The sequence below is a fragment of the Aquarana catesbeiana genome, linkage group LG04 (assembly GCF_042186555.1).
Source record: "Aquarana catesbeiana isolate 2022-GZ linkage group LG04, ASM4218655v1, whole genome shotgun sequence".
Lineage (NCBI taxonomy): Eukaryota > Metazoa > Chordata > Amphibia > Anura > Ranidae > Aquarana > Aquarana catesbeiana.
In genome coordinates this window covers 137,940,103-138,084,281 of record NC_133327.1, presented here as the reverse complement: position 1 = coordinate 138,084,281, position 144,179 = coordinate 137,940,103, and the positions used below count along the sequence as shown (strand labels likewise).

Genomic DNA, 144,179 nt, shown 5'->3' with positions numbered 1-144,179 from the left:
GTTACATTCATGTTGGTGTTGTAGGCCAAGTATACCCAGGAATTTTCTTAACCTTGTAATTGCTAGTCTGAAGAGTGTCGTATTAGGACAGGTGGCAGTTTGCAAAATGCTTGTAGGAACCTTGTTCCTATACAGAATGTTCTCACTAAAGGCATATCTGGAAAAACAAAAAAAAGTAAGCATGTGTGTAAATGCCGCTCTTATGAGGTCCCCTGTAGTTGTTGAGCAGGAAAAGATACACTTTTAGGAGTGTTGATCTCCTGGCAATTGACATTCAACAGCATTTTTTTCAGCATAAACATAGGTGAGTGTTGGCACTACACTTTTTTTAGTGGTCCTATCGCTGGCCAGTTATGGCCAACAGTACAAAAAGTGGCAATCCCCCAACCTATAACTAGCCTTTACAGTAAGGTGCACATGGAGGGCAAGGCATATCACACAACATTTCCCAGCACACTTGCCAGCCTGCAAAACAACCAAATTGAACCGTCTAACAATTCATGTAAAATACAGAGGATTTGGTTTTCACACATTTGCAAATATATGCAAAAGCTGCAGTTCCCACATCAAGGCTTCTCCTGTAAACTGCAATCCTAACTCTTAAGTAGGAGCACATATAGCATTAAAATAAGGTTAAGGGCAGGTCTGCCTAGAGGGAGCCCACTCCTCAAAGTCAGAGGGATGCACGTGATGTCCAGCAAGGACACAATGGCTGCAAAACTGCAGGCTTATTCAGGTGTACATTGGGCAGCCAAAATCCAGGAGGTTTATTGGTATATTTGTGGTGATATCATGGACTTTATGCGTTGTATGAAGATTACTGTATTTCTTTTCTTTTGGAACAGATAAAAAGAAAGAAATTGATGCCTTGGCTAGCGAATACATCAACAAAGTACGAGACTTTACCCCTGAACAGAGAGTGCAACATTTACAGCGCATTCAAAATGCCTACAGCAAATGCAAGGAGTACAGTGATGATAAAGTGCAGTTAGCCATGCAGACATATGAGATGGTAAGTACCAGAGCCATGCAGTTATAGTGCTGTGGATTGGAATTTTTGGTAGTCACTATTTTATTTAATACACAGTCATGGCAAAAAATAGTGGCACCCCTGCATTTCTGTCAAATATTGCACCACTTTGCCCAGGAAATTGTTGCAATTACAATTGTTTAGGCGTTCTCATGTTTATTTCTTTTGTTTGTATCCGTATGAAACAAAAAAGTACAGACAAGACACAAAAGGCCAAATCTGACACAATTCACACAAATCTCCAAAAATGTACTAGACAAAATTATTGGCACCTTCTTAAAATTATAAGAAATAATTGCGTTCCAAGTGAATGCAATGTGATGCACCTGTAATCTGTAATTAAACTCACCTGTATCAATTTACTGACCATCTAGACATCACACCGGCAACCCATTAAAATGGTAAAAAAAATGGACTCAACCTTTCTGTTATGTGTCGCACACTTTTATTTTTTTATTTTTTTTTTAATGGGAACCCAGCTTTAAAGAAAAGAATACAGTCCCCTGCAGTCAAACATGGTGGAGGTACACTGATGTTTTGGGGTTTCTTTGCTGTTTCAGACACTGGATGTCTTGACCGTGTGAATGGCATTATGACATCTGAAGTCTACCAAGGAATTCTGGGCTGCAATGTAGGGCCCAGTGTCAGAAAGTTGGATCTTCATAAGAGGTCATAGGTCTTACTGCAGGACAATGACTCAAAGCACACGTCGGAGAGAACCCAGAAATGGTTTAAGACAAAGCTCTGGAGAGTACTGAACTGGCCAGCAATGAGTCCAGATCTAAATCCCATAGAGCACCTGTAGAGAGATCTCAAAACAGCAGCTGGGAAAAGAAACCCTTCCAATCTGAGAGATCTGGAGCAGTTGGCGAAAGAGTGGTCCGTAATGCCATTGGCGTAAAACTCATTGATAGTTTTATAGGAAGTAATTGATGTTAGGGTTTTGGTTTTTTTTTTTCCCCCCCAAGGGGTGTGCTACCAAATATTAAATTGAGGGTGCCAATAATTTTGTTCATTCCATTTTTGGAGTTTTGCGTGGAATGTGTCAGATTTGGCTTTTTGTCTCCACTTTTTTGTGTTGCACCAATACAAACAAAAGAAAGAAACGTCAGAATTTTTTATGAAAGGCACACAGATGAGGTTGCTAATAAATGAAATAAAAGATGGTGTTTGATATTAGCATTATCTTCACCAGTTTGATGGTATTGCATGCATGTTAAATTGGGGGTGCTTTGGATGCTTATTTGATCATTCTTCTTCCCCCTCCACCAATTACAATTCTTTATTCCCTTTAAAAAAAAAAGGTGGATAAACACATCAGACGGCTAGATGCAGACCTGGCACGATTTGAAGCTGATCTCAAAGAAAAATTGGAAGGAGCAGAGTTTGACAGCCCATCTGGACGAGGAATAAAAAGCAAGTGTTGTGTTTTTTTGTTTTTTCTTTTTAAATATTTGTTTATTGATTTTCTTTAAAAAAAAAAATGTTTTACAGGCACACATAAACAAACAGGTACAACTTGTAAGTAAATTACAGTACATAAACAGTAGCCAAACAGGGCTAACTAGTAATGCTTAAGTTTTGTGAACCCCGGTTCGTCAATGGAGGAGAACTGGGAGCAAAAGGTTTAGCAGGGTTAATGTATGTGGACCTCATACATAGGGCCCAGCTACAGTGAGTCATAGAGCAATAGGCAGTAGAGAAACATTCATTCTGCAATCGCACCCATATACAGTCAGGTCCATAAATATTGGGACATTGACACAATTCTAATCTTCTTGGCTCTATACACCACCACAATGGATTTGAAGTGAAACGAACAAGATGTGCTTTAACTGCAGACTTTCAGCTTTAATTTAAGGGTATATACATCCAAATCAGGTGGCCGGTGTAGGAATTACAACAGTTTGTATATGTGCCTCCCACTTTTTAAGGGACCAAAATGAATGGGACAATTGGCTGCTCAGCTGTTCCATGGCCAGGTGTGTGTTCTTCCCTCATTATCCCATTTGCAAGGAGCAGATAAAAGGTCCAGAGTTCATATCAAGTGTGCTATTTGCATTTGGAATCTGTTGCTGTCAACTCTCAATATGAGATCCAAAGAGCTGTCACTATCAGTGAAGCAAGCCATCATTAGGCTGAAAAAACCAAACAAACCCATCAGAGAGATAGCAAAAACATTAGGTGTGGCCAAATCAACTGTTTGGAACATCCTTAAAAAGAAAGAACGCACCGGTGAGCTCAGCAACACCAATAGACCCGGAAGACTACAGAAAACAACTGTGGTGGATGACCGAAGAATTTGTTCCCTGGTGAAGAAAACACCCTTCACAACAGTTGGCCAGATCAAGAACACTCTCCAGGAGGTAGGTGTATGTGTGTCAAAGTCAACAATCAAGAGAAGACTTCACCAGAGTGAATACAGACGGTTCACCACAAGATGTAAACCATTGGTGAGCCTCAGAAACAGGAAGGCCAGATTAGAGTTTGCCAAACAACATCTAAAAAAGCCTTCACAGTTCTGGAACAACATCCTATGGACAGATGAGACCAAGATCAACTTGTACCAGAGTGATGGGAAGAGAAGAGTATGGAGAAGGAAAGGAACTGCTCATGATCCAAAGCATACCACCTCATCAGTGATGCATGGTGGTGGTAGTGTCATGGCGTGGGCATGTATGGCTGCCAATGGAACTGGTTCTCTTGTATTTATTGATGATGCGTCTGCTGACAAAAGCAGAAGCATGAATTCTGAAGTGTTTCGGGCAATATTATCTGCTCATATTCAGCAAAATGCTTCAGAACTTATTGGATGGTGCTTCACAGTGCAGATGGACAATGACCCGTAGCATGCTGCGAAAGCAACCAAAAAGTTTTTTAAGGGAAAGAAGTGGAATGTTATGCAATGGCCAAGTCAATCACCTGACCTGAATCCGATTGAGCATTCATTTCACTTGCTGAAGACAAAACTGAAGGGAAAATGCTCCAAGAACAAGCAGGAATTGAAGACAGTTGCAGTAGAGGCCTGGCAGAGCATCACCAGGGATGAAACCCAGCGTCTGGTGATGTTTATGCGTTCCAGACTTCAGGCTGTAATTGACTGCAAAGGATTTGCAACCAGGTATTAAAAAGTGAAAGTTTGATGGATGATTGTTAATCTGTCCCATTACTTTTGGTCCCTTAAAAAGTGGGAGGCACATATACAAACTGTTGTAATTCCCACACCGTACACCTGATTTGGATGTAAATACCCTCAAATTAAAGCTGAAAGTCTGCAGTTAAATCACATCTTGTTTGTTTCATTTCAAATCCATTGTGGTGGTGTATAGAGGCAAAAAATTTTTATATATATATATATATATATATATATATATATATATATATATATATATATATATATATATATATATACACACACCCACCTACCCATTTACAGCAAGTGAGACAACCCTTCGAGCCTCACCGCTGCCACCCCCTCCAACCAGGCTGAAGGAGCACAAAGCCAACAACAGGGCACACAGTAGCCTACAAACACAGCAATCCATGCGTTTAAGACATTTGAATATCCGGAGCAGAAGCATTCTTCCATTGCAACAAAATTCCTAGCATAGAACAATAATATATGCGCACAAGAGTCCGAGTATGGGTCCTATGTAGGAAGTCGTTTAACACTCCCAGCAGTCCAACTTCGAGTGTGAGGTACAGGTAAGTGTAAGGTGTCCTCAAAAAAAGAGAATAAGTCCTTCCAGTATGCTGACAAAGCTGGACAAGACCAAAACATATGCATGTATCTGGCTTCAGTGGAGCCACACCTGGAACATGAAGCAGCGGAAACCTAACCCATTCGAGCAAGCCTGGCAGGAGTATAGTGCAACTGATGTATAAATTTAAACTGTACATATTGATCGTTTGACCCAATAAAATCCTGAAAGCAGACCTCCGAGGCCTCCTCCCACCCCTCCTCGGACAGCTCAGAATTTCCACTTCCCATTTCCGCTGAGTAATCTGGAAGGGCTTGACCCCAGCAGACTGCAGGCAAGAATAAATAGTTGTAACCAGCTTTTTAATGTCTGGATACGACAGTAGCACCTCTAGAGGTGATTCAGTGAGCTCCTGGGTCAGACCTGTAAATTGTGTCGGATGGCATGACCTAATAAAAGATATATATTTGAAAGAATTTATTCATCACTCCACGGCATGTGGGAGGCATGGGTGACACCAAGTCGTGTCCACCATAGGGAATCTGAGTTTGTTGATCGCCTTATTACCCTCATACCAGGCTAACTTTTATCGGAGAGCAGCGTTGGGTACAGACCTGTGTAGTGCGTCAACAAGTGAGACCCTAGAGCCAACCAGTGTGAAACGGGATGAGGAGGCCTCCAGAAACCAGTCATAGACATAACCGAGCTGTGAAGCTATAAAATAATGTCGTAGATTAGGGCAGGCTAACCCCCCATCAAGCTTAGCAGCCTGGAGAGAGGCCCTTGCAAAACATGGGCTTGACCCCTGCCAAAGGAAGGTGGATAAAAGTAAATTAATTCTGTTAAGTTTTTTTTAAACAAAAAGACTGGGAATGCCCGGAAAACATATAGAAATTTGGGTAAGCATATCATTTTAAAAATGTTCACACGGCCAATTAGATTTAGTGGTAAGGAGGTACAGGTACGTAGCCTGGCCTCCATGTGGGTCATAATCAGGGTGATATTAAGTGTTTCAAAAATAGATAGGTCAGTGTTGATTATAGATCCCCCAAATATTTAAATGTGGGTTGAATGGTCAATTTGGATTGAGATGGGTAGGCATAGTCCAGTTTGGGGCCTATAGGAAATGCCACAGATTTTTCCCAGCCCGGAGACCTTCCCAAACTCCTCCACAGCTCCCAATAGGGAAACACAGGACTGTTCTGAGCCGTCTAGGTAAATTAGAGCATCATCCGCATAGAGAGATCTTTTCAGACAGCTCCCCATAGCAGATGCCACCTACCGTTGCCATCTGCCGCACTGCCAGAGCAAGGGGCTCTATGGCCAGTGCAAACAGAAGCGGCGGGAGCGGGCAGCCCTGCCTAGTTCCCCTCTGTAAAGTAGAAACATCCTTATTAGTACATATCCTGACCCTAGGGTTGGAGTAAAGCAAACGGACCCACTTGATAAATTGGGAGCCAAAGCCCATACGATGCATAGTTTCCCAAAGAAAGGACCAATTAACTGTATCAAAGGCTTTCAGCACATCCAATGATAACACCAGTCTGCTTTTTTTGGTCAGTGGAAGCCCTGTGAATATGCAGATAAAGACGGCGAATGTTATCATACGTACTCTTTCCAGGCATGAACCCAGTCTAGTCTCTATGAACAAGGTGGAGACTCAACTTTTGCAGCCTTGAAGCTAGAATTTTAGCCAACACCTTAACATCACTATTCAGTAGTGAGCTTGGACGGTATGACCCATACAACAGTTTATCTTTATCAGGTTTGAGTAGTACAACAATCAGGGCTTCACACATGGAGGAGGGAAGTTCGCCCTCCTCCAGTGCCCACCCAAAGAGAGAGTGTAATTTCTGTGCCAATTGGTCAGCATAGTTTTTGTACCATTCGGCGGGCAAACCATCCAACCCTGGAGTTTTATTAGGAGGGAGAGAATATATGGCCTCATTGATTTCTTCAATCGTCAGGGGTTTGTCCAAGATAGTGTTATGAGAGCCTTCCAATGCAGGGAACTGGATGGACTCAAACTCCGTGGACTCAAGTTCGGCCGGGGCTGAATAAAGGCTTTCGTAAAAGACCTTAAATGTCTGATTTATGGTCAGGGGATTAGATGTGACAGAGCCATCTGGTAGTTGAATTTGCGGTATAATCCGTGCGAGAGAGGCCAACGTCTTACCATTGTTACCACTGTACTCATGTAGCCTGGCTGACAAATACAACTGTTGCTTCCGCGTTGTGTCCACCCTATGGAGATCCAGTCCCCATGCGCCCCCACCAAGACTCCATGGGAGTCCGGGGTGGGAATCGCATTGTATTGGGCCCTAGCGGTCTCCAGAGAGGACTCCAAGGCCAGAAGGGCAGCCTGAGAGGACGTCCTATGCTTGGCAATATTAAAGATGTAGGAGCTCTGCACAGTTGCCTTAAAGGCATCCCACGTGGGGATCTCCCCCCCCCCCCCCCCCCCAATAGTGAGTCATATCTTGGCCGATAGGTTCCTGAAATTCAGGGGTGGATATCCATAGGGGACTGAGCTTCCACAACTGAGGCAGATAAGAGACTGTCTGGATATAGGAGACAAGATCAGGAGTTCCCAGGGCATAGTCCAACCTAGAAAGAGTATGGTATGTCCGAGATTGGCATGAATATTCCCTGACCATAGGATGTTTTTGTCGCCAGAGGTCGACCTAGCCAAAGGAAGCACACCACTGACCAAAAAACTTGGAGTCATACTGGAAAGGTTTCAATCTGTCCAAGCTAGGGTCAAGGACTAAATTGAAGTCCCCAACTATAAGGGTAGCAAGCATTGGCAAAGTAGAAAATTGTACACTCAAATCTGTTAAGATTGCAGCTGTTTAAAAGGGGGGGGCGTACACCACCACCAACAGTAGTGACGTAGCGTACACCACGCACTGAAGAAAAATATACCGACCCTTAAGGGTCCAGAACTACCCTGTCACATGAGAAGGGGAGGCCTTTCCGTATGAGAATGGACACCCCCCGGGCATAATTCCAATAGGTGGAATGATATCCATGCATAACCCAATGTTTTTTGAGGGAAAGAACTTTTGATCCCATAAGGTGCGTTTCCTGTAGGCACGGTATATGAGGTATGTGTACCTTAAGGAAATCAAACAGGGAGGCTCTTTTAAATTTGGAGTTTAATCCCCTCACATTCCAGGAGATACACTTGACTGTAGACATGGTGAGATATTAAAAAATAAACAAAATAAAGGCAAGGTATGAGCATATCATAGATCCCTGAATGGCTGCAAACCCAGAGGGGGGGAGGCAAGGTTGAAATCAGACACACACATACACGCCACCTTCAACCGAATAAACAGCAAAACTATGACAAACAAACACATATAGAACAGGCCGTAGCCCAAATTTAACCCCTGCCATGCCCCAAAAACAAGGAGCTGGCTTAGACCCCGAACTGCATGTGTATGCAAGGAACATGGCCAATACAGGCAAGTCAGCGAACAAACTTTTGGATCAGTCAGTGATCAGAGAGTAAACGAACAGTAGCAGCATAGTCTCCATGAGAGATCTGCATCCTCATGACAAGGCATTCAACTTAAGATACCTGCCCCAGCTATGGTCCCAGTGGTTGGGGTGGAAAGGTAAAACACATAACCGAGGAAGAAACCAAATCGGGTAGCAGGTGCCGGACAAGCGACCAGGCTGGTGCAGGGACTCAAACCAAGAAAGAGCATTTGCAGGGGTTTGGAAAAAGTGCACCTGGCCTTGGTACACAACTCTCAGCGTGGCAGGAAATAACATGGAGTACTGGATGGTCTTCTCTCTCAACTTCTGCTTGATATGTTGGTACTTGGCTCTCGAGGCATGGACAGCTGGGGAGTAGTCAGGAAAGAGGGACAGCGATGCGTTGTTAATCTTCAGGCTCCCTTTTATGCGGGCAATGTGCAGGATAGAATCCCCGTCCCTGTAGTAGAGGAGATGGATTACCATGTGCAGAGAGGGGTTGCCTGCAGGAAGCGGTCTGCCAGGTACTCTGTGGGCACGCTCCAGGACAAAACAGGGGGATAGACTGTCCTTCCCAAATTCTTGGGTAAACCAGCTCTCCAGGAAGGAAACCAGGTCAGCACCCTCGACCCGTTCAGGCAGGCCCACAAAGCGCAGGTTGTTCCTGTGTAGACGGTTCTCTAAATCGTCAACTTTGTCCTCCAGGGATTGGATTTTGATGCAGTGGGTTTTAAAAGCAGGAAGGACCAGGCCGACACTGGCCTCCATAAAACTGATGCGGCGTTCCGTGTCAGAGACCTGGTCCAGCATTTTATGCATGTCCTGGCGCATTATAGTTATGTCCAGCTTGAGCTCCTCCACTTTACCCATGAGATCTGAATGATTTACCTTGATAGTTTTAAGGACATCCAGCAGACTAGGCCCTGGGTCCGGGCCGTCCTCCAGACCGTCATCGCTGGGAGATGAATGGGCCGGCAGCGCCGGAGGAGCAGAGGCCCCGGGAGAAGGTGGCAAAGAGGGATCAGGCTCCTCTCCAAACAGATCCGGCGTGGATGCCAAGGACGAGTGTGGAGCGGTGGCCATCTTGGCAGCGCGTGGTGATACTCATCCTGGCCGGGGGCTGCTTCTTCCCCTTACGCTTTCCCATCCACCAGAGTGCCAAAAAGAATAGCACAGGGTCTTCCCCGAGTGATCTGGAGAGATATTAGCCGTAATAGAGAGGCAGGTAAGGAGGATTACACAGGATTGTGCAGAGGGATCTCGGAGCTGCTAGAAAAGACGTCCGCTCACATGCTGTGTCAGGCCACGCCCCCCTTTTTTATATTGTTTTTTAATATGCCTCTTGTTTTATTCCAGATCTGTATGAAGGTTATTCTCATTTCAGTACATAAAATTGTGTGTTCTCTTTTTGCAGAGAATCGATCACAAAAAGACAAACGAGGTTCCCGAGGCCGTAGGGTATCAGAAGAGGACACTGTAAAGAAGAAGAAGTTAAAAGGAGGGTGAGGAGATGTTAGGAGCAGCAAAGCAAGCACAACGAATTCAAAATATTTAGTCATGTATGAAGTGCAAAGAACTAGTGCACACCTTTACAAATAGAAATGTGGAGAATGCTATTGCTGACCTCTTTCTGGATATGCTAGGTGCCTGGTTGTTCTGATGAAATGACTTCAATACTTTAAACCATTTACCAGACAATAGTATGAAGTAGGTGATGTGTGACAAACAATATGATTGCAGCAGGTCAGCAAAGGCCTCCACCGGCTGTTTCCCAGAACAGTTTTTTTTTTTTTTTTTTTAACCACTTGCCCACTGAGCACTTCAACCCCCCCTTGTGACCAGACCTATTTTCAGCTTTCAGTGCTCACACTTTGAATGACAATTACTCAGTCATGTAATACTGTACCCAAATTATTTTTTTATCCTTTTTTTTTTCATACAAATAGAGCTTTCTTTTGGTGGTATTTGATCACCTCCTGTTTTTTTTTTGTTTTGTTTTTTTTTTGCTCTATATAAATGAAAAAATATCAAATTTTGAAAATAAAAGCATTTTTCTTAGTTTCTGTGATAAACTTTTGCAAATTTATTGTTTTTTTCCTTTATAAATTTTGGCCACAATTTATACTGCTACATATCTTTGGTAAAAATAACCCAAATTAGTGGATATTATTTGGTCTTTGTGAAAGTTATACAGTCTACAAGCTGTGGTGCAAATCCTAAAAAATTGATCACACCTGATGTACTGGCGGCTTATCTCATTTCTTGCGACCCTAACAGGCCAGGAAAGTACAAATACCCCCCAAATGACCAATTTTTTGAAAGTAGACATTCCCAGGTATTTAGTAAGATGCATGGTGAGGTTTTTGATGTTGTCATTTTTTTTCCCACAATTCTGTGCAAAATGGAAGATTTTTTTTTTTTTTTTTTTTTCCACAAAATTGTCATTGTAATAGGTTATTTCTCTCACATGACATGTGTATACCACAAATGACACCCTAAAATACATTCTGATACTCCTCCTGAGTATTACGATACCACATGTGTGGGACTTTTTCACAGCCTAGCCACTTAGAGAGGCCCAACATGCAGGGAGCACCATCAGGTGTTCTAGGAGCATAAATTGCACATCTAACTTGTTGACTACCTATTACACTTTTGAAGGCCCTGGAGCACCAGGATAATGACACGTGACACTGATGTAGTGCTGATGACAGATGGCACTTGTACGTGGCACTTATGGCACATGACACTGATGACAGATGGCACTAATAGGTGGCACTGATGATAGATGGCACTAATAGGTGGTACTGATGACAGATGGCACTGACAGGTACTGTGGGCACTGTACTGTAATTTCTTTTTTTTTTTTTTTTTTTACACGCGCCCTCACACGCTGTCTCTGTGTGAGGAGGGAGAGCCGGCAATGAGAGATGATCTCATGTTTACACATGAGTTCATCTCTCATTGGACACTCAGTTCGAGTGCTAAATGGCCGCTGTGATTGGCCATTTAGCACGATCTGTGATTGGCTGTGTCCAAGGGACACGGCCAACACACAATTTCCCCGATGCGCGCCAGGGACGCCCTCCCGGCAATTGGAGTCCGCGCTTTAGCCGTCTTTCGGCTATAGCAAGGACGCCTAGTGGTTAAATGGACTTTAGGTCGTCTCATAAGCAGACCAAAAGTCCATTTAAAAAAAAAAACAACCTGTTCTGGGAAACAGCCATTGGAGACCTTTGCTGATCTGCTCCTGAAAATGCCTAGCTTCTGACTAACATACTTTGAGTCACTGACCTGAAACAAGCACGTAGATTTATATCAGAATTCTGGAGCTGCACATTTATTTTGTGTAGTTCTTCAATGTTGTTGAAACAATTGGATGAGAAGGGGAAAGCAAGGCATGTAGTATTTACTGAAGGATTGGCAGCTTTCATATGTGTTTGGGTCATTTCTAAGACACCCATACAGCACTGTGCAGAAACAAGGGTTTGGGATCCTTCACTCCTTATGAGAAGCCCAAGTGACACTACTTTGTGTGTGTGTGTAAGTAAATGCTGTGTGCACATGTGCGTGATATATTTATTTATTAACCACTTGCCTACTGGGCACTTTCACCCAATTTCCAGGCCAATTTTCACTTTCAGTGCTGTTGCACTTTGACAATTGCACGGTAATGCAACACTGTATCAATATAAAATATTGTTGTTTTTTTTTTTCACACAAATAGAGCTGTCTTTTGGTGGTATTTATTCACCACAGTTTTTTTTATTTTTTTGCTAAAAAAACAAGACAACATTTTAGAAAAAAAAATGTTTTTCTTAATCTGTTATAACATTTTTCAAATAGGTAATTTTTTCTCATTCATTGGTGGGCACAAATGAGGCAGCACTGATGATCTGTGCCCTAATTATCCATGTAAACGATGTGCTGACAGGCTTGCCTGTTTATGTCTCTCCTTTACTCCCACTGGTACAGCGTGGGAGAAAAGGACTGCTGATAAACATGTGATCTGCTGTGGTTAGACACAGCTGATCACAAGGTAAAGGGCCACTGACTTGTCCTTTACCTTGATCTGTGTTCGAAGGTCACAGAGCGCAACCGATGTGCGCTGCAAGTTGCGGGGTTCTAGGACGTCTTTTGACATCCTCCCAGATCTGGACGACCGTGCTGTAGCCATCTTTCGGCTAGTGTGTGTGTGTGTGTGTGTGTGTGTGTGTGTGTGTGTGTGTGCGCGCGCATCTGGAGTCTTGTACTGAAACTTGTTTTTGACAAGTCTGCAGTTTATTTCCCTTGGGGGAAAAAAAAGGTGTGTGTGGGTGGTGTGTTTTTTTGTTACAACCACTAAACCCCTTTTTGTAGTGTGTCTGTTTGTGTATATAATATTTTTTTTTTTTTTTTTTTTTGCAGTCCAGCATTCTCAGAGGCAGTATTGTCTGTACATCCTTCTGATGTCCTTGATATGCCTGTAGACCCCAACGAACCCACCTACTGCTTGTGTCACCAGGTGTCCTATGGAGAAATGATTGGCTGTGACAATCCAGATGTAAGTGTCCTATTAAAATATTATTTTTGCAATAAAAAAACTTGTTCAGTATTTGTATGTTATACCTTTTTTAGTTGCTGACTACAGCTCTAATCCTGTAAGCTATTTCTATTTAATGAATTTATTTTTAGCTGTAATCCTGCTTAAACAAACACACACAAGAACACATGATTCCCTGCTCCCCTTTAGTTTGTTTCCTGACCCCCTACATTGCTAGGTGTTGTAGTGATGTAGGAGCTGGCAAAAGTGTAGCAGGGGATTCTGATACTCCCCAAAGTGTCAAATGTACAAGAACTTTCAGCAAAGCAATCCACCAATGCAGCTGGACAGGCGAGTATATTTTTGCTTTGCAGAGGTTTCCTGTTTTCAGTTCTTAAACATTGCAGTGGAGTGGCTTTTTTGTTATTTATAAGCTGTTATTTTGTGAAGTACAACCAGGTAATTGTTTTTTTTTTTGTTTGTTTTTGTTTTTCCTCCTAGTGTCCCATAGAGTGGTTTCATTTTGCATGTGTGGATCTCACCACTAAACCCAAAGGAAAATGGTGTGTACTAAGTTTTCACTAATTTTGTATAGGAAAGGGGGAGTTAAAATCCACTTCCAATCACTTTGTCAGAAGTATAGATTCCTATAAATTGCCTGTGACTATAGATATATACTGTAGGTATAACCCTTTCCTGACTAAGCCTATTTCTGATGGAATGGGAGGCCCAGTAAGAGCGGCGGAAGGGGGGGGATGTCCTCTGGGATAACAACCGAGTGGCTTCTAGCCTCATCTGTTGTTATCCCTGGATAGCCGATCGCCCGCTCTAAAATAACGGTACTGGGATGATGCCTGCCTCTGCGGGCATCATCCCAGTATAACCCCCTAAAGCCAAGGCCGCATATATGCTAAGGCACGGCGGCAAGGGGATATTAACCCGCTAATGACATTCAGACTTGTAAGCTCCCAGAAATCTGTAGTCACCTAGGCTAAGAAAACAATTTCCTATGTTTTTAGCTTATTGTGCATATATTGGAGACAGAGGCCTACTGAAAAACAAAGCTGTGTTATACTGACTGCCAAACCTATGCAAAAACATAATGTCATAGCTGAAAGGGGTTGACAAAAGATCTACCCATTTCTTGATTTGTCAGATACTTGCTATTTTTAGTAACTGCTCACCGCCCTCTGAACATTAGTTTGTGAAATTGCTAACTGGTTTTAGTGAAGTTAGTGCACTTAAATCTTTTAAGTTTTTAGGAGCTTTACTACTTTATTTTTGTACACCTCTCAACCCTCCTGCCCCACAAATCAGCCAATACCTGGGTCCCACGCTGCACCTTTCACTAGACCAGGTATTGCCCATCTGTTCTTATAGCCACCATAGTGTCTGTAGACCTACAAAACTGACATTAACACTTGGCCTGGTGGTAGGCTTCAGCAGGGAGACCCAAGGATAGGCTGATCAGAGGTAAGTGTTAGGCCTTGTTCACACAGAGGGGGTTATTTACTAAAGGAAAATCCACTTTCCACTACAAGTGCACTTGGAAGTAAAGTCGCTGTAGATCCGAGGAGGACATGCAAGGAAAATAAAAAAACAGCATTTTAGCTTGCACACGATTGGATGATAAAATCGGCAGAGCTTCCACTCATTTCAGATCTACCCCTTAGATTTAGAGCGACTGCACTTTCAAGTGCACTTGCAGTGCAAAATGGATTTGCCTTTCGTAAATAACCCCCAGAGTGTTTGCACCTGTGTGACAGCTGTGTTTACCCACACAGGGATGCACAGGTGTTCTGTGCATCCCTGTGTGGCTAGTCCCGTTCAAGTTCATTGGGATATCACGTGGTTGCTGCATGGACACAATCGCTGCTCCCAATGTGACATCCGTTCAGGTGTGGGTACACGGCACCCTAGGTGCGTTTTAGGGCCATGCACCCGCATAGATGTCAAATTGTTACCAGCAGCTGTGCCAGTGCAGCTGCTGCGCCCCTATTGACTTAAAGAATAAGTTCACTTAAAAAAAAAAATTGCACTTTTTTTTTTTGCAGGTAAAAAAAAGTGCATTACTTTTTTGTTTTGGGAGCCTGTGAAGCATTGCACCAGCGATCAGCAGATTGTTGATTCCATGCAAGTCTCCTGCAGATGTGTCATTGTTACAGCTTGCTCGTACCTTGTACGAGAAACCTGATACATTCTGACAGGAAGACCCTAATGAACTACTATAGTGCTCACAGCGCTGTGGTAGTTTATTGAAAACTACAAGCCGACAGCAGCAAAGACTGCCGGACCTTGTAGTTTTCCATTTACAGAGGACTGTAAATGAGTGATGCAGCCAGGTGGGCGGAGCCCTGCATGTCTGCGTCTTCTTTTTTTTTTTTTTTTTTTTTTTTTTTTAATTGTGGCAGTAGACTCTGGTAGAAAAATCCAGGCTTGGGAGGGTGGCTTTGGTGCATTCATTACATGTTACACCCTGAATATAGGTGTAACGTGTTCTAAAAGGTTGAAAGAATGAAAAACCAATGAATGGTGCCCTGTGGAATCAGCGAACAAACATTGTATAAGCTCAACCTTTAGAGTGAACAAGTCACCAAAATATGCAAACAATATATTAAAGGTTGAGGCGCTAGTGATGTTGAGTAAAACATATAAAATTAATTGCAAATATAAATATACATAGTCGTATAGCAAGCTAGAAAGTCCATATGTGATGATTCCCAACACCAAAATGTGATGCTCAAAAAATAAACTTCTCTTTCTTCACCACGAGTGCTCAATAGATGGGTGGCCACTCACCAGAAAATGATGACCCCTTTTTATAGGAAGGTTAAACAGCGCTTCTGGAATACCAATTGATTCCACTGACAACACAGTTCCACTCCACTGGCCCCTCGAGATGAAACTAGGATGGGAAAAATGACTCCACAAGAGACCTAGAGGAAGGTCTTATAGTGTAGTCATTTTATTAAGGTAAAAAATGACCACAACAAATGGCGATTACACTCACATGTTACAGTGCTGATCCAGGCACCAGGTGTAAACATGCGAGTGTGATCTCCATTTGTTGTCATTTTTCACCTTAATAAAATTACTACATTATGAGACCTTCCTCTTGTCTCTTGTGGAGTCATTTTTCCCATCCTAGTTTCATCTCGAGGGGCCAGTGGAGTGGAACTGTGGAATCAATTGGTATTCCAGAAGCGCTGTTTGACCTTCCTGTAAAAAGGGTTCATCCTTTTCTGGTGTGTGGCCACCCATCTATTGAGCACTCGTGGTGAAGAAAAAGAAGTTTATTGTTTGAGCGTCGCAGTTTGGTAATGGGATTCATCACATATGGACTTTCTAGCTTGCTATACTATGTATATTTATATTTGCAATTAATTTTATACGTTTTACTGAACATCACTAGCGCTTCAATCCTTAATATATTTGCATGCTTTAAAAGGTGGACTTATTCTTTAAATGTGAAATGAGGCATTATACCTCCAGAAAGGGGAGGCAAGGAGCTTTGTACCTACCCTTTTTAAACCATCCTCATTTTTTTTAATAACAATGGTATATCTGGAAAGCTTAACAATATATAACTTTATATTTCTAGGTTCTGTCCCCGCTGTACCCAGGAACGGAGGAAATGATTACAGCACTTGTATCCGTTATGAAATTTGTCTACTTTTGTGTTATATGTTTCATGTATCACCCCTGCCATTTGTCTTGCTACTGGTCTGCTTCCTTTCAAAAGCAGAAGGCAGCAAGGCAGGTTGTGCTCAGTGTACAACCATTATTTTGGGGGGAGAGTATTGATTGCACTTTGGGATTGGTACTGTTTGTACAAGTTTAATTTTACATACATTGTGTCAGTTATCCCATTTTATTTTTTATTCTTCCCCAACAATGTTTTTACATCGACTTATACTGGATGGACTAAACTAACTTGGGGGGTTATTTACGAAAGGCAAATCCACTTTGCACTACAAGTGCACTTGGTAGTGCAGTCACTTTAGATCTAAGGGGGACATGCAAGGAAAATAAAAAACTTGTAGTGCAAAGTGGATTTGCCTTTCGTAAATAACCCCCTTAGTGTACACTTTTCTCATCCCTAACACCTCCTTGTGTAAAAGATTAGATGGGTGCTGCTCATGCAAATTGGTTGATATGGTTAGCTTAACAGACTGAATCGTAAGACCATTTCTGGAAAGAGTTTAGTGCTAAATAATTTCTAAGAGGCACCTCTCTACTGTATTTAAAGCCCCTGTTTTATTAGGTTTCCACAAGTTAGTAACACAAAGGAGGTCTCCAGCAGACCCCTTGTAAACAGTTATGGACCCTTGTCCTATAGTGCATTCAGTGTTACTTATGAAATGCATCTAGCTTGGAGATGTGCTTTAAAGTGAACCTCACCTGGCGTAAATAGTTGTAATGTAATAAATCTGAAATGCTGGAAGTCCTCTGTCTTCAAATTTGTCCCTGTGGAGTCCCATGAGTCATAGGCCCAGGCTGTATATGACTCCAATGTCTGCTCAAAAATTTAAATTAAGCCTTACCTTTTTGTGATTCAAGTGTTTAGTGCCAGAAATTCAATAAACATTTACCAGCTGACCGAGAACGAGTTCACATTGTATGACAAATACATTGGTGCTTTGCCGTGCCATTTATTCCTATAGGCAAATTGAGCAAAAGCCATTTTTTCTATTTTTTTTGGTTACACTGCTGCCTGCAGAAGGATTGGACATGGGAAAACAAATTGTAGGGCAGACCAGGATGTGTGAAGTCTTAAGAGGAGCAGCGCACACAATGAGGAACACACCCAATCTGATTGCAACATCCACACACAGGTGCCTGGGCTCAGTGTGTCCGTACACACCAGAACTAAACAAATGGATGGATTAAGCCAGCAGACCAGGATGTGACCTTCCTACTATCAACATGCCTCATTTTTTAGCTAGTGTCCTAGGAGGAGGGTGGATGTCATTTCTTCAGCTTTGCTATATAAAAGACTGGCCTATCTTTACTAGCACCATTTTTTTTTTTCTTTTCTTAATCAAGTCTTCATATAGGTGCAAGAGCTGGTATCTTTTTGATCTCAAACTTTCTATTGGAGCGCTGCTTTCAGACCCCAATGGACTGGACATTGCAGGGGTAGCCTAGAAGTGACTTTCGGGCACTGGGTTCAATGTAGGGTGCTACAGGGCACTTTCCAGTTCCAGAGCAGCCTGCTTTGTCTTCTCTTGCCCTGTCTCTGAAGCCTCAGTCCATGAGTAGTTCAGTTGTGCTGAACACCAGGAGACACCTCATTTACATTGGTTGCTGAGCACCTTTAAATTGTGACTGAGTGCTGACATCATCCACTGGGTGAAATGTTGCTTACTCCAAGCCTTCCCACAATACATCACCAAGCATCAAACCTGCTGCTGCTCCTGCTTTAAGGTTCTGTTCACACCTAGGCATTTTTGGGCGTTTTTCTGCTGTAAGCCTCAGCTCTAAAAACACCCAACAAGACAAATCCCATTCATCCAATGACCCATGTTCACATCTGAGCATTTTGTCATCTGAAGCTCAAAGTACAGAAGCTTCCTTATTTGCAGATTACAGGCGTTTTCTGCTTTTTACATTGGTGACCTTTTGACCTGTACAAAATCGCGACATTCTACCTGAAAACAAAACGCCTAGGTGTGAACAGAGCCTTTAGGAGCCATGTGGAACTCCATCTTTTCTTGATTCCATCCTACAGTGACTTTGGGTACTTCCATCCATCTGACCCTCATCTGCCACCAGCGGTTTGGGTTTTGTGGGTACATGAGGCCTTGCCTTATACCTTGACATGTAAGTTGCCTTACTAATGTATTTGCAACCTGTTTAAATCTAGAAACATGGGGAACAGTTCTGCTGTTACTGGTGTTGCCAGCTCACCATCTGAACTGCACTGGGCTGGCTTCAGTGTTTCATCTGACAGTGCTGACATCTGTCTATAATCCTGTTACCCTCTGTTCTACAGTCAGTTTTGTTATGAGAGTGCTCTTTAACACCATTGGCCACCAGTTCCTCTGCCCTTTCACCTGAGGATTTCACTACAGTCATGCCTGCTTCTTTCCGGCCGAGTCTACATCTAATCTACCCATGCCCTTAGCTGCTTCAGAGCCAGTTCATCTTTAATCTCAAAGCTTTGAATGTCTTAATTTGAGCTCAAAAATTCCACATGAAATCTATCAAATCTGTCATGACCTCTCTTTAGCAGGGCGATGTATTGGCTTCTAGGCCCATCTTCCCAAGGCATCGGTTTTGCTGTGGGGCCTGTGGACTACCAGTTCATGGTCCTGCCATTTGGCTTCTTTATGCAGTTCAGGTTTACAACAAGGTGCTAGCCCTGCTGCATTCTCAGGGCATCCCCATTATGGGGATACCTAAATGACCTCCTATTGAGTGAACAGTCAGCTAAAGTTCTGTCAAGACAATGCAGCTTTGACTTTTCTAGACATTGCAACTGTTCAGATGAATTCTGAATGTTTAGAAATATACAATGGAACTGACTAATCGTATTTGGATTCTGCTCAGGTCAGAGTGTTTCTTCTACTGGAAATGGTTCAGACACGCTGATTTCAGATTTGACGTCTTCATTCCAGGAGCCATCTGACTTTCCCCTTTGCATGAGAGAATTGTGCCTAACTTGGGAAACATCAGAGTGTGTACTACATCTGCAATAAAGAGCATAAGGTTTATATAACACCTGGAAAATATTTGTGAACAAGAACACATTTACATCTGGGTTTATAATCCTGCTTTTGCAACCAAATCAAGACATGCTGGTAGTTGGAGAGGAATATTGTTTGCTGGCCCATAGTTTTTGGTTTGCCATTGTCCAATCTTGCCGTCCTTTTAATATTCTTCAAGAAAAACATTTTTTTACAGAGAGTATAAAAATCCTATTGTCTGCATGCATAACCTGAGCCCTAAGATCCATGGGTCTCCACTGGGATTGTTTTGAAGGCTAACACTGGTTATTTAGCACTGCTGCCTTTTTAGATACATTTTAGGCCAGGTCCGGTTCACTTTAACTGCTGCATTAACGTGAAACTATAATCTTCAATCCAGCGATGTGCCATTCGGAAACTCCCCGCCAGCCGCTGACCTTTTCAGACAGCCGGCTTCCAGGTCTCGATTGCTGGCTGGTGTCATTGGCAGGACTAAGAGGACGTCACTCTCTCGTGTGCATGGGAGTTCTGTCCGCTTCGGCATGGCCGAATTTGTGCAGTGAACTGTACAAGGGTGGGCGGGCAGGCAAGCAGCTTTAATGCAGAAGAGACAAAGCATTCCTCCTCTGCATTAAAAATCCTGCCTGTCCGCCCATTTTCATTATCTAGCATACAGATTCAATTTCCCTCTTGCAGTGTAGAAAGGCGTTAATAATGTGAATGTATGCAATGTGCTGAAATTTTAAGATTGCAAAAAAACCTGCCCCTTAATCCGCATATTCATTGAATGACAATTGTACTATACATTTAAAAATGAAAATCTAAGCAGCTACTTCTAATCGGAAGATCCATTTTGTTTCCTCGGCCCACGTGTATGAACCAGGTGCAGCCTGTTTTTTAAACACACAGTGTGTTTAACAAAAAAAAAATGAATAAATAAAGCAGGGGGTGTCTAGCAGCCTCTCAGGTTGAAGTTGATCTTCTGGAAGGTACTTTTTATATTTTTTTTTGTTTAGATTTACCCCTTTGTTTGCATGTTGCAAAGTTCTCATTTAATTTCAAAGTGGAAGAAAAGCCTAAGTCTAACTATTCCTAAAAATGTTTATGAATTCTGAGTATTCATTTAAAAGACAATTTGCCAGCATAACGTGTTTTAAGATTAGTTGCTTTGACAGTGTAAAGTTACCATACCCTTGCTTGTAGCAGCCTTTCTATTGATTCTTGGTAAGTTGTTTAGTGTACTCTAATGCCTAGTACAGATGATGAGAAAATTGGACAAAAAAATATTGCTTTCAAAGCGATCGTATGATAAACTGATGGTTAGTACACAGCTTTCCAGAGCCGATTGTGACAGTTCATGCAAAATTATTTGAAGTGACAAACGATACATTACTTGCACAGTTGTATGATAATTTTTGTCATTTTAGTAACCTATTGGTTTTTCAATATGAGACTAGCATGCAAAAAAAAAAAAAACGCATAAACCGATATTCTCATTGTGTGTACTAGGCTTTAGAATTATCCAGTTAAAGCCAAAAATTTCTGTCCCAGGTATATTAGAGTGTTGTGGGTACATGGTCATATAACTGTGTTCAATTGTGAACCCACAGCATACGTAATCAAGTGATGTGTGCTGCTAATGTTGACCTAGCTCTGCTGGGCAATATACCTGCTCCGTAGAGCTTAAGCACTGCTTGTTTTTCTTTCAGTGCTTATTTGTTGAAACTAGACCAGACAGCAATAAAATGCATATTTTAACCGTGTCAAAATACGCATAATGAATCTTAAATGGCATAACAGTGTCCCTTTATGTTATGGTGCAATTATAACAGACGTAGATGATCACAACTTGGTATACTTAACTATAGAGAGTTAGAGCCAAAGAATACTTAAAACAAATCCAATTCAAGATTATATTTTAAACAAAAAAAATATATATATATAGAGATAGATAATACAGATTATGTTTTGATTCTACAAATCATCAAATATTGCTCTTTGCTGCTGGGGTTTAGGTTGAATTGCCCTTTTAAAGTGGCAATTTTTTTGTAAATACATAAAAAAATGAAGTCTAACTATATGGAGATCTGATTATATGTATAAATGTGGTGTTACTGAGAGAATCCTACTGAATGAAGAACTTTTAATATATGAATTTTTAGGATTAGTTGCATAAATCTTTAATCGTTTTTCTTTAGAGGTGCCAGTTGAAATTTGGGGCTGCCTGCACAGCCCTGACCTTGGCAGATTGTGGGCTTCTGGGCGTTTTAAAGATTACAATCCCAGAATACTGGCAAGCCTTATTATATCAGAGATGGAGGCACAAGTCACAGATTTTGACAAATTTTTTTTTATCTCCCAAAGCTCCAGATGCAATGTATTTTTCTAACCTATAACTTTAATAGTTCACATATGTGGGCAACAAGGCATATTCTCACCTCCTGAAGCCCTGTATCCCCCTATGCTTTTCCAGAAGTTTATATGTGCATTAAATGTAGAGGTGCACCGAATGGAAATTTTGGTGTGTGTGTGTGTGTGTGTGTATGTATGTATAGATAGAGAGATTATATATCTATCTACATCATGAATTTAAATGAATATGAATTTATTGTCTGCCATTATTGGCACCTTTAGCGCAAGAAAAATGCATCCCTTTAAATTCTATGTATGTCTTCACACTGGCCTGTAGCGCTTCCATTGTGGTGTTAAAAATCCTGCTTGCTGCATTTCTGATCAGTTTAAAAAAAAACCCACACCTCCCTGTTGAAATGCATTGAAACCGCAGCAAAAAACACATTAATAATGCACTGCTAGGTTTTTGATGCAGTTTTTGAGACACATGCCCTATAAAAAACACACCATAAGCATAATAAAATTGTGTGCCTTTTTATCTTATCGGCAAAATGCCGATAACACCATTTTCAGCTGCCGAAATTTTGGTGCATGTCTAATTAAAAGTATTTTACATGTTCTATACCTGTAAATGCCTCCCTTGTGTACACACCCAAAAGCCTTGAAACAGCTGCTGGGCGCTGTCATCTTGAATGTGGTGTCAACAGACTCTTAAGTGACCCTCCTACACTATTCCCCTTCGTTAATTTCCTGGCACTACATAAAAGGCTATGTAATGAGGGTAGAGGAAAAGGCGTTTAGCCAGCAGAGACATTATACACTCCCAGAAGATGAGAGGGCTATGATGTGCAATGAGGAAGGGGGCTGTGCTAGGGAATTGACTCTTCCTGAATTTGTCAAAATTTCTTTCAAGTTTAGAGGCACATTGCATGCGAGTACAAATTATTTATGGTGAAGAAAAACCCAGCAAGTAGGCATTTTAAAAAAATTTATTTTTCTGTGCTTTTATCTGCAATTTATTTAAGTTGGGTCTTTCACAAAACATTGCCATTCTGCTTTTAAAGTCCATTGCAGATGTAATAACTGTGGTATCTACTGTTCACCAGAGAGATAAATGGCTCTCCTCCCTACATAGTTCAGAGCACAGGGATGTTCAGGACATCAAGCTGCATTTTTAAAAATGCACTTATGCCAAATGTTTCGGAATCCAATATTGTTATAAAAAAAAAAAATTTTGTAAATCTACAAATTATATGAATCCGCTATAGAAAGAGAAATACTTTATATATAGTAGAATATATTATTTCTTTATGACAGAAGAGGTGTCTAGTCACAAAAGCCATTTTCTAGTCCAGATTCTACTTCCACACCTTTTTTGTGTTTAACAGTTATAAGAGCTGTATTACTCTTTTTAAAACACAGCATAGCAGCTACAGTTTATTATATTACTCAGAATATATGCATGCTTTTTAGTAATTTTTTGTATTACCAGGAAAACTGCTTTACTCTCACTGTATATGATGTACCTGTATCATCCACTTTACAATCAGCCACAGTTTTGAGTTCTGGTTCAGTGAAAATGCAACAGAGGTAATCATCTGAACCTAGTTCAATGTGTGAACACAGATGAACATTTTTATTGCTTTTCATTGTGATAATCCACTGCCTTTTCACACATTTTGTAGGGGAGGATGACTTGTGTTTGCGAGTAAACTGCTTTCCACTGCATCCTAACTAAAGTCGCAGTAAATGTACATATTGTAAAAATTTTATGTCTAGCAGTGCATTACATCCTATTGTGACAAAATCCAGGCAGAATGGAGAAGGAATGGCTATGCAGTTTTCCTTCTCAAACAAAGTTTCAGGTCCTAACTGCTGACTAACATGGTCACTTTTTATAAGGTCAAGAGCAATGTGCAAAATGTAGTAACTTCTAACAAAGTAGAAATCACTTTATTAGGATTCAACTGAACACTTTAAAATGCGGTTGCTGATGATTGTAGCATAGTATTTGGGCACAACTAGCCTATTTTATTAAAGCACATGGAAGAAGACATGTCATTTGCTCATATTAGCGTAAGAAAAGACAATCAAGCCTGTTTTGCTCAAAACAGGCTTTTTTAGTGCATATACCCTATTAGGGTGGCTCTCTACTATTAAAGCGTATCTAAACTAAAAGAAAAAAATTATAGTATTGTCCTTGGATGTGGTGGCTGCATTAGTGTGTTGTTTTGTTTGTTTTTTTTCATATCCTTTATCCGTTACTTTAACTTGATAATCCTGGCAATAACTTGCATTCTATCCTAGAGTGATAAGCATACTGAGCAGCATTGTCATTCTAGCACATGGACTGTTAGGACTATGTAACGCCTCCTCCTCTTCGTAAAGAGGGGAGGTGGTTTGTTTTTTTGCACTTGTTGAACAAATATTTTTTTAAATGCTTTCAATGCTATATTTAACAGATCAAAAAAGGAGAAAAAAAGTGAAATGTATTGTTCTAGTTTACATACACTTTCAGGATGGCCAGTTTTCCCCCTCCAAAGGAATATCAAATGAAATTTACATTTTATTTTCTGCAAGGAAGGCTAGCTGCTTCCCAATATTTACTATAAAAACTCAGTTAGGTAACCCAAATAGGCTTCCAGCAGTTAATTGAATCAGTAGGATCACCAAAAGGGTCGTAATAGGTTCTACACATTGCACCATGCTCTGACCTTTTCAAATAAAGACCTTAGTGCAATCTCTTATAATGCCTTTGCAGCTTCAAGTGTTTTATCATTTGAAGCACAAGCGCACAAGATTTACGAGGTTGCACCCCCACACACACACACACACACACTTCTTTTTATTTTTACCTGCCTCTTCCTGTTTAAAACAGATATTTATGCGTCTTGAGCACAAAGATGGTTTCTGGTTTCTAGAGAACTATGCAGACAGTGAAGCAGAGCTGTTGTATCCCAGACAAACCTGAATATGGATGTTTTCAATTAAAATGTACAGCAGAATGCTGCTGGTTGTGAAAGCTGTAGTATGTACGCACAAGACAATAGATTGTTCCTATAAGGGCTGGAAAAGTCCCATTTTGAAACTGCAAACTTTTATTAACCACTTTGTCCGTTTGTGGTATGCTTACACAAATTGTTTCAAGTTACATGTCCTTTTGAAATCTCAGACATATAGTGGGAGATTTACTAAAACTGGTGCATTCAGAATATGGTGCAGCTGTGCATCGTAGCCAATCGGCTTCTAATTTCAGCTTGTTCAATTACGCTTTGACAATGAAACCTGGAAGCTGATTGGTTTCTATGCAGAACTGCACCATATTTTGCACGCTCCAGTTTTGGTAAATCTCCACCACTGTTTTGGGACCTTCTTCTTCTTTTTTTTTTTTTTTTTTTCTTTCCTTCATAAGGGCCCTGATTTGCCTGCCTCCCCAGAAAAAAAATAGACGAACATCGTTTAGCTAGGTAACTAAATTGCACTTATCAAACTGCCCATTCTTCAGAATTTGAGACCTGCTCTGGTCAGAGCTTGGGCCAAACAAATGGGGTGGCTGTTTAGTTGTATTCTAGGAAGCCAACTTATGCACAGTACTTCACAGCGAACTGGCTGCAAGAACAGTAAAAGACTGCCAAAACTTTGCAGAACACAAGAATGATGGCTATCTTGTTTGAGGTCTGTGTAAGGTAAAAGATAGGCAGTGCAAGGGGCAGCTGGCCATTGTTTACCTGAAAAAGTACCCTTGAGCTGGACATGAAGTGGTTAGTCAAATCTAATTTATGAGAATCCACTTTTTTTTTTTTCTTTCTATGAACTGTTTTTATTGAATGTAGCCATGATTGTGAATATATATTTATCAATATAAGCCCGATTTAACTGTGACCAAAGTACTGGTGTGATGGTTTGTCCATTTCTAGTAGCTCAGATAACAGAATGTATTATATGTGTATTTTGGTATTCTATTTTCTCCAGGTTTTATAGATGGTTACAAGCTGTTGACGTATGAAATGATAATGATCTGTATAATGGAGTTATTTAATTTATGACTTCTTAAACAATGTAAATGTTCTATTTAAATAGTACTGCATGTTGCAGTTCTAAGAACACTTCATATTTACCTGGAATGTTAATGCAAACTTTGGAGTTAATAAATGTTAATATGAATTACATAAACTCACACACCTAATTGATTCTTCCTTTACTGATCTTTGTTCATTTTTATAATAAACATTTATTATGAAGTTACTTTATCCACATCATCTTAAGGAGCAATTTGTCAATGGTGTATGTATATATATATATATGTGTGTGTGTGTGTGTAAAAGCTCCTTATGCTAGCCATACATATACAGATTTTAAATATTTTTATCCAAATGATGTGCATGGAGGGATCTCCCCTACTGTACCCACCGCTGTCTGAATATTCAACAAAGACTGCATTTGATGGGCTGCGGTTACTGTTTAGCCAACCATTTTACACCTGCCTTTTACAAATTTTCAGTCAGTTTGTGGAGCTGGGGGGGGGGGGGGGGGGTTGGCAGCCACAAATCGAATTTCTGATGATTTGGCAGAAATCTGCAAAAATTTGTGGCAGGCTTAAAGCAGAACTCCAGCTTTTCCTCTCCAAAACCACTTATACATAATTTTATATAGCGCCAACAGTTTGTGCAGCGCTTTACATGAGGGTAAACAGTACAGATACCATATGCATTGTGCATGTAAATGAATCACAATCCAACTGTCAGTTTCTCTGTATCTTACCACATTTAGCTGTATACAGCAGGTTTCTGTGTCTGATGTCACTCCTCCTGGCCGAATTTCTAAATTCTGACTTCCTGTTTCCTTGCTATGCCAGTTCTGATACTACATATCCCATGATCCTTTTGAGTCTCTGTAGTTTCAGGGCAGGCTATGGAAGTCAATATATATGACACACTGTGCAGTGCTAATATCAAATATGCAACAAATAAAACCAATACTGATACAAATATATATCCAATAAAAGACTATATATAGCATAAATATATAAAACCTGACATCATATAAAGAAATATATAAAGTGATCGTGCTCCGTGAGTCAACTTGGGTCCTCGATGAGGTATTTAACCGATTCAGCTCCGGAAGATTTTACCCCCTTCCTGACCAGAGCACTTTTTGCGATTCGGCACTGCGTCCATTTAACTGACAATTGCGCGGTCGTGCGATGTGGCTCTCAAACAAAATTGACGTCCTTTTTTTTTTTCCCACAAATAGAGCTTTCTTTTGGTGGTATTTGATCACCTCTGTGATTTTTATTTTTTGCGCTATAAACAAAATAAGAGCATCAATTTTGAAAAAAACGCATTATTTTTTACATTTTGCTATAATAAATATCCCCCAAGAATATATAAAAAAAAACATTTTTTTTCCTCAGTTTAGGCCATACGTATTATTCTACATATTTTTGGTTAAAAAAAATCGCAATAAGCGTTTATTGATTGGTTTGCGCAAAAGTTATAGTGTTTACAAAATAGGGGATAGTTTTATGGCATTTTTATTAATTTTTTTTTTTTTACTAGTAATGGTGGCGATCAGCGATTTTTATTTATTTATTTTTGTGACTGCAACGTTATGTCGGACATTTTTGACACATTTTTGGGACCATTGTCATTTATACAGCGATCAGTGCGATTAAAAATGCACTGATTACTGTGTAAATGACACTGGCAGTGAAGGGGTTAACCACTAGGGGGCGGGAGGGGTTAAGTATATGTCCTAGGGCAGTGATTACTAACTGTAGGGAGATGGGCTAGCATTACTCTGATCACTGCTCCCGATGACAGGGAGCTGTGATCAGTGACACTTGTCACTAGACAGAACGTGAGGCGATCGCGGGTATCCCCGCGGCGATCGAGTCCGCGGGACCCGCGACCCAACTCACGGAGCTCCCGGCCGGCGTGCACGCAATGGCATGGCGGGGAATTCAAATGGACGTCCCTGTAAGCCGTGCCATTCTGCCGACGTACATCGGCGTGCGCCGGTCGGGAAGTGGTTAAACTAAACAGCAAAAGTCCATAATAACATCAACCATGTGATAATTGTGTCTTCAGGCGGTGTGTACACACCCCCCTCCAGGTGTACCCTCACCTTAGGGGCTTAAAAAATAAGCCTGCAATTGATAGCAATAGCCTGCAGAGATCCTCCTTTGTTTCCTTTATCCTATACAGGTTTATGGAACACAAGTCACTTGCTTCTCCCGATAACAGCCCAGCTCAAAAGCCACTATTTTCTCCTGGTATGTTCAAAGACTGTCCTCATATACATCACATGCGGGAAATGACAGAGGCATGCAATAGTGTGATAACGTTTTTAAAAGGTTTAATTTTAAAAAACTCCACATGTATACAACTCACATTTCAAATAAATAAAAATCACCTTTAAAGTGCTTTAGTGCTGAGGGGTGATAATTGTCACGGAACGTCCCACACTCCGCTTGAGTGTTTCCGTCAGTATACCGCTTCCTAAGTTCTGGAACACGAGTCCAATGGATCTGGCTATAGGATTCCCCAAGAACTAGACAACACCAGTCTTGGAGTACATCAGAACTACTCTTTATTTGAGATCTCCCACACATTTATACACCAGGATGACTCAAAGCTAACCTAATTAACATGAGCTCCAATAGGAGTCGTCCCGTCTCCTACATTGTATAGAGGACAATGTGATCAGCTCATTCAATTTACACACATTACCATAAACATCAACACAGGGTTAATTAGAACAAACAACAATGAGTTGAATACCCTTAGAACCTAGACTAAACTTATTTACATTAAACACATTATAGCTGACATCAGACAGGTGAGTGGAGTTGATGAAATTAGCATCTCCTCACAGTATGTGTCCCAACAGTATAATTCAGTCTTATCATTCTAATATGGCATATAACGGGTTCCAGAGTCTGTGTGTTTTGGGGGGACATGGAGCTGAATCCAACGTAACACCAACCCCAGGGTCCCCAGGCATACAGCTCACAGAGAGCACCATTCCCCCAAATGCTAGGGCCCATAATCAAAAGGCAACAGGCTTGCATACAGTCCTCTCCAACAGCCTCTGTCCCGGCTAGGTCTGTGACATTTCTCCCCTTTCGGCAGGAGACTAACACAGGAGGAGACCCCAGACGGGTTGACTCCGAAGTTAGTCCATAGTTCCAGTCCTCTACTGCCTGTACCCACACAGTACCCCAAACAAATTGTTCCAAACAGAGTATTACTCACCCAGCCAACCTCTGCCTCTCTCAGAGAACATATCTGCCGCTGGGGAGAGGCCTGGACTGGCTCTTCTCCCTGGAATCCTTTCTGCCGCTGGAGAGAAGACCGGGTGTCTGGGCTCACTCTGTCATGCTGTTGGGGATCGGGGCCGACTGCCCACCATCCCTGGAGTATACAGGTGGAGACTGAAGTCCCATCCACCTTCACAGGAAATCCATCCTCTGTTAGTTGAGGGCAGAGTCCAGCAGTCCTCGGCCCTGTTGCCAGCCCTTCTGCTGGAAACCCCACACCATTTGTTCCGGCTAACTGTTGGAGAGGGAGGCCGACTGCCCCGCCTCCCTGGAACTCTGTAGTTGTTGCCGGTGCTGGGCAGAGGTTGGTAGCACTCTGCCCTGTTGCCAGCACTTCTGCTGGGGACTCCGCATCCTCTGCTCCGACTAACTGTTGGGGCAGGAGGCTGGCTTCCTCCACTCCCAAACTGTGTAGCTGCCATTGGGGAGGTGAGCCGGCTGCTTCCTTTTCCATTCCCTCATCTGGCTGCTGGGACGACATGTCGATGGTACTGTCTCCCAGGTACACGGATCTTTGCTGGGGAGGAAAGCCCACTTCCTCCACCCTGGCCAACTGTTGGGGAGGGACAACACACACCTCCTCTCCCTTCTCCCCCTGTATCTGCTGCTGGGAAGTGATTGCCATCTTCTCAGGCTGAGCCTCCACAATTGCTGCAGGTGTGGGACAGAGGTCTTGGACCCTCTGTCCGGTTGCCAGCACTTCTGCTGGGGGTTTGCCAGGTGGTTCCTCCTCTACAGAAACGTCTTAAATCCCCAGTCTCTGGAGTTGGTAAAAGTGTGGGACAGAGGTCTTGGACCCTCTGTTCAGTTACCAGATCTTCAGCTGGAGAAGTTTGCTTTAACTCCATAGATGCTGCTGGCAGAAAATCACATGTCCCTGTCAGTGTTGTAGGAGAAAGGCCGACTACCTCTTCTCTCAGGAAGGCTGAAGCCACTGTTGGTGCTGGGCAGAACACAGTGAACTTTGGCCCTGATAGCAGCTCTTCTGCTGGAGGCTCATCAGGTTGTTCTTCCTCAGCAGAAAAGTCTATCAAATCCCATGTCTCTGCAACTGATGTCTGGGGATAGAGGTTCACCATCTCCTGTCCATGGAACCCAGAAGATGCTATCATTTCTGGCCAGAGGTTAGCAGAGCTCTGCCCTGTTGTCAGCACTTCAGGTTTGGGGATGGCAATCTCCGGATTTTCCACTGCCGATTCTCCGGCATGCTGCTGAACTTGTTCTAGCAGTTTCCTGTATGCCCTTTCCAGATGCTGTTCCTTCCTTAGCAAATGGTCCAGATCAGGTTTGAGCTCTGAGACCCCTGCAAGACCGAGCATAGACTCTCTATAGTCTCTCAGGTCCTCAAGGTCAGGTTCCCCTTCATCGCCAAACATAAAAAGATCTGTAAGGTTCTCCCACAGCAATCCAGGGCCGCCAAAGTCATATCCCTCCGGAGAGCATTCTGTTGTCTCCCCTAAATATCCCTCCTCTGCGTGCCATTGCAGAGCCCGATAATGATTGTCCAGCTCTATCTCCTGCTGGACCAACCTGTCCAACTCTATCTCCTGCTGGACCAACCTGTCCAACTCAGTCACCCATTGCTCCTGGGGCTGCTCTCCCAGGAATGCCATCCGCAATGCCCGTTGGTCACTGGCCCGTTGCTCTTGGGTTGGAAAGCACTTGCCCTGTTTTATACCAGCGAGACGGAGGGCTGCAATCCAGAACTCCACCCGAATCAGCTGCCTGAGCTCCAGGTATTCATCCTCCGACACAGTCCTGGTGTACGTTGAAAGGATGATCCGCAGCAGCCCCGGGAATTCTGATGCCAGGTCCATATCTCCGCTGGGGTGACTGAAGTCTGCTATGCTGATCTTGGATCCAGTTGGAGGTTTGGATGTCCCAGACTTCAGGAAGCTTTCCCGCTGCTTGCCACCAATGTCACGAAACATCCCACACTCCGCTTGAGTGTTTCCGTCAGTATACCACTTCCTAAGTTCTGGAACACGAGTCCAATGGATCTGGCTATAGGAACCCCCAAGAACTAGACAACACCAGTCTTGGAGTACATCAGAACTACTCTTTATTTGAGATCTCCCACACATTTATACACCAGGATGACTCAAAGCTAACCTAATTAACATGAGCTCCAATAGGAGTCGTCCCGTCTCCTACATTGTATAGAGGACAATGTGATCAGCTCATTCAATTTACACACATTACCATAAACATCAACACAGGGTTAATTAGAACAAACAACAATGAGTTGAATACCCTTAGAACCTAGACTAAACTTATTTACATTAAACACATTATAGCTGACATCAGACAGGTGAGTGGAGTTGATGAAATTAGCATCTCCTCACAGTATGTGTCCCAACAGTATAATTCAGTCTTATCATTCTAATATGGCATATAACGGGTTCCAGAGTCTGTGTGTTTTGGGGGGACATGGAGCTGAATCCAACGTAACACCAACCCCAGGGTCCCCAGGCATACAGCTCACAGAGAGCACCATTCCCCCAAATGCTAGGGCCCATAATCAAAAGGCAACAGGCTTGCATACAGTCCTCTCCAACAGCCTCTGTCCCGGCTAGGTCTGTGACAATAATAATCTGTGGTCTGGTTCTGCAGCCCCGGTTTCATGGCGTTCCCCTTGTCCTATGCCTGCTCTGCAACACTTCCTAGTACCTCTCTTGTCAGTCGAGAGCTTGACCAGATGGGATTTATTGCCAATAGATCTAGTATGAATATTAGCAGGACATTCCTGAGCCTACAGACCCCGTCAGAGAATGAGGGATCAAGAGCTGTGCTGTCACTAGATGTTACCAAAACTTTTGGAGTGGGGATATATTTGGCGGGTTCTGGGGAAATTTGGGTTTGGTCCTTCTTTTATAGGATGGATAAAAATGCTTTATAGTGACCCTAGTTCTAAGGTCAGAATTAATGATAAACTCTTGAATAGGATCCAATTGGAAAGGGGGATGAGGCAGGGGTGCCCATTGTCACCCCTGCTCTTCGCCCTTGCGATGGAACCATTGGCTATTGCAATAAGATCAAGCCCTGAGATAAAAGGATTCCAGAGGAAAGAATCGCCTTATATGCGGACGATGTTCTGCTCTTTCTGGGGGATATGGGGCAATCTTTATGTAAAGGAATGAACATAGTGGAGGAAGATTTACAGAATTCGTGAGAAACTAGGAGAAATCTGAGCTTTTACCAGTGGACCCTATGAGTGGCCTAATTATATCAGGAATGCCTCAATTAGCGGTAGTAGACACACTGAAATACTGGGCGATACTCCTGATGAAAGACCCTAACCAGTACATTAGTAAAAATATAATACCATTACTGACTAAATTTAAACAAAAAATTAACATCTGGAATTGGCTTCCTCTGTCGGTAGCAGGCCAATGCAGCCTAATTAAAATGATATGGATGCCACAATTATTGTACCTACTACATAATTTTCCAGTGTGGATATGTAAAAAATGGTTCAAATAAAGTGAAACTCTCTTCAGATTGGAAAGGGGGACAAGCAAGGATTCAGCTCCGAACTCTGCAGCTTCCGACCAGGGAGGGGGGCTTGGCGTTACCTGGAGTTTTTACTTGGCAGCACAGTTGCAACATTTAATGGGATGCGAGATTCCGGGAGGTGGTACTCCTAATAGGACAATAATAATGCTATCAAGAACCTTGCACGATACAATTATAGATGCGCTTGAGGCAGATTCTTTTTGTTGCAGGGATTCTATAACAAAAATGACAATAAAACTATGGAAAACAGTCAAAAAACAGATGGGGTATACTGGGTTACCTGAATATACTCCCCTCTGGAACAACAAGAATTTGCAGGAAGTGCTATTGATCGGAAAGTTTAAAGACTGGGAAGTACAGGCTATTAATAGGCTGATACAGATGGCAATATTCTAAAAACCTTCCTGTACTTGAGAAGGGAATTTAATATACCACATCAATCATGTTTCAGATATTTACAGATACGGCATGCCCTAGAAGTCCAATTTAGGACACAAGCATTGGAATGGAATAAAACCCCTCTTTTCCAAAATATACTCCAGGCGGGTACAACTAAGGGACTTATCTCCAAGCTATATGGACAGTTATGTAGAGGAGCCATCACTGGGCTGGATCTTCGTAAGGATAGAGAGATAGGGGAAATATCACAGGAGCAGTGGAGGAGGATTTTGGAGATAGGATCGATGATTTCAGTCTCGCCTTCACAGAAAGTATCTCACCTGATGCTTACACCCCAAGAGGCTGTTCAAGTATGGCAGAAGATCAGATGCTAAATGCCTTAGATGCCAGGAGACCAGAGATCTCATCCATATGGTATGGAGATGCCCAAAGTTTTTTTTATTTTAAAACTAAGAAAAGCTTGGTAATGGCGCACTACATACAAACCAGGCTGTTAAGGTAACACACTTTATGTGTATTGGTTTGTTGTGGTGCCAATAATTTTGAATGGCACCCCAATGCACATGTTGCAATGCACCAGAACTCAGTCATGCACTGGGTTACCAAAGGTACATTTTTTTTTATCTATTACAGTCCATTTGGCAGCCTATTCGTTTGAATGTGCTGCTTTAACACATGCATTGCATCAAATGCACCACAACCAATTACCTTGGTTTTATCAGGCCGTTATAGAAAACGCAGTAAGGGCAATAAACCACCTTTGCCTAATTACATAATATGACCTTTCTAAACCAAGGTTCCTCCTGAGGTCATTAGGGGTTCCTTGAGCGGTTAGCAATGGTGAATTGATCTACCCAAAATACCTGCCAATGACATGGGGCACGATTTATAGTGTTCTACAATTTAGTAATTAAACTAACATACTGTGAACTTTAGGTATGATCACTTTTAGCAGTAGTTCCCCAAGACCTTAAAAATAGTTAGAGTTCCTCTGGAGGAAAAAAAAGTTTGAGAAAGGCTGACATAATGGCCTAGGGCAGTATGAGATGTATGGATCTCCAAATAGGAGATTGCCATAGTGGGTTCATTTTCTAAAACTGGAGAGTGTAAAATATGGTACAGCTGTACATGGTAGCCAATCAGCTTTTAACTTCAGCTTGTTCAATTAAACTTTGAAAAAAAAAAAAAAAAAACTGGAAGCTGATTGGTTTCTATGCAGAGCTGCACCAGATTTTGCACTGTTTAGTTTTAGTAAATCCCCACCAGTGTCTCCTAGGTGGACAAGTCCAATATACATGGTCTGGTTGTGGGATGTAAGCCAGGCAGTCAGTGAACAAAACATTGAGTCCCAGTGCTCAAGAAAACAACTGGGTGGGATGCAAATTTACAGCTAATTTCACTCTGTTCTCTATGCACCACAAGTATGATGTGCTTGTTTGATGAGCACTGAACAAAAAACATCAACATGTTCTTATTGCAATTATTCTGTCAATCAATATACTCATAAATGTGTAGCTTTAATTAGATTGAAACCACAAATGGTAAACTATATTTTATTTGCAGTTGTCTTTCCCGGACACTATGCTCGTAATCAATTCCTGCCACAACAAAGTGTTGAGAACAGAGGAGGAGGTAATGATACATTGGGGTACATTAACAAATGGAAATACTTAATTTTTTTGTGTGTAAATGTTGGTGCATTTTCTGTGTGCCAAATCAAAAATGCCATTACACGAAGGGCGTGTCCTGGCTATGGAGGAGTGAGGACGTGCTTCGCCTCAGCTCCGCTCCACCGCCGCTATTTGCCACAGCTAAAACGGGGAATACAGCCAACCACCGGCTCCGCACATGTCACAACGGGCACGGCAGTCCTCTCAGCTGCCACGGACAGATAATTCCAGGCAGGGACAGCTGGACTCGTACTTTTCCGGGTCCCGAGGGCAAGGCTGCAAAGCCTCCAAGATGGCGCCGGCCGGGAAGTCACAGAAAGCAGCCAAATCCTCTCAGCCAGCCGCGGCCTCGGCTCGGCCGCCGAAAGAGACAGTCTCCTCCGCCTCTCAAGCTCCTTCCCCAGGCTCTGTGAGTAACTCCATCCCTCCAGCCTCACCTGTATCCCTAGATGGCCGCTCTGAAGTGTCTGACCTCTTGGGAGATGAGGACATCAGACGCCATATTATGTCCCTCCCCACTAGAGAAGACTTAGAACGTTTTACATGTAGAGTGGAGAAGGCTTTCACTGAAGACATAGCCCAGCTTAAGGCAGACACGTCACATTTGGGCAATAGGGTGGAATCCTTGGAAGAGAAACTGGAAGAGGTTCTCCCCACTATTGCTCTGCTGCAATCTAAGTGCAAAACACAAGACCAACAGATTGAAGCCCTGCTCTGTCACTTAGATGACGATGAAAACCGTAGCAGGAGAGCCAATATCAGGATCAGAGGCCTGCCAGAGGCCACAGCCTCTAGAGATATTATCCCCACATTGACGGACATCTTCAGAGATATTTTGGGCCTACCGCCCTCTGCGCCTGTGGAGATTGACCGAGCGCACAGGGCGCTGAGACCTCAGTCCCAGGACGTTGACAACCCCAGAGACATAATTTGCAAACTCCATAAATATACCTTCAAAGATCCCATTATGCAGAAAATGCGCAACAGGTCATTTTATGACTTTGATGGGGCACATTTATTTTTCTATCAGGACATATCCAGGCATACCCTTATGCAGCGCAGGGCCCTGCGCCCTCTTCTGATGGTGATCCAGGCAGCAGGACTGGCTTCCCCTTCTACCTACAGGTGACCAAAGATGGCCGACAAGTCACTCTTCGTAATAAGGATGATCTTCCACACTTTCTTTCGTCTCTTGGGTTGGAATCTGTGGACTTCCCTGATTGGCGGGGACCACCCGACGCGCCAGGGATACAGATCCCTCCAGCATGGTCGATGGCTACACGCAAAAACCGAAGGAGAGACAGACAGCACCTGAGCCGCGATCCGTCTACGGGCCCCTCCACTACCCGAAACTGACGAGGACATCCCTCATTTTGATACACTTAGGTGGTAATCACCCGAGTCGGGCTGCTGTAAAAAACCCGCTCTCCTTTATCGAACTTCCTCATAACCTACATTAAGAGTCATTACATAGACTGGGCGGAGGGAACCGCGCATTCATTTAAGGCTCGCCAGTTCCTTAGTGTCTTGCAGGACAATTTTATGGGTCAGATGGTAGACGCACCAACTAGAAATAAAACATTACTAGATCTACTGATTACCAACAATACAGACCTGATAACAGATGTGGAAATACGGGGCAATCTAGGTAACAGCGATCACAGGTCAATTAGTTTCAGTATAAATCACACAAATAGGAGACATGAAGGGAACACAAAGACACTGAATTTCAAAAGAGTCAACTTCCCTAAACTACAAACCTTGCTAAAAGGCATAAATTGGGATAAAATATTAGGAACAAAGAATACGGAGGAGAGATGGGTTTGCTTTAAGAGCATATTAAATAAGGGCATTAGCCAATGTATCCCATTGGGTAATAAATTTAAAAGAGCGAACAAACATCCTGGATGGCTTAACTCCAATGTAAAAATGCATATAAAAGCAAAGGAGAAGGCCTTCAAAAAATACAAGGTTGAGGGATCATCCACAGCATTCAGAATTTATAAAGAATGCAATAAGAAATGTAAGGGTGCAATTAGGTTGGCTAAGATAGAACATGAAAGACACATAGCGGAGGAGAGCAAAAAAAAATCCCAAGAAATTCTTTAAGTATGTAAACAGTAAAAAAGGGAGGACAGACCATATTGGCCCCATAAAGAATGAGGAAGGACATCTGGTTACAAAGGATGGGGAGATGGCAAAGGTATTGAATTTATTCTTCTCCTCAGTCTTCACGAGTGAATCGGGGGGCTTCAGTAACCAAAACTGCAGTGTTTATCCTCATGACACAACACAGGAAGCACCTACATGGTTAACAGAGGACGGAATTAAAATTAGACTTGAGAAACTTAACATTAATAAATCACCGGGACCAGATGGCTTGCATCCGAGGGTACTTAGGGAACTCAGTCAGGTGATTGCCAGACCGTTGTTCCTAATTTTTACAGACAGTCTATTGACTGGAATGGTACCAGCTGATTGGAGAAAAGCCAATGTAGCACCAATATTTAAAAAGGGCCCAAAAAACATTCCTGGGAATTACAGACCAGTTAGCCTAACATCAATAGTATGTAAACTCTTGGAGGGGATGATAAGGGACTATATACAAGATTTTAGTAATAAGAATGATATCATTAGCAGTAATCAGCATGGATTCATGAAGAATCGTTCTTGCCAAACCAATCTATTAACCTTCTATGAGGAGGTGAGTTGCCATCTAGATAAAGGAAGGCCCGTAGACGTGGTGTATCTGGATTTTGCAAAAGCATTTGACACAGTTCCCCATAAACGTTTACTGTACAAAATAAGGTGCGTTGGCATGGACCATAGGGTGAGTACATGGATTGAAAACTGGCTACAAGGGCGTGTTCAGAGGGTGGTGATAAATGGGGAGTACTCAGAATGGTCAGGGGTGGGTAGTGGGGTTCCCCAGGGTTCTGTGCTGGGACCAATCCTATTTAATTTGTTCATAAACGACCTGGAGGATGGGATAAACAGTTCAATCTCTGTATTTGCAGACGATACTAAGCTAAGCAGGGCAATAACTTCTCCGCAGGATGTGGAAATCTTGCAAAAAGACCTGAACAAATTAATGGGGTGGGCGACTACATGGCAAATGAGGTTCAATGTAGAAAAATGTAAAATAATGCATTTGGGTGGCAAAAATATGAATGCAATCTATACACTGGGGGGAGAACCTCTGGGGGAATCTAGGATGGAAAAGGACCTGGGGGTCCTAGTGGATGATAGGCTCAGCAATGGCATGCAATGCCAAGCTGCTGCTAATAAAGCAAACAAAATATTGGCATGCATTAAAAGGGGGATCGACTGCAGAGATAAAACGATAATTCTCCCGCTCTACAAGACTCTGGTCCGCCCGCACCTGGAGTATGCTGTCCAGTTCTGGGCACCAGTCCTCAGGAGGGACGTACTGGAAATGGAGCGAGTACAAAGAAGGGCAACAAAGCTAATAAAGAGTCTGGAGGATCTTAGTTATGAGGAAAGGTTGCGAGCACTGAACTTATTCTCTCTGGAGAAGAGACGCTTGAGAGGGGATATGATTTCAATTTACAAATACTGTACTGGTGACCCCACAATAGGGATAAAACTTTTTCGCAGAAGAGAGTTTAATAAGACTCGTGGCCACTCATTACAATTAGAAGAAAAGAGGTTTAACCTTAAACTACGTAGAGGGTTCTTTACTGTAAGAGCGGCAAGGATGTGGAATTCCCTTCCACAGGCGTTGGTCTCAGCGGGGAGCATTGATAGCTTCAAGAAACTATTAGATAATCACCTGAATGACCGCAATATACAGGGATATGTAATGTAATACTGACACATAATCACACACATAGGTTGGACTTGATGGACTTGTGTCTTTTTTCAACCTCACCTACTATGTAACTATGTAACTATGTAAGAGTCTTGATAGCCTGGAAGGCCCATCAGATCTGCCCCAGATGGGACCTGAGACTTTATAGACACTTATGGATGTCATCTTTGATTCCTCGACGACAGAACTTTGCTGGTTAACGTTAGGAATAAAGTTGAGACACATCTTTTAGATTTAGAGTCAATAAGCTTATGCTCAAATCTACTAAACCCCCCTATTTTTGTCAACACGCTTGTAAGATGCGGTGGACGGGGATGGGACTTCCTGCCCGTCCCCCATGCTGGCACACGTTCCCCACGTAGGCCCCCCTCTTTTGGGAGCAGTCCCTTATAGGGACACTGGGTTATGGTCTGGGGTCTCCCCCCTTGGGTGGGAGATGCCTGTACCTGGCCCACAGTTGGTTAGTTTACTAATACAGTTTACACTACCTTACTATGTTATTGTCGCATTGACAGTAAATCCTTTATGTGTGTTCTTTATTCTATGTTTTCTCACCTCTTTCCCTTTTTCTCTTCTTACCTTCCTAGGAGCACCATCCTGCTTCGTGTCCTGCACCGGGCAAGTCGGAAAATCAGACATTTCATGAACCTTCTGAATCTTCCATGACCAAGGTCAAGGTAATATCCTATAATGTAAGAGGCCTCTGTTCTCCTGGGAAGCGAAACAAATTATGGTGGGAACTCAAGAAGCTAGGTGCGCAGGTGGTCCTATTACAGGAAACCCATTTCACCCATCACTCCTTACCTAAATTGCCGACTCATTTGTATAATCAATGGTTCCACAGTGTCTCCCCTACCTCAAAGTCTAAGGGCACGTCAATTGCAATTCACAAAACCTGCCCTCTTCAGGTCACGGGCAACAAAATAGACCCCCAGGGCCGATATGTTTTCTTGAAAGGTACCAGTGCAGGTCAAATGTATACTTTTGCGACAATATATGCCCCCAATTCTAACCAGATAACATTCATAGATGCTACCCTCAAACTACTAGCAGAGTTTAAAGAGGGCTCTGTGGTCCTTGCAGGAGACTTTAACGTAAGCCCGGATCCTATACTTGACACATCTAGCTCCCGCCCCTCGAGCTCCTACGCCTTCCTTAAACATTTTTGTAAATCCCTTTAAGCTCACCTCTTAGTTGATAGCTGGAGGATTCTGCATCCTACAGGGAAGGACTTTAGCTATTATTCGGCCGTGCATGATACTTATACTCGCATAGACCATATTTATGTTGAAAACCCTTCATTGGGGCTTCTGCAGTCTGCGTCCATAGGAAATATCACCCTGTCCGACCATGCACCAGTAGGGGTGGTCCTTAAACTCTCATCCAGCACCCATAAGGCATGGACGTGGAGACTGAATGAGAACTTGTTGGACGATACTGCAGCGGCGGCCAAGTTGTTGGAGGCCATCACCAATTATTTTAGAGAGAACACTAGAGACATCAGTGCGGGAATGGTGTGGGAGGGATACAAGGCGATAATTAGGGGGGAGTTGATATCTTTGGGATCCAATCTTAAAAAAATGCGCCAAGCAGACTTTACAAGAGTTCTCGAAGCCTTACAGAAAGCAGAACTCGAGCACAAGAGAGGTAGGAGCCCTGAGGCACTGCAGAGGCTGACCGAACTAAGGGAACTGTTTTTGCGTTTGCTGGATAGACAAACACTTAGACAGGCCAGATATATGTCCCACAAATACTATGAGCATGGCAATAAATGTGGCCGCATGCTCGCAAGAGCTCTGCGCAAGAAATACTCTCAAACGTATATACAGAAACTTCGCTCCTTGTCTGGGGACGCTGTGGTCCAGTCCTCTGCAATTGCCTCAAGGTTCCAGGAATACTATACTCAACTTTATAATTTAGCCCCTGATCAGCCCCTTGATACTCAGACACCTAAATCTGTGGCCATCCAAGACTATTTAGAATCAGCTGGTGTCCCACCCATGACCGAGGCCCAATGCGCAGACATGGAATTACCGCTCACCGTTAGTGAGATAGAAATGACCATAAAATCCCTCCCCAACGGGAAAAGCCCTGGACCAGACGGCTACACAGGAGCTTATTATAGGACCTTCTCGCCCCTCCTTGTACCCCATATGTGCACATATTTCAATTCCATCGCAGAGGGTGCTTGCATCCCCTCGGAAGCGCTACTAGCCCATATTACTGTTCTGCCAAAAGAGGGTAAAGACCCAATGCTCCCACAAAGCTACCGCCCCATATCCCTCCTTAATGTCGATATTAAAATCTTAGCGAAAACCTTGGCAAACAGGCTTGGGAAAATTATCCCTCATATCATTCATCCTGACCAAACAGGGTTTATCACTGGGAGGGAGGCGAGGGACAACTCCATAAGGGCTATCCAACTTATCCACTGGGCTCGTAATGACCCTGTCCAGAAGCCCTATATACTTCTATCTACTGATGCCGAGAAGGCTTTCGACCGCGTGGATTGGTCATACCTAAAGGCGGTGTTGGAGGCTCAGGGGTTAGGACGGCTCATGCTGACCTCAATCATGGCTCTCTACTCTACCCCTTGCGCACAAGTTAAAGTAAATGGGGTACTATCCCCCCGATTCCCCATTAGGAATGACACGAGACAGGGGTGCCCTCTTTCCCCCCTCCTCTTCGCTCTGGTGCTTGAGCCATTGTTGAGTACGGTAAGAGCGAATTCAGATATAAAGGGTTTGAAGGTGGGGAACACTGAGCACAAATTGTCTGCATATGCAGACGATGTGCTATTCCACTTGTCGGAGCCTCTGCTCTCGTTGCCAGTCCTGATGAAAGAATTGAAGCGCTATGGGAGACTCTCCAATTTTAAAATTAACTTTTCTCCCTCACTAACGAACAGTTTACAAACTGCCTTTCCTTTCACCTGGGCTAAGTCATCTATTAGATATCTGGGCATAAGATTAACAGACCGATACGACACCCTTTACTCCACCAATTATCCCCCCCCTGCTTGAAGCAGTTAAGAGAAACCTCTCCCAATGGAACAAGACCGCCTTCACCTGGCTGGGTCGCATTAATATTATAAAAATGAACATACTGCCACGCATTCTTTTCTATTTACAGATGATTCCCATCCGCCTGCCCAGAGAATTCTTTACACGAATAAACAGTATGCTTTCTGGGTTTGTGTGGAATTCGCGGAAAACCAGAATAGCTCTAAGGGTGCTGCGGCGCTTAAAACAGACAGGCAGATTGGGAATCCCAGACATCCTGAGATATTACCGGGCGATTGCACTACAGAGAATCTTCAACTGGCGTTTCCACACCCAGTCCAAGATTTGGGTCTCCCTTGAGAAATATCTAGCTGGAAGAAATTTAGCTTATGCACCATGGCTTTCTAGAGAGCACAGGGGGTTGTCTGATACTACTTCCCCGCTGACGAAGCACGCTCTCTTGATATGGGACAAGACAAACCAAATTTTTAATCTATCCCCTTCCATATCCCCGCTGGCACCGTTGGGAGGATTTCTGTGGTTTCCACCGGGTGAACAATCGGCTTTCTTTGGCACTTGGGTGGATGACAGGAACGCCAGTTGTGGAAAACTAATGAGAGATGGTAAACTATTGAGCTTTGAATCCCTCCAAAGCAGACATAGTGGGTCCCACATGAACTTTTGGAGATATCGGCAACTCCACCATTTCTTTGAAATCCACGGCCAATCTATAAGGGATATTTCCTCCCTTACACTCTTTGAACGCCTTTTCACAGATGAAACACCAATACCTCACATGATCTCTGAACTGTATCGCCTATTAGGCTCCACTGTACAAGACACTAAACCAACTTACATACGAGCTTGGGAGAGAGATCATAAACTAGATTTTACGGTGTCTCAGCTTACTCACCTATACCAGCTTACACACTCCAGCTCTATTGAGTCTAAAACTCAGGAAAATAATTATAAAGTGCTATCACGATGGTACAGGGTGCCAGCCGATCTGGCACATATATACCCCTTGGTATCGGACCAATGTTGGAGGGAATGCGGAAATAAGGGCACACTCTTGCACATTTGGTGGGAGTGTCCCCAGATTAAACCATATTGGGCAGACATTAAATCCCAAATAAAATAAATCCTAGACTTAGATATTCCACTACTGCCGGCCCACTTCCTACTACACGTTCCCCATATTCCAATTAGTAGATATAAGAAAAGCACGCTACCACATCTTTTAAATGCGGCCAAGCGATTACTACCGGTTTACTGGAAGCAGTCCCGGATCCCCTCTAGGGAAGAGTGGATAAAGAAAGTGAACAACATTAGAGACGCGGACCATTGGGTAGCGACATGCCGAGACACTGTCGAACGCTTTAATATTATCTGGGGACCCTGGACAGACTATGTAACTGTCCCAGGACAAATTTCCTCCAGCTTAGACTTAGCGCTCCTAGAGCTGGCTGAGCCGTCCCTTAAATCTCGCCTAATTGGGAACACGGGGGCCTCTTAGATATCCGTTCACCACTCCTTGCCCTCTAGGGAGGTAATTCAATGGTAGAAGAGCTCGCCCGGTGCGGACAGGAAGATCCTATTCACTGCAGGTATGCTTCACCCTTCCCCCCCTCCCGTCTCTTTTCCCCCCTTTTATTATTTTTTTTTTTTTCCACCCTCTTCTTTTTTTCTCTTGTTTTGGACTTCTACATCTATTTTTTCGTATTGTACAAACCAGAATTAAGGTCATAGAGGCAGATTGGGGAATGGCACAGCCTCTCCTGAAGGAGCGGACCTTGACCTCTCTCTTCCAGCACTAACGTAGCAACACAGGCTTCTCCGTTTGGGGCGTTGACTTAGGGGAGGTAGTTGGAGGCTACATAGCCCCCCTCCCTTGGGGAAGTTGTCCCAGGGATACACCCTGCACCTGCGGGGTGGGGGTGTGGTCCAATGAGGGAGAAGACAGTTACATGCGGGATTCTGTTCCCTTGGTTAATTTCATGTGTGCTGGTGAGAGAGGGGTTATGTAAAGCACAAACACCTCAGCATAAGGAAGAGGTTGTTTTTTTTTTTTGTTTTTTTTTTTTTTTTCTCTCAATTTTCTTTCTCTTTTACATTAATCTGTACAACGAAGCATTTTCTTTTTTCTTTTTAACTCCATGGCCATGCTTCCTTTCTCTTCGTTCTATCCTATAGATAGTCTATGTTTATATGTATGTCTCCAGAGATTTAAGTTATCTTGATATGAGTCTGTAAATACTGGATTCTATATGTTGTATTAAACTTGTTTCTAAAATAAAGATTTTACAAAAAAAAAAATGCCATTACACAAAAGCACTGCAAGAGGGGGAGGAGAGGTGGATGTGTATGGGCGGGCAGCAAGGAGCATCACTGTAGGAGTAGGAGGAGAGAGGGATGGGCAGCCAGGACCAGCACTGCAGGAGGGGGAGGAGAGAAGGATGTGTATGGACGGGCAGCGAGGAGAAGCACTGCAGAAGGAGGAGGAAAGAAGGATGTATATGGAAGGGTAGCGAGGAGCAACACTGCAGGAGTTGGAGGAGAGGTGGATGTGTATGGACAGACAGCCAAGAGCAGCACTGCAGGAGGGGGAGGAGAGAAGTATGTATGGACAGACAGCGAGGAGCAGCACTGCAGGAGGGGGAGAAGAGATGCATGTATATGGACAGAAAGTGAGGAGCAGTACTGCAGAAGGAGGAGGAACTGCATGGGGGGGAGAGATGGATGTGTGTCAAAAGACAGGAGCAGCACTGCAAGGGCCACTGTTAGTGACCCCCCCTCACCCCCTTCAGGCAGCAGGCAGAGAAGAAGGAGGTAGAGTGCACAGTGTGCTGTGTAGAAATTTGGATGCGCAGTGGTAGGGCTTTAACCACTTCAGCCCCGGAAGGATTTACCTCCTTCCTGACCATAGCATTTTTTGTGATTCGGCAATGAGTCGCTTTAGCTGACAATTGCACGGTCGTGCGACATTGTACCCAAACAAAATTTACGTCCTTTTTTTCCCACAAATAGAGCTTTCTTTTGGTGGTATTTGTTCGCCTCTGTGGTTTTTATTTTTTGTGCTATAAACAACAATTTTTTTTTTAAAAAAAGCAATATTTTTTACTTTTTGCTATAATAAATATCCCCCAAAAATATATAAATAAAACAAATTTCTTCCACAGTTTAGGCCGATATGTATTCTTCTACATATTTTTGGTAAAAAAAATCACAATAAGTGTATATCGATTTGTTTGTGCAAAAGTTGGACATTATTTGTGCATTATGGTGGACAGATCGGACACTTTTGACACTATCTTGGAACCATTGACATTTATACAGCGATCAGAGTTACAAATAGCTACTGATTACTGTATAAATTACACTGGCAGGGAAGGGGCTAAAAACTAGGGGGCGATCAAGGGGTTAAGTGTGTTCCCTGGATGTGTTCTAACTGTAGGGCGGATGGGCTCACTACAACATGGCAGAGATCACTGCTCCCGATGACAGGGAGCAGTAGATCCCTGTAATGTTGCTAGGCAAAACAGGGAAATGTATTGTTTACATAGGTATCTCCCTGTTCTGCCTCTCCTCGCTGCAATCGTGGGCCGCCGGGGAACATCGAGTTCGTGGCACCCGCGGGCACGCTCCAGCAGCACGCGGCGGGCATGCACGTGCCCCGCCGGCAGCGCGCGCATGCCCTCTAGGCGTCAAATTCAATGGAACTTACGGGTACACCCTTTTGCCTGCCCATGCCATTCTGCCGACGTAAATCGGCGGTCGGCAAGTGGATAAAACGTGTACAGAGCACAGGGATCAAATATGTGTATACCTTGTATAACATGCAAATGCAGGTGTCAGAAATATGTAACTTACAGTGTGCAGGGGTCAGGAGTATATACAGTATAGTGTGCAGGGTAGACATCTGCAGTCAGTTTTGTTCCGAATTGAAATTCTGTAAAAATTAAGAAGTAAGAATGTGTGACATCATCACGCCCCCAGCCACTCTTGTAGACGGAGGCCATGAACCAGGAAGGAAGACCAGGGGAAGATGGAAGCCCTCTCAGTGGTGACAGCGCAGCGCTGGAGGGCTTCATTTGGAGGTAAGTCTCTCATAATGTGCTAGTATGCGATGCATACTAGCACATTATGACATTGCCTTGCAGGGGATTTTTTTTTTTCTTCAATTGCGGTTTAATACCGCTTTAAAAGAACAGGATAGAAAAGAATAAAATGTAACCACTTGCCTACCAGGCACTTACACCCCCTTACTGCCCAGGCCATTTTTCAGCTTTCAGCGCTGTCGCATTTTGAATGAAAATTGCGCAGTCATGCTACACTGTACCCAAACAAATTTTTTATCATTTTCTTCACACAAATAGAGCTTTCTTTTGGTGGTATTTAATCACTGCTGGGTTTTTTATTTTTTACAACAAAGAAAAGATCACTGATGTGCGCTGATTAGGCGGCACTGATGGGCACTGATAGGCTGATCTGGTGGGCATTGATGAGGTGGCACTTATGGGCACTGTTGAGGCGGCACTTATGGGCACTGATGAGGTGGCAATGATAGAAAGAATATAACCATCTTCTGAAATTCAAATTTCAAACAGAATAAATTTGAATTCAAACATAATTCAAATAGAATAGATTAGAATAGAATAGAAAATAAGAGAATAGAAAAGCATAAAATAGAATAGAATATAAAAAACAATAGACCAGAATCGAATTGAAAAAAAAGAAAGAATATAACCATCTTCCAAAATCCTGAATTTTGAATAGAATACATTTAAAAAAGAATAGATTAGAATAGTAAATAAGAGAATAGAATATAAGAGAAAACAATTGAATTGAAAAAACAATAGAATAAAATAAAATAGAAAGAATATAACCATCTTCAGAAATTCAAATTTTTAATAGAATAAATTTGAGTTTGAATGCCAATTCGAATGCCATATTAAAATCAAATTTGAATTGAATTTGAATCGAATTAAAAAAAGAATAAACAAAACTAATTCCAAAAATTAATTTAACTAAAAGAAGTTATTTAACCACTTCAATACAGGGCATTTTCAACCCCTTCCTGCCCAGGCCAATTTTCAGTTTTCAGCGCTGTCGCAATTTGAATGACAATTGCATGGTCATGCAACACTGTACCCAAATTAAATTTTTATCATTTTTTCCCCACAAATAGAGCTTTCTTTTGGTGGTATTTGATCACCTTTTGCATTTTTTATTTTTTGCGCTAAGAAGAGTTACAAGTTTGAAAGAAAAACACAATATTTTTTACTTTTTGCTATGATAAATATCCCAATTTAAAAAAACAAAAAAAAAAAATTTTTTCCTCAGTTTAGGCCGATATGTATTTTTCTACATATTTTTGGTAAAAAAAAAAAAAAAATATCACAATAAGCGCATATTGATTGGTTTGCGCAATAGTTATAGTGTCTACAATATTGGGGATAGTTTTATGGTATTTTTATTATTTTTTTTTTTAATTGTAATGGCGGCGATCTGCGATTTTTATCGTGACTTGCGGCGGACATATCGGACACTTTTGACCATTTTGGGACCACTGACAATTATACAGCGATCAGTGCTATAAAAATGCATTGATTACTGTATAAATGTCACTGGCAGGAAAGGGGTTAACACTAGTGAGCGATCAAGGGGTTAACTGTGTTACCTAGGGAGTGATTCTAACAGTAGGGGGAGGGGACTCACAAGGGGAGGAGACCGATCGTGTTCCTCTGTACCCGGAACACATGATCGGTCTCCTCTCCCCTGACAGGACGTGGATCTGTGTGTTTACACACACAGATCCATGTCCTGGCTCTGTTACCGGGCAATCGCTCCCGAGAGACGCGGGGATGCACGTGTGCGACCCCCAGATGGCCGGGAAACCCAGGACGTCATATGATGCCCGCCCAGGATGGGAGATCCCTCCTGCAGACATCATCCCGACTATGGGCGGGACCTGAAGTGGTTAAATAAGGAATCAAAACAAAACGATTTTTTTCATTCTGCACATGTCTAGTGCAGGGGTCAAGAGTATATACTGTATAGTGTGCAGGGGTTAGAAGTATGTAAGGCTGGGTTCACACTGGTACGACATGACAGTCTTACCACTTTGGATCCGACTTTGCCCTGCGACATGCGTCTGATTTCAATGAACAGGGATCCGACTTTGATCCCTGACAATACCAGGCACTGTGTCTGGTACAAATCTTTAGAGGGAACTTCACGCCAAATGTTAAACAAAAAAAAACACGGCATGGGTTCCCCCTCCAAGAGCGTACCAGGCCCTTCGGTCTGGTATGGATTTCAAGGGGAACCCCCATGCCAAAAAAACAAAGTGGGGGCCCCCCAAAATCCATACCCTACCCTTATCTGAGCACACAGCCTGGCAGGTCAGGAAAGGCTCTTTTGCTGGATCATCTTCGCTGTTTTCTCCCTCTGTTCTTCTTCCGATGTTGACTGGACGCTCTTTCCTGCTCTAATGCCGGGTGCGCAGTATGCCACTACTTATATTGGCATGGGGCGAGGTCACCGTGTGATGTAATCCGTAGGCCTGGCCCCTTATCCGGTGACCCCGCCCCATGCCAATATAAGCAGTGGCACACCGCGCACCCGGCATTAGACCAGGAGAGAGCGTTGAGTCAACATCGGAAGAAGAACAGAGGGAGAAGACAGCTGCGAAGACCCAGCAAAGAGCGAGAAGATAGCGGAGAAGACCCAGCAGAGGCAGAAGACAGCGGACAGGGGGAGAAGAACCAGAGAGGGCTAGAAGACATCAGCGGAGAAGACCTGGAAAGGTGAGAAGAACCAGCAAAGGCAGAAGATGTCAGTGGAGGAGGCAGAAGAGCTGGAGAGGGGAGAAAAGATCGGAAGAGACGACGGAGCTGCCTTAATAAATTACTTTAAAAACATGTGTAATGTGTTTTATATCTGACACTTTTTTTAGGTGAATGGGTAGGGGTACAATGTACCCCATACTCATTCACATAGGGTGGGGGGCCCCTTGTTAAAGGAGGCTTCCAGATTCTGATAAGCCCCCCACTCGCAGACCCCGACAACCCTGGCCGTTGGTTGTCGGGAAGAGGCCCTTGTCCTCATCAATATGGGGACAAGGTGCTTTGGGGCCCCCCCGCTCCAAAGCACCCACCCCCTCATGTTGAGGCCTGGTACGGTTCAGGGATTGGGCACTCGCTCATCCCCACTCCCTTTCCTGACCTGCCAGGCTGTGTGCTCGGATAAGGGTCTGGTATGGATTTTGGGGGGACCCCCACAGCGTAGGGGTTCCCCTTAAAATCATACCAGACCAAGGGGCCTGGTATGCTCTTGGAGGGTGAACCTATGCCGTTTTTTTTAACATTTGGCGTGGAGTTCCCCTTCAAAATCATCAGAGTGCAAGTCGCATGCCAAAGTCAGATCAGTCAAGACAGCGATCCGACTTTGATCCGACTTCAGTGATATTCAATGGGCTGAAGTAGGATCAAAGTCGGAATAACAAAAAAATAATAGTGCGCTAAATTTCAAATATAAGCTTCAAAATAAACTCCAGTGAGTATGTGACAAAACGTGATCTTAAAAGATATATGCAAAAAGTCCACATGCACAATAATATAAATAAATAAAACTCTTTATTGCTGAAGAAACGTGAATAACTCAATCCATGCTCTGTGACAGTCTCTGCAAAGAATAAGTGCCGGCAGGTAATCACCACCACCTCCGTGTGCAATGCCTGCTCACCTCGATAAAAGACACCCTTGGGTCTATTGGCACTTTTAATAATAATCCACAGACGGGTCAGCTCGATCGTACACGGGTTTTCAGCTAATGGCTCCAGGAATACCAGGACTTCTCCATAAACAATTTCTTTCTCCAAATTACAATTTCTCAAAGTAAATAAAACATAATCATCGTGCAAGATTGCTTAAAAATACGGTACTTGCTTTTAATAAATAACATGATATGCACTCACATTTGAGCAGCAATAAAACCAAATTGAACGATCAGTTTGGTATTGGGACAGCTCTCCTCACTACACATCCAGGGTAACGAAACACCGGAAGTGTAAAAAAATAAAAACAACACGTGGTGTCAGAGGGGGGCAGGGTCACCCATTTACATCACCAAGTAGTGATGTAAAGCACCCTCCCCATGTTGAGGGCATGTGGCCTGGTAGGGTTCAGGAGGGGGGCGCTCTCTCTCGTCCCCCCCTCTTTTCCTGCGGCCTGCCAGGTTGTGTGCTCAGATAAGGGCCTGGTATGGATTTTGGGGGGACCCCCATGAAATTTTTTTTTTAATTTTTGGTTTGGGGTTCCCCTTAATATTCATACCCAAAGGGCCTGGTAATGGACTGGGGCCAGGGCCGTCTTTCCGAGCAGGCACACCTGGGCACAGCCCAGGGGCCCCAGATGCATGGGGCCCCATCAGGGCCGGTCGGATCTATAGCGAAGGCATTGGAATTGCCTCCGCTCGCCGTCACACACAGCCCCGCCTCCTCCTAACCCCGCGCTTGTGATAGACAGAATGTGGGTCCAATGCTAGGATATGTTCTGTCTATCACAGACATGGGGTTAGGAGGAGGCGGGGCGGTGTGTGACGGCAAGCAGAGGCAAGTTCATGTAAGCTGTAACAGTGGCTATCCACTCTGTGACCTCCGGCTCTCCTCTTCCTTCCTCTTCCACGGTGAGGCTTCAAGGGGCACAGTGAGTCTGCAAGGGGCACAGTGAGTCTGCAAGAGGCACAGTGAGTCTGCAATGGAGGCACAGTGAGGGTGCAATGGGGGCACAGTGAGTCTGCAAGGGGCACAGTGAGGCTGCAAGGAGCACAATGAGGCTGCAATGGGGCATGGTGAGGCTACAATGTTGGCACAGAGAGGCTGCAATGGGGGCACGGTGAGGCTGCAATGGGGGCACGGTGAGGCTGCAATGGGGGCACAGTGAGGCTGCAATGTTGGCATGGTGAGGCTGTAATGTTGGCACAGTGAGTCAGCAATGGGGGCACAGTGAGGCTGCAAGGGGCATAGTGAGGCTGCAAGGGGCACAGTGACTCTGCAATGGGGGCACAGTAAGGCTGCAATGGGGGCACAGTGAGTCTGCAAGGGACACAGTGAGGCTGCAAGGGGCTCAATGAGGCTGCAGTGGGGCACGGTGAGGCTACAATGTTGGCACAGAGAGGCTGCAATGGGGGCATGGTGAGGCTACAATGGGGGCACAGTGAGGCTGCAATGTTGGCACGGTGAGGCTGCACTGTTGACACGATGAGGCTATAAAGTTGGCACAGTGAGTCTGCAAGGGGCACAGTGAGTCTGCAATGGGGGCACAGTGAGGCTGCAAGGGACATAGTGAGGCTGCAATGGGGGCACAGTGAGGCTGCAAGGGGCACAGTGAGGCTGCAAGGGGCACAGTGAGTCTGCAATGGGGGCATAGTGAGTCTGCAAGGGGCACGGTGAGGCTGCAATGGGGGCACGGTGAGGCTGCAATGGGGGCATGGTGAGGCTACAATGTTGGCACAGAGAGGCTGCAATGTTGGGCATGGTGAGGCTGCAATGTTGGGCACGTTGAGGCTGCAATATTGGGCACGGTGAGGCTGCAATGGGGGTACAGTGAGTCTGCAAGGGGCACAGTGAGGCTGCAAGGGGCACAGTAAGTCTGCAATGGGGGCACAGTGAGTCTGCAATGGGGGCACAGTGAGGCTGCAAGGGGGACAGTGAGGCTGCAAGGGGGGCACAGTGAGGCTGCAATGTTGGCACAGAGAGGCTGCAATATTGGGCACTGTGAGGCTGCAATGTGGGGCACAGTGAGGCTGCAATGTTGGCACGATGAGGCTGCAAGGGGCACAGTGAGGCTGCAAGGGGCACAGTGAGGCTGCAATGGGGCACAGTGAGGCTGCAAGGGGCACAGTGAGGCTGCAATGGGGGCATGCTGAAGCTGCAATGTGGACACGGTGAGGCTGCAATGGGGGCACGGTGAGGCTGCAATGTTGGGCACAGTGAAGCTGCAATGGGGGCACAGTGAGGCTGCAATGGGGTCACAATGAGGCTGCAATGGGGCACAGTGAGGCTGCAATAGGGGCATGGTGAGACTGCAATGTTGGCACAGTGAGGCTGCAATATTGGGCACAGTGAGGAATTACTTTAATTCTTGAGAGTAGGTGCAAAAATTGGGACAGGCTTGTAGGGGCCCCAATACTTTGCCCAGGGGCCTATGATGCTTTTAAGATGGCCCTGATTGGGGGGGAATCCATGCCGTTTTTTTCAATGCGTTTCATCTATATTGCCGAGACCCGACAATTCATTACAGCCGTTTTACAGTTTTAAATGACTTTTTTCCTTTAGAAATGTCATTTTGCTGCGGTACTATTCTAAACACAGGAAAACTGCGCCACTTTACAGGCATACTATAGACACCCCCCAGGCTCGATATTTAAAGGAATATTTAATTTTTATTGTTTCACTTTATTTAAGCATTATTAAAATCACTACTCCCGAAAAAACTGACGTTTTTGAAACTTTTTTTTGCATTGATACATGTCCCCTGGGGCAGGACTCGGGTCCCCAAACACTTTTTATGACAATAACTTGCATATACAGTATCTCACAAAAATGAGTACACCCCTCACATTTTTGAAAATATTTTATTATACCTTTTCATGTGACAACACTGAAGAAATTACACTCTGCTACAATGTAAAGTAGTGAGGGTACAGCTTGTATAACAGTGTAAATTTGCTGTCCTCTCAAAATAACTCAACACACATCCATTAATGTCTAAACCGCTGGCAACAAAAGTGAGTACACCCCTAAGTGAAAATGTCCAAATTGGGCCCGATTAGCCATTTTCACTCCCCGATGTCATGTGACTTGTTCTTGTTCTCCAGGACTCCAAGGTCTCAGGTGTGAAAGGGGAGCAGGTGTTTTAAATTTGGTGTTATCGCTCTCACTCTCACTGGTCACTGGCACCTGGCAGTTCGACATGGCACCTCATGGCAAAGAACTCGCTGAGGATCTGAAAAAAAGAATTGTTGCTCTACATAAAGATGGCCTAGGCTATAAAAAGATTGCCAAGACCCTGAAATTGAGCTGCAGCACGGTGGCCAAAACCATACAGCGGTTTAACAGGACAGGTTCCACTCAGAACAGGCCTCACCATAGTCGAACAAAGAAGTTGAGTGCACGTGCTCAGTGTCATATCCAGGGTTTGTCTTTGGGAAATACGGGTATGAGTGTTGCCTCCATGCCCAAGAGGGTTAAGGCAATGCTGGAAAATAATGGTGGCCACACAAAATATTGACACTTTGGGCCCAATTTGGACATTTTCACTTAGGGGTGTACTCACTTTTGTTGCCAGTGGTTTAGACATTAATGGCTGTGTGTTGAGTTATTTTTAGGCTGCAGCAAATTTACAGTGTTATACAATCTGTACACTCACTACTTTACATTGTAACAAAGTGTAATTTCTTCGGTGTTGTCACTGTCATGAGAGGGTTTACCCGTTGGTGGCGCTATCGGTCTCTTGGATCGCAGTACCAGTGTCTACCAGCGGGTGTCTTCCAACACCTGGGTCCTGCAGTAAGAGGTCTCTCCTGCTGGTGGCACTGTTGCATCCCTGGGCCGTAGTACCGGTGTCCACCAGCGGGTGCACTCCGGCAGTGTAGAGCAAACAGCACACACTGCGCTCAGCTGTGACATGAGTTCAATTACAACAGCCTGATAAATACCCAGCAAGCCCTCATAGGCTTGCCTTGGTATCTCTCTCCCTGCATTCTGACCTTGCTGCCTGTTATTTTGGCCTTGAGCCTGCATCTGCCTTGTCCTGACCTGACCTGACCTGACCTGATCTGACCTGATCTGATCCAATTCCATCCCTATCCTGAGCCCTTCCTGGTCCTGTCCCTTCTGTTCCTGGTTACCTTGTATCCCTGCCCTGTATCCCATCCATCCATCCTCTCCCTGTCCTGTTTGGTTTCCCGTCCTTGCCCATCTGCTGACCTCCCTGTGTATGACCTTGGCCTGGCTTGTTTACGATAACGGTATCTCCATTTACTTGTATATATTGTTGTTTGTAGTGGGTTTGTTGTGTTGGTTTTGCACTGTTTATATTCCTTTTACTTGTCACTTATTTAATAAACACCATTATTTCACTTACATGTGTTTCTGGTCTCCTCTGTGCAGTCCACACGGTCTGGTCAATTAGATCCCCTGACAGTCACAAGCAAAGATATAATACAGTATTTACAAAAATGTGAGGGTTGTACTCAGTTTTGTGAGATACTGTAAGTTTTTAAAATGAGCACTTTTGGTTTTTCATGTTAGTGTCCCATAGACTTTAATAGTGTTCCGCAACTTTCGAATTTGCTGCGAACACTGCATATTGTTCGGTGTTCACCGAACGTCCGAACAACCAAAGTTCAGCCCGAACTTATGCTCGGGCCGAACCGTTCGCCCATCCCTAGTGAGCAGGCATTGCACAGGGATGTGGTGGTGATTACCCGTCAGCACTTATTCTTTGCAGAGACTGTCACAGAGCATGCATTGAGTTTATTCACGTTTCTTCTGCAATCAAGAATTTTATTTATTTATATTATTGTGCATGTGGACTTTTTGCATATATCTTTTAAAGCAGAGTTCCACCCAAAAATGGAACTTCCGCTTTAAGGGAGATGACCCCCTGACATGCCACATTTGGCATGTCATTTTTTGGGGGGCGGATCCAGTACCTTCTTTTCATAGGGTCCCAGCTCCAACTTCCTCCCGTCGCACCGCGGCACTGGAAGGGAGATCACCTCTCCCCCCTCTCTCTCGGCAATCATCTGGGACACTTCACAGGTCCCAGATGATTTCCGGAAAAGTGCATAAGTGTAGCGCTTAATTAACACAGCCCTGCCAGAAGCACGGACAAATAAATAAGTCAACAAATAAGTCAAAATTGAGTCCAAACAAACCACAATAAACCTATTTATAATTTATATATATGTTTGCTGTGGTTCGTGGATTCAATTTTGACTTATTTGATTTATTTGTCTGTGCTTCTGGCAGGGCTGTGTTAATTAAGCGCTACACTTATGCACTTTTATGATTTCAACAAAAATTTTTTTTTTTTGTGTTAGCTGCTTTTATTGATTCAGGCAGCATGGAGTACTTGACTACACCAGATGATTGCCCGGCCAGTCACAGTGCACGGCTCGCGCATGCGCAGTGGGTGCCCGGCTGTGAAGCCACACCTCCAATGCCGGCGTCACAGAGAGGAGGGGGAGATGAGCGGGGCTTCGTTCCCCTGCATCGTTGTACCTGGGACAGGTAAGTATCCGATTATTAATGCAGTATTTGTAGTTGCTGACTAAATGTTCTTTTTAGCAAAACTCCGCTTTAAGATCACGTTTTGTCACGTACTCACTGGAGTTTATTTTGAAGCTTATATTTGAAATTTAGTGCACTGTTATTTTTTTGTTATTCAATTATATACAGGTATGTGGTACCAGAACACATTTTAAATAGCTGGAGCTGTTTTTCATTAATATAATTAGTCACATTATTTATAGTTTGTAGGTTGTTTGTTATACTCCTATCAGCCCTTTAGTAATATATTTCACAGGATCAAAGTTGGACCAAAGTAGTGCAGGGAGCATTTTCAAAGTCAGACCGACTTGAGTCAGACCAGTTAAGATGGCTCCTAAAGGGAAACATTGATTTTCACACGTCATGCGACATGAGCTCCCAATGTCGGAGTGTTTGTAGTACCGGTGTGAACCCAGTCTCATGTACTTTCACTGGCCACTTTATTGGGTACACCTTTGGGTTATTGGGTTCAATTGCTTGGTAACACAAAGTGCTAGTCAGCCAATCACATGGCAGTAACTCAATGCATTTTGGTATCTAGACATGGTGAAGACGACTTGCTGAAGTTCAAACCGAGCATCAGAATGGGGAAGAAAATTGATTTAAGTGACTTTGAATGTGGCATGGTTGTTGGTGCCAGATGGGCTGGTCTGATTATTTCAAAAACTGCTGATCTACTGGGAAAATTAGACAATAGAAGATTGGAAAAACATTGCCTGGTCTGATGAGTCTCGATTTTCAGCTACGACATTCAGATAGTAGGGTCAGAATTTGGTGTAAACAACATAAAAGCATGGATCCATCCTGGCTTGTATCATCGGTTCAGGCTGGTGGTGGTGGTGTAATGGTGTGGGGGAAATTTTCTTGGCATACTTTGGGCCCCTTAGTATCAATTGAGCATCGTTTAAACGCCACAGCCTACCTGAGTATTGTTGCTGACCATGTCCATCCCTTTATGACTACAGTGTAGCCATCTTCTGATGGCAACTTCCAGCAAGATAATGTGCCATGTCACAAAGCTCAAATCATCTCACCACTGGTTTCTTGAACATGACAATGAGGTCACTGTGTTATGGAAATGATTAAGAGCTCCAATCGAGCCCAAGGTTATCTGCTGCTGTCTCTAATTTTGAAAGTGTTGATATGCATGCATAGAAAAGTAAACACTCTGAGACACGCTCAGCTCCGTTACTTGTTACACTTCTAATTTATTCAAGGCGGTGTTAATGTTTTATACACACAAATACGTCATTGCTATGTTAGTCTAATAGGTACATCTCATTGGTTAAGATAGAAAAAGAAAATGGAGAATGTTCATAACGAGGTTTGGCTGTCTTTGGTTTTATCTTCAGTTCCGCGTTCTTCTGATGTGTGGGATGTAGGGGGTACCCGCCCTCTTGAGAAAATATAGGAACAGAGCAAACCTGTATACTTATATAATGAGTAAGGAGAAAAATATGTATGCACATAAGAAAATAGACATTTTCAGATTACTATTATTATCTACATCACATTCCTTCACAATCCCCCCTAAAATGACTATTTTCTCTTTTCTGTCCCTAATACTAAAGGTCCTGCTTTTAGCCTGGCCCTTCTCCTCAGCAACTCTTTTTGGCTGTATATAGAATTGGGCAGCAACTGTTCACTTCCCTCCTCGATACAGCTGGAGAGGTACAGTCAGGCGCTATCTATCCCTAAAACCCTATAGGATTGTGAGATTTTGGACAGGCAGTGACTGTAGAGGAGTGAAGGGTTTGTCATCTTCCATCATAAGGAGGTCCTCTTTTTCTTGGTGGAGAAATGTAGGTGTGCTATTGTCTACAGCCTTGCTCATTAACTTTTTATGAAAGGTAGAATACAGTATACAATCAGGGCTAAAAGAACCAGGATTATTAATACCCTTACCCGTATCTGGGCGAGCACCTTCTGCCACCCACTCATCCAGCTAGAATATTGGTCCCACGGGTCTGTGATACCTGAGTTCTTCTTCAACTCCAGTGACAGATCTTCTAATTTCTTTATAGCTAGAGTAACCTTACCATTTGGGCCTGTATTATCAGGAATGTATGTACAACAGGTTCCCGTTTTTTTTTTTCCTATGATTTTACAAAACACCTCCTTTCCCAGCTAGCACCATGTCTAAGGCCATCCGGTCCTGGAATGTCATGTAGGAAGTGGGGGCTAACTGGTCAGCGATTCGCTGGAGGGCATCTTTAGAGTAATTTACAAATCTCTGTTGGTTATAATATGTGTAGTGTCAGGTCACCTAGAGGCTGGGTGACAGATGCACACCGTTGGGATCAGGAGTGCACCGCAAGGTAGTGGACCCTATGGCTGACTGCTGCGGATTGTACCCTGGGAGGTTCAGGAAGCAGGTCTACTGGATCACTGACACAGATCCCACTGGGAGCTAGAGCATAGATTCCCCAGGGCGCGGAGTCTAAGAGCCAGCAGGTGTTCACCAGAGCCTCTAGTGGTGAGGATGGACTGCGCTGCAGTCTGGCTCCAGGTCGCGGCCCCCAGGGTCTCACAGCTCACGCTCACGGTAGACTACAGGAGAAGAGGAAGGAGGCAGCAGGCTGGAACATCAGGGTCACAGGCAAACAGGGATGGTCGGGAACACGCCAAAGTAGGTAACAGGAATCAGATGTAGGAAACACAGCAAGTACACACAGAGGCTAACACACAGTGTTTGATCAGCACTGTTGGCTTGCAGTGCACAGGTTAATATAGGGTTCCCTGATAGGGCCTGGGGTATCTTTGGTTAGGATATGGGGGCTTTCTATTTTCATCTTTTTTGTCTAATGCACTCTGTGGTCGCCCAGTCTGGCCCTGGGTTCCAACCCACTGGCCCCCACAGAAACCACAACTCTGTCCCCAGTAACTGTCTGTGTGGCATACATATATGTCCTTACCGTCAGGGATATCACTGTACCAATGGCATCACCATGAAGGGTCAAACGGACAAGGTACTATGTCACAGTAATCTAAGGTAAAGGTGGTCACATGTGTACCTGAAGAGTTACACCAAAACGTAATTATGTTATCATTTTTGTGATGGCCACCTCCTGGGCCCCTCCCCCCTAGATCAAACAGAAAAAAGGATATGCAGCACCCGAAAACACGCTCTCCTGCAGTGATAAGCGTGCATTCAGGTGTTCTTCCTGGCCAACTTGACTGAGGTAGCTGTGGTCAGCAAAACTTGGAATGGACCATCATATCTTGGCTCAAGGATCTCCAGACAGTAGTTGGTGTGTTCCTGTATCTAATTCAGGATCTGGAATGGAAGAAAACACCTGGACATGCATTCAGGTTAATTCTCGTGATAATGTGGTTACATAATTAGTCAACACATCAGACTGTAACTGTAACTGTTGTGGAAAGTAACAACCAAGTCTGGGAGCTGAACCAAACAAAATTTCATAAGGGGATAGGGCATGTTTCCCCTGGGGGTGTGTCTGACACTGAACAGGGCAATTGGCTAACTGTCTGGCCAACTCATGTTAGTCTCTTGGGCCATCTTTAACATCCTGTTTTTAGTGTCCCATTCATCCTTTCTACCTTCCCGTTACTTTGAGGGTGGTATGGGATGTGTAGTGCCAACTGAACCCCCAGTGCTGCCCAAATCTCTTTAGTAAGGGTTGTTGTTAAGGCTGGTCCCTGATCTCTCAATATCACCTCTGGGACCCCAAATCTACATACTATCTCACTTAGTAGTTTCTTAGCTGTGGTCCTGGCAGTCGTGACCACTTCCACTAGGGCGTTTTCGAATCTGCCACTTCTTGGCACTTGAGAATGATCAATTTGCATCTTCTGGAATGGGGTATAGGGCTTTTGCCAGGTGCTTCTTCTGTGCATCCTGGGTTGCATTTGGTGCAGATAATGCATGATCTGCAGAAGTTGTCGGTCAGTGGAGTAACTCTTGGTGCAACACTTGTTGATAAGAGAGTTCATAAAAGTCTTTGTCAAGTGGGCAGCTCCATGTGCCCATTGCACCACGGCTGGGTACATACTCCTGGGTAGACAAGGCTTCTTGTTGCACTCGAATAGTCCATTTCTGAGAGTTGCTCCTCTCCGTTTCCAGCTTTCCTTCTTATCCAGACTTGTTGTTTCCTGTAGTTCTTTTAGATAAACTCTGTCCACTGGGAAAGTCTGTAAGGTAAGCACGGGGTGGTCTTCTTCTACCACCCTGCTGTCCACTTCCCGTGGACCACCAGCTGTCTGGTTGGCAGCTGAATTGGCTAGATGATTGCCTTAAGCTTCCTTTGAGTTCATTTTGTCGTGTGCTTTTACTCATAATAGTCACTTGGGTTGTGAGAAGCAAGGCATCAATCAAGTTTTCACAGGTGTTCCTGCAGCCGTCAGGAATCCTCTGTCCTAGATAACACCATAATCATGGGCAATGCTGAAAGCATATCTTGAGTCCATATGAATGTTGGCTCTTTTTCCCTCTGCCCATTTACGTGCTGTAGTAAGTGCTTACAGCTCTGCCTCCTGTGCAGACATCACCGGTGGTAAGGCTTCAGCTTGTAGAACAGTGTTTTCAGTGGTGACCGCGTGTCCTGTGTGGTCATGGGGTGACAAGTCAAGACTCTACTCCTCCTCCTTTCCCCCCTCGAGAAGTGGAAGAAGGGTGGTAGGGTTCAGTGTTTGACAACTTAATAGAGTAATGCTGTCCAGTAGGAGGGAACACAGGAGTCTCAAGTGTCTGGTAGTGGACAAGTGTTTCGGCTGGATCTTGGTTGAATATGGCAACAAAGTCATGGGGAGCAAGCAGAACGAGGCAGTGTCCGAGGACCAAGTTCAAAGTTTTGTCAAGCAAGGCTTGTGTAGCAAATCCAGCTCGCAGACACAATAGGCCTCCTCTTGCTACCGCATCCAGCCGACAGGAATAATATCCTATGGGGCGTAGGCTGATGCCGTGTGATTGGGTGAGTACACCTGCAGCATGTCCCAGACGTTCGGATACAAAGAGCTTGAGCGTTTTGTCGTAGTCTGGGAGCCCTAGCGCCGGGGGTGGTGCACTTAAAGGCTTCAAACTTTAGATATTTCTTCAGGAGACATCTGGAAGGGGTCTGATTGCAGAGCATCAGTAGGAAGGCTTCTGTAATCCATACTCTGCACTAGGAAATTAGTCCAAGGAAAGTGACAGGTGTTGAGCACCACTGCAATTTGGGCTTTGAGGCTCTGCAGCCCTGGTTGGCAAGATAGCACAACAGGCTTTCTGAGGTGACTTCAACAGGGGGTAAGTCAGCTGCACAAAGGAGAAGGTCATCAACATGTTGGAAGAGAATCACTTCCGGGTGTTCCTCTTGTCATGTGTCAAGGATGATAGCCATAGCTTTTGCAGACTGGCTTGGAAAGTTCTGTGCCCCTTGCGGCACAACTATTTAGGTATGTTGCCGTTTCTTTCCGTGGATGAATGCAAAAAGGTACCAGCAGGAGGGGTGAGGGTGGACACTGATAAAACGTTTGTAAGGTCCACCTCTGTGAGGTATTTTGCAGTCAAAGGCATCCACAGTAGGTACCTGGTTCTCTCTTTAGGATTCTCTTCTTGGGGTTATTGTGGTTTCCGGGGCAATGAAGCGCCCTCTTTTAGCTTGACTGAAACTGGTGGCACCTTTAAGTGACCGTTGTCTTCCGGTCCTGTGGACCATAGGCACGCAGGGATTCTGTCAAGTACTTCCTGCAGTATTGAACTTGAAGTTTTTTCTTCATTAAGTGTCATCAGGAGAGGCAGAGAACACAAAGCAGATTAGTCTTCTAAAGATAGGGGAGTATGTAACTTCATCCCCCCTTCAGGCGTGTCCTGATTGAGGCCTGTAGTCTGGACAACACATCAGCTCCTAGTAGATTCAAGGGACATGTAGAGGAGACTACAAATCTGGCAAGTAAATCAGGAAATGTTCCCACCTGTAGTGGCTCAGTAAGTGGACTAGAGCGGGGTACCCCATCCACTCCTACACAGGAAACATCAATAGTGGAAAGGAAAGAATTATCAGGCAGGTCCACAGCCCTCAACACGCTTCTGGCTGCACCCGTGTCAATGAGAAAGGTGGTAGGTTTTCCTTGTATGGGTAACGTGACCTTTGCTAAGGGTCCCCCAGTTCCACTTGAGGACACTGCCATAAGGGGTGACACGGGTTTGCCCATTTCCTAGTGAGAGTTGGGGCGTGGTGGTGGTGGTTCATGTCCCCATTGCCCTGCATAGGGTTCCCTGTCTCGTTTGGGATATTTTGGGGCTCTGCATTCTTTCCTTATGTGACCCCGTTTCCCACAGTTGTAACAGGTGATCCTTACCCTGGTATTGGGCAGTGGTGGTGGACAAGTGTAGGCGGGATCTTCGTCATGGATTACCATGAGGGGCGTTGGTTTTTTTACCTTTTTGATTTTCTATACCTCTGGTCACCAACAATAAATCAGACATTTTCATTGAATGGTATTCAGGGCGGGCCACCATCAGGCCTTTTCTGATATCCTCTCTGAGCCCTGAAACAAAAGCAGTTGATAACATGTGTGTGTGTGCCTTTATGAGTCTAGCATGATACTTCTTCACAGACTCCCCTTTATCTTGGGTAATATCTTGGATTGTGGTCTTCTGATCCGTCAACTTCTCCTTTGCCCAGTCGTGGAGTTGTGCACAGAACTCCACGCCTGAGGTGTAGGAAGTGGCACTTGTCAGGCAGGCATCATTGAAGGCCATCTGCATGACTGGCCAAAAGACATATCCTGCTTTGATTTGGCATAGGCTGATCAAGTCTCTCCAGGCAGCTGAGTAAGTTTCTTGTATCTGCACTATCCTGTGGTAGAAGGGAATTGGCTGCTTCTCTGGGTCAGGCAGACTTGTCACTAAGGCCGCTGCTTGTGATAGAGTAAAAGCGACATACATCACTGGTGCCCCTTCTGGTAACCGAGACTGTTGTTGGGGCAGGGGCTGGCAAGGGGCACTGTTCCTTATGGTTGCCAGCATGTGTTTGAGATCCTCTCGGAACTGAGAGTCTGGAGCCGGATTGGGGGTTAAATCAGTGGGTGGCCTTGCTGCCTGCTGTTGGGCTTCCCACTCAGATGCTTCTTCATCATTAACATATCCGGCCTGAGAATGTGATGCTCCCGTATTGGGGAAGACAGGTGTGTGGTATGAACCATCTTGGTTTAAAACAGGGAGGGCTGGGTACAGGCTGTTTAAGCTTACTGGGTGTACCAAGATGGCCGCCGGCAGGAAGTGCACTGGACTGGGTAGAAAGTGAAGGCATGGGTGCACTAAGATGGCCGCCGGGCTGAGTTGTCACAGTGGGTTGTGCTTGGGTGGTGAGAAAGGAGTGGTTGTTAGACGGAGGGCAGTGCTGTCCCTCCCCTCCTTTGTTTCAAGTTCCAACATATCATCAGCTCTGTGATACACATACATAATACAATCGCCATCTTTCTTAACTTCCTTTATCCAATTTTCTTTATCACACAGGATTTTTCTCCCTGTTTCTTCAGCAACATAACTTTCGCCACTTCTTTCAACTTTGTTAACTATTTTAACATCTTCTTCTCTCCTTCTTTACAATATCACTTTCTTTTCTCTCTCTCTCAACCAAGGGGTTAATATTTTTTCTCAGTGTTCTTATCAACAAATTCCTTCGGTGGGGGCATATAAGACTAATATACGGTTAATCTCAGAACAAGAACAAACACATCAGGGGTAATAGGGAGCAACGTAGCAAACAGTAAATCACAAATACAATCACGACAGGACATTACACCTGCCACTCTTCGAACTGCAAAATTTCAGCAGGCTAAGATAACCACAAGGGCAGACCACCCTGCAAAAATAAACCCGTTTTATAGACGTTTGCTACAAGGGAAACCATCTCATTCCAGAGATCGATAGCTCATCTGGAGATGAGACCACACATTCACACATGTAGCACTTTAGACTGCAAAGCCAGCAGCTAAAATAGTAATCCGTCTATAAACGTTTGCTACAAGGGAAACCATCTCATTAAAGAGACCACACATTCACACATGTAGCACCCTTAGACTGCTGAGTTTCGTAGCCCAAAGAATGGCAGACAGTGAACAAATACAGTCAGCAGAAACCCATCAGCAGGTTCGTTAAAACAACCTCAGGCGAGGAAATACCTGCCTCTAAGACAGTCTCAGCATACCGACAGAATCCAGCCGTCAACCGAAAGATAAGAGAGTCGTACAGTGGTAAGAATATAAATCAAACTCACCGGTACTGTTAGGGCTGCGCAAACCCCACTCTCATCAATCAGTTAACGCCCGAATGCTTGTCGCGGTATAGCTTCGACTGTAGCCTGAGGTCCCGGGTTTCGGCACCATCTGTTATGGAAATGATTAAGAGCTCCAATCGAGCCCAAGGTTATCTGCTGCTGTCTCTAATTTTGAAAGTGTTGATATGCATGCATATAAAAGTAAACACTCTGAGACACGCTCAGCTCCGTTACTTGTTACACTTCTAATTTATTCAAGGCGGTGTTAATGTTTTATACACACAAATACGTCATTGCTATGTTAGTCTAATAGGTACATCTCATTGGTTAAGATAGAAAAAGAAAATGGAGAATGTTCATAACGAGGTTTGGCTGTCTTTGGTTTTATCTTCAGTTCCGCGTTCTTCTGATGTGTGGGATGTAGGGGGTACCCGCCATCTTGAGAAAATATAGGAACAGAGCAAACCTGTATACTTATATAATGAGTAAGGAGAAAAATATGTATGCACATAAGAAAATAGACATTTTCAGATTACTATTATTATCTACATCACATTCCTTCACAACTGTACTCCAATGGCCTCCACAGTCATCAGATCTCAATCCAATAGAGCACCTTTGGGATGTGGTGAAACGGGAGATTTGCATCATGGAGTGTACATAGTGTAAGGAGTGTGTAATGTACAGGGTGCAATGTTCAGGAGTGTGTAATGTACAGGGTGCAGTGTTCAGGAGTGTGTAATGTACAGGGTGCAGGGTTCAGGAGTGTCTAATGTACAGAATGCAGGGTTCAGACATGTGTAATGTACTGGATGCAGGGTTCAGGAGTGTGTAATGTACTGGATGCAGGCTTCAAGAGTGTGTAATGTACTGGATGCAGGGTTCAGGAATGTGTAATGTACTGGATTCAGGAGTGTAATGTACAGAGTGCAGGGTTCAGGAGTGTGTAATGTACTGGATGCAGGGTTCAGGAGTGTATAATGTACAGGGTGCAGGGTTCAGGAGTGTGTAATGTACAGAGTGCAGGGTTCAAGAGTGTGTAATATACAGGGTGCATAGTTCAGGAGTGTGTAATGTACTGGATGCAGGGTTCAGGAGTGTGTAATGTACAGGGTGCAGGGTTCAGGTAATGTACTGGATGCAGGGGTCAGGAGTGTGTAATGTACTGGATGCAGGGTTCAGGAGTGTGTAATGTACTGGATGCAGGGTTCAGGTATGTGTAATGTACAGGGTGCAGGGTTCAGGAGTGTGTATGTACTGAATTCAGTGGTCAGGCATGTGTAATGTATAGGATGCAGGGTTCAGGCATGTGTAATGTACTGGATGCAGTGTTCAGGAGTGTGAAATGTGCAGTATTCAGGAGTGTGGAATGTGCAGTGTTCAGGAGTGTGTAATGTACTGGATGCAGGGTTCAGCCGTGTGTAGTGTACAGGGTTCAGGAGTGTGTAATGTACAGGATTCAGGAGTGTGTAATGTACTGATTGCAGGAGTCAGGCGTGTATAATGTACAGGGTGCAGAAGTGTGAATGTATTGGATGCAGGGTTCCGGCGTGTGTAATGTACGGGATGCAGGGTTCAGGAGTATGGAATGTGCAGGGTTCAGGAGTATGTAATGTATGGATGTATGGATGCAGGGATCAGGCGTGTGTAATGTACAGGGTGCAGGAGTGTGTATGTACTGGATTCATGGGTCAGGCGTGTGTAATGTACAGGGTGCAGGAGTGTGTATGTACTGGATTCATGGGTCAGGCGTGTGTAATGTGTAGGGTGCGGGGTGTGTAATGTACAAGGTGCAGGGTTCAGGAGTGTGTAATGTACTGGATGCAGGGTTCAGGAATGCGTAATGTACTGGATGCAGGGTTCTGGAGTGTGGAATGTACTGGATGCAGGGGTCAGGCGTGTGCAATGTACAGGGTGCAGGAGTGTGTATGTACTGGATGCAGGGATCAGGCGTGTGTAATATGCAGGTTTCAGGCATGTGTAATGTACAGGATGCAGGGTTCAGGAGTGTGTAATGTACAGGATGGAGGGTTCAGGAGTGTGTAATGTACAGGATGGAGGGTTCAGGAGTGTGTAAATGTACAGAGTGCAGAAGGGGGAGTAGAGGTTGATGTGTATGGATAGATAGTGAGGATTGCACTGTAGGAGGTGGAGGAGGTGGACGTGTATGTGCAACACTTTTATTTGTTTAGTGCATAAAATGTGAAATAAGCATTGATAGGAGGGTATCCCTCTAGTGTTTCTTTGTTATAAACAATAAAGATATATTTGTTTCAAAACATTTTCTCCTTATTGGTGTGCCGAACTTTATTAATTCCTCCCTATGTTTGCACATTTTTGTTCTACTAACTACATTTGTTTTCTTCGTGTTCGCAGAGTCCAGGGTTATAGGTAGTGTTCACTAGTGGGAAATGTTTTGTGGGAGGACTTGCATGGAGGTTTAGGTCTTGCTCTCTCTTCCTTCCAGCACTCAGCCAAGGAAGGAGCCTGCACAGCTGAAGGGATGTCAGGGATGCCTTATGTCATAGCTCTCTGTCTCCGCCCCTTCCCCGCCCCCCGGAAGTAGCTGCGGAGACAGTAAGCTCAGCCAGGTTATGTGTGTGTGCTTGTACAGTCTATGTGTGCGGATGTTATGTTATTATATTGGGGTTTCCATAGACTGCAGAGCTGATTATTCAATAAATATGTTACAGGAAATAGAAATGACGATATAATAAAGGGGAGAATGTTTGCTGGCACTGGAGTCTGTAAACAGCATAAAGTACATGACTTTGATAGCTGTCCTCATCCCTTTAAACCCAAACACATGAATTACACAGGTTCTGAGGCTAATTTAATGCAGATAAGATACCAACTTAATCAGCAACAGAGCCTGTGTAATGAATATGTGTTCGGTTTTGAAGGGATAAGGTGGCAACCCTAGTCTCTGCCCCCATTAATGAGATTCACTCTCTCACTTTGTCCTGTTTACCACTATTATTGAAAGTGAAAGTAAAAGAAAATCCCAATTTTTGGGTTGTCCCTAGGAAAGTAATAGAGGGGTAATCTTCCAATGGGGACACTAGTTCGGAAGACTTGGGGGTCCTCAAGGAATTCCTTTAATTTGCAGGAATTTCTTCCCACTTCCTGTTTGTCTATGGGACAGGAAGTTAAGGTAAGTCTCTGCAATGGGAAACATGGCGGAAAAAAAAAATCTGACAGGGATTATAACCCTCCCTTGCTCTCTCCAAAATGAAAAAAAAAAAACTTTTAACTGCTATAAACCAGCTTTACTTGCCAAATCACCAGAGGAAAATAACGGTAAAAAAAGCCCCCAAAAAAGAAAACGAATGTAGCCACCACATCTAAAGCCTCGTACACACGGTACGATTGTTGACCAACAGAGCGTCTGATTTTTGTCTTAAGGGTGCGTGCCAGGTTCTTGTCTTGCATACTAATGTTACACAATTGTCGTGCAACAAACACGAACGTAGTAACATACTACGAGGAATTTCAGCTCTTGAGCGCCACCCTTTGGGCCCCTTCTGCTAATTTCGTGTTTGGTGTGCATTGATTCCGAGCATGCGTGTGTAGCGCTGGTAGATTTACAATCTACCGCAGATTAGGTAAATTTAGTAAATTGTGTGTTAGGAAGGTTAAAATTTCACCTCTGTTCCAGCTTGGCTGACGTTGTGTGTGCTTCCATGCTTCCACCGGTGGGTGTCGCTGTTACCATTAGTCAGTGTTGGAAGGGCAACGTGTCCAAGTGTATAGATGCTCCTCTGTCTTGGAGACAAGCTCGGTGGAGGTGGTCCTCCGAGTTGCATTCTGGGAAGGGGGTATTTATGGGACAGACGCCATGTTCTAAGGTTTTTTTGCAGCCACCTGCTGGCCCTCCTGGCTGACAGGTATGCGTTAAGGAGCTACCTCGTGGTCCTCCGATCGGTAGGCCCACAATGCTACGGCGCAGGGGTGGGTCCAGAGGCTTGTCTGGGGCCTACCACCGCGGCCGAGGAATGGTCCTGAGCTGTCGGTCCTGTGTGAGGAAGCTGGACAGCCGAGGAGATCCCAGGATAGGACCCGTCTTGGAGAGATCACGCAGTGTGCTGGTCTATAGAGGGGCCTGGTGACTCGGTTGGAAGACGTATCCAAAAGAAGTAACCATACAGCATAGTGTCGCTGGTTCGGCTTAAAGGTTCACTGCAGAAGATCTTATACATCCTGTGGCAGAGGATTGTGCAGATTTACCCCCCCAAATGAGTCTGTGGCAGAGACTTTAGATTCGTGCTGGCTGCTAGACCGGTGAGAGAGGCCTATCCAGACGAGCAAAGAGTGTGTCCCATGAGGGGAACACATTCCACATAATTATCTGAATTCTACCGGGACATTTGTCGCTAAAATTTTGTAAGATATTTGAGTTTCTCCTGAAGGTTTCCTTTTCCGTCTCTTTCCTGCTATTTCCTAAAGTTTGACTGTTCAATAAAGCATTGAAAACGTGTGTCGTCCAGCAGTAAACTCAACGGAACCCCTAGACCCGGTGCCGGTGAAACAGAGGGAAGCAAAGTGAAGGTAACAGACCCGCTTAAACCAGCAGCTCCATCGTGAGTTAGTGCTACACGTGTTTGTACTTTGGACTTTGGTGTGACAGATTTGTGTAATGACCATATGAAAATCTGACACCAAACCGTTGTCCGCCGAAAATGTACCTTCTGTACCCTTCTGAACTTTGTTACAGTGACTTAAAGTGGAGTTCCACCCAAAAGTGAATTTTCCGCTTTAAGGACTCCTCACCCCCTTACATTCCACATTTGGCATGTAATTTTTTGTGGGGGGAGTGGGTTGCTAGTTTTGATAGGTACCCAGCTCCCACTTCTGCTCGGGCTGCCTAGGTGACGCCTTCTCTCCCCCTTCCTCCCTGCAATCTTCTGGGACACGTCAAAGGTCCCAGCAGATTGCCCGGTCATTGAGGAGACACTTTTGGTAGCTGCTGACTTTTAGTAAACAGAAGAACTAGTGGAACTCTGCTTTAATGCATTGACAAAAAATACACACACACAAAAAAAAAGGTAAAAAAAAATTATTTTGCTCTTTTTATTATAACAGTCTCTGTATGATAGAAAAAAAACCCTCAAAACTGTAAAAAATTGTGAAGATAATGGAGACCCCAAATCCCCCGATCAGCAGAGCACTAAAATAAAAAAAATGATTGCCACTATAAAATAACATAAAACTGTTAATATAAAATCATTAGTCAATTAATAAATCCAAAAATAAATGCTGAGATTTTATGTCCATAAAAGCACACAAACTACAAATCAGTGTCCAAGCCAGAAGTTATGTGGGACAATATACTGTTTAGAGGGCTTTCACACTGAGCCACGGGGGGGCGTCGGCAGTAAAGCGACAATATTTTTAGCGTTGTTTACCGTCATTTAAGCGGCACTATTTGGCTGCTAGCGGGGCAGTTTTAACATTTTTAACGTTTTTACAATAGCGTTTTTCTGCGTTTAGCTTTTTTTTCTTTTTGTTCTGTTTTTTTTTTCAATGGATCAAAAATGTTAAACGCTGGTGAGCTGTGTTTTTGAGCGTTTATTGGTGTTAATCAGCGTTTTTTGACGTTAGATCATTTTTACAGCTGAAAACAGCTGAAAAACTCCTCTCAGAACCCACTCGTTTTGGGTTCTTTTAAAAGCCAAAAAAGCCAAAAAACCCCCCAGCCAAAAACTGCTGATAACAACCTATGTGTGCATGGACACATAGGATAACATGATGGGGAGTTTATTGACTGTAGAAAAAAACATCCGAAGCCAAAAAACAGCAGCCGTAAAAACGTCCAGTGTGTATGAGGCCTGAATCCTAAGCTCAGAGAGACAGGGAGGTTTGTGTGTGTTAAGAGAAGAGCTGTTCACAAACGTGTAGTGCTCTTATACTGGGGGCTGCCTGAAAGATCTGAATGCCTGGGACTCGCTTCTGATAAAATACAGTTTTCTACAACTCCATTTAAACTCCTGGAACCGTTTTAATGAATTAAAAACAAGTGGTGCTCAAATATAGTGTAGTTCTGCTTTAACCACTTCAGCTTTTACCCCCTTCCCGTCCAGAGTTCTTTTAACAATTTGGCACTGCGTTGCTCTAACTGACAATTGCGCGGTCATGCAATGCTGTACCCAAACAAAATTTGCGTCCTTTTTTTCCCACAGATAGAGCTTTCTTTTGGTGGTATTTGATCATCTCTGCGGTTTTTATTTTTTGTGCTATAAACAAAAAAAGCTACAATTTTGAAATAAAAAACAATATTTTTTACTTTTGCTATAATAAATATCCCCCAAATTAAAAAAAAAAATTCTTTATCGGTTTAGGCCGATATATATTCTTCTACATATTTTTGGTAAAAAAAATCGCAATAAGCGTATATTGATTGGTTTGCGCAAAAGTTATAGCATCTACAAACTATGGGAAACATTTATGGCATTTTATTATTTTTTTTACTAGTAATGGCGGTGATCTGTGATTTTTAGCAGTATTGCGACATTGCAACGGACAGATCGGACACTTTTGACACATTTTTGGGACCATTGGCATTTATACAGCGATCAGTGCTAAAAAAATGCACTGATTACTGTGTAACTGTCACTAGCAGGAAAGGGGTTAACACTAGGGTGCGATCAAGGGGTTAAATGTGTGTTCCCTCAGTGTGTTCTAACTGTATGGGGATAAGACTGAGTAGGAGGGGAGACCTATCGCTGTTCCTACTTGCTAGGAACAAACGATATGTTTCCTCTTCTCTGACAGCACAGGGATTTGTGTGTTTACACACACAAATCCCCGTGCTGGCGCTCGTGCACTTGATCGTGTCTGCCGTCCACACACATCAGGCCCCTCGACATGCAGCGGGCGTGCGCCCTCTGGTGGCCGTAAAAGGGAAGGACGTACCATACGGGATTTCGCCCAGGAGAGCCGTTCTGCCTCAGTATATCTGCGACATAGTGGACAGTGATTAGGAGACAGCGCTCTGCCCGGGATTGTATGACTAAGCTCTGGGACCATACCAGCCGGCCTGACTAAACCGGACTCCACCAATGACAAGTCATGGATCATGGTGTTAAAGGCATATAGTGGGGATTGTGAGCAGAAAATGTGCAACTGAAGTTCTTCAACACCTGCCTCTATTGATTTTTCATGTGAAACATCTGGCAATGCACACCTATAAGAGCTATACCTCCTGTGAAGATGCTGGAATCTTGGCAGTGTGAATCAGAGGCCTGGGCTAGGTAATAAGCCAGAAGCGCTTGTGATCTCCTATAATAAGAGATCGCTTGCAGTCGGTAAGCGGCAGTATGTGCGGAGGTGGAAGGCAGATCTTTTCTTTCATCACCATTCCCGGGTGCATTGTTTGGTGGTTTTCACAGTGGAGATCAACTAGCAATATAAATGGACTGTTTATTATGTGCAATTGAATAATTGTGTCCAACATTCATTTGAGAATAAGTTGAAGTTATTTGTTTTCTATAGCAATTTACAAGCATTGACTCTCTTTACAGAAATTTAGCGCGACTTGATTTTGAAAATATCTGCGCGAGCCGGTCGGGAACCAGTTAACCACTTGCCGTCATATGACATCATCCCAGAACGGCCGCTCTCGCGTGCCTGCAGACCACGCTAGGGCACGGCATGACCCAATCTCTGTAAAGAGCCGCGGCCCTTTAACCATGTGATCGGCTGTGTCCAATCACAGCCGGTCACATGTAAACACGGAGATGCCGGTAATCGGTGCTCCTCGCCTCACACTGACAGAGTGTGTGGCGAGGAGAGACGATCAGCGGCATCTCCTTGCAGGGGGACATCTACACATGTAATCAGGGCACTGATCATCAGTGCCTTGATTACAATATTTCGCCAGAAATGCCAGCAAACAGTGCCAGCAATCATTGCCCATTAGTGATGCCAGTCAGTGCTGGCTATCAGTGCCACCTATCAGTGCTGCCCATCAATGCCCATCAGTGCCACCCATCAGTGCCCATAGGTGCCACCTCATCAGTGCCCAACAGTGCAGCCTATCAGTGCCGCCTTATCAGCGCACATCAGTGAAGCAGAAAAAATACTTATTTACAAAATTTACTGACAGGAACTAAGAAGCTTTTTTTTTTCTTCAAAATGTATCGTACATGACGGGACAGAGAGCCATAGTAGTTACTATGTGGGTTATAGGCCACCTTCAAGTAATGGACACTGGCACACTCAAGACAGGAAGTCCACTCCTTATATAACCCCTCCCACTACTGGGAGTACCTCAGTTTTTGTGCCAGTATCTTAGGTGTTGGTCAAGAGTAAAGATGTGCTATGCTGAGCTCCACTGGAATACTCCTTGCTGGGGCAGGCTATGCAACCAGATCCATTCAAAGTGTCTTTTCAGGGAGAATTGAATGGTACCCGAGCTAGACCCCGGGATCCAGTGCTTTGGTTTTTTCAGCCATAAAGTTTCCTGGTAGGGTGTTTTACGGGTCCAGGAGTGTGGATCCCCCGATAAAAAGGGGCCCCGGTTTCTGAAGGTTTTTTAACGGAGCCCACTGTGAGGGGTGGAGATTGGGTCTGTTGGCTTTACCACATAATCCCTGCAGCGGGAAAGGTAAGTGGAGATTTCTAAGGAATTTTAAATTCTCTTATGAATTGTCTCCTTTAAAAAGTAAATGTTGTCATGCCTAAAAGTCACCACTGGGGGCTGTGTAGAGCACGTACCTTGTCATGCTTTCCTCAGATCACGCTGTGTCAGCAGAAACTGCAGACTTCTCTCCGCCTTGCAGTCCCAGAGCTCCGGTAAGATGTTGGGGGGGGATTTTTTTGCCAAAAACAACCCCCTACTGGGTAGAAGCTCTCTCCCTGGATAGGGGGAACCTTAACGATCGGCGATGCCGATCCGTTCGTCCACCGCCGCTGTACGGCAGTTTGTCACCAGCTCCTCCTCGCCACCCCACACAACACATGCCGATCCCTTGGGCAGTCACGACGGCCTCCGCCGTCAGGCTCAAGAGGTAAACCTCAGGGTCAACCCCAGGGACAAAAGAAGTCCTGGGGAAGGAAACCTACAAAACAAAATACTAAAGTCTCCTTATGAAGGGGCGCCCCTGGGGGAAGACTTCTGCAGTTCTCAGTGGTCTGGCAGGAAGAGTGTCCAGACAAATGGGTGGCTTCCTCAATATCTCTACAAACTAGAGTTCCTAGAGTCCCCGTCTCCTTGTTTTCTCAGATCAAACGTTCCCAAGGATCCAGAGAAAAAGAAGTCTCTCTTTCAAGCATTGGACCATCTTTTGTCTCAAAAGGTGATATCGGTGGTCCCCATAGAAGAGCAGGGATTGGGGTTTTATTCAAACCTTTTCACGGTTCCAAAACCAAATGGAGACCTCAGACCCATTCTAGATCTCAAAGATCTAAACCGGTTTCTGAATATCCGCTCTTTTCGCATCCGATCAGTAGTCTCCATCCTACAAGGTGGAGAACTTCTGGCGTCAATTGACCTCAAGGATGCATACCTCCGTGTGCCTTTTTTTCCCGCTCACCAGAAATATCTATGTTTCAAGGTAGAAAATCTTCATTTTCAGTTTGTAGCTCTGCCTTTCGGTCTAGCTACTGCACCTCGAGTGTTTACAAATGGTCCAGATCAGAAATGACCTTGCTCATCAACATTCTAGACATTCGGGCAGCACGCTTAGCCCTGAGGGGCTGGACGTTCAGTTTACGGTATTGTCCTGTCAGGATCCAATCCGAAAATGCCACAGGAGTAGCCTATATCAATCACCAAGAGGGCACGAGAGGTCATGCGGGCTAGAGAGAGGTGAATCATATACTAACTTGGGCAGAAATCAATGTACCTTGCCTATCGGCAGTCTTCATTCCAGGAATAGAAAATTGTCAGGCGGACTATTTGAGTCGCCAGCAGTTGTTCCCGGGAGAATGGCCCCTTCACCCCGACATCTTCCTGATAATATGTCAAAGATGGGGGATACCAGACGTAGATCTGTTTGCGTCCAGGTTCAACAAAAAGATCAATAACTTTGTGTTAAGAACAAGGGATCCGCTAGCGTGCGGAACAGATGCCTTGGTGTTCCCGTGGAATCTGTTCTCACTGATTTATGGATTCCCTCCTATTCTGCTGCTTTCACGACTTCTTCGCAGGATCAAGCAGGAAGGGAAGTTGATTCTTGTGGTCCCAGCGTGGCCCTGAGGATCCTGGTATGCAGAGATCATAAGGATGGCGGTAGGGGACCCTACCACTACGTCCAGACCTTCTCTCGCAGGGTCCGGTATTCCATCCTACCTTACAAACGCTAAATTTAACGATCTGGCTATTGAGACCCATATTCCGAAGCGTGGGCTATCAGGTTCAGTGGTATCTATCTTGATTAATGCAAGGAGGCCGGCCTCCAGAATCATATATTATAGAGTCTGGAAGGCTCCTGGTGTGAATCCAGGGGTTGGCACCCCAGGAAGGATGTCATAGGTAGAATCCTTGCCTTTCTGCAGATGGGGTTAGAAATGAAGCTGGCCTTGAGTACTGTCAAAAGCCAGGTCTCAGCCTTATCGGTATTATTCCAACGACCACTTGCTTCGCATTCTTTGGTTCGTAGCTTTATTCAGGGGGTAATGCAGCTTAATTCTCCGGTTAGGTCACCCCTGAACACTTGGGACTTGAATTTAGTTCTGTCGGCATTGCAGAAACAGCCTTTTGAGCTGATACGGCATATTCCCTTGGTCCTTTTGACAAGAAAACTAATTTTTTTGGTAGCCATATCTTCTGCAAGAAGGGTATCGGAGTTGGCTGCTCCTTCTTGTAAAGAGCCATATTTAATTATTCACAAGGATAAGGTGGTATTGCGTCCTCATCCTAACTTTCTACCGAAGGTAGTGTCAGGTTTTCATCTAAACCAGGATATTGTTCTACCTTCATTTTTTCCAGAACCCTGCTCTACGGAAGAGAAGTCACTACATTCTCTTGATGTGGTGAGAGCAGTCAAAGTCTACTTGAAGGTGACTGCTCAGATCCGAAAAACGGATGCTTTGTTTTTGTTGCCTGAAGGTCCTAGAAAAGGACAGACTGCTTTGAAATCTACTATTTCTAAATGGATTCCCAATAATTGTTCAAGCTTATAGTTTGAAGAGGAGGATTCCTCCCTCTCAAATCAAAGCGCACTCCACTAGGGCTGTTAGTGCTTCGTAGGCAGTGCATCACCAAGCCTCCATGGCTCAAGTCTGTAGGGCCGCAGCTTGGTCTTCAGTCCATACATTTACCCGATTCTATCAGGTGGATGTAAGAAGCCATATGGATATCGCCTTTGGGCATAGTGTGCTGCAGGTGGCAGTATAAGTCCTCAAGTCTCATGGTGCCCTACTTTTGTTGTGTCTCCCTACCTTCAGTTGGCATTGCTCTGGGACATCCCACATAGTAACTACTATGGCTCTATGTCCCGTGATGTACCATAAAGAAAATAGAATTTTTATAACAGCTTACCTGTAAAATCCTTTTCTTGGAGTACATCACGGGACACAGAGGTCCCTCCCCTCTTCTAATACACGTATATTGCTTTGCTACAAAAACTGAGGCACTCCCAGTAGTGGGAGGGGTTATATAGGGAGTGGACTTCCTGTCTTAGGGTGTGCCAGTGTCCATCACCTGAAGGTGGCCTATAACCCACATAGTAACTACTATGGCTCTGTGTCCCGTGATATACTCCAAGAAAAGGATTTTACAGGTAAGCTGTTATAGCTGGTAAGCTGTTATAAAAATGCTATTTTTTTTTCAAAATTTTGTCTTTTTTTTGTAAAAAATAAAAAAGCCAGCAGTGATTAAATACCACCAAAAGAAAGCTCTTTCCTGACACCAACATAGCAGCATACTAGCGATAGAGCTCCGCCTCTTGACCACTCCCCCAGGACCAGTGAATAGCATAAATGAAAGGCCTAGTTAGGCCCCACCTCATTCTTATTTTTTTCCTCATATCTCAATGCACCAGTGAAGAGTAAGTAGTGTCCCACCTCTGCCTCAGTGCAATATCCGTCTGGGTTCAAGCCTCTCCCAGTGCGAAGTCCCAGTGATCGGGCTGCTAAATGCGCTAATAGCCTGGGAGCCCCTTCTGTGGGTCTTATTGGGGCCTGCAGTGTTTCCTCTTTAGGAAGGAAATCTGCCTTTAAAAATTGGTGACTACAGCACTTGTGGAAAATGGAGGGGCCAGCTATGCTTTCTTTCCATCTCTTGGCCCTTATGCCATACAGGGTCACCTTTACCTTTTGCCTATGCCTCCCTTTATATCTTTCCCTGCCTTTGCCATTAGTTTTTTCTCTCTCCTCCAGGAGTGGCTTATTCCCATTTAATTACCCTGCCCAGCGGGACTCTGTTCCTTTCTGTCTGATGTGGCTTGGTATCCCCTTAGGGCGTACGTGGCCGCCCGCCTCTATTTCTAGGCCGGGGGCGCACTCTGTGACGCCATTGGAGTACACCGACTCGCGCATGTGTGCTGGCTGGCCGGGTAGCCGAGCGCCATTTTGGATAAGGGCAAATTGTGCCTATTTGCTATTAACGCAGGAAAGAGTCCTGAAAGAGACTTTCTGTTTCTCCCGGGACAGTTTGATGGCTTCATAAGGAATTGGTAGGTGGGTTATGGTAGGGCCCTTGAACATGTCTTCAGCCTGTATCCTTTTCTGGTCCCTGCATAGACACACTTCCTCTGGCGCCCCCTGCTGCCTGCTGCAGGTATGGCACGTATATGCTTAGATACGTGTGTATATGTATGTGCCTTTATACAGTATCTCACAGAAGTGAGTACACCCCTCACATTTTTGTAAATATTTTATTATATCTTTTCATGTGACAACACTGAAGAAATGACACTTTGCTACTATGTAAAGTAGTGAGTGTACAGCTTGTAAAACACTGTAAATTTTCTGTCCCCTCAAAATAACTCAACACACAGCCCTTAATGTCTAAACTGCTGGCAACAAAAGTGAGTACACCCCTAAGTGGAAATGTCAAAATTGGGCCCAAAGTGTCAATATTTTGTGTGGCCACCATTATTTTCCAGCACTGCCTTAACCCTCTTGGACATGGAGTTCACCAGAGCTTCACAGGTTGCCACTGGAATCCTCTTCCACTCCTCCATGTCAACATCACGGAGCTGGTGGATGTTAGAGACCTTGTGCTCCTCCATCTTCTATTTGAGGATGCCCCACAGATGCTCAATAGGGTTTAGGTCTGGAGACTTGCTTGGCCAGTCCTTCACCTTCACCTTTACCCTCAGCTTCTATAGCAAGGCAGTGGTCATCTTGGAGGTGTGTTTGGGATCGTTATTATGTTGGAATACTGCCCTGCGGCCCAGTCTCCGAAGGGAGGGGATCATGCTCTACGTCAGTATGTCACAGTGCATGTTGGCATTCATGGTTCCCTCAATGAACTGTAGCTCCCCCAGTGCTGGCAGCACTCATGCAGCCCCAGACCATGACACTCCCACCACCATGCTTGACACACTTGTCTTTGTACTCCTCACCTGGTTGCCGCCACACACGCTTGACACCATCTGAACCAAATAAGTTTATCTTGGTCTCATCAGACCACAGGACATGGTTCCAGTAATCAATGTCCTTAGTCTGCTTGTCTTCAGCAAACTTTTTACGGGCTTTCTTGTGCATCATCTTTAGAAGAGGCTTCCTTCTGGGACGACAGTAATGCAGACCAATTTGATGCAGTGTGCAGCGTATGGTCTGAGCACTGACAGGCTGACCCCCCACCCCTTCAACCTCTGCAGCAATGCTGGCAGCACTCATACGTCTATTTCCCAAAGACAACCTCTGGATATGACTTTGAGCATGTGCACTCAACTTCTTTGCTCGACCGTGGCGAGGCCTGTTCTGAGTGAAACCTTGTCTTTTTAAACCGCTGTATGGTCTTGGCCACCGTGCTGCAGCTCAGTTTCAGGGTCTTGGCAATCTTCTTAAAGCCTAGGCTATCTTTATGTACAGCAACAATTCTTTTTTTTCAGATCCTCAGAGAGTTCTTCGCCATGAGGTGCCATGTTGAACTTCCAGTGACCAGTATGAGAGAGTGAGAGCGATAACACCAAATTTAACACACCTGCTCCCCATTTACACCTGAGACCTTGTAACACTAACGAGCCACATGACACCGGGGAGGGAAACACAATAGTCTAAGTTCGTGAAGTAAAATTAGAAAAATATATACATAAAACTACTTTTCCCAAGGCGTCTTTCAGGACAGCACCTGAGAGATAGCGACTCCACCCACCAGAAACAGGAAACACCTTCTTCCTCCAAACTTTAAAGGGAGGCGCCTCCCTACCATACCTCAGTTTTTGTGTTTCCTCCGGCCCGGAGGGAACATCTTTTTGAAGGGGAGTCAAGGTCTCTCAGATGCTCCTGGAAGACAGGGCTTCCTTTCTTTTTTTCCTCCTTTAGGAGACCCGCTGTCCTCCCGGCCTACCCAAGCCTTTGCAGCGGTAGCAATCGGGCTCCTCTTCCCCTCCTGGTGCTCGGTGAGAGCCGTAGACCCGGTGATCCGCGCGGTCGTAGGAGCGGCGGTGCGCGTGCGCTGCCGCCATGTTTTTTGGCCGGCAGGCGCAGCGGAAGTGACAAGGCGGGTCACTGGGTCAGCAGAAGCGTCATTTCCGGCGTGGATGCAAGGGGGGAGGAGGGAGGACAGGAACTGGCGCCTACTTCCGCTTCCGGTCCGGTGCAGATGCACTATGGGAGTCGGGAAGCGGCATATGAAGCCACAAGTGAGGAGCTGCATACCAGAGATGGAGGACTCAGCGTCTGCAGCGGTGGGGACAGGCACAGGCGCCAGTAAAGCTCAGGTAGGAGCAGCAGTTTAAGTCTGCCTTTCTTCCTTTTCCTGGGTTTGGTCTATTTTCTTTTTTCTTACCCCCTAGTGGCAAGGGGCCTGTCTGGGCACTAGAGGCTGACTGGTTTCTTCTTAGTGCACCTTTGGGTGATTCTTGTAGCTGAGACCGGGTCTCACTAAAAGGTCCCCTGGTTTTTTTCCCTTTTTTGTTTTTTCTCTCACAGGCTAAAAGCTCTGACCCAAAAAAGAGATGTCCTTCTTGCAGGGCCAAAATGGGAGAAAGTTGGAAAAAAGTCTTATGCAGTACATGCATCACTTCTTTAGTTAAGGAGGAATCAGCTTCGGTTTGTGATGATCTGGTTGCCTCTGTAAAGAAGGAACTATACGCCACGATTCAGACTTTTCGTGACTCTTTAGTTAATCCAGCTGCTAGTCAGCCATCCACTTCTGAGGCTTCCCAGGGTTCTATTTCTTTCCCCATGGTAGAAGCTTTACCTGAAGGCCCCTCTATCAGGGAAGAGCAGTCCCCTACTCCTTCCGTTAAAGATTCGGAGGAGGAGGGTGAGGAAGCGGAGGTGGCTCCTTCCAAATTTAAGCTTTCCCTAGAGGAGGTAGACGGACTCCTTAAGGCTATCCATGTTACACTTGGCTTAAGTGAGGAAAAGAAGGAGTTATCTCTTCATGACCGCATGTATGCAGGGTTAAATGAGCCTAAGGGGCGAACATTTCCGGTTCATTCGGTCATTTCTGACGCCATTACTATAGAATGGCAAGATCCAGAGAAAAAGCCCTTTTTTTCCAGAGCCCACAAAAGGCGCTTCCCTTTTGAGGAGGACCCTTCTGCGGTGTGGAATAAGGTGCCCAGGTTGGATGCGGCCTTTTCACAGGTCTCAAGATCCACAGACCTGTCTTTTGAAGACATGGGTGTTCTAAGGGATCCAATGGACAAACGCATGGATCTTTTGCTCAAGAGATCATGGCAATCAATCATGAGCAATTTAAAACCAGCAATGGCCACAACCTGTGTAGCCAGGAATCTGGAATACTGGGTGAACCAACTTAGATCTCATATAGTGGCAGATTCCCCCAAGCAGGAGATCTTAGATTCCTTTCCTACCCTGATTTCTGCGGTTGCTTACATTGCTGATGCTTCGGCTGAAGCTATCAAAATGTCAGCTAGGTCTGCAGCTTTAGCAAATGCTGCGAGAAGAGCTTTATGGCTAAAAACCTGGCCAGGTGATACAGCTTCAAAGAGTAAACTTTGTGGTATTCCCTTTTCAGGTGACCTTCTTTTTGGCCCTGATCTAGATAATATCCTAGACAGAACTGCCGATAAGAAGAAGTCCTTTCCGGTCAAAAAGAAAAAGCAGACCCCAAAACGTCTTTTTCGACCTCAAAAAACTCAACAGCAACAGCAGGAAAATAAGTTTCAGGGCAGGAGAAAAAATTGGTCCGCGCAAAAGGCGAAGGGCAAAGGCGGAATTCTTTTCCGTCCTCCTTCACAGGCCGAAAACTCACAATGACTCATCTCTGCGGGTCGGCGGAAGATTACGAGAGTTTCTTCCGCAGTGGTCAGTGATAACTACAAATCAGTTTATTCTGACCACTCTCTCGCAGGGTTATACTCTCGAGTTTTCCAGAAGCCCCCCAAGAAGGTTTCTGGTAACAAATGCTCCTCGAGATCCAATAAGGGCCCTGGCCATGAAATCCTCTCTGGAGGAACTGATGCAACAGGGTGTAGTAATCCCAGTGCCACCAGAGGAATGGCACCAGGGCTTCTATTCACATGTCTTCCTGGTAAAAAAACCAACAGGAAGATTTCGTTTAATTCTAAATTTAAAGCCACTAAACAGAGCCATCAAATACAGAAGGTTCAAGATGGACTCAATTTTCACCGCCAGAAATCTTCTGACTCCAGGTTGTTTCATGGCGTCAGTGGATCTAAAGGATGCATACCTGCATATTCCAATCTCATCCCAGTCCCAGAGGTTTCTCAGGTTGGCGGTAAGGTTGGAAGGCAGAATTCAGCATCTGCAATTCAGAGCCCTACCCTTCGGGCTATCATCCGCACCCCGAATTTTTACCAAAGTAATGGCAGAGGCCCTAGCTCTGCTGTGTCTTCAGGGAATCGCAGTAATTCCTTACTTAGACGATCTGCTATTTTTCGCCCCCTCAAGAGAGGAATTGAGGAGCAATTTAAGCAGAGCATGCAGCCATCTGGAGTCTCTAGGTTGGATCCTAAATCTCCAAAAATCTTCCCTGGAACCATCTCAGGAGATTCGGTTTCTAGGGTATATAATAAATTCGGTAAGCCAAAAAATGTTTCTTCCTTCAGAGAAGAAAGGAAAAATCCAGGATACAGTGTCTTTCTACAGACCAACCAGCAGCTGACGGTAAGATTGGTCATGTCAGCCCTGGGTGTTCTGACTTCGTCAATGCCAGCTGTTCAGTGGGCAAGACTACACTTCAGACATCTGCAGGCTTTTCTTCTGAGATCTTGGGATCACAATTTGGAATCCCTAGACTCAGAGGTAAGAGTTTCAACCCAAGTGAAGAGGTCACTATGGTGGTGGAAAAGGCAGGATATCCTATCGGAGGGGTTAGTCTGGGCCTTTCCAATCGAAAAAAGGCTGACAACCGATGCCAGTTCCTGGGGTTGGGGAGCCCACCTAGAAAAGGGTTTCACTCAGGGAAACTGGTCCAGGAAAGAGGCGACCAAGTCCTCAAACTGGAGAGAGCTCAAGGCGATCGACTTGGCTCTGAAGTCATTTTCTCAGGGGCTTCGGGCCCAGCATGTTCAAATACTAACAGACAATGCCACGGCCGTGGCTTACATAAACAGGCAGGGAGGTACAAGGAGCAAATCGCTGCAAGTACTAGCCATGAGCATTCTCCGTTGGGCAGAAGGACACTTGCTGTCTTTATCAGCAGTCCATCTAAAGGGATCCCTGAACGGGGTGGCGGATTTCCTGAGCAGAAATTCGGGAAGCAGAATGGTCGCTGAACCCAGAGGTTTTCGCCATGATTGTCGAGAAGTGGGGGCTGCCAGAGGTGGACCTGTTTGCCTCAAAGGAGAATGCCTTGGTTCCGCAATTTTTTTTCCCTAAGCAGTCACGACGGGTCACTAGGAACAGATGCCTTGGCATATCCATGGAGATTCCATCTCTGCTACACTTTCCCCCCATTCCAATTAATTCCCTTAGTATTAAGGAAAATTCAAAGGGAAACGGTACCGGTTGTCCTAATCACGCCTTTTTGGCCAAGAAGGGCTTGGTTTTCAACCGTTCTGAAAATGGCGGTCAGGCCTTATTGGCATCTGCCCCTCAGGCACGATTTACTGTTTCAGGGACCAGTAAATCACCCAGAGGTAGCCACTTTGGCGCTCACAGCCTGGTATCTGAAGAGCAGCTCTTAAGGAGCAAGGGTTTTTTCCAACCGGTTAATCTCAACGCTATTATCCAGTAGGAAAAGGGTGACTAGAAATATCTATTCCAAGGTCTGGAAGGTTTACAATACATGGTGTAATTCATCTGACCAGGACCCAGGGAGTCTTGTTACCATTCTGGAATTTTTGCAGGTTGGTGCTGACAAGGGACTAGCAGTTAGTACCTTGAAGGTACAGGTGGCTGCGCTAGCAGTGTTCCTAGAAAGATCTGTGGCCTCAGATCCGTTGGTAACCAGATTTTTCAGATCCCTTACGAGATCCAGACCAGCACCACTTAAGTTGTTTCCCAAATGGGATCTGTCGATAGTCCTCCAGGCTCTGACAAGGAGTCCCTTTGAACCTTTGGAAGAAGCGCCACTCAGATATCTCACTTTTAAGTCTGTGTTTCTGATTGCCATGGTCTCTGCACGCAGGATCAGTGAGCTTAATGCTTTATCAGTTAAGGAACCCTATTTATCTATCTTCCCAGATAGGGTTATACTTAGAACAGATCAGAAATTCTTACCAAAGGTAGCTTCAGTACAAAATCGTGTTCAGGACATTGTACTTCCGACCTTCTGCCCCAACCCAGTAGGGGAGAAGGAGACTTGTTTTCACAGGTTGGATGTTAGAAGAGTTTTGTTATGTTACTTGGAAGGGACAAAGCTCTTTAGACGTTCAGATTCTCTGTTTGTGCTATTTTCAGGCAACAGGAAAGGTTGCCAGGTTTCTAAAATCTCTTTAGCAAGGTGGCTGAAGCTAGCCATTTCAGAGGCTTATTCGCATGCAGGTGTGTCTCCTCCAGCAGGAATTTCTGCACACTCAACAAGAGCATTAGCGGCCACTTGGGCAGAGAGAGCTGGTGCCACCCCTGAACAAATCTGCAAGGCGGCAACATGGTCGAGTTTTCACACATTCGTGAAACATTACAGGCTGGACCTCACATCTGCTAATGATCAGGCGTTTGACAGAAAGGTCCTGCAAGCTGTTGTCCCACCCTAAGGGGGTAAGTCTCTGTTATCCTCTCAGGTGCTGTCCTGAAAGACGCCTTGGGAAAAACCAAGTTAGACTTACCGGTAACTTGTTTTCCAGAAGTCTTTCAGGACAGCAACATCCCGCCCTATTGTATTGTATATACTATGCTGTGACTAACGTATGTGTTTATGTGTTCCAGCCGGGGCCGGAGGTCTTCTCTACTACAACTGAGGTATGGTAGGGAGGCGCCTCCCTTTAAAGTTTGGAGGAAGAAGGTGTTTCCTGTTTCCGGTGGGTGGAGTCGCTATCTCTCAGGTGCTGTCCTGAAAGACTTCTGGAAAACAAGTTACCGGTAAGTCTAACTTGGTTTTTCAGAAATAAATGATAATTGGCATGTGCATATGTATTCACCCCTTTGTTATGAAGCCCATAAAAAGCTCTGGTGCAACCAGTTACCTTCAGAAGTCACATAATTAGTGAAATGATGTCCACCTGTGTGCAATCTAAGTGTCACATGATCTGTCATTAGATATACACACCTTTTTGAAAGGCCCCAGAGGCTGCAACACCTAAGCAAGAGGCACCACTAACCAAACACTGCCATGAAGACAAAGGAACCCTCCAAACAAGTAAGGGACAATGTTGTTGAGAAGTACAAGTCAGGGTTAGGTTATAAAAAAATATCCAAATCTTTGATCCCTAGGAGCACCATCAAATCTATCATAACCAAATGGAAAGAACATGGCACAACAGCAAACCTGCCAAGAGACGGCCGCACACCAAAACTCATGGACCGGGAAAGGAGGGCATTAATCAGAGAGGCAGCACATAGACCTAAGGAAATCCTGGAGGAGCTGAAGAGTTCCACAGCAGAGACTGAAGTATCTGTACATAGGACAACAATATGCCGTATGCTCCATAGAGTAGGGCTTTATGGCAAAGTGGCCAAAAGAAAGCTATTACTCTAAGCAAAAAACAAAATGGCACATTTTGAGTTTGGGAAAAGGCATGTGCGAGACTCCCAAAATGTATGGAGGAAGGTGCTCTGGTCTGATGAGACTAAAATTGAACTTTTTGGCCATCAAAGAAAACGCTATCTGGTGCAAACCCAACACATCACGTCACCCAAAGAACACCATCAAAAACATGTTGGTGGCAGCATCATGCTGTGGGGATGTTTTTCAGCAGTCAGGACTGGGAAACTGGTCAGAGTTGAGGGAAAGATGGATGGTGCTAAATACAGGGATATTCTTTTTTTTTTTTTTCATTTTTTTATTTAGTGGTATGCGACATACATTGAAACGATAACTTCACAGAATATGTAGTGTAAACAAAGTAGCCTACACATGGACATCCGGTAGTATTATCTGAACAAAAGATAAGTAAACTCAAGATTACATAACAGAAACAGTTCAGTAAGCATACAAGATACTCGGATACCCTGGGGGTATAGGACTAGGGCTTCGCCTTGACGGTGGAACTGATCAATTATGATGCTCTATGGATTCTCCCTAGTATCCAAGGAGAAGTTGAGTATCTGTACATAGGGGAAGGGTGCTGCTAAGTGACCGACTGAGGTCGAATCATACCAAGTTTTTTGGGATTAAAATAGAGGAAAAGAATAAAGGAGAATAAAGAGAAGAAGAGAGAGTGAGAAAGGGGAATGAAGAAGAGGGAAAAAAGGAGGGTGGTATAGTAGAAGAGTGGGGGGGGAGAGTTAGAAGTCCACCTAGAGAGCAAGGACCGCCCTCAACTCCCCAGGCCAACTGGCGGCCATGAATAGGAACAGGAGCCTCTGGTATTCAGTGCGGCCTGGCTATGTCTCGCGGAGGTATTCCCCTGAGAAGCGGAACTGGGTCCAATAAAACCACCTGGTCTTATGTTCCTCGGATTTGTCCCGGATCGTAGCAGTGAGGTCCTCCATTTGTTCGATATCATTGACCCTTGCGAACCATTGGGCCACAGTCGGAGCAGACTGTTGCTTCCATTGACTTGGGATGCAAGCTCTAGCAGCGCTGAGTAGGTGTTTAAGAAGAGATTTACGATATCGCTTTCCTGACATGGGAGTGAGGTTGAGGAGCACAGCAGCAGGGTCATTGTTTAAAGAAATATCTGTGAATTTGTAAATGTAGCGGAGGACCGGTTGCCAGAAAGTTTGTAGTTTGGGGCACTCCCAGAAGATGTGTAGGATAGTGCCAGTTTGTTGCTCACATCGCCAGCAGCGATCAGATTGGTTGGGAAATATTTTGGCCAATACGGCCGGCGTGCGGTACCAGCGTGTGGTCAACTTAGAGAAGATTTCTAGATATTTGCTGCAAAGTGACGATTTATGAGTGAAGAAGAGTATACGTTCCTTCTGCGGAGTAGTAAATGTGATTTGTAGGCCCCTTTCCCACTTAGCTAGGAAGGGGGGGTCTATGATAGCATGCATGTCCAATAAAGATTTGTAAGATCTAGAAAGGGAACCCCGGATTGGGCCATCACCCAGACATATTTCCTCAAAGGAATGAAGTTGTCTAGAAAAAAACCTATATCTGGGTAGCGAGCCGAGAAAGTGGGAGAGTTGCCCCGCTCTCCAACTATCCAATGTGATGGGTGCCTGTCCTGATGTCACGGACCCTGTAGGGATCCAACCTGTGGGTCCCAGGAATTGAGACGCACGCAGGAGCCCTTTCGGGACTTGTCCAGTAAAGACTGGGTCTGACATGCCTGGGGGGAATTTGGGATGTCCTATGATTGGGGTCATGGGAGAAGGGAAATTAGGCAAGGAAGAAAGACGAAAAAATCTATCCATTTCCACCAGAGAAGGGCCAATCAGCGGGTGAGTGGTTATGTGGGGGTCAAGATGCTTACCCGCCCAAGGTAGACCAGCCAACGGGGCCCGGGCCATCTCCTGTTCTAACGTTACCCAGAGTTTCCCTTCCCTATGACGGCACCAGTCAATTACTCGGGTCATGTGCGTTGCAGTATAATAGAGAGCAGGGTCTGGGAATCCAATACCCACCTTCAGCTTCGGCCTAAGCAGCAACGCCCTACCCATTCCTGGGTGTCTACCCCGCCATAGGAACTTAATAACCTTGAGCGAACTTCGTGAAAGAAAGTTTGCGGTAATTTGACAGGTAAGGCTTGTAGCAAATATAGGAGCCGAGGCATTGCGTTCATCTTCAGTACATTACACTGGCCAAACCAAGATAGAGCAAGGGGATCCCATTTCGTAAGGTCTGTACTAAGCGTCGCTAGGAAGGGACGAAAATTCAGGGCAAAGATATCTTTTGGATTTGCAGGAATTCTGGTACCCAAGTATTGAATAGAACGGGTGGCCCACTTAAACGGGAAAAAAGGGTCGCAGACCCGACAGAGTGTTGTCTGGTATGGAAATATTCAGGGCTTCTGACTTTTGGAGGTTAACTTTGAAGTTGGAAAGATTGCCATATCGTTTCAACTCTTGTAGCAACGAAGGCAGGGACGTTATGGTTTTGGTGATATAAAATAAAAGATTGTCAGCGTATGCCGCTACTTTGTGTTGATAGTGGTCAGAATGGACCCCGCTGATATTAGGATTATCTTTCACATGGCGAAGAAATGGTTCTAGGGAAAGGACAAACAGTAAAGGGGAAAGTGGGCATCCCTGCCTAGTCCCGTTGGAGATCGCACCGTGGCTGTGGGATTAGAGTAGAGGGCAGAGATCCAGTCTAGGATGGGCTTCGGCATCCCAAAAGAGCAGAGTGCTTCCCGGAGAAACCCCCAATCCACCCTATCAAAAGCCTTCTCGGCATCAGTGGATAAGAGTAAAAGAGGTGTGTTTGATCCTTTCGCCTTCTCTATAACGTTTATTGTCCGGATAGTGTTATCTCTCGCTTCACGAGTCTGTATGAAACCCACCTGATCGGGTGCTACCAAACGTTGCATTAGGCTATTGAATCTGGAGGCTATGATTTTTGTGAGGAGCTTGATGTCACAATTTAGAAGAGAAATGGGCCTGTAGCTGGAGCATAGCAATGGGTCCTTTCCGGGTTTAGGGAGTACAGAGATAGAAGCTTGTAGCATGTCAGGGGGGACTTTATGTCCTTCTATTATGGCATTGAAGGCTGTGATGAATTGGGGTGCTAGCTGTGTCTGAAATGTCTTGTAATATAGTAGGGTAAAGCCATCAGGTCCAGGGGCCTTCCCCGGCTGTGTGTCTGCTATGGCGTCTGCGAGCTCCTCTACGTTAAGTGGTTGGGAGAGTAGTTCCCGTTCGGCTTCCGTGAGAGAGGGAAGTTTGGCCTCTTGAAGGTATTCCCGTATATTTGATAGGGAAGGGGCCGAAGATCCAGTGGCCTGTGCCGCCTCCAAATTATAAAGCTTTGAATAAAATTCTCGGAAGGCCGCTGCTAGGTCTGGTGAAGTGTGAATCTTGGACCCTGATGGGGTCAGGAGGGCTGGTATGTATGATTGTGTGCGTTTTGCCCTCAATGCATTTGCCAACAAACGCCTGCATTTATCTCCATACTCATAAAAGGAGCGGCGCGTCTTAAGCAGGACGATTTTGGCCTTATACAGCGAGTGCTCTCTGATAGCCTCTCTAGTCTGAAGCAGTTCTGCTTCCAGTGTGCGATCAGTTCGAACCTTGTGTTGCCTCTCCAAAATGTGAAGTTTCGTCAAAAGGTCCGTCAGAGTTTTGGCGTGGCGTTACTTGGCCGCATGACCAAGTTTTATGAAGATCCCTCTAATGTAACATTTGTGTGCTGACCACACTGAGAGAGGGTTAGACACGGAGCCAGTATTGTTTTTAAAATAGGAGCAAAGTTCTTTGTTGATCTCTGCAGCTGTTTCGGGGTCCTTGAGAAGTGTTTCATTTAGACGCCAAGATAGTGTTTTAGGGCGTGAGTGTGGGAGAGTTAACTCTAGGAGGACTGGTGCATGATCGGATAGTGTTATCTGACCTATCTCTGCTTTGGAGGCTAAGGAAATCGCAGAATGTTGTATTAGAAAAAAATCGATCCTAGAGTAGGATCTGTGGGTCGAAGAATAGAAGGAGAAATCTCGTTCCTGGGGATGGAAAATTCTCCATATGTCTACCAATTGATGTTCATGCAACAGGTCCTTCAGTGCCCGTCTTGCACCCTGAGGTAGGGAGGACGATTGGACAGATGAATCCTTAGAGGGATCCAAGGTGAGGTTAAAGTCTCCCCCCAGTACGAGAGTACCCTCGCGGAAAGGCTCCAACGCTGCTAGGAAAGCCCCCAGAACTTGAGCTTGGTTCGTGTTAGGTAAGTAGTAGTTCGCAAGGGTAAATGTGTGAGAATCAATTTTGCCCTTCAGGAGCAGGAACCTGCCCTCCCCATCCCGGGCTTCATCCAGGAACTGCCAGTGTAGAGATTTAGATAGCAGAATACTTGTCCCTCTGGATTTAGAGGAGGTAGATGGACTATGGTAGGCCACCGGAAAGTGCTTGTTAGAAAGCCTCGGGACCTTGTCTGCCCGGAAATGAGTCTCTTGAAGGAAGACTATGTGTGCTCTAAGTCTCCAGAGCTCGGACAGACAGCTGGTTCATTCAAACCTTTGATGTTCAAATACAGGGATATTCTTGAGCAAAACCTGTACCACTCTGTGTGTGATTTGAGGCTAGGACGGAGGTTCACCTTCCAGCAGGACAATGACCCCAAACACACTGCTAAAGCAACACTTGAGTGGTTTACGGGGGAAACATGTAAATGTGTTGGAATGGCCTAGTCAAAGCCCAGACGTCAATCCAATAGAAAATCTTTGGTCAGACTTAGATTGCACAGCCAAAGCATTAGTCCAGATAGCAGGCAGGGATGTGGTCAGCAGCAGCAAAAGGATCAAAGGATTGTCCATGCAGCAGGCAGGAATACTGTCCATAGTTAGTACATGCAGCAGGCAGAGGTATGGTCAGCACAGCCAGAGTATTTGTCCAGGGAGCAGGCAGTACCATTAAGCTTAGGGCATCGGTCAGGAAAGAATGGGGACAGGGGTAGAGGCTTCTCCCACCCAAATCGCTTTGAAGCCTCCAGGCAACCAGACCCTGTTATGGGAACACAGAAAACCAAAAACTGGTTTTCTGAACTCCGAACACTATTCTGGAGCCCCTCACATATGTGAGACCCCTGTGTAGCAGGGTGAAAGATCAATCCAAGGGGCAGGCAAAAACATGGTCAACAGGCCGAGGTCAGTGCAGGTAAAAGGCAGAAATAGACGGTAGGCAGAGGCATAGTCGATATAGTCCAGGGTCAGTTCACGTGAAAGGCAAAAACATGGCGGAAAAACAATGCAGACGGTAGGCAGAGGCATAGTCGAGAAAACAGGCCAGGGTCGGTTCACATGGAAGGCAATAATATGGTTGGTTGAGGAAGGGAAATATTCAGGACAGAAATTAAAAACGGGGAAATGGCAGTATTAGAAATATGGACTAATAATTTTCCAGAGTGTGATATCGCCTGAAGCATTCTCCGATGCAAAGGCCAGGTTGGGAGGGACAGTCGGTACAATGGAAGCTGGTATCTTTCCTAATTCCTCTTTTGGTGCACACCCGACATTTTTTTTGGCGTCGTCTTCCGGATCCTGTTGGTGGAATATGGTCTGGGAAATGGCGCTCATGTAGTCTGCTGACAGAATCGGAGCGAATGCTTTCTGGGGGGGATACTTGCTGATAAATCAGGGCAGTGACAATGTCTTCAATAAACTTTATGAAGGTGGTGGGTGTTTCTGTGGATTTTTGGTAGATTATGAAAGAATTTAAAAGGGCCAAATGAAAAAAGTAAATTGCGACTTTTTTGTACCAGAATAAGGATTTTCTTGTTGAAAGATAGGGCTGCAACAACTGATCGTTTAAATCCCCCCCCCCCCCCATATATTGTACTCAGTGATACAGGTAGGCTTGCAAACGGTACCGCGTCTTCTGTGAAGTTCCACCGAGGTGTCATCGTGGATGGTGGACATGATGTACACGTCTTTTCTATCCCTCCACTTCACAGCCAACACTTCTTCGTTCCTCAAGCTTGTCGATTCCCCCCTTGGAATGTTTGTGGTGACAAGACACTGTGGGAAGCCCTTTTGGTTTTTTCTAGTTGTACCACAGGCCAAAGTTTGTTTGAGATATAGGTGGCGGAGAAGGGGCAAACTCGTATAATAATTATCCATATAAATATGGTACCCCTTTTGGAGGAGTGGGAATGCCAACTCCCAAACAATTTTCCCACTTATTCCCATGTACGAGGGACACTCAAGGGGCTGGAGCTGGGAATCTTTCCCTTCGTACACGCGGAATGCGTACACATAACCGGTGGCACTTTCACAAAGCTTGTTAAGCTTCAAGCCATACCTCGCCCTCTTACTGGGGATATATTGCTTGATTCCCAGCCGGCCTGTGAAATGCACCAGGGATTCGTCCACAGATATATATTTTTTTCAGGGACATAAACTTTGGCAAACTTCTGGGGAAAAAAATGAATTAGGGGGCGAACTTTATATAATTTGTCAAAGTTTGGGTGATTTCGGGGGGGGCACTGTGAGTTGTCATTGAAATGCAAGAAGCGCATTATGATTTCGTATAGGGACCTGGACATGGCTGATGAAAAAACTGGCATATGGTGGATGGGTTTGGTCGACCAATACTTATGAATTTCATTTTTTTTGTAAGCCCCATGTTCAGGGTTAGGCCTAAAAACAATTTTAGCTCCACTACTGTTAGCGGTCTCCACTCAAAAGGGCGGGCATAGCTGGAGCTGGGGTTGGTTGCAATAAATTGTTGGGCAAACAGATTAGTTTGGTCCACGATGCCTTGAATCAATTCGTTCGGGAAAAATAAATTTAAAAAATCCATTTGTGAAAATCCTGCAGTGTTGACCTGCACACCCGGCTGTGCTGTAAAAGGGGAGATCGTGGCTGACCCTGTGGTAGAAGGCAGCCACAATGGGTTTGCCAAGGAATCTGGAAGATGGGTTTGGGCCCTACTTCTTTGGCATCCACTTGTGCTGGGCCTTTCCTCCTGGGGTCTAGCAGCGCTTGTACTGGGCCCCTCCTCCTGGGGTCTACCGCCATTGGCACTGCTGGTAGCTGCCTGGTTTTCAGACCGTCATCTTTTTGGACAGACTACTTCCTCCTCTGATTCGGATCCTGATGTGCTGCCTTCGGGGGGGTTAATAATCCGAATCAGAACCAGAATCTGAACTGAGCGGTGAGAGCTCCCCGTTGCTCTCATCGGTCAGACTCAGTATCTGGTATGCCTCTTCTGGGGTGTACATCTTTCTGGACATAGTGGCTGACTGGCTGTATGTACTCTGGTGGCAAGTGATGAGGTGGCGGGTACTCTGGTGGCAGGTGATGAGGTGGCGGGTACTCTGGTGGCAGGTGATGAGGTGGCGGGTACTCTGGTGGCAGGTACTCTGGTGGCAGGTACTCTGGTGGTGAGGTGGTGGGTACTCTGGTGGCAAGTACTCTGGTGGCAGGTGATGAGGTGGCGGGTACTCTGGTGGCAGATGATGAGGTGGCGGGTACTCTGGTGGCAGGTGATGAGGTGGTGGGTACTCTGATGGCAGGTGATGAGGTGGCGGGTACTCTGGTGGCAGGTGATGAGGTGGCGGGTACTCTGGTGGCAGGTACTCTGGTGGTGAGGTGGCAGGTACTCTGGTGGCAAGTACTCTGGTGGCAGGTGATGAGGTGGCGGGTACTCTGGTGGCAGGTGATGAGGTGGCGGGTACTCTGGTGGCAGGTGATGAGGTGGCGGGTACTCTGGTGGCAGGTGATGAGGTGGCGGGTACTCCTGATGGACAGGTACTCTGAGATGACAGGTACTTTGAGATGACAGGTACTTTGAGGTGACAGGTACTCTGAGGTGACAGGTACTCTTTATTTAGGAGGGGCGATCTGGGCACAGTAGTACATATGTAATAAGTAACTCACTGTTAGCTGATCTCTTCTCCTCACACTGGATCAGTGTGTGAGGAGAAGAGCCCAGCAACAGCAGTTACTGTCTGTGATTGTTTACATTAGTGACCGGCTGTGATTGGACACAGCCGGTCATGTGATGCAGAGCCATGTCATTGGCTACAGTGATCGGGGCTGAGCTGTATCCAGCGGAAAAGCCTCAGCCCCGGTCACCGCCCTGATCACCGCTCTTCCGCCGGAACCCGCACAATCCACTCCGCTTCCCAATGCCGCTCTGCATCCGCCGTTACCGACGATCCGCCGCTCGCCGCCGCCCCTTCAATACCCCCATCGGGGAACGGCTGTGTCCTGAAGGACACAACGGTACCCCGATCGCCACTCTGCGGGCCCCCGGGGGCCCGCAGTAGCGGCGGAAAGCCGAGGCCGTCATATGACGTCCACCCAGGATGGGAGATCCCATCTGTGGACGTCATTTGACTATGGCTGGGTATTGAAGCGGTTAAAAAAGAAAAAAAAAGCAGCATGCAATCTTTTTGAGTATGATGCTACAAGCTTGGCTCCTATTTTTGGGCAGTTTTTCCTATTCTTTGCAGGACCTCTCAAGCTCCATCAGGTAGATGGGGAGCATCAGTGCACAGCCATTTTCAGATCTTTCCAGGGATGTTCAATCAGGTTCAAGTCTGGGCTCTGGCTGGGCCACTTAAGGACATTCACAGAGTTGTCCGATAGCCACTCCTTTGTTGGCTGTGTGCTTAGGGTTGTTGTCCTGTTGGAAGATGAACCTTCGCCCCAGTCTGAGGTCCAGAGTGCTCTGGAGCAGGTTTTCATCAAAGATGTCTCTGTACATAGCTGCATTCATCTTTCCCTCAATCCTGACTAGTCTCCTAGTTCCTGCTGCTGAGAAACATCCCCACAGCATGATGCTGCCACCACCATGCTTCACTGTAGGGATGGTATTGGCCAGGTGATGAGCAGTTCCTGGTTTCTTCCAGACATGATGCCATTCAGGCCAAAGAGTTCAATCTTTGATTCATCAGACCAGAGAATTTTGTTTCTCATGGTCTGAGAGTCCTTCAGGTGCCTTTTGGCAGACTCCAGGTGAGCTGTCATGTGCCTTTTACTGAGGAGTGGCTTCCATCTGGACACTCTACCATACAGGCCTGATTGGTGGAGTGCTGCAGAGATGGTTGTTCTCTAGAAGGTTCTCCTCTCTCCATAGAGAAATGCTGGAGCTCTGTCAGAGTGACCATCTGGTTCTTGGTCACCTCCCTGACTATGGCTCTTCTCCCCCAATTGCCCAGTTTATCCGGGTGGCCCGCTCTAGGAAGAGCCCTGGTGGTTCCAAACTTCTTCTTTTTACGACTGATGTAGGCCACTATGCTCATTGGGACCTTCAATGCTGCAGAAATTTTTCTATACCCTTCCCCAGATCTGTGCCTCGATACAATCCTGTCTCGGAGGTCTACAGACAATTCCTTGGACTTCCTGGCTTGGTTTGTGCTTTGACATGCACTGTTAACTGCGGGACCATATACTGTATAGACCGGTGTGTGCCTTTCCAAATCATGTCCAATCAACTGAATTTACCACAGGTGGACTCCAATCAAGTTGTAGAAAAATCTCAAGGATGATCAGTGGAAACAGGATGCACCTGAGCTCAATTTTGAGTGGCATGGCAAAGGCTGGGAATACTTATATACATGTGATTTTTTTCCCGTTTTATATTTTAAATAAATTTGCAAAGATTCTAAACAAACTTTTTTTCACGTTGTCATTATGGGGTATTGTTTGTAGAATTTTGAGAAAAATAATTAATGTATTCCATTTTGGAATAAGGCTGTAACATAACAAAATGTGGAAAAGTGAAGCGCTGTAAATACTTTCCAGATGCACTGTGTGTCACTGTGACAGTGCATGAGGGGAAGTCCTAAACTGAGAGCAATAGGTGAGAGAAAACCTAATAGACAATTGTTTCAATGACATCTGTCTAAGGCTCGATTCACACCTATGCATGTTGCTTTTGGGCGTTTTTGGAGGTTTTTTTTTCATGCTTGCCACGTTTTTGAGCAGCGTTTTTGCGGCGTTTTTGCCGCGATTTGCGTTTTGCGTTTTTTTTTTACAGTTTTTTTTTTACAGTCTAAAAAAAAAATAAAAAAAAAAAAAAAAAAAAAAAAAAACGGCAAAAACGCATCAAAAACGCTGCAAAAACAGTGCACTTGCGTTTTTGATGCTTGTCCATTGAATTCTATTACATGCAAAACGCTGCATTTTGCATGAAAAAAAGTCCCTGACCCTTTCCAAAAATGCAGAGAAACAAAAAGGCATTGATGTGAACATGTTCCATAGGAACCCATGTTAAAAAATTCCCGTGCATTTCTGCAAAATGCATCAAAAAACGCGCTAGTGTGAATGGAGCCTAAGATGGAATTCCCCATGCATTTGGAAGATTTCCTCCCAATTCCTGATACAGGAAGTGAAGGAAAATCTCCCTAGCCCTTAACCTAATATGGGTTTAAAGGCTAAGTTAATGAAAAGATATGATCTGTCGCCACCCCTCCTCTCCACCTCATTCAATCAGAACACTAGGCGCTGGAGGAATGCAAGTATGCAATACAGATCATACCTGGAGTTCAGCTTTAGGCTACATTCACACCGGCGATTAAGGCTGCTGCAAATTGTAGCGGCAGTTCCTGCTGTGGCTCCCATCGGTTAGGTGTAGCCGCTGGCTCCGTTCACTATACTGACAGGTCGCCTGCAGCCGCAGCTATTCACAGCTCTCTGTACAGCCATCTATTACGTACGGTGATCACTGCTGGACATGCACATTCTGGTGCATGTGCAGATGAGCCAGAGGGCTCTCTCCAGCCTTTGGATGCCAAAAGAACCCTGCAGCACATGTGCATACATGTGGGGGGCTTGCATACCAGCCACTTCTTCACACATGTACGGGAACCTTTCTCGTGCACAGATGTCTCCTATTGCTCTGCGGGGACCTGAAGCCCTACAGCATACAGTTATCTGAGCACACGCAGAATCGGGGGGGGGGGGGGGGGGTACAAACATCATTTTTACCTAGGCAAGAAAGGTGGAAGTGCTATGTTGTAGCACAAAACTGTCTTAAGTTATAATAATAAAAATAACATTTAAATGGAAAGAAGAGGGGAAAAATTAATGTTAAAGAAGGAATCTCTGCTCCTCTTGCTTTAGCTGTCAGACCGGGAGAGAGGAGAGACGGCCGGTCACATGAGCGCCAAGGGTCGCTATTAAATAAGGTGTAGAAGGCTTTTTTTTTAAAAAGGAACATATACAGGACACTTAGTATTTTGAAGGCCAGGGGATTGCGTGATTTTTATTAAAAGTGGTTTACAACCATTTTAATTTACGATGAAGGTCCACTTTAAGCGAAATATTTTCATACATGAGCTAACTGGTTAGAGGTAGTATTCGATTTTAGTATCATCATAGATCTGGTTGCATTGGTCATTACAAAGCAAAACTCAAAGCATCATTTGTTTCTTTATATGTCCCATTAGGCTGGACATGAGTCTATCAGGATTACGGTTGTATATGAGGACATCACAGGCAGCGGCCAGAGTTCTCTGCCTGACAAATCATAGATGGAGAGGTAGAAATCTACTGACATGTTGTAGATCTATGAGCTCCCCTGCAGACCCTCCTCTCACCATTGAGCGGTATAGCGTATCCCGTCTGCCATTTTCAGAAGTCACAGCTGAAGATCTCGGTCACTTCCAGAAATTAATTCCTGGTCGGGTTATCACGGATGAAGGTGAACTGAGAGCACATAACATTGACTGGCTGAAAACAGTGAGAGGTAATATTTCATTTTCCTGGATAAAACTGTATTCATGTGTAATAAAAATATTTGCAAAGTCTGCAGGGAATTAATTTAATGTGTGTATCAAATCCCACAAATCCTGAGCTGTTCACAATGTTAGCTAGTGCAAATAGATTTTTAAATATCTAATAGTGTGCCTTTCAAATGGGCTTTCAATCAGTTCTGCATGGTAGTATTTATACAGTATTGGGGCTGATTTATGAACACTGAAATACTGTTCATTGGCCTTAGAAACCTGTAAACCTGCCATGGGAAAATTATAAAATCTTTTTGCCCTTACTCTAATTTTGAATCAGCCCCAGTGTGCTTTGTGCACGGTGTAGAAAAAAAATGTAATTCTCTCTTAAAGCCCAGTTAATGACTTTTTTTTAACCCTTTATTGTAGTCAGGTTGAAAAAACAGTAATAGATGTGGGCATCTTTTTATATTTTTTTTAATGTACTATGTGTATTCTATACTCACTATTTTCTATACTTGCTTCACTATGATTTTTTAATGCACTTCAGGTTGTGGCAAAGTTCTTCTAAAGCCTAGAAGTACAGAAGAAGTGTCACAAATTCTGAAGTAAGTCATTCTGCTTTGTGCCTGAAAAGTTTATAATTACTATGCATGTCTGGCTAGGCTCCCTATAATGTTTATTATGCTAACTTTAACTCCTTTGCTGTAAAAAAAAAAAAAAAAAAAAACCTGCTGTTTGCGGAGCTGAAACTTAAAATTTTACATGCAGGTGAATGAGATGGAGAAGTAGTCAGTCTCTCCCTGCTGTGTTCCTAATGGGCTGTATGGAGTTTCAATTAGAGAGATATAGTCGCAAAAGGAACCACTATCACGGGTCAGTCTTTTTAGACATAGGGGCATCCTGTATTAAATATTTATTGGTAAAAGAAAGTGCTTCCGGGTAGGGGGCGCACACATGTGCGTTGCTTGTGCTGTAATTAGTCACAACACAAGCCGATCAACTGGTGCCGGCCAATGGATGACCGCTGGCACCCACTGATCTGCGAGGAGAAAGAGAGAACAGAGCTCTGCCTATGTAAACAAGGCAGAGCTCTGTCCTGTCAGTGGGGATGTGCCGGATTTCTTTCCCCTGCAAAGCAGGGGAAAAAAACATCACATCTCTTAATAAAAGCACCACACAGTAAACACAAAAACACTGGTTTTAGGGGCACATTTAACCCTTTGTTCGCCCCTTTCCAGCCAGTGACATTAATACAGTAATAGTGTATATTTTTAGCACTGATCACTGTATTAGTGTCACTGGTTCCCACAAAGTGTCAAGTGTCAGTGTTGGGTTGTCCACCACAATATCGCTATAAGTCGCTGATTGCTGCCATTACTAGTATAAAAAAAATAAACAAAAATTCCAGTATATATACCATAGTTTGTAGACACTAGTTTGTTTTGCGTAAACCAATCAATATACGCGTATTAGGATTGATTTTTTTACCAAAAATATGTAGCAGAATACATATTGGCCTAAATTTATGAAAAAATTAGATTTTTAATTTTTTTTATTGGATATGTTTTATAGCAGGAAGTAAAAGAATATTGTTTTTTTTTTTTGTTTTGTTTTTTTCAAAATGACAGGGTTTTTGTTGTTTATAGTGCAAAAATAAAAAACGCAGAGGTGATCAAATACCACCAAAAGACAGCTCTATTTGTGGGAAAGCATTCCATTTCAGTTAAATATGCAGTGCCGTACAGCAAAAAATGGCCTGGTCATAATGGAGGGTATATCTTCTAGAGGTCAAGTGGATATACTTCAATGGAAGGCCCATCCACAGCCTCATAGGCCAACAGAGAGGCTTACTACTGAATCAATCAGAACTGACGCTTCTAAAAGTGCACCTTTTCCTGAAATACATATACACTTGAAGCTTAACTAAACCCCATATCCTTTGCAGTCGAAGACAGCGCCATCTTAAACTCAATCTAGATCTACAGTTGCTATGATGCTGCAGATGCGACACCAGCCATTTGAAGGCTTGAAAATTTGGATTAGAGCTAACATAAACATATCTACAATATTTATATTTATTCATTTGTCCTTTACCTCCTTTCAGTAGCGTCGCTAGGGGGTGGCTTTTGGGGCTATAGCTCCGAATATGAGGCCCAAAGCCCTGAATCCCAGGGGTCCCCAACCACAGGGCCATGGCCTCTCTGCAGACGTGTGGCAGGTAGCACGGGAGAGCCAGAGAGAGGACAGGCAGCACGGGAAAGCCGGGCAGGCGAGAGAGCAGAGAGATGACATCATCTCTCACCCCTGCCCTGCATCACCACTGTTCCGCCCTCACTGTGCAGCCGCAGACAGCAGAGAGATTGCACCATCTCTCTGCTGCCCGCCCTCTGTCTGGTGACCCTGATGTAAGGAGCAGCTCTCTGGGGGCCCTGATGTAAGTGGGGGCTCTCTGGGGACCCTGATGCAAGGGGGAAGCTCTCTAGGGACTCTGATGTCTGGGGAGGCTCTCTGGTGACCCTGATGTAAGTGGGGGCTCTCTGGGGACCCTGATGTAGGTGGGGGGCTCTCTGAGGACCCTGATGCAAGGGGGAGGCTCTCTAGGGACTCTGATGTAAGAGGAGGCTCTCTGGGGACCTTGATGTAAGGAGGAGGCTCTCTGGGGACCCTGATGTAAGTGGAGGCTGTCTGGGGACCCTGATGTAACGGGGGGCTCTCTGGGGACCCTGATGTAATGATAACATATATATATTTCACACACACGTATATTATATACATGTGTATGCCTTCCCAAGAGTATGACTTTCTTTACTTCACTGCTATGGGCTCTAGCCCCAGATTTTTTGTAGACCTAGCAACACCCCTGAATAAGGAAAATTATTCCCGCGCTATCTATTATGGAAGAGGCTGTGGGTGGAAAAGCCGCAAGCACCGATAGGGTGAACACCTAACCTTTTAGAAAAATGTATATGAGTAAGTGGTGTTGCGCTGATCCTTAGTGTAGAAACAGGTGAACATAGAATAATAAATAATAATAATCAATGCGCTAGATAGGAAAATGGTGAAATGGCGTAAGCGTGGGGGATAATTCGTATTAAAAAATGTTCATTTAAATATTCAATATCTTCAATAGTGCATAAAGAATAACGTAAGTATACTCAAAATAAAATATCACTTCAATAACCTAAAAATAAAATCCACATAATTACAATATAATAACGTGATACTATCAGAGCACCAGTGACTAGCTCTGAATTTAAAATAGAATAAAGTGCATAATAAACGTACATGTATACTTGGACCAGTGAAATGTAAAGTGCGGACAAAAGGTGCTATGTGCAACTCAGAATATGAAAGAAAAGTGACTGGCTATTTCTATATAAAGTGCATATTGTGCATATTGACATCAAATAATGAATAAAGGTGAAAAGTATTTGAAATGAGAAAAAGTCCTGTTTTGCAAAAAAAAAAAAAAAAAACACAATTTAAATGTAATGTGACAACAACGTGCTAACATGCACACGTTGCAATTAAAGTGCTAAAAAATGCATTCATAAATGTTCAAGAACAATCCTTGTGTATGATTGTGACAGCAACGTCCTGGCATGCACACGTTGCAGTTAGAGTGCTGGGGTGAATCACATCTAGTTTTTTTCTTCGTGTGCTAGACACTTTGGTGGGTAATAGCCCCTTACCTTCAGGTAATGGGGCAAAAGCAGGTAACAAAAAGATTGTTAAGGGCGTCCGCCTATGGATTCCAGCGCGTCCCTCTCTATCCTGGATCTTGGGTTGAAGTTCCCTCAGGTGTAATGTGGGGGGGTTGTATTCATAGGGGGTAATCGACAGAAGAAAAGCCCAATAGTGTAATCCAATTTAAAACGTAACACTCTTTATTATAAAAATGCAGGTACTCACATAAAGATTGAGAAGCAATAATAACAATCCAACGAGCAGCGAGCTCATGTGCCTCTGTCTGTGTTTGCAGCCTGTCTCGTCCGAGACAGGCTGCAAACACAGACAGAGGCACATGAGCTCGCTGCTCGTTGGATTGTTATTATTGCTTCTCAATCTTTATGTGAGTACCTGCATTTTATAATAAAGAGTGTTACGTTTTAAATTGGATTACACTATTGGGCTTTTCTTCTGTCGATTACCCCCTATGAATACAACCCCCCCACATTACACCTGAGGGAACTTCAACCCAAGATCCAGGATAGAGAGGGACGCGCTGGAATCCATAGGCGGACGCCCTTAACAATCTTTTTGTTACCTGCTTTTGCCCCATTACCTGAAGGTAAGGGGCTATTACCCACCAAAGTGTCTAGCACACGAAGAAAAAAACTAGATGTGATTCACCCCAGCACTCTAACTGCAACGTGTGCATGCCAGGACGTTGCTGTCACAATCATACACAAGGATTGTTCTTGAACATTTATGAATGCATTTTTTAGCACTTTAATTGCAACGTGTGCATGTTAGCACGTTGTTGTCACATTACATTTAAATTGTGTTTTTTTTTTTTTTTTTTGCAAAACAGGACTTTTTCTCATTTCAAATACTTTTCACCTTTATTCATTATTTGATGTCAATATGCACAATATGCACTTTATATAGAAATAGCCAGTCACTTTTCTTTCATATTCTGAGTTGCACATAGCACCTTTTGTCCGCACTTTACATTTCACTGGTCCAAGTATACATGTACGTTTATTATGCACTTTATTCTATTTTAAATTCAGAGCTAGTCACTGGTGCTCTGATAGTATCAAGTTATTATATTGTAATTATGTGGATTTTATTTTTAGGTTATTGAAGTGATATTTTATTTTGAGTATACTTACGTTATTCTTTATGCACTATTGAAGATATTGAATATTTAAATGAACATTTTTTAATACGAATTATCCCCCACGCTTACGCCATTTCACCATTTTCCTATCTAGCGCATTGATTATTATTATTTATTATTCTATGTAGCAACACCCCTGCCTCCTCTACAGTTCTACCTTCTGTAGCATTTGGTTATTTTCTTCTTTTGTAATAGTCTTAGGCCCCTTTCCCATGGGGACAAATCTGTCCAAGCAGATCCGCCTGCTCAGCGGGGGATCCCTCCGCTGATCCCTGCTGACCAGGCAGATGACAGGTCCGTGTCCACTCCACTATGCAGAGTGGACATGGACACAACCCGCTGCTCTCTATGGGGCAGTCAGATGGAAACTGACTTCATGGGACATTAGACGGCCTGCACACGGATGCACAGAACACACGGCTGCACGCCCTCACGGCTGTACACTTAAATACGCCTGTGTGAACGAGGCCTACTTCTCTTAGGTTGTTATATCTTGTGCTTGTTCCCGCAGGTACTGTAATAGGAGGAGCCTGGCTGTGACTCCCCAAGGTGGAAACACAGGCTTAGTTGGTGGCAGTGTCCCCGTCTTTGATGAGATCCTGGTTTCAACAGCATTGATGGACCAGGTGATTAGCTTTGATAATGTTTCAGGTAAGTGACTGGATTTCTCTTTTGTGTTAGTGCATGAACCTTCTTAAAAACTGGATCCAAGTAGTGGAAGTCTGTGTTTGTCAGAACTCACATTTGTTGCTGTACTGTTAATTTTGTTTTATTAGGCAGGCCCAAATACTACGTAGTTGTTGGTAAACCCAATGGACATTATATAGATATGGTACTATCACAGTGTAAAGTCTGTGGCTACTGTAGCTATTTTGGCTTTAAAACATTCATTTTCCTTTCTGCTAAAAAGCTTTTAACCAAATTTTCATGTCCAACAAAAATTACCAATCATGTTACACTTGCATACTGTATACCTTAAGCTGCCTATGAAATATTTCTTTTAAAAGCAGTTTCCACTGAAGGTGACCTGTGCTTACTTGAATTGTGACAGATCACATATGATAAGGGCAGTACATAGGCTGTCATTGCTGACTGTTTTCTGAAAATGCTAGTTATCTGTCCGACATGCTTTATCCTCAGTCATCAACCCAGAAAAAGCATGCTTCCAGAAAGTTCAGAAGTCCTGCATACTTGTTTTGGGTCAATGACTTAAAAAAAAAACAAGGCATCAGAATGAGAGCAGTTCAGCATTGCATTGCACAAATTTCTTTTGACAGGTTTTTGTTTAATTGTGCTCATGTTCATTACAGGGGCCTTGGTTTGCCAGGCTGGCTGCATTTTGGAATCTCTGAACCAATATCTGGGAGAGCGAGGATATATCATGCCATTAGATCTTGGTGCAAAAGGAAGCTGTCACATTGGAGGCAACCTAGCTACAAATGCTGGAGGCCTGAGGCTTCTCCGATATGGTTCTCTGCGTGGGACAGTTTTAGGACTGGAAGCAGTGAGAGAGTTTGTTTTATTACATTCTGTCTTTGTGTATACAGAGGTTTCTGTACTGTTTTGTATTCTTTTCCTTTATCAGGTACTTTCTGATGGGTCTGTTCTAAACTGCCTGAATTCTCTGCGTAAAGACAACACAGGCTATGATCTGAAGCAGCTGTTCATTGGTTCTGAAGGAACACTTGGTATTATAACTGCAATCTCTATACTGTGTCCACACAAACCAAGCACTGTCAATGTAGCATTTCTGGGTAAGGGGTTTTCTGGCATTTTTGTGAACATTAAAAATATATAACTAAAAAATATAGAAGCAAGTATTTTTTATTATGTAGTTTAACATAATGTGAAATTCAGTTTTGTTCCTGTTTCACACAAATTGCTATATTATAGATAAAAATTATTTATCTGCAAGAAGAAGGAAAGTAACATGGCTGCATTAGTAAACATTTAAAAGCTAATACTATCTAAAACTGATTTTCAATATTTGCTCGATGTCGGTTTGACGAATGATTTGCTGGTTATCTCACAGCGGTAAGATCTCTTTGTCAGAAATACTTAGCTTTACATCCCCAGCACACCTATTCTACATAATTTAAAATAAATAGACAATAGTGAATGTTAGCCCTTGGTGATAAATGTGATATGTGGGAGGAGGTGGGAACACAGGTACAGAGATTTTATAAGCTGAGTCCACACAAGATACAGAGGTCAGTGGGCTGTTCAGCCTCTGATATCTGCAGATACACATATCAGCTTTTGGAGGCTCTCTCCTAGATCCAGCTTGTTAGAAATGTAACATTTGCCTACTGCTGGAGCTTTTTAAAAAAGAAAACTAAAGCTGGCCAAAGATTAATCATTTTTTCACTTGCTAAACGAAAAAAAAAAAAAAAGAAGAAAAACGAATGGCTTCTCCCATCCATAGTGGATGGAAGAATCCTCCCTGCTGTGCCATTGTTTTTTGGCAGCAGGGAATCCTCTAATGTCAGAATACACTAATCAGCAGCTTATCAATATGTTTTCCAACATTCCAGTTCGACAGAAATTGATCATTAGATCTACTTTTGTTGAGCAGAACCTGCTGAACCAGCTGAATTTCTATCCATCTGTGGCAAGCTTTAGCCTCAATTCATCATGACCTGACTTCTCTGAGGACTAATCTTTACAATAATGCAAAATGATCAGGGCTTTCAAAATAGTTTTAGGATTTTTTTTCATATGTGGCAGGATGTGAGAATTTCAACAAAGTGCTGCAGATCTTCACCATGTGTAGAGATGAACTTGGGGAAATCCTGTCTGCCTGTGAATTTCTGGACTCTGAATGCATGAGGCTTGTGGAAACTCATCTGAACCTCACTAACCCTCTGTCAGGTAATTCTAGACACTAATTTATATACTGATTGCAAGTCATTACTGATCTGATAATCACCCTGATAATAACCTTTACCTGCAGAGAATGCATTCTATGTTTTGGTGGAAACATCTGGATCTTGTGCAAAGCATGATGAAGAGAAACTTAATGCATTTTTGGAGAAGGCTCTGGATTTGGGGTGTGTGACTTCTGGCACAGTGGCTACAGATCATGGTAAAATAGCGGTATGTCCCTTAACTATCAGTACAACTTCATCTTTGTTTTAAGAACTCCAGCTAAAAATGTATAGCCCATTTAAAGTAAAAAATAGAGTTATCTTATGCTGCAAAACTCACCTTCAAACTGGAACTTTCTGTAGTCTTTTCTCTCCACCACCAGATACTGCTAGTCTTCTAGGTTGCCTGAAAACCAATAGAGTTTGGGGGGTTGTATTTATTGAGGATTAACTGTTTTCGGTCTCCAGGCTCAGTCACACTAAAGATAATCCGAGGGGGATATGCCCCCTCCTGACCTATCATCCACTGAGAAAAGTTATCCCACCGACTACACTGCCTGTAATACAATCTGTGATAAGTCTGATTAGTCACAGAATTATCTGCCCCATTCACATATTATGTTACAAGTAGTAGTAAAATAACTTTTCTCAATAGAGGAGAGGGCAAGTGGGGGTGTATATCCATTGGAGCCTGGAGACCCAAAGCTGTTAACCCCCACAGCGACAAAAGTTCAGCAGCAGGAAGAGGACAGGGCAACCCTGAAAATTTGTACAGGTGGAGCCAATGAGATGAAGATTTGTATTCATGGATAAAAATATAAGGCTTCCTTTTGAGGTTTCTGAGAAGAGCTCAGCCCAACTCGATTTTGTTCTGGCAGCAGACAGGAAGTCTTACTAGACGCTTGCTGAGCACAGTGCTGCATACTGTATGTGTCTGATTCTACACACAGTATGATACAGCGCTGACCACAGCCTTAGTAAATGGCCCAAACTATTTATAGTGACAGAAAACCTGGACTTAGGCCCCTTTCACACGGACTTTCCGATCAGGTCCGCCTGTCAGGTTTTCAGGCGGACCATGATCGGACACTCCATGCACCTCTATGGAGCGGGGATGTCAGCAGTGACATGTCCGCTGACATCCGCCACTATCCGATCCAGTCCGTGAAATCCTGATGGATTGAAACCCTATTTTCCATCCATCTGGAGAATCGGATGAGAACAGACAGGCGGTCCCTTTTCATCCTATTTCCATAGAGGACAGCGGGGCTCTGACAGGTCCATCTCCGCACAGTGAGCGGAGACAGCCCTGTCATCCGCCTGCTCAGCGGGGATCAGCAGAGCGATCCCTGCTGAGCAAAGCGGAGTCTGTACACGGACAAGCCCGTGTGAAAAGGGCCTTAGGCTTTAAACTTTAAAAACTTTAAAAATCTGTGACAAAATACTCCACTTACACTCATCTTCCAGTCCTTTCAACTAGGCCAGGATTACATTACTCAACATTTTTGTGGAATCCTGCAAGGCTTGCAGTTTCATGCAAACTCTGCTTTAATTTCCAATAAAAAGCTTATAAAAATAAGCTGATATTCATAGAATTTTATAACTAATAGAAAACCCCTAAAAAAAAGGTATTTCAACATACTATACAGTATAATTGATCTGGTCCTGAATAGTTAAAGTAGAACTAAAGGCAAAACTTTTTTCATTTTGGATGGAGTAAGGGAGGGTTCTAACCACTGTCAGACTTTTTTTTCGGCATCTGGGACCTGTTGCAGAGATTTCCCTTCACTTCCTGTCCCATAGCCAAACAGGAAGTGAGAGGAAGTCCCTGCAAATTAAATTAATTAATTAGGGCTCCCAGGTCTCCAGAACTATTTTCCCCATAGGAAGATTTCTCCTCTATTACTTTTCTGGGGATGACCCAAAATTTAGGATTTTCTTTTACTTTCATTTTCAATGATAATGGTAAACAGTACAAATAGAGAGGGTGAATCTTCTTAACGGGGGCACAGACCGCAAAAAAACTGACAAGCGTTCTATTCCCTCTACACTCTATCCAAAACTAAAAAAAGGTTTGCCTTTAGTTATACTTTAATGTTACAATTTTTTTGCAAGTATTATGAGATTTTATTGTGGGGGTTTTCCTTCAAGCACATCTTTATTATATATTTTACCATTTGTATTTTCCCACTTAGTACCTCTGGTCTCTTCGGGAGCGCATCACAGAGGCTCTGGCACGTGATGGCTACGTCTACAAATATGACTTATCCATGCCTGTAGAGAAACTCTATACCCTGGTTGAAGAAACAAAGGCTCGTTTGGGATCCTCTGCTGAATCTGTGGTTGGTTATGGCCATTTAGGTAATAGGAGAGCAGAGTTATTTATTTATTTTCATTTTTTAATTATTGCAATTATCCTTCCTTAGCCAGTGGAAAGCTGGTTACTTTGGCAATATATTCCTAAATGGATCTATGGAGTGATGGGGTAAAAAGATATTTATATGTAATGCAGGATATTTGATCTTTTTCAGGAAGTATTTCACCAAATAACAAAGATGTGTAAAAGTACTTAGCTCTATGATGTTACCTGCAGATTTACAGCTGCTTATAAATTAAAGCCCAGCTCCAGGCAAAAAAAAAACACCCCACTCACTTGTCTCCCTCCAACTACCCTCTAGCTGATCGCTGGAGTGTAAATAAAAAACTCTCTATCCGAATACCCGTTTTCCTTACAGTCATGTGACTTTTGGGTCCTGATACTTCACTCTTCTGTTTTCTTCCTAGGGGACCTCCTTTGGGTGTCCACATCACCGTCTGTCTGATGTGGACACTCTCTATTAGCTGTCCTGTTGGGTCCTCTCACAATCCAGAAAGGAGTGAGATCATTGCGAGGAGAGAGCAGGGGACCAGGGATAAACTTCACATCTGGATCAACGGTCCCAGCAGCAGGAGACGCCACCGGCGAGGGACCTGGACAGCAGACTTAGGTGAGTATATCTTTCTTCACCAAGTAAGACAGAAAAATACCTTGATGGGTCAGAGGAGTGTTGGGGGGATGGGAACATTTTAATTTTTGTCTAGAGTTGGGCTTTAACTCAAAAATGGGCCCCCTAATTTCAAGGTCAGTTCTTTGAAACCCATGACAATGATCGTTGGTATTACATTCCTTTCCAGAACAATGTCTTTTGTACTTGAGTGGCATTCCCATTTTACACAATATTTCTCTAAGTTTAAAATTTACCAAAGCCAATATACAGTATTTCTCCGTAATTACAAATTATTTACCTTGCTGCTTTGTGCCTGTAAATGTATTATACCCTGTGTTTTATACAAAGCAGGCAAACTTTAGGCTCTCATTTGTAGTATGTTCAGTAATACAAGCAGGCAGCATCTGCAGAAGATAAGTCTTTCCTCACCTTCTGCAATCATATGAGATTCTTGAAAATCATTTAAAAAAAATAGAATGAACAAGGCACATCTGGTATTATTCCTGGTTATTTGTTATATAAGCTGAAGCTAAACTCATGGAGGGGCTACTTGCTTGTCAGTGTTTGTGATCACCATCGATTACTGAGTGCAGCACGTTATAGAATTCACTATTTATACCTCCTGATAGTGAAGACATTGAGGGCCCACACCTCTAGTTTCTGATGCATTGTGTTGCGTGTTACGTTAACGTGCATTCTGTTAAGGCAGCCCATTCATTTAAATGGGCTACAAACACACCAGAACAAAAAAATTAGCATACCTGCACCATTTTAAGTAATGCAGCAAAACATAATGCATGGCAGTGCATTGCTATACTCTGCAATGCAGGTGTGTTGGGGTGCCATTCAATGTTAACAATTTTAACTTGGAACCTCCCCTTCTTCGATGCAATATCTGCCAGCTTCCTCGCCAGCGCTGGCAACTTCACCCAGTCATCTTCCGGGTACAGTATCTAAGGCTATCTTGATTGGCTGTGCCAGGATGACACTCACTCATTCAGTACAGCTCATTGATCTGGGAGATGCCAAAAGTGTTCACTGGGCTGTTTATGTGAAGCTCAGCGTACATTAAGAAGATTGCGAACTGACTGGTAAGAATCCTTTATTGCAGAAGAGATATACGAGGGGCGTTCAAGGCAAACCAGGACTTTTAATTTCATAGGTATAAAAAGGGATGCTAACGTGGTGGTACTACACAGAGTAGTAAGTGGCAAGTGTGTCCTATTACTCATAGGAGGCGCACATGTCGCGTGCCAGTCCAAGGATGGCAGTAAACAGTTTTAGTAGTGTACGTGGAACAGAGTGTGGTGATGAAGTTTCTTGTGAACAGAGGTGTAAAACCCACGGATATCTGCAGAAGACTTTAAGCACAGTATGGTGATGAGATGCTCAGCCGCAGAAAGACATTTGAATTGTGTACACGTTTCAAAGATGTGATGAAACCTGGGCACATCGTTTTACTCTGGAATCAAAATGAGCATCAAAGCAGTGGAAGCATGCGGACTCTCCACCACAAAGAACATTTCGAACAATTACCTCTGGTAAAGTGATGGTAAGTAATTTCTGAGACAAACATGGCATTGTTCATGTGGATTTTCTCCCCCATGGTGCCACTATCAACAGTGAATATTACTGTCGTGTTCTAAGTGATGTGCATACGTGTCTGCGGAAAAAAATGGCCTGGTTTGATCACTGAGGGCATCCTGTTTCTCCAGGACAACGTGCTAGCTCATGCTGCTCACCGAACTATGCGCACATTACAGCAACTCGGCTGGGAGGTATTGCCACATCCCCAGGGGCGTTTCTAGGTCTACAAAAGATCTGGGGCTAGAGCCCATAGCAGCGAAGTAAAGAAAGTGATACCCTTGGTCGGGGCATACACATGTATATAATATACATGTGTGTGTGTCTATATATATATATATATATATATATATATATATATATATATATATATATATATATATATATATATATATAATGCTGTGAAAAAGAATTTACCTCCTTTCTGATTTTTTCTTTTTTTTGCGTATTTGTCACACTTAAATGACTCAGATCATCAAACAAATTTTATTATTACACAAAGATAACCTGAGTAAATACAAAATGTAGTTTTTAAATGATGGTTTCATTTATTAAGGCAAAAAAGCTGTCCAAACTTGCCTAGCTTTATGTAAAAAAGTAATTGTCCCCTAAACCTAATAACTGGTTGTGCTCCCTTGACGTCAACAACTGCAATCAAGCGTTTACAATAACTGGCAATTAGTCTTTCACATTGCTGTGGGGCAATTTTGGCCCACTCTTCTTTGCAGAATTATTTTAATTAAGCCACATTGGAGGGTTTTCCAGCATGAACGACCTGTGTAAGGTCATGATACAGCATCTCAATTGGATTTAAGTCCGGCTTTGACTAGGCCACTCCAAAACCAAAATTTTGCTTTGTTTAAACCATTTGGAGGTGGATTTGCTGTTGTGTTTCGGATCATTGTCCTGCTGCATAACCCAAATGCACTTGAGCTTGAGGTCACAAACTGATGGCCGGACATTCTCCTTTAGGATTTTCTGGTAGAGTTCAGAATTCATGGTTCCATCAATTATGGTAAGTTGTCCAGGTCCTGAAGCTGCAAAGCAGACCCAGACCATCACGCTACCAACACTATGTCTAACTGTTGGTATGATGTTCTTGTTATGAAATGCTGTATTAATGTAGTTTTATGCCAGATGTAACGGGACACACACCTTCCAAAAAAATTACATTTTTGTCTCATCGGTCCACAGAATATTTGCCTAAAAGTCTTGGGTATAATCGAGATGTTTTGTGGTAAATGTGAGATGAGCTTTTGTGTTCTTTTTGGTCAGCAGTGGCTTTGGCCTTGGAACTCTCCCATGGATGCCATTTTTTCCCCAGTCTCTTTCTTATTGTTGAATCATGAACACTGATCTTACCTGAGGCAAGTGAGGCCTGCAGTTCTTTTAGATGTTGTTGTGGGTTCTTTTATGACCTCCTGGATGAGTCGTCGTCATGCTCTTGGAGTAATTTTTGTAGGCTGGCCACTCCTGGGAAGGTTCACCACTGTTCCAAGTTATCTCCATTTGTGGATAATGGCTCTCCACATGGTTCATTGGAGTTCCAAAGCCTTAGAAATGGCTTTGTACCCCTTCCTAGACCGATATGTGTACATTACTTTGTTTCTAATCTGTTCTTGAATTTTTTTAGATTGTGGCATGATATGTGGCTTTTTGTGATCTGTTAGCGTGCTTCACTTTGTCAGACAGCTTCTATTTATGTGATTTCCTGATTCAACAGGTCTGGCAGTAATCAGGCCTGGGTGTGGCAAGTGAAATTGAACTCAGCTTTCGAAAATATTGTGGTTAATCAGAGTTCATTCATGATTCAGCAGGGGGGGGGGTTTGGGGGGATGTCATGTCCTCAGCTCTGAGGGGTTCATCCTGGGACCTAGTTGTAGTCCTTCGATTTTGGGGGGTCACATCCAAAACTGAAGGACTACAAGTCCCAGAATGAACCCCTGAGATCTAAGAATGTAACCCCTTGGATCTCATTGGTTCATGCCTGGGACCTGTAGTTCTTCACTAGTTGAGGGGGGTGGGGGGTGTCACATCCTCAGCTCTGAGGGGCTCATGCTTGAAACTGTAGTCCTTCAGTTTGGGGGGGGTCACATCCCCCAAAAGTGAAGGACTAGAGGTCCCAACATGAACCCCTCCTCTTTGTATGGGTCTCTGGATCTGCAGACTGCACATAATGACGCTCACACACAATGTATAAAACTGGCCTGCACCCGGCCTCACCTTACAGGCTTCACACACTTCCTTTCTTCCCTCACAGTATACCGCAGCGGAGGCCCAAAGAAGATCATAGAGTAAGTGGGTGGACCACCTCAGGCTCCCTCTACAAGGCGGGGAGTCGCGTCCATGACGTCACTGGTTGGTAGACGCTAGGCGGCTCTAGCAACCAGTAAGAGCCTCAGCCAGCGGTGGAGGTGGGAGAAGAGACGGAGCCAGCGCTACGGCGGCTCTCATTCTGGTATATCTGCACCTCTGTGGTGGCCTAGGGGAATGACTGATCAGTGGCCCAGTCCCACCACTAGTGTCCCTTCTGCAGGCGTGCGGCGCCGCCCCCCTGTAGAATGACGCCCGAGGCAAACGTGGCAGGTACGCCCCTACGTTAATCCGGCACCCGGTAAGAGACTCGGGGCTATGGGCCCCAGATTCGGGGCTATAGCCCCAGTAGCCATCCCCTAGCAACACCATTGCACATCCCCCTTACAGCCCGGACCTCGCTTCGGGTAATTTCCACCTGTTTTGACCCCTAAAAGAGTTCCTCGGATATCAGCATTTCAGCACTGATGAAGGCGTGAAGTAGGCTGTTCTAGGATGGTTCAGGCATACTGACAAATGTTTCTATGCCGAAGCTTTCCAGGCATTGGTTAAACGCTGGGATAAGTGTATAGATGTAGCAGGGGAGCAGTTTCCACCTTTATTAAACTCAAAAGTCCCGGGTTTGACTTAAAAGTCCCTCGTAGTATGTCTCTTCTGTAATGAAAAGCCCGTCTGTTTACAAATTCTCAATTTTTCACATTAAAAAAAACTTTTTTATTGAGGTTTACAAGTATCTCAACATAAGATGAAAACATCAGTACAAACAAAGATAGAATATGAAAACTCAGCAAATTTTCCATTTTTATTTAAATTCTACTTTAACGTATGTTACCACAAATGGTTTGACTGGACCCTGAATTAAACAGGACAAAAGCTTTCTGTAAAAAGCACATTTGTATTTCTAGTAGCAACAATTGCACTGGCTAAATACAATCAAGCAATAACTGTTCAGTCAGTGGTGCACTGTTCTAAATGCACTTCACAACTGTGTATTCCTAAATAGAACCATAATTAGAACCATAATATCTTTCACCGGCAGAGTTCCTCCGATTTATCTTTTGAAGCTCAATACTTGGCTTAGATTTTAAGTATTATAGCATTTGTTCAGATCTTTCTGTCCTCCATAAAATTTAATTGAATGCGTCTCTCAAAGTTCTGACCCCTTCTCACTGCATTTAAACCTTCATTATCTTAGAACACATTGTATCTACTTCTCCTCCTGGTTCTTTCTGAGAGCCCATCATGTGACCTGATAGGAACCACTCTGCTGGTCTACTCCTTCGGCCACTCCACTTTTAGTAACTCCGATTTTTTTTATATTGGCTTAAAGTGTATTTAAAACCAAGAACAATAGGTCAAATATTGCAGCTTATGGCCCAGGTTCACACTATAATGAAAAATGGGTTTCCTCAAATTGGGATTTTAAATGGACCACAAACAGTAATCGTAAAAAGTTACAAATTTTTTAATATATATATGACTTAAGACATAAATAACAAAAAATCAAAGCGATAAAAGCAAACACATGAAGTTGGGGGCAAGTATACAGCCAGCTCAAAGGGAGGCCCAAGAGCTGTCAACCGACAGAGCGTCCAACGAGTTTCAAAAACACAGTGTAGATCTTCTTCAGGGACTAAAACTTCTAAAGCTGTAGCTTAAATCCCAAATGCAAGCATTCCACCGAACAGCAGAAATGACTCAAAAGGTGAAGAGTAGGTGGTCCGTCAGAGCCACGCATGGATACAGGCCAGAGTGTCATGGACCGAAATGGTTCACATATGGCCCAGTAAGCACTTAAATTTCACTGCAACATATCTCAGATTTGCAGGGACTTCAAAAGGTAGAGGGTGTTTGTCCTCCAAAGGTGTATTATGTCAATAATAGATAGAGTCTTAGTCTTTGTATATGCACATCCACAAACCACCAACCAAATGTACAGGGGTCTATCTTATGACTCAGGTCCTCATGTAGTCTTGCATTAGTGGTGGAATTGTGTGGCTCCTTCCGTCTTCCAGGTGCGATACGAGAACCCTACAAATCCAGTGCGGATTCCCGCATTGCACCTGAATTGCACAGTGGTTCACATTGAGATCTGCGAACCGCTGCGGGTGTCAATGTAAAGTTAACAACACCCCCAGATCGGTTCGCAAACTGTGAAATGGGGCAGGAATCGGATCACAGAGGTGTGAACACCCCTGTGATCCGATTCCAGTGCGGACCAAAAAAAGGGTCCTGCACCATTTTGGTGTGAATGCAATTTCAGCCATACAGTTTTGCTGAAATAGCATCACACAGACATCGCATGTGACTGCACAGCAATGCGGTGCGAATCACATGCGATGTCTGTCATCGCACTAGTGTGAACCGGGCCTACCACTCCATAGACGTGGTGCCTACATTAGTGTTCTTTTTTCAAGATTTGTTTCCTGGCCAGCAACATGATTCCTGTGTAATAAGTAATTCTGCGCTGCCTAAAAAGAACAAAGGGAGCAGCTAACACGGCAAATGTGGTAGATGCACTAGAAATACAAAACAAAAAGCGTAGCTCTAATGAAAAAATACATAGAATTACCAAAGAGGGAATAAACCCAATAATCATAAACACATTTAAATATATATATATAATCAAAGTGTAATGAACCCAGTGACTGAAAATCAGCATTTAAACAAAAGTCCAAGTGAGAAATAAATAAATCAATAAAAAATTGAGGTGAAGAGTCCCATAAAAAACTTTGTGTGAAAATCTTGACAGTGGTCAAATGTAACCTTGGAGTGAGGAGACACCACCACCAACAATATGGAGGCTTACCCGAATGTTTGAACCCAAAAGAACCTACGTTCGATGGGTCAAACAAGCTTGTATAATGGAGCAACCACTGCAAGTATGGAATCCTCTGGGAGCTGTAACAAGAACCCACGACCCACGATATTATCAATCCCCCCCTACTTGTTTGTCTTTTTTCCATGAGTTGAATGTTTTTTTCTCATGTAAAAAATACACCGTATGCCAACACAATTCTGGTATTGAATGCAAAACTGTGGATTTTACATCCTCTGTCACACACAAAAATTACTCCATTAAACAGTTCTGTACGTGCACCACCAGCCATATTGTTTATTTGATTACCTGCCATTGCGGGAAACAATATGTGGGTCGCACCATTCGTTCCTTTTTAATCAGGGATGCTGAAAACATCGCTCTGATTAAAAGTGGTGATACTAAGCATACGGTCCCTAGACATTACAAATTGCATCATAATCGCATGTTTAAGGAAACACAGTTCGTGGTTATCAACAGATATATTCCCCCTTGGAGGGGCGGAGCTTTGACCAGAGGTGTCTCCCGTTTGGAGACCTTCTGGATATATGAGCTACAGACATATTTTCCATTCAGTATGAACGTTGAACTTGACATTAACTCATTTATCAATAAGGCTTAAACATCTATCAGTTGAGATTGTTATACATTATACCAGGTTACCGCTCTCATCTCCATTTATATATCCATATATATTTTTCCTTTTTTCTTATATTTGTTTTACTATTATATTGTCATCTGTTCATGACCCCTTTTGAGAGTCCATTCCACACGTGTAAAGTATTAGTCATACCACATGGGTTAATTATCTTTTACACAATTTATTGTATCGCCTTTCATCGTTCTACAGATATAATTACTAATTGGGTATGTTTAATTATATTTAGCATGCCCTTTGTGTTACTTCTTTATACAAATTCGATGTCCCATAATTGTTTATCAGTTGCATAGCACTCATACAGTGTCACACTCTAGTTTTCTGTTTACTTTCGGACTTCCAGGATGCGATCATGTGCTTTGTCACGTGACTGTATATTGTGACCTATTTTCTTGTTAGTTGGAACGCAGGCTGTGGATGCGGCTGGAGCGCATGACGTCATTGCACGGCGATGTGCTTGGACCGCAACGTGCGGTCGTTGCTGAGGCGCATGACGTCCTCGCACGATCTCGCAGCTGTGTGCCGGAGCGGCATCTCCTCAGCTTTATCAATGTGTATATCATATTTTCGGTCTGTTTCCAAAGAACCTTTTTTCAATCCTTTTTGTTTAACATACTTGTCCCTGCCGGTCTCTCTGTTTAATATAATGGAGTTATACTTCATATACACTGCATTTTGAACCGTGGAACGCATGATTTCTACCGGAAATACTTCCCTATTATTACACAGGGTTCATAATGAGGGTTGGAACGCACGCCAGTCGGCCATCTTGCCCCAAAACCGGAAGTAGTGCGATACACATTGTGGACTTGACTCTCAATTTTGGGGTCATATCTATATATACCTTGACGGCTGCAATGGAGGGACCCCCCAGACGATGTCTAAGGAGACGAAATGCGTCAGATAGGACTCCATTGCCGCCATTTTATTTACCAAAAGCACTGTTTTATCTGCTCAAATGTGAGTTTTTCCAATTTTCAATAAATTTTATTGTGTATTTGCGGAATCACGCTATGTGGTCCTTTTTGTTCTCCCCTTTATAATCCATCTGCTATCCATGTATACCGGGCCACCATCTTTATGAGATACACCAGTCCATGGACGGTCGTGGGTTCTTGTTACAGCTCCCAGAGGATTCCATACTTGCAGTGGTTGTTCCATTATACAAGCTTGTTTGACCCATCGAACGTAGGTTCTTTTGGGTTCAAACGTTCCGGTAAGCCTCCATATTGGTTGTGAACAAGCAAGCTATCGCTTGTGAAACGTCTACCATTGCCTGTATCTGTCTGACCCTTTTTTGACAATAAAGATGACATCGAGATAATTTGGAGTTCCAGTGTGCGACCAATTCCTTGTCTTGTAAGCCACCATATTGTTGGTGGTGGTGTCTCCTCACTCCAAGTTTACATTTGTCCACTGTCAAGATTTTCACACAAATTTTTTTATGGGACTCTTCACCTCAATTTTTTATTGATTTATTTATTTTTCACTTGGACTTTTGTTTAAATGCTGATTTTCTGTCACTGGGTTCATTACACTTTGATTATATATATATTTATATGTGTTTATGATTATTGGGTTTATTCCCTCTTTGGTAATTTTATGTATTTATTCATTAGCGCTACACTTTTTGTTTTGTATTTCTAGTAACACGATTCCTGTCCTAGGGTAACAGTGCTCAAGCACTGTACTATATTGAGCAGTGTTGCCACCCTAAAATAGAAAGAATATTGGGCCTACATAATACCCCCTCCTTATTTCAATAACAAAGTAGGGAGGTGTTCTGTAATTAACAAAAGTGATCTATGCAGGACTGATTAGTGCAGTACAGGGAGAGAACACAGGAAGTTATCAGCTCACTGGATTTCTGGTGTATTCACCATCCATCACCAAAATGTGAAATCTTGGCTAGAACACCACCACCTGTGTATGGTAAAAATTCCTGCTTACCAGCTACAGTTGTGCTCATACGTTTACATACCCTGGCAGAATTTAATTTCCTGCCCATTTTTCAGAGAATATGAATGATAACACAAAAACTTTTCTTTCACTCATGGTTAGTGTTTGGCTGATGCCATTTATTATCAATCAACTGTGTTTACTCTTTTTAAATCATAATGATAACAGAAACTACCCAAATGACCCCAATCAAAAGTTTACATACCCTGGTGATTTTGGTCTGATAACATGCACACAAGTTGACACAAAGGGGTTTGAATGGCTATTAAAGGTAACCATCCTCACCTGTGATCTGTTTGCTTGTAATTAGTGTGTATGTATAAAAGGTCAATGAGTTTCTGGACTCCTGACAGACCCTTGCATCTTTCATCCAGTGCTGCACTGACATTTCTGGATTCTGAGTGGGAAAAGCAAAAGAATTGTCAAAGGATCTGCGGCAAATGGTAGTTGAACTGTATAAAACAGGAAAGGGATATAAAAAGATATCCAAGGAATTGAGAATGCCAAAACTGAACAGCAGTGTTCCAACTCTAATCAAGAAGTGGAAAATGAGGGCTTCTTTTGAAACCAAACCACGGTCAGGTAGACCAACTAAAATTTCAGCTACAACTGCCGGGGAAATTGTTTGGGATGCAAAGGAAAACCCACAAATAACTTCAGGTGAAATACAGAAATCTCTGAAAACATGTGGTGTGGCTGTTTCAAGATGCACAATAAGGAGGCACTTGAAGAAAGATGGCTGCGTGGTCCAGTCGCCAGAAGAAAGCCATTACTACGCAAATGCCACAAAGTATCCCGCTTACAATACCCCAAACAGCACAGAGACAAACCTCAAACCTTCTGGCACAAAGTCATTTGCAGTGATGAGACCAAAATTGAGCTTTTTGGCCACAACCATAAACGCTTCATTTGGAGAGGAGTCAACAAGGCCTATGATGAAAGGTACACCATTCCTACTGTGAAACACAGAGGTGGATACATGGTATCCACCTACATGGTATTAAGAACTGGGGTATGTAAACTTTCAGTCAGGGTCATTTTGGTAGTTTATGTTGTGATTATGATTTAAAAAGAGTAAACACGGTTGATTGATAATATATGGCTTCAGCCAAACACTAACCATGAGTGAAAGATAGTTTTTGTGGTATCATTCATATTCTCTGAAAAATAGCCAAGAAATCATAAATTCTGCCAGGGTATGTAAACTTATGAGTACAACTGTATAAGGGACCTTCTATAATGGAAAGGTCGGCAGCACTTGTGGCTACACAGCCAGCCAGGTGCAGGTCATCCAGAACATATATCATCTATTGTTCCTAACCATTGAGCTAAGTTCGGTATAGACTTTTGCTTCCAATACATAGGTAATAAGGATTTTGCCATGTTTAACAAATGCGAGGTTTTTGAATCTTTATATCTAGATATTGATTGTGAAGTAAGGTGAAGTACAATAACCCAATTATCAAACTGGGTTGTGTCTTTTTCTATTATAGACACCATATTATTAACTGTCTGCCAGTATTTTTGAATAAAAGGTCAGGACCATCAAATATGACCGTGGGTAGCGCGGCCTCCACATTCTCTTAAACATAGAGGAGAATTAAAAAAGAACATTGAATGCAACTTAACAGGCATACAGTACCACCTAACAAACAATTTATAGTTAATTTCCTGTATTCTTGAAGAAAGGGAGGTAACATGAGAAAGTATCAGAAACTTATCTCTTTGTGTATTATCAAGACTGCAAAATCCGTTTCCCAAAGGGCTAAATACACTGGATATCCAAACTCTTGAAAAGACAGCAAAGCTTTATAGAATTGCAATATACAATGCTGGGGAGAAGCCGTCTATCGAAATATTGCCTCTACTTTAGTTAATTTGTTTAATGATCGAATAGGTTGTGGTAAACTTCTTACAAAATGAGATAATTGAGTATATCGCCAAATGTCCATGTACCTATATCTTGTTGGACAACATAATCGCATAGATTTTACTTTAGAGTTTTTGGACCAATATACCGCACCACCGATCACCGCCCTGGGCACCCCTGGGGGCGTACATGAGCGGCTTACCCTGCTGGACATCATATGACGCCCAGTCAGGATATCTGATCCCCGCTGCGGCTGTCATTTTGCAATATGCCAGGCGGGAAGTGGTTATAAAAGGTAAGGTTGCACTTGCATCAATACAGTGGTTAAAAACACCTTAATAACAATCTCGCTGGCCGGCAAAGCATAAGCAACCCGCACTTCCGGAAAATGAAGAACGCAATGATGTCAGCACGTCGTTCCGCGTTTCGTCACAGAATGATGGGCGCTGCGCCATCACTATAAATACTGTATCTTACAAAGAACCAAGCCTTGATCTGAGTCTTAGGCTGCTTCCATCAAATTAAAACCAAGCCTCAATCCACATCCTAAATCAGTTCACGAAGAGCCTGAAAGGTTACTGACCTGTTGCTAATTAACCTAATTGGTTTCAAAGTGTTTTTCCACCTTTTCCTTGTTAGTACCACTTATTTTGGCAGCTTTTTGTTGTCCTGTCCCAGTTTTTTTGAGACATGTTGTTGCCATCAATTTCAAAATTACCTTATCTTTTTCCTAAAATGGTACATTTTTTGTTTCAATGCGTTTATCAAAATTGTACAATCATAACAAAGAGGTTGGTCATTCTCAAGATCACAAATCTGTATAATAGTCCCACAACACAGGCAGAGAATATTATCAATATCAACATACCGATAAGGAAAATGGTACATTTTTTCAGTTTAAACATTTGATGTTTTCTATTTTCTATTGTGAATAAAATATGGGTTTATGAGATCTGCAAAACGTTGCATTCTGTTTTGATGTAGATTTTACACAGCGTCCCAACTTTTCTAAAATTATGGTTGTAAAATATATAGATGTTTTCCCAACAATCATTTTCCTTTCTATTCTTTGTTATGCTTGAATGTTTAGGTGATGGGAACTTACATTTAAACATCACAGCACAGGCACACAGTGATACCATACTGGCTGCATTGGAGCCCTTTGTGTATGAATGGACCTCTCAACACAATGGCAGTATCAGCGCTGAGCATGGTTTGGGATTTAAGAAAAGGGACCACATTTATTACAGCAAATCAAGAGAAGCAGTGCAGCTAATGCAGAAAATTAAACACATGCTGGATCCAAAAGGCATCATGAACCCTTACAAGACCATTCCTACAACTGACAGATGACAGGCATCCTTTGTTACCTTACAGCTGCTGTTTATGTAATTCATGTAAATGTGTTAGGGGATCTAGTGCAATGGGCAATGTTTCCCTGGATCTGGAAGTTGTCACACCAGAATTTAACCGAGAAGCACCTGGTTGTGGACCGATGGGTATATACAGTATGTGTTTCTGTAGAAAATAATTGGCAACTAGATGCAACAATAGTTTTCAACACGTAAACCATTACAAGGGGTGATTATCAGAAACGCAATGCTTTTCAAATTGTTTGATATTTTTTACAGCAGCGTAAAGCCAACCTAATGCTAACTGCTAAAGAAAAAATATCAGACATATAATAAAAATGTGATTATATTACTATTTTGGGTAAAATAAATATTGGATGGTTTTTGCATTTTTGTTCTGTGAATTGCATAAAATGTGTATCAATAAGCTTTGTTTAGAGGAGGTTGAGCTGGGTTAGTGGTTAAAGTGGTTCTAAAGGCTGAAGATTTTTTACTATAAAGCGTTTGTTAACCCAAAAAAACAAAACACAGATTCTGTTCCTTTAAAGCATTTTATACAGCACAGTGCTTGTGCTGTATAATTTGGACCCCTGTAACACCTAGAGAGGCGGATCGGGGCTGCTCTACGCAAAACCGTTGTTTCTGCTGCTCTTTTTTTTCATACCCGTTGGTTAAAAAGTCTCAGGGGCCTCAGTTAACCCCTTCTTGACTGGAGTTCATTGAAGCTTAGACCAAATTTAGGCCAAATTTAGCAGCATCGATTAAAGTGATACTAAAGTCTTGTTTGTTATTTTTAACTAAAAAAAAAAAAAATTTTCTACTTACCTGCTCTGTGCAGTGGTTTTGCACAGAGCAGCCCAGATCCTTCTCTTATCAGGTCCTTCTTCAGCACTCCTGGCCCCTCCCCCTGTTGAGTGCCCCCACAGCAAGCAGCTTGCTGAACGAATGCATAGAATGCATAAAGATAAAAAAAACATTGTGCCTTTACAACCACTTTAACTTTACTTTCAATTCCATAACTAATTTGTCTGTTTGACAGTGGGGTCTAATGACTTGGAGCACACAAAGCTGCGCATGCCCAGTCCTCTACAGCAATGTTATTGAACATTCTCAAGGCAATGGGCATTGAGCCTGAGGAAATAAATAAACATAATGCAGTCACAAAGTGGGTTTAAAACATTTACATTGCTCAAAATATTTCAGCATATAATAAAAAAATACAGAGGTTACCTTCATTAAAAACTACAAGGGAAAATAATCAGTAGCTTAAGGCCAATTAAATTTTTTAACTTTTCCCGTAAAAGTTAAAAAAAATAATTTCACCCCCCTCCGAAGCTCTCTATTGGTTAATAAAATTCATCACATTAAGACTATGTTTACACTGGTGATTTGGTGCGATGCTAATTGTAGTGGCAGGAATCTGATTTCCTGCTGCACAAAGTGCGTTCAGCAGCGATCACCGCAGGTAATCACTGGCTGTGCAGAGAGCTGCAAACCGCTGTGGCTGCTGGCGACCTGTCGTTATAGTGAAAGGGGTTGGTGGTCACACCTAGCTGCTAACATCTGTTGCAGGAAACAGAAGATTCCTGCCGCTACAATTCGCACTGGCCTAATTTGACGCTGTGAATATAGCCTAAAGGCTACTTGGATGGACCAACAGGAGGCAGAAATGCTACTTACATAGGAGTTTCAAACTTTGCCAATAACTGCTATGATGCTGTACATAAGTTCAGTTATGACACCAGTCATTTGATGGTTTGACAGTTTGGTTGAGAGCAAAGTTAGCAGTTCTGGCATGCTGGGAATGTAACTGTTTTTTGAAAACGTTAAATTGATGGCTTTAGTTAGGCTTTACCTACAGCCGTCTATTAAAGTGGATGTAAACCCAATGTCATCCTTTCTAAACTACTGCCATAGGGGTTATCTATAAGGACATACATGCCTCCTGCATGTATCTTTACCTGTCAAATGTCTCCCCTCTGTCTGTTAATAGACCCGAAAAACTGCATATTGTGTGGGTGGGTCTATTGTCTGGAGCTCGGTGGATGGAGTTGTGATGTCAGTAGACTCCCCGCTCACCTCTACACTCCCCTTGTCAATATGCATTTTCTCCTGTTTATTTCTAACACTGAGCTTCTGCTATGATCTCTAACATCCAGTGAAAAGACAGGAAAGTAACCACATGACTTCAGCATGCCAAATCATGCTGAGGTGTGGAACAGCCAATCCTTGCAGAGCTGCTGAAGAAAGGAGTGGGGGAGGGAATTAAAAAATCATGCCTGTGTCTTAGGCTGTCACTCACAGCAAGGGGGAGTATTTGACAAAGTTTTTGTCAGTTTGTCAAGATTTTTCTCACTGAACAATAAAAGAGGATTGCTCAGAGATGGATTAGGCAAGACTGGGCTCAAATGATAGGAAATCTTATACTCTACAGTATGATATAAAAAAAAAAAAAATTTCGGGTTTACATCCACTTTAACTATAGGCCAGGGAGGAGCTTTCCCATCCCAGGTGGACATCATATGATGTTCCCCAAGGCACATGCCCCCCTGGGGTGTGCAGTAGTGAAATCTGCGACAGACACAGCAGAACTAAGAGACCAGTACTGGAAAGCTGTGATCATTCCAGGTACCATGTGATTGCTGTAACCTATAATTGTAATTAATGACAGTAATTCATGATTCATTATTTATTGTTGTGATGCTGTGATTTGTCACAGTTCTCACATGGTGTACAGGGCCAATCACAGAAGCCCATGTACCATATGATAGCTGTGACCAATCACAGCATCACAATAGTAAACAAGAGTAAAAGAAGAGTCATGAATGAAAGCCATTTATGACAATTAAAATGATTGCAGTCACAGTGATCATCACTGTAATAAGCAATCACAGAGTAAAAAAAAAAAGAAAAAAATCCCAATCGCCTTCCCACCCACTCAGTCTCCCTAATCACCGCTGCACCAATTGCAGAGTCCCTAAACACTGCCACACTAGTTAGGCCCCTTTCATATGGTCGGGTTGGTGTGGCCCCTGCATTCCTGCAGCAAGAATCTGTGGATTCTTGCGGCTAGAATGACTAGGTTGTGTAATCAGCAACCCTTTCAAACTAATGACAGGCTGACAGGCATTAGCAGCACACAAAGTGGTTAGCTGTGGATAGGGACAGATGCCTGGACACAGTCAGCTACATCCAGGCTCGGACATCTGTCCAAAATCATACAACCCAATCATTCCAGTAGCAAGAATCTGCAGATTCTTGCCACAGGAATCTACTGGCTGCATCAACTGGGCTCTGTGAAAAGGGCCTTACTGTGTCCCTGATCGCTGTCACAGCAATCACAGTGTTACTGTGTTACCATAAGGACTTGTTCACATAGTCAATGCTCTCTGAAGAGCCAGCCATATTCAGATTGCCTCCTCACCACCTGCTTTAACCACTTGGACCTAGCTCAAGCAACCCCATTCACTTGAATGGGTCACGGTCAGCGGGAGTATAGGGGGTAAAAATCATGACACAGCTGTAAGCAAAGCATTGAAGCCACAGCATATACTGTACTAACCCTGGCCTGTTTATTGAGCACTTTGCTGCTTGTTGCCTGAACTGATCTTTTGCCAGTTTGCTGACCATTTCTCTGCCTGCACCTGAACTGACCTGATGATCTGCACATCCCTCTGACTATGTTCCTGCGAGACACCAGTCCCAGGCATACCCTGCAGACAGAAAAGAACACACTCCTGCACTAGAGTCAGCTGACTGTGTAGTGTCACAGGTGCCTGGTCAAATCATGGATATTCTCATAGATGCCTTGCTGCCCTCTAGGACTGAGATCATCCCGACAGTGCTGCAAGAATCGAAAAAGAAAAGAGGGCGCACTGGCCTAGTGCATTATATAACAGATTTCTTAAAAGATATGAATAAAATCATAAAGATGTCTACTCACAAAGATAAAAAAACACGCTTGTCAGGCCACATGTGTGGCTATCTCTCATCAGTTGCTCGAATCACCAAACCTGGGAGTGGGGGGGGGTCCTGGATGAGACCCCTCATTCTGACATATTTCAAAGAACTGGCCTTCTTTTTCAGAGGCTCTGAAGAAGAAGGCCAGGCCCTCGAAATGCGTCAGCCTGAAGGGTCTCATCCAGGGGTCTCAATCAGCAAACCTGGGAGTGGGGGGTCCTGGATGAGACCCCTCATTCTGATGCGTTTCAAAAGACTGGCCTTCTTCTTTAGAGGCTCTGAGGAAGGCCAGTCCTTTGAAACATTCTAGCCTGAGGGGTCTCATCCACGACCCCCCACTCCCAATTTTGGTGATTCGAGCAACAGATGAGAGATAGCCACACATGTAGCTTGACAAGTGTGTTTTTAACTTATCTTTGTGAGTAGATACCTTTATGATTTTATTCATATCTATAAATAAATCTGTTGGATAATGCACTAGGCCAGTGCAGCCTCTTTTCTTTTTCTATACCCTCCAGAAAACTGCACTCCTGGAACCACAGGGACTATTTTGTTCTTCCTTTCTTCAGCCTCCTGTACATCCTGGCCAGTAAACATGGCATTTCTGGGGGCAGCCACATACTAGTAGGCTAGGCTTGCTTGGCTTATAGGAACTGGGACTGCTATAGGTAAGGCTACACTAAGCTATATTGCCTGACCACTTATAGAGGAGACCATTCAAATACGTTTTAATACAATTGGTTGATTTGTGTGATACACAAGATAATTTAATTATTCCAAGTATTGAAAACATCTTACACATGTGGTGTTGCCATACTCAGAAGGAGTAGCAGATTGTATTTTAGGGTTTAACCCCAATGCCCTGTACACACGATAGGATTTTCCGACAACAAAATTCATGGAATTTTTTCCGACGGATGTTGGCTCAAACTTGTCTTGCATACTCACGGTCACACAAAGTTGGTTGGAAATTCCGAACATCAAGAACGCGGTGATGTACAATACGTATGACGAGCCGAGAAAAATTAAATTCAATAGCCAGTGCTGCTCTTCTGCTTGATTCCGAGCATGAATGGCACTTTGTGCGTCGGAATTGTGTACACACGATCGGAATTTCCAACAACGGATTTTGTTGTCGTAGAATTTGAGAACTAGATCTCAAATTTTGTGTGATGGAAATTCCTATGGAAAATGTGTGATGGAGCCTACACACGGTCGGAATTTCCGACAACAAGGTCCTATCACACATTTTCCATTGGAAAATCCTATCATGTGTACAGGGCATAAGTATGCTCATGCTGTGTGTGGGAAACATCTTACAAAATTGATAACTTTGTGTAAAAAACATAATTGTAATTTTCATTCTGCATTTTCCAAAAACTTGTGGCAAAAAAATGAAGTCTTCAAAAGACTCACTTCTTAGAAAATACCTTGTGGCGTTTGCTTTGTAAAATGTGGCAATTTTATGTGTTTCCACTCTCCTGGTGCTCAAGGGCCTCCAAAAATGTGATAGGTAGTGAGGAAATTATGTGCATATTTATGTCCCTAGAAAGCCTGAGGCTGGGTTCACACATCCAACGGATGTGGCTCGCAGCAGGGGTCCGGTGCGTCCCTGTTCTCCATTTCTGGGACGAATCAGGGCCGAATTTTTGCCTGAATTCGGCCCTGAAACTGAGCCAAAAACGCACAGCGTTCCTCTGCAAGCCGCTCCGTAGCTGCAATGGAGATATGTGAACCAGCTCCATAGAGAGCCGGTCACAATCTCCTGTCATGCAAATGGATGCGGAGAAACCCACATCCAATTCACATAGGTGTGAACCCGGCCTGAAAGTGCTCCCTGGATTTAGGGCCCTTCTGAGTGGCTAGCCTGTGAAAATGTCTCACACATGTGGTAACACCATACTCAGAAGGAGTAGCAGAATATGTTTTGAGGTGTAATTCTAAGTATGCCTATGATGTGTGTTAAAAATATCTTATTACTGACAACTTTGTGTAAAAAAAAAAAAAATATATAGTTTTAATTTACTTTCTGCATTTTCCAAAAACTTGTGGTAAAAAAATGACATTTTTAAAAGATTCATTATGCCTATTGGACAATACCACAGAGTGTTTGCTTTCCAAAATTGGGTAATTTTTGCCTCCAAAAATGTGATAGGTAGTCAAGGAATTATTGTAGTTTATGCTCCTTGATAGCCCAAAGGCACTCCTTGGATTTTGGGCCCTTCTATGCATTTAGGCTGTGAAAAAAGTCTCACAAATGGTATCCCCAAACTCGGGAGGCATAGCAGAATGTGTTTTGGGGTGTAATTCTACTGTAGGTATGCCTATGCTGTGTGTGAGACATAACTGTTAAAATTACAACTGTGAATTTTTTTAAAACATTTCTTAATTTTTGAAAAATTTGTGACAAAAAAATTACAACTTCAGAAAACTCACCATACCTCTTGCTGAATATCTTGGACTGTCTACTTTTCAAAAAGATGTAATTTGGGGGGTATTTTTACTGTCCTGGATTTTTAGGCCTGGTTCACACCTATGTGTTTTTTGGTGCTTTTTGCAGAAAAGCACTACAGTTCATTTAACATGGTTTCCTATGGAACACATTCACCTTTATACTTTTTTTTAAGCCACTGCATTTTTGTAAAGGATCAGGGACTTTTTTAGACGCAAAACAGCGTTTTCTTTGGTTCAATAGACTTTAATGGAGAAGCTGCAGAAGAGCATGTAGTGTGTTGTTGCTGTGATTTTACCGTGATTAGCTTTTTTTTAAATTTGCCCAACAACAAATTGCCCAAAAAAAGCATAAAAAATGCAAAACGCAAATCGAGGTAAAATCGTGTGTGCAAAACGCACTGCAGAAAGGACCAAAAGCAAAATGCATAGGTGTGAACTGAGTCTCAGGCTCGGTTCACACAGCATGCCGATGCGGCTCATAGCAGGGGTCCTGTGCGTTCTGGTTCACCGTTCCAGGTCCGATTTCAGCCCGAATTTTGGGCTGAATTCGGACCTGAAACGGACCAAAAGACGCACGGCGGCTCCTGTGCAAATTCGCACCGGAGCCGCATCGGAGATATGTGAACCGGCTCCGTAGAGAGCCGGTCACAATCTCCTGCTATTGCGAATTGGATGCGGGGACATTGCATCCAGTTCGCAATAGAGTGTAACCAGCCTTGGGGCCTCAAGTAATGAGATAGGCAGTCAGTACATCAGGATTGATCAATTTTCAAATATATATATATATTAATATATATATTGAGACTGGGAGAAGAGGCAGCAGGTGTACCGAGAGGACTGTGAGAGGCAGTGGGCGGGGGTGACGGAGGACAGAGGAGGTGGTTTGACCGGGAGAGGAGAGGGACCGAGGGGACCGTGCGGTGACAGGTCTGACCGGGAGAAGCGGCAGGTAAGTGTGCCGCAGACCGGAGGGGTAGAGTGACAGGCGGACAGGAGCGGTGGAAACAAAAACAGGCAGGCTGACCAGGGGGGACCGTAGGCACTGACAAGCCCTGCAACTGTCAGATTGCATAGGCGATTGAGCAGAGCAGTCATAACCAGTTAACATTAAAAAAACGAAAAAAAAAACTGACTGAGTGTGTCTAGCGTGGACGCTGTGTACTGTGGATTAACTGTTTTTGTTGAGTATTGGGAGTACCCGAGTATTGTGTGTGTATAGTGAGTACCTGGGTATTGGGAGTGCCTGTGTATAGTGAGTACCTGAGTATTGAGCGTTGGGAGTACCTGAGTATTGTAAGTGTTGGGTAGTACGTGTATGTTGTGAGTACCTGAGTGTTGTGTGTATCTGAGTAGTGTGTGTGAGTGCATACGGGCTGCAAGTGCACGTGGGCTGTATGTACATATGGACTGTATGTACTTGTGGGCTGCGAGTGCACGTGGACTGCGAGTACCTGTGTATTGTTTTGTTGAGTGCCTGCCTGTGTATTGTTGAGTATTAGTGTCAGGAAGCTAGTTGTTAGTTAATATGGACAGGGTATAATCCCCAATACTCATTAAATTAGTGGGTAAACATTTCACATCTTGCGGTATGTATGCGTTCCTTGATTATCCGATCGAGGGCGAATACTGCTGTGCAAAATGTAAGCACATTGTTTCCCTAGAAGCCCAGTTTCTGAATCTAGGAAAGCAACTGTCAGCACTGAGAAGACCCTCAATACTAGAGGAGAGCTGGGAACGTACCTGGCAGGGGCCAGCACAGAGGCGGGTGGAGACAAAGAGGTGCAGGCACTAGAAAAGAGTAGATGGTAGATGGGTGACAGTCAGGAAGGGTAGAGGGGAAAGTGCAAGGGAGGCCGATCCTGGGCTGGGACATCCCAATAAGTACGCCCAGTTGAGTGACATTGGTGAAACCAGTCAGGGACCAGCACTGCTGGAGCTGAGGGACTCCCCTAGCTGCCAGGGGAAGAACTCCTCCAGTGAGAGTGGAGGGGAAGCGAAGGGAAAGGAAAGACAAATTCTGGTGGTAGGGGACTCAATTCTTAGAAGGACAGAGGGCAATCTGCGACAAAGACCTGAAGCGCCGAACTGTATGCTGGCTACCGGGCGCTTGGGTTCGGCACATCACGGATCTGGTGGACAGATTACTGGGAGGGGCAAGGGAAGACCCAGCTGTCATGGTGCACGTTGGCACCAATAACAAAGTCAGAGGAAGATGGATTGTCCTAAAGAACAATTTTAAGGACTTAGGAGCTATATAGAGGAAATGGACCTCCAAGGTAGTATTCTCTGAAATACCACCAGTTCCTCAAGCCACACCAGAAAGGTAAAGAGATTTGGTAAGTAAAAAAGTGGCTGAGGAGCTGGTGTAGAAAGGAGGGATTTGGGTTCCTGGAGAACTGGGCCGACTTCTCAGTCGGTCACCAGTTCTATAGAAGGGACGAACTGCACAAAAATGAGGAGGGTGCAGATCTGCTGGGAGTGAAGATGACTAAAAAGTTAGAGGGGCTTTTAAACTACGCGATGGGGGGGGGGTCCAGACGTAGATATAGTCAGCTCGGAACATATTCCAGAGGGTAGTAGTGGGGGCATTAGTGGTAGGTTGACTAAAGCACATAAACCCGAGGTAAGTATAGTAACAAGTCCTAATTGCAACCTCAGAACACCCAATAAGAAGCGACCAGTCTAAACTACATGGCTTGTTCACCAATGCCAGGAGTCTGGCGGACAAGATGGGAGAACTAGAGATACTGTTGTACGAGGAGGATTTAGATTTTGTGGAAATTTCAGAGACTTGGTTCAATATCTCTCATGATTGGCTGGCAACCATTCAAGGGTATTCCCTTTATCGCAGGGATAGAGAGGGCAAAAAAGGGGGAGGGGTATGCCTGTATATCAAGAATAATCTACTGTCAGGTCACCTAGAGGCTGGGTGACAGATGCACACCGTTGGGATCAGGAGTGCACCGCAAGGTAGTGGACTCTAGGGCTGACTGCTGCGGACTGAACCCTGGGAGGTCCAGGAAGCAGGTCTACTGGATCACTGACACAGATCCCACTGGGAGCTAGAGCATAGATCCCCCAGGGCGCGGAGTCTAAGAGCCAGCAGGTGTTCACCAGAGCCTTTAATGGTAAGGATGGACTGTGCTGCAGTCTGGCTCCAGGTCGCGGCCCCCAGGGTCTCACAGCTCATGCTCACGGTAGACTACAGGAGAAGAGGAAGGAGGCAGCAGGCTGGAACAACAAGGAATGTAAGGGACAAGCCAAGGTCGGGGCCACAAGCAGACAAGGACAACAGAGTACACACCAAGGTTCAGGGTCACAGGCAAACGGGGATGGTCGGGAACACGCCAAAGGTCAGGGTCTTGAGCAGACAGGAATAGTTAAGAACAGGCCAAAGTCGGTAACAGGAATCAGATGTAGGAAACACAGCAAGTACACACAGAGGCTAACACACAATGGTTGATCAGCACTGCTGGCTTGCAGTGCACAGGCTAATATAGGGTTCCCTGATAGGGCATGGGGTGGGGCCATGCTTAGAGGAGAGGTTACAAAAGCAGTCAGGTGAGGGTCAGCTGGTCTCTAGAGATGAACACATGGAGACAGGTATGCTGATCGACAAGCTCTATTGCATAACCATGACATCTACAAGTGAATGTGAGAGATGACATCACTAAGAGAGCTAGGGAGGAGGTGGAATCCTTATGGATAGAGCTCCAAAGGGATAAAACTAAGGGGAAAGTAATACTGGGAGTATGCTATAGGCCCCTTAACCTGAGGGAGACTGACCTCCTATCACAATTTGGATTAGCGGCAAGGAAGGGAAGTGTCATCATAATGGGGGATTTTAATTATCCAGACAAAGACTGGGCGGAAGGAACTGCAAATTCGTCTAAGGCTCGCCAGTTCCTAAGTGTCTTGCAAGACAATTTCATGGGTCTGAAGGTAGACTCACCAACTAGAAACAAAGCGTTACTAGACCTACTGATTACCAACAATGCAGACCTGATCGGGGATGTGGAAATACGGGGCAATTTAGGAAACAGCGATCACAGGTCAATTAGCTTCAGTATAAATCACACAAATAAGAAACATAAGGGGAACACAAAGACACTGCATTAGCCAGTGCATCCCATTGGGAAATGAATTTAAAAGAGCAAACAAAAGTCCTGGGTGGCTTAATTCCAATATAAAAATGCATATAAAAGCAAAGGAGAAGGCCTTCAAAAAATACAAGGCTGAGGGATCATAATCAGCATTCAAACTTTACAAAGAATGCAACAACAAATATAGGGTGCAATTAGGGTGGCTAGGATAGAACACGAAAGACACAGCGGAGGAGAGAAAAAAAATCCCAAAACATTCTTTAAGTATATAAACAGTAAAAGAGGGAGAACAGACCATATTGGCCCAATAAAGAATGAGGAAGGGAATCTGGTTACAAAGGATGGTGAGATGGCGAAGGTATTGAATTTATTCTTCTCCTCAGTCTCCACAAGGGAATCGGGGGGCTTCGGTAACCAAAACGGGAGTGTTTATCCTCATGACACATCACAGGAAGCACTCTAATAGCTAACAGAGGACAGAATTAGAAATAGACTTGAAAAACTTAACATTAATAAGTCATCGGGACCAGATGGCTTGCACCCGAGGGTCCTTGGGGAACTCAGTCAAGTAATTGCAAGACCATTGTTCCTAATTTTTACTGACAGTCTACTGACTGGAATGGTACCAGCTGATTGAAGAAAAGCCAATGTAGCACCAATATTTAAAAAAGGGCCAATATACATCCCTGGGAATTACAGACCAGTTAGCCTAACATCAATAGCATGCAAGCTCTTGGAGGGGATGTACCAGATTTTAGTAATGAAAACGGTATCATTAGCAGTAATCAGCATGGATTCATGAAGAATCGTTTTTGCCGAACCAATCTATTAACCTTCTATGAGGAGGTGAGCTGCCATCTAGATAAAGGGAGGCCTGTAGACGTGGTGTATCTGGATTTTGCAAAAGCATTTGACACGGTTCCCCATAAACGTTTACTGTACAAAGTAACGTCCATTGGCATGGACCATGGGGTGAGTACATGGATTAAAAACTGGCTACAAGGGCGAGTTCAGAGGGTAGTGATAAATGAGGAGTACTCAGAATGGTCATGGGTGTAAAGTGGGGTCCCCCAGGGTTCTGTCCTTGGACCAGTCCTATTATATTTGTTCATAACCGACCTGGAGGATGGGGTAAACAGTTTAATCTCTGTATTTGCGGACAATACTAAGCTAAGTGGGCAAAAACTTCTCCGCAGGATGTGGAAACCTTGCAAGAAGATCTGAACAAATTAATGGGGTGGGCGACTACATGGCAAATGAGGTTCAATGTGGAAAAATTTGAAATGATGCATTTGGGTGGCAAAAATATGAATGCAATCTACTCAGTAGGGGGTGAACCTCTGGGGGAATCTAGGATAGAAAAGGACCTGGGGGTCCTAGTAGATGACAGGGTCAGCAATGGCATGCTGTGCCAAGCTGCTGCTAACAAAGCAAACAAAATATTAGCATGCATTAAAAAGGGGATTAACTTAAGAGATAAAGTGATCATTCTCCCACTCTACAAGACTCTGGTCCAGCCTCACCTGGAGTATGCTGTCCAATTCTGGGCACCAGTCCTCAGGAAGGATGTGCTGAAATGGAGCGAGTACAGAGAAGGGCAACAAAACTAGGGACTGGAGGACATTAGTTATGAAGAAAGGTTACGAGCACTGAACTTATTCTCTCTGGAGAAGAGACGCTTGAGAGGGGATATGATTTCAATTTACAAATACCATACTGGTGACTCCACAATAGGGATAAAACTTTTCCGCAAAAGGGAGTTTAATAAGACACATGGCCACTCATTAAAATTCGAAGAGGTTTAACCTTAAACTGCATAGAGGGTTCTTTATTGTAAGAGTGGCAAGGATGTGGAATTCCCTTCCACAGGTGGTGGTTTCAGCGGGGAGCATCGATAGTTTCAAAAAACTATTAGATTAAGCATCTGAAAGACGACCACAACATACAGGGATATACAATTTAATACTGACATATGATCACACACATAGGTTGGACTTGATGGACTTGTGTCTTTTTTCAACTTCACCTACTATGTAACATAGACTAATGTACATTGCTTTGCATTTTTTTTTTTAAAAAGAAATGCAGTAGAATGTATTTTGGCCTACAGAGAGATTATTCACTTGCAAAATTTTATAACAGAAATCAAGAAAAATTTGTGTTTTTTTTTTTTTTCACAATTTTCAGTATTTATATAGCAAAAAATAAAAAACCCAGTGGTGATTAACCACTTCAGCCCCGGAAGGATTTATCCCCTTCCTGACCAGAGCACTTTTTACAATTTGGCACTGCGTCGCTTTAACTGCTAATTGCGCGGTCATGCAATGCTGTACCCAAATAAAATTTGCGTCCTTTTCTTCCCACAAATAGAGCTTTCTTTTGATGGTATTTGATCACCTCTGCCGTTTTTATTTTTTGCACTATAAACGGAAAAAGACCGAAAATTTTGAAAAAAAATGATATTTTCTACTTTTTGTTATAAAAAAAATCCAATAAACTCAATTTTAGTCATATATTTAGGCCAAACTGTATTCGGCCACATGTCTTTGGTAAAAAAAATGTCAATAAGTGTATATTTATTGGTTTGCGCAAAAGTTATAGCGTCTACAAACTAGGGTACATTTTCTGGAATTTACACAGCTTTTAGTTTGCCTATGTCATTTCTTGAGGTGCTAAAATGGCAGGGCAGTACAAAACCCCCCAAATGACCCCATTTTGGAAAGTAGACACCCCAAGGAAATCGCTGAGAGGCATGTTGAGCCCATTGAATATTATTTTTTTTTGTCCCAAGTGATTGAATAATGACAAAAATAAAAAAAAAATTACAAAAAGTTGTCACTAAATGTTATATTGCTCACACAGGCCATGGGCATATGTGGAATTGCACCCCAAAATACATTCAGCTGCTTCTCCTGAGTATGGGGATACCACATGTGTGGGACTTTTTGGGAGCCTAGCCGCGTACGGGGCCCCGAAAACCAATCACCGCCTTCAGGATTTCTAAGGGCGTAAATTTTTGATTTCACTCCTCACTACCTATCACAGTTTTGAAGGCCATAAAATGCCCAGATGGCACAACCCCCCCCCCCCCCCCCCAAATGACCCCATTTTGGAAAGTAGACACCCCAAGCTATTTGCTGAGAGGCATGTTGAGTCCATGAAATATTTTATATTTTGACACAAGTTGCGGGAAAGTGACACTTTTTTTTTTTTTTGCACAAAGTTGTCACTAAATGATATATTGCTTACACAGGCCATGGGCATATGTAGAATTGCACCCCAAAATACATTTAGCTGCTTCTCCTGAGTATGGGGATACCACATGCGTGGGACTTTTTGGGAGCCTAGCCGCGTACGGGGCCCGGAAAACCAATCTCTGCCTTCAGGATTTCTAAGGGTGTAAATTTTTGATTTCACTCTTCACTGCCTATCACAGTTTCGGAGGCCATGGGATGCCCAGGTGGCACAACCCCCCCCCCCCCCCCCAAATGACCCCATTTTGGAAAGTAGACACCCCAAGCTATTTGCTGAGAGGCATGGTGAGTATTTTGCAGCTCTCATTTGTTTTTGAAAATGAAGAAAGACAAGAAAAAACTTTTTTTTTTCTTTTTTCAATTTTCAAAACTTTGTGACAAAAAGTGAGGTTTGCAAAATATTCACTATACCTCTCAGCAAATAGCTTGGGGTGTCTACTTTCCAAAATAGGGTCATTTGGGGGGGTTTTGTGCCACCTGGGCATTCCATGGCCTCCGAAACTGTGATAGGCAGTGAAGAGTGAAATCAAAAATTTACGCCCTTAGAAAGCCTGAAGGCGGTGCTTGGTTTTCGGGGTCCCGTACGCGGCTAGGCTCCCAAAAAGTCTCACACATGTGGTATCCCCGTACTCAGGAGAAGCAACAGAATGTATTTTGGGGTGTAATTTCACATATTCCCATGGCATGTTTGAGCAATATATCATTTAGTGACAACTTTGTGCAAAAAAAAAAAAATTTGTTTCTTTCCCGCAACTTGTGTCACTTGTGTCGACATGCCTCTCAGCAAATAGCTTGGGGTGTCTACTTTCCAAAATGGGGTCATTTGGGGGGGTTTTCAACTGTCCTGGCATTTTATGCACAACATTTAGAAGCTTATGTTACACATCATTTTTTTTTGCAAGAAAATTACTTTGAACCCCCAAACATTATATATTTTTTTTAAAGCAAATGCCCTACAGATTAAAATGGTTGGTGTTCCATTTTTTTTTTCACACAGTATTTGCGCAGCGATTTTTCAAACGCATTTTTTGGGGAAAAAACACACTTTTTAAAATTTGAATGCACTAAAACACACTATATTGCCCAAATGTTTGATGAAATAAAAAAGATGATCTTAGGCCGAGTACATGGATACCAAACATGACATGCTTTAAAATTGCGCACAAACGTGCAGTGGCAACAAAATGAATACATTTTTAAAAGCCTTTAAAAGCCTTTACAGGTTACCACTTTAGATTTACAGAGGAGGTCTACTGCTAAAATTACTGCCCTCGATCTGACCTTCATGGTGATACCTCACATGCATGGTGCAATTGCTGTTTACATTTGACGCCAAACCAACGCTTGCGTTCGCCTTAGCGCGAGAGCAGGGGGGGGACAGGGGTGCTTTTTTTTTTTTCTTTATTATTTTTTTGCATTTGCTTTTTTGCTTGCTTATTTTTAAACTGTTCTTTTCATTTTTTTTTTTTTTTTTTATCATTTTTATTGTTATCTCAGGGAATGTAAATATCCCCTATGATAGCAATAGGTAGTGACAGGTACTCTTTTTTTGAAAAAATTAGGGTCTATTAGACCTTAGATCTCTCCTCTGCCCTCAAAGCATCTGACCACACCAAGATCGGTGTGATAAAATGCTTTCCCGATTTCCCAATGGCGCTGTTTACATCCGGCGAAATTCATGAAAAGTCATGAAATGCTCGTAGCTTCCGGTTTCTTAGGCCATAGAGATGTTTGGAGCCACTCTGGTCTCTGATCAGCTCTATGGTCAGCTGGCTGAATCACCGGCTGCATTCTCAGGTTCCCTGTTGAAACAGGAGAGCCAGAGAAAAACACGGAAGGGGGGGGCATTCCCTCCCACTGCTTGTAAAAGCAGTCTAGAGGCTAATTAGCCACTAGGATTGCTTTTACATGAAAGCCGACCGCTGGCTGAAAAGAATGATACCAAGATGATACCTAAACCTGCAGGCATCATTCTGGTATAACCACTCAAAGTTGTGAATGGCGTACCTGAAGATAAAAAATGGTTAACAATAAAACACAGTAAACGGTAAAGTATAAAAAAATTGCATACCTGAAAAGCAAACATGATAAAACATAATAACAATAAAACATTGCAGAACAGAATACAGTAAAAAAGAGCAGAACAATAGAGAGAGAGAGAATAATAAAACGACAACTATTTTTTTTTATTTTATATATTTTTTTTTTTACACTTTTTTTTTAAACTAACTTTTATAACTGTAACAGGTTCCAGGTTCGGGTCTCTCAAAATGCAATGGCATCTTGGGAGACCCTGTGAAAGTGTGCCTAGTCTGTGCAATGCTGTACCCTACGCTAATACTCAACTAGTGTATGGTAGCGTTCAAAACATTCACCAATGCAAAGACCAGGATTGTCAGGATAGGAGGGACAATAATAGCGGGTGTCACGCCTATATCCGCGCTTGCTGCAGACACGACATCTTTTTTGGGGGGGTTCGTTGGGTAGGGGTACTCGGGAGGACATAAAGAAATGCCTCTCATGTAGCCGACTGCATTTGGTTGGGGATGTGAATGGGGGAAGTACGGGTGCTGCAGAAGTGGTGGGTTCCCAATTAGGATTGGCAAATGCAGCAGGAAGGGCACTATGGGCACGACGGGCCTGTGTTCGTCTTCTTGGTGGCAGCAGGACAATACTTGTGCTTGCCACCTCACCAGCTTGAACTGCACTTATGGGACTCGCCACGTCACCAAGTGTTACTGCAGTGCTGGTTTGACTACGACCGGGGTGTACTAGGTCGCTGGTGCTTGCCAGTTCACCAAAACGCTACCAAAAAAACTGTTAGTGATCGCAGGGATCAGGCCTGACTCTGCGAACGCTGCAGTTATGCGTTTAGTGTTTTTTTAAGTGACAGTGATCGATCGATACTGCACTTGGGTGGGCTGGGCTGGGCTGGGCCGGGCGGAGGGGCAAAACGCAGGTGCTAGCAGGTATCTGGGCTGATCCCGCTAACACTGCGTTTTTGGGAACCCTAAACTGCTGGGGAAGCTAGTATAGATCTGATTGGATCAGATATTGATCCGTTCAGATACTGCACCACTAAGGGAGGTGTACGGTGCGTGCGTGGGTGTTAGCGGTACTGGCACTAACCTGACGCTGCCTGGGGCTGGTGCTTGCCAGTTCACCAAAACGCTACCAAAAAAACTGTTAACGATCGCAGGGATCAGGCCTGATTCTGCAAACGCTGCAGTTATGTGTTTAGTGTTTTGTAAGTGACAGTGATCGATCGATACTGCACTTGGGTGGGCTGGGCTGGGCTGGGCCGGAGGGGCAAAACGCAGGTGCTAGCAGGTATCCGGACTTGAGTTTTTGGGAACCCTAAACTGCTGGGGACGCTAGTATAGATCTGATCGGATCAGATATTGATCCGTTCAGATACTATACCACTAAGGGAGGTGTACGGTGCGTGCGTGGGTGTTATCGCTGGGCGATCAGGGGGCTAAACCTTTATTCGGTACTAAACGGCAGGTGCCCTGGCACTATAACAAAATAAACGAACTAACCAGCGTCACCCGTAACGGTTATACGGTGATCAGTGGTGAAAGGGTTAACTAGGGGGCAATCAAGGGGTTAAAACCTTTATTAGGTAGTATATGGGGGTCCCTGTCGCTATAAAACGCTGACGGTGAATCTAAATATTTACCTCCCTAACTAGCGTCACCAGCGACACTAATACAGCGATCAGAAAAATGATCGCTTAGCGACATTGGCAACGGGGGGTGATCAAGGGGTTAAAACTTTATTAGGGGGGGTTAGGGGGGTACCCTAGACCTAAAGGGGGCTAACACTAACTGCCCTACCACACTAACTATCACAAACTGACACCATGCAGTAATCAGAAAAAAAAAAAACTGCTTGGTGTCAGTGTGACGGGGGGGGGGTGATTGGGGGGTAAAGGGGGGTGTTATGTATGCCTGGCATGTTCTATTGTGATGTGTTGTGTTGGTGCACTCACATTGCAGTCTTCTCTCCTTGGCGCCGGAACGGAAAATGCCGAGCCAAGGAGAGATGACATAATTTCCTCTGCCTCTGTGTACAATACAGAGGCAGGGAAATGATCTGATTGGCTAGGAGCGATCGCGAGGGGGGGGCCACGAATGGATGGCCTCCCCCTCACCTCCGATCGCCGGGGAAGATTTGCCGACCGCCGCAGGCACTGGGGGGGAGGGTCCAATCGGACCCCCCACCCGCGGGCAGGCAAGGACGTGCCTGTAAGTCCTTTTGCCTGCCCGTGCCAATCTGCCGACGTACATCGTCGTGCGGCGGTCGGCAACTGGTTAAATACCACCAAAAGAAAGCTATATCTGTCTGAAAACAACTAAAAAAATGTCATTTGTGTACAGTGTTACATGACTGAGTAATTGTCATTCAAAGTGTGACAGCGTGAAAACTTACAAAATGACCTGAGCAGGAAGGGGGTGAAAGTGTCTGGTATTGAGGTGGTTATGTACAACTGTCAACACAAAAATTCTAAATGGAATGACAAAATATTGTATAAAGTAGGGTACAGCTGTCAGTAACATATGACATTTTTACGGAATTCAGGAATATGATGTACAACTGTCATTAGCAGTGGCGGCGCCGCCCCCCCCAAAGTTTTGACCAATAGGAAAGCGATTAAAAGAACAAATTTATTTTTATATAAATGATAATATGACTAACATTTTTTAACATCTTAAATTTAAAAAATGTTAGTCATATTATAATAAATCGTTCTATGTGTGTGCATGCTTTGGCCAATCACAGCGTGCTCTGCTGTGAGAGCCATGATTGGCCAAAGGCAGGGTGCCTTTGGCCAATTAAGGCTCAGGGGGCTGAGTCCATGCCCCACACTATGTAAGGCTGCTTACATAGCGGCTGTACATAGTGTTATGAATGAGAGCAGCAAAATTACATTTTTAAAGGAAAACATTTAATCTTAAATTGCTCACGGCTGTAATCCCGGAAATATACATAAAAATAATTGAAAAAAAAAAGGCATGAGTCCCCGCCCCAGTCCATTACCAGGCCCTTTGGGTCTGGTATGAATATTAAGGGGAACCCCGCTCCACAATTAAAAATGGTGTGGGGGTCCCCCCCAAAATCAATGTCAGGCCCTTTAGGTCTGGTATGGATTTTAAGGGGAACCCCGTGCCAAAATTTTAGAAAAGTGGCGTGGGGGTCCCCCCAAAATCCATACCAGACCCTTATCCGAGCACGCAACCTGGCAGGCCGCAGGAAAAGGGGGGGGGACGAGAGAGCACCCCCCCTCCTGAACTGTACCAGGATACATGCCCTCAGCATGGGAAGGGTGTTTTGGGGTCCCCCGTGAAACACCTTGTCCCCATGTTGATGGGGACAAGGGCCTCTTCCCCACAACCCTTGCCCGGTGGTTGTGTGGGTCTGCGGGCAGAGGGGCTTCCAGATTCCGATAGACTCCCAGATCCCGGCCCCCCACCACAAAAAGTGTCAAAGTAAAAATGACAGGATACAGTTTGGGACAAGTCCTTTATTAAAAAATAAAAAATTTCCCGCGATGTCCATCCATCTCTTGATCACAGCGTCTGAAAAAAAAACCCAAGATCTCTGCCTCGATGGCTGACTGCAGCCTTTTTGCGATGACAGCTGTTATATAGCTGAGGCGTGGGACGCCTCCCATCGAGGTGGAGTTTTTCTGTTTTATTTATTTTTTTCTTGGGTCTTTGGCACTGTGATCGAAGATGAATTTACATCGTGGGACATTTTTTTCCTTTTTTTAATAAAGGAATTGTCAAAAACTGACTCCTGTCTTTTTTAATTTTCTTGACAATGTTTTGGGTGAATGGGTAGGGGTACCCATTCACAAGGGGGGGACTGGGATCTGGGGGTTCCAGATTCCGATAAGACCCCCGCTCCCAGACCCTCACAACCTCCGGGCAAGGGTTGTGGGAAAGAGGCCCTTGTCCCCATCAACATGGGGAATAGTTGTTTTGGGGGGGACCCAAAACACCATCCCCGTATTGAGGGCATATGGCCTGGTACGTTTCAGGAGGGGGGCGCACTCTCACCCCCCCTTTTCCTGTGGCCTGCCAGGTTGCGTGCTCAGATAAGGGTCTGGTATGGATTTTGGGGGGACCCCCGCGCCATTTTAAAAATACATTTGGCTTAGGGTTCCCCTTAAAATCCATACCAGACCCAAAGGGCCTGGTAATGGATTGGGGGGGGGGACTCATGCTGTTTTTTTTCAATGATTTTTATCTATATTGCCGGGATCCGACAATACATTACAGCCACGAGCAGTTTTAAATGACATTTTTCCTTTAGAAATGCCATTTTGCTGTGGTCCTGTTCTAAACATTTAAAGGAATATTTCATTTTTATTGTTTGACTTAAAGCATGATTAAAATCACTGCTCCTGAAAAAACTGCTATTTAAAAAAAAAATTGCATTGATACATGTCCCCTGGGGCAGGACCCGGGTCCCTATACACTTTTTATGGCAATAAAATGCATATAAGCCTTCAAAATGAGCACTTTTGATTTTTCACATTCATGTCCCATAGACTTTAACGGTGTTCGCATGTTCGCACAAATTTTTTGCCAGTTTGCAAGTTCTGGTGCAAACCGAACCAGGGGGGTGTTCGGCTCATCCCTACACCGGACTAATAGAAGTCTATAAGGTCCATCAATGTTAAACAAGCACGTGATTAGAGCCTGAGGCTCTAATTGGCTTGTTTAACATTGTGCTCTGCTCCCCAAACCCACCCACTTTTGACTATAACAAATCAGAATTTGCCATTGCATCACTTTCGGTTTCGCGACCTGCATGGTATCGGAAGCCGTGACAGCCAAGGATGGGCAGGTAAGGACCTGGGGGGGTTTGCGCCCCCCAAAAAATTTTAATCACCAGCCACCACTGGTCATTAACATAAGAATTGTAAATAAAGTGGTGAAAAATGTGTATAAAATTCTAAATGGAACACAAGAATGTAAAGTACAACTGTCAGTAACATAATGGTTTTAATCAGGATGCAGGACTATAAAGTGCAACTATCATTAACATTAGAATTCTAAACAGAATGCAGGAATGCAAACTATACATGTTATCTACATAAGCATCCTAATTAGAATGCAGGCGCATAAAGTACAGAGATCAGTAACATATGAATTCTGAAAGGAATGTAGAAATATCAAGTACAACTGTAAGTAATATAAGAACCCGTATGGAGTGCAGAAATATAAAGCGCAGCTGTAAGTAACATTAGCATTCTAAACGGAATGCAAAAATAGAAGTTAAAAATGCCCGTAACATAGATCATTCAACAGAATCCATGAATATAAAGTACTGCTGACAGTAACATAATACAGTACAGTAAGGCTAAACAGAATGCAGGGATATGAGTTACAACTGTCAGTAGCAAAGTAATTCTAAACAGAATGCAGAATTATAACCTATAAATGTATGTAACATAACCTATATAACGTAACATAAACATGAAACCATCAGCAGCATAAGCATTCTAAACAGAACTGTCAGCAATGTAATAACTCTAATTGTATTATGCAGTAAAACTGTCAGTAAAATAACAGTTCTAAAGTGTCTGCAATACCTTAAAAGGGCACAAAAAAAACCAAAACGTAATTCTAAATTTGGTTGGGGATATTTTATCCAAGAGTGCTATATTGCGAGGAAATTAAAGTGGATGTTTTTTAAGTATGCTGGTGATTTTTTTGTTATTCATGAAGCCGGTAAATCTGATTTTCATGCTTTTGAGGGAACCCTTTTCTTCCTGGCATTGTTGATAGATCACTAATAGACCACTAATAACCACTAATAGAATATGTTCAGTATTTATTCTAGCCTGCAGTAAGATCATCATCTAGATAATGTAGAAGATGGAGCAGTTGGATTGTTCCTGACTATGGGGGTTATTTACTAAAGATAGAGAGTGCAAAACCTGGTGCAACTCTGCATAGAAACCAATCAACTTCCAGGTTTTATTGCCAAAGCTTAGTTGAACAAGCTGAAGTTAGAAGCAGATTGGCTACCATGTACCACTGCACTAGATTGTGAGTGCACCAGTTTTAGTAAACCCCCCCTCCCCCCCCCAAATGTCTATTAAAGTTCACTCTGGACTAAAGGAGGACGGCACTCTCTATATGCATGTAATGCGTATAAAATTCTCTATTTGGTCCCTGATGCCAGATGTGCTACATGCCATCTATCCCACCAGCTCTGATCGTTGCTGGCGCTGTCACAGGGACAAGGGTATTCTACTTTACGTGTATTGGAGTTGTCCACTGAGTGTTTCTTTTTGGCATTCAGTGCAAAGCCTTTTAAATCGTCTTTTTGAGATGCCCATCCCATTGACTCCGAAATTCTTCTTGCTAGGTCTATCTACTTTGAAGCTTGTTAAGCCCTATAGGAAGCTGCTACGCCATGTCCTTACGGCGGCTCGCTGTCTTATATCCCACATTCACATTTGGGAATTTTGACATCTCCAGGAAGATCCACCTTGACCCCCCCCCACTCAATGGTACTGTCGTCCAAGGGGTGGGAGTCTCCCTACATTCCAAGGCAGCAGGATGGCCAGAACAATATACTAGGGCCAGAAATGGAAATCCCTAAAAATGAAAAAAGTGTACTAGATTGTAACTCAAGGTAAGAGGTATATCAAGCTCGGAGGACAGTAACATTGAGTCTGCTTTCCAGACCTCTCTGATGCCCTTTTGCATTGAGATAGCACCCACACCGGCACAATTATCTTGTGCTGCTTGTCTACACTTTTTAATGCTTTTATAATGAAATATTGAAAATTATCTCACCATTCAGCTCCATGTAAGTGAATTACCTTAACAGTCTAGCATCTAACTATGTATTTTATGTTGGTAAATGCTCCACTCAAAGATACTGATTTTATATTCTAATTATGCTTTAGATGAATTCCTCCTTTCTTTATGCTTTAGATGAATTCCTCCTTTCTTTGCACCCCTGAAGAAGGACCATACTGTATCCCGAAACGCGTTGGGTGTAAGGAGGTCTCTTCATATAACCCCCCTGTTATGGTGACAGTAATGAACTGTGTTTAGATGAATCAATGTTTCATTTCAATTTTAATCATGTTTAATTACTAATAAAATAAAATTGTTATTATATTACTCTTGTATATTTCTATTAGAATACTATTAGTTTCCCAAAAAGTCAATTTAGGGGAACCCCTTTTCTTGAAATAGTTTATTTGGGTCAGCTAGGTGTGTGTTGGTCCATCACAGGAGAGAGCTCTCAAACCCCCGCACATGAGTGGCCCACTATCTTTTCCATTGCAGCATTGCTGAGCTCAGCTACTGCAACAAGGGAAGTGAGAGTGTGTATGGAGTGTCTTAGCAACAAGGCAAGATGGGATGATGACACCTCTGGGGGGTTTTCAGCCAGGCTTCAGGAGATACATTAATGGCCTACACCATGAGGCGTAGCAAGACTCTGACAGTCACAAGCATGACACCCAGAGGCAGAGGAATGATGGGACTTGTAGTTTTGCAACAGCTGGAGGACTGCTAATTGCATATCCCTGTCCTAAACCGTGGCGGTTTAGGAGATATTTCAAGCACCTACAGATAAGCCTTAATATAGGCTTACCTGTAGGTAAAAGTGGTTTTGTACAGGGTGTACAACCGCTTTAACTTTAGGCAAAGCTGTAGTTTGTTTTTTTTATCTGCAGCTTTATCTCTGATAAAGGTGTAAAAACCCTTTAAAAGAGAAGTATGGCAAAAGCTTTTTTGGCCATACATCTCTTGTGGGTCACAGGAGTGCATTTACTTTCGTTCTCCTGTGACTCAGAATCAGCTGACAGCAGGCTAATGCCACTCCAGGCTCTGGAAGGCTCCTGACCATATTGTCGGGATCCACCCAGCTGCCTGACTGACAGTTGGCCAAAGCCAGCTGTGACTTCCCCCTCTCCAGTGAGTGCTGGACAGGCAGAGTGGACAGCAGTGATTGCTCAGGGACATGGAGGGGGGGTATAGATGTTCATTTTTACAAATCCACACTTTTCCTATAATTAATTGTTACCAAGAAAAAATAGATATGTTAAACATTTCATGAACATAGAGCACCAAAAAAAAAAAAAACCTTTATTTTTTTCAGCAGGCCCCCTACTTTTAAAGATACTTTTCATTATTTCTTTTTTGCTTTTTAGCATGTTGGGGGGGGGGGGGGGCAGGAACAAAATATGTTAAATATTAGAATAGTGTGTAGAGGTGGGGGCAGAACACAGTGACAAACGTTGGGAAAACAGGGACTCCAGAAGCAGAATACTGTACAAGCTTTGCCTTCAATCTGGTCGGAAGTTGGATGTCCAGACACCATAGGACTTCCGGTGCACGGCTTGTTCCCAGCAGAGCGGGGAATTGTGGGAGCTTTCATTCTTTCCCCAGGCTCTGCACCCATTCACCAGCAGCTGGCGCTGTGCCCGTCCCCGGCTGCCAGCAGATGTCGCTGTTCCCCCGGATGATCGGGGTCCCTTGCAGCTGGCCCTGTGTGTCTCCATGTCCCCGGCTTGCGGCTAGTGATGGCGGCCTCTCTGGCTGCGGCGGATCCCGGGGCCCCGGCCGAGGACTCATCTGACAGCGAGCCGGAGCCCGAGCCGCAGAAGCTGAGCCGGAAAGTGTCCACGTCTGGGCAGATCAAAAGAAAGGTGAGGAGGGGGAGGCTGGGACAAGAAAGGGGGGTGGGTGCAGCTAGTGGCAGGGGACATGGGCAACCTGCGGCCCTCTGACTGCTGGGGGACTACAAGGCTCAGCATTCCCCGTGACGGTCCGGCATGCTGGCACTTCCAGTTCTACAGTACGCTGTCCTCATCGGAGCCAGAGGAGAGAGGCCATGGGAGAGATACAGGGCGGGGAGGGAGCGATCACATAGAGATGGACACCGGGGACAGGTCTACAGAGGTCACCGGGGGACACAGGACAGTCAGTCCACACCTGTCACCTGTCACTGCACTCTCCACTGGGCAACCTCATCAGCACTGGAGGTCACTGTTGGCTGAGATAATTGTTGGTGTGGTTGACCATTGTACGGGCAGATCGTTGGCGCCGCTGACCGTTGTACGGGCAGATCGTTGGCGCCGCTGACCGTTGTACGGGCAGATCGTTGACGCCGCTGACCGTTGTACGGGCAGATCGTTGGCGCCGCTGACCGTTGTACGGGCAGATCGTTGGCGCCGCTGACCGTTGTACGGGCAGATCGTTGGCGCCGCTGACCGTTGTACGGGCAGATCGTTGGCGCCGCTGACCGTTGTACGGGCAGATCGTTGGCGCCGCTGACCGTTGTACGGGCAGATCGTTGGCGCCGCTGACCGTTGTACGGGCAGATCGTTGGCGCCGCTGACCGTTGTACGGGCAGATCGTTGGCGCCGCTGACCGTTGTACGGGCAGATCGTTGGCGCCGCTGACCGTTGTACGGGCAGATCGTTGGCGCCGCTGACCGTTGTACGGGCAGATCGTTGGCGCCGCTGACCGTTGTACGGGCAGATCGTTGATGCTGCTGACCGTTGGCGCTGCTGACCATTGGCCGGGCCGGTCATTGTTTGATCATTCCTTTGGCTGGGCTGATCATTGGCCAGGCTGATCATTGGCACTGCTGACCATGGGCCGGGCTGATTATTGTTTGAGCTGACCACTGGCATGGCTGACCGTTGGCCGGGCTGATCATTGGTGCTGCTGATCGTTGGCCAAGCTGATCATTGATTGGGCTGATCATTGTTACTGTTGACCAATGGCTGGGCTGATCATGGGAGGGGCTGATTATTAGTGGAGCTGTCAATTGGCCAGGCTGATCATTGGCGGAGCTGTCCATTTTCCGGCTCATCATTGGCGGAGCTGTCCATTTTCCGGCTCATCATTGGCGGAGCTGTCCATTAGCCATGATTTTCAGGGTCATACTTGGTGTTGAAGGTTTTTCCTTGGGATGTCCCTGCTCTGCAGTATAAACCAAATGTGCTGCAAATCTTTTTCTGCATTGCAGGTACATTTATTGAGAGCTGTCGGTGTGCTCTGGGATTTAGAAGCAAGTATAGAAATGAGGAATGATTACAAAATGAATGAATACAATAAAGTACAGGTTCCATATTAATGGAGAATGAATGGTGGGGGACA

At 44.1% G+C, this 144,179-nt stretch overlaps 3 protein-coding genes across 9 annotated transcripts in view; all 3 read left to right on the top strand.

Annotated features, from left to right (window-relative positions):
• ING5 (inhibitor of growth family member 5) overlaps positions 1-25,953 on the top strand; it is a 53,587-nt gene extending 27,634 nt beyond the window's left edge. The window contains exons 3-8 of the mRNA XM_073625756.1: positions 846-1,012; positions 2,335-2,446; positions 9,632-9,719; positions 12,625-12,760; positions 13,241-13,302; positions 16,341-25,953. Coding sequence (XP_073481857.1) covers positions 846-1,012; positions 2,335-2,446; positions 9,632-9,719; positions 12,625-12,760; positions 13,241-13,302; positions 16,341-16,377 — 602 coding nt within the window. The 3' untranslated portion in view covers positions 16,378-25,953. The remainder of the gene's footprint in view (positions 1-845; positions 1,013-2,334; positions 2,447-9,631; positions 9,720-12,624; positions 12,761-13,240; positions 13,303-16,340) is intronic.
• Positions 25,954-65,614: 39,661 nt separating this feature from the next.
• Positions 65,615-118,648, top strand: D2HGDH (D-2-hydroxyglutarate dehydrogenase). 3 transcript variants are annotated; one of them, XM_073625754.1, is made up of 10 exons: positions 65,615-65,658; positions 94,724-95,022; positions 95,553-95,610; positions 100,363-100,502; positions 101,162-101,355; positions 101,437-101,605; positions 102,579-102,722; positions 102,805-102,947; positions 104,914-105,079; positions 117,998-118,648. In XM_073625754.1, the coding sequence occupies exons 2-10, from the start codon at positions 94,731-94,733 to the stop codon at positions 118,258-118,260; spliced, it is 1,569 nt and encodes a 522-aa protein (XP_073481855.1). In that variant the 5' UTR covers positions 65,615-65,658; positions 94,724-94,730; the 3' UTR covers positions 118,261-118,648. The 3 variants fall into 3 exon arrangements, with proteins under 3 accessions (XP_073481855.1, XP_073481856.1, XP_073481854.1); XM_073625755.1 differs by having other exon boundaries at positions 65,651-65,672; XM_073625753.1 differs by lacking the exon at positions 65,615-65,658 and adding an exon at positions 82,475-82,653.
• Positions 118,649-142,502: 23,854 nt separating this feature from the next.
• The window catches only part of DGKD (diacylglycerol kinase delta), a 169,345-nt gene continuing 167,668 nt past the window's right edge, over positions 142,503-144,179 (top strand). For 4 of the 5 annotated variants that reach the window (XM_073625750.1, XM_073625748.1, XM_073625752.1 and 1 more), the window contains exon 1: positions 142,504-142,720. In XM_073625750.1, coding sequence (XP_073481851.1) covers positions 142,595-142,720 — 126 coding nt within the window. In that variant the 5' untranslated portion in view covers positions 142,504-142,594. Of the gene's footprint in view, positions 142,721-144,179 lie in introns of all 5 variants that reach the window. The other variant, XM_073625749.1, reaches the window with a different exon arrangement.

What these genes read in the sequence shown, in the direction of transcription:
- D2HGDH (XM_073625753.1), top strand. Translation starts at nt 82,490, where the DNA reads ATGTGTTCCAGCCGGGGCCGGAGGTCTTCTCTACTACAACTGAGGTAT. An exon ending in GAAGTGTCACAAATTCTGAA is followed by an intron (nt 95,611 to 100,362) that starts GTAAGTCATTCT and finishes TTGTTCCCGCAG; the next exon opens with GTACTGTAATAGGAGGAGCC. An exon ending in TGTCAATGTAGCATTTCTGG is followed by an intron (nt 101,606 to 102,578) that starts GTAAGGGGTTTT and finishes CATATGTGGCAG; the next exon opens with GATGTGAGAATTTCAACAAA.